This window comes from Balaenoptera musculus, chromosome 7 (assembly GCF_009873245.2).
Source record: "Balaenoptera musculus isolate JJ_BM4_2016_0621 chromosome 7, mBalMus1.pri.v3, whole genome shotgun sequence".
Classification (NCBI taxonomy): Eukaryota; Metazoa; Chordata; class Mammalia; order Artiodactyla; family Balaenopteridae; genus Balaenoptera; species Balaenoptera musculus.
This window is the reverse complement of record NC_045791.1, coordinates 16,496,085-16,640,263: the sequence shown is the minus strand read 5'-3', so window position 1 is coordinate 16,640,263 and position 144,179 is coordinate 16,496,085. Positions and strand designations below refer to the sequence as shown.

At 38.3% G+C, this 144,179-nt stretch overlaps 2 protein-coding genes across 4 annotated transcripts; one reads left to right on the top strand and one right to left on the bottom strand.

The window, feature by feature from the left end:
• Nucleotides 1-7,380: 7,380 nt before the first annotated feature.
• LOC118897805 (nudC domain-containing protein 1-like) lies at nt 7,381-10,268 on the top strand. The gene is given in 6 exon segments (XM_036857145.1): nt 7,381-7,498; nt 7,635-7,805; nt 8,097-9,046; nt 9,048-9,125; nt 9,254-9,312; nt 9,872-10,268. Coding segments are annotated over 6 exon segments (1,773 nt in total).
• A 15,655-nt stretch (nt 10,269-25,923) lies between these two features.
• On the bottom strand, nt 25,924-70,934 carry SLC35F5 (solute carrier family 35 member F5). 3 transcript variants are annotated; one of them, XM_036858338.1, is made up of 16 exons: nt 70,601-70,925; nt 69,661-69,751; nt 69,361-69,502; nt 59,420-59,563; nt 57,452-57,514; nt 55,514-55,595; nt 54,540-54,730; nt 49,447-49,528; nt 48,609-48,696; nt 46,625-46,689; nt 44,327-44,431; nt 40,340-40,499; nt 35,573-35,663; nt 32,079-32,233; nt 31,475-31,561; nt 25,924-28,529 (listed from the first exon to the last, which is right to left on the bottom strand). In XM_036858338.1, exons 1-15 carry the CDS (start codon nt 70,638-70,640, stop codon nt 31,486-31,488), a joined length of 1,575 nt encoding a protein of 524 aa, XP_036714233.1. In that variant the 5' UTR covers nt 70,641-70,925; the 3' UTR covers nt 25,924-28,529; nt 31,475-31,485. The 3 variants fall into 3 exon arrangements, 2 of the variants coding, with proteins under 2 accessions (XP_036714233.1, XP_036714234.1); XM_036858339.1 differs by lacking the exons at nt 25,924-28,529; nt 31,475-31,561; nt 32,079-32,233; nt 35,573-35,663; nt 40,340-40,499 and adding an exon at nt 44,113-44,141 and having other exon boundaries at nt 70,601-70,934; XR_005020646.1 differs by lacking the exons at nt 25,924-28,529; nt 31,475-31,561; nt 32,079-32,233; ... (2 more) ...; nt 44,327-44,431; nt 49,447-49,528 and having other exon boundaries at nt 70,601-70,933.
• Nucleotides 70,935-144,179: the final 73,245 nt, after the last annotated feature.

The window sequence follows — 144,179 nt, the reverse complement described above, 5'->3', positions numbered from 1 at the left end:
TTAAAGATAAGAGAAAGCCAGAAATGAGTAGAAGGTTAAACAAGAGTCCTTCCATCTTCCTTTTAAGTCCTCTGTAAAAATGAAAAGAAAAGCTTAACTCCACCAAGAAAAAACTGGCTACATTTTAGTGATTTATGGAGATGGGGGGTGAAGAAATATTTTCAATTACCTCCAAGTTTTCAAACACAGAGGGTAAAATGCAGTTGGTAAAACTGACCTCAATGTGAAAGTGTATGGCCCTTTTTTAAACAATAAAGTAGAAAGTCTGAGTCTACTTCCACTTGAAGTAGAAAGGATGCCTACGGTGTCTTACATCAACCACAAGATGGGAGCAACACGGTGGGGTTACATGCCTCATTTCCATCCAGAGCTCACTCCTGATTTTCAGAATGGAGCTTCCAACTGCCAGCTGGCTCACAGAGGCTCCCTTTTCCTTCACAGCTCCTGCACCATTAGAGGCAGAAAGGGATTCTGGGCAGCAGCAATCCAAAACTTCAAAGTCTACTAGTCCTTTCACCTCACTGCCACCTGAGCGGGGATGGAGAGTCTCCAGAGCTTCCATCATGAAAATGTGGGTATCTTCCTGCTTAGCTAGACAGCTTTCCTCTCAGCTGCTGGTTACAACTGGGCTCACTCATCCTAGGTCTTTTAAAGAAGCCATTCATTTGTCGAGAGCTTCTCTGATGACTCAGATTTATTCTGGAGTTTGTCTCTTTGAAAATGTATCTTTATCCAGAGTTAGAAAAGGACTGCGTGGTATTTTATTATATTTATTATAATAAAGATATTTTGCTTTCTCAAGTTTGATTTTATTATACTGATATGCCCCCTCTTCCCCAACCACTTCTCTGAGGACTGTGATTCTTTAGGGTTTCCCACTTAAGAAGTTGATATTTTTGGTTCATACTCAAAGGAGAATAAAAACAGAAGGAATTTGGCTCACGCCTTCACACTGTGCACCTCCAACTTTTGCATGTATGACATTTGTTCCCGGAATGCCAATCCAGTTTTCAGAATCCCTCACAATCACATGAGAGCACAGGTCATCTGGTCTACTACACATCAAAAGAGTTAAAAGGCACATGGGCACCATTGTGTGTTTTGGGGTTTCCTGCCTCAAGTTCGTGTGTCTGAGACCAGTTTTGCCCCTGTTGCAGTACTAACCACAGAGGTAGAAAGGGGAAATATATTTTCAATGGAGAATTTCACATCGAAGAGGAGAACACTCTTTCAGCAAAAACAGAATACGACTGCAAATGTTTTTCAACGAGTTGAGAAAAAAACACCAAGAGACAATTTTAGAAATGTTTAAAGACAAGAGCAAGCTCTCCAAAATTGTCATTAGAGTCAACCTGGGTGGAACACCAATGGTGAGGTTTTCATCTCTGTTTGATTTCTCCAGGCTAAAGGACAGATATGAATGTGGTAGGGAGGGTTATGCTTTTCAAGGGCACCCACCACCCATTGCCTAGAGAACAGAGTTTAGTGTAAGGTCCTTACTTGTAAACCAGTGGTGCTGTGTATTCATACACGTTTGTGTTCTTTCAGTGACAGAAGTTCTAAAACAGCTTTTCCCTTTGGAATCCTTGATGTGTAAACCTTCCGTGTGATGTTGGCTCATTACTGTGTGAATGAGGTCAAGGTCATTAGTTCAGCATCCTGGGGACCAGTTTGCTGCTCTGTTTCACTGCCACAGACCACAACCTTAACCTCATTCAGCAACGGTTTGACTGTATTTAGTACATTGGTAGTCACGAGAAAACCAGGTAGAAAATACTTGCGTTTCAACTGGGGGAAGCTATGTGTAATACTTATGACAATGTGGCTTTCTCACCCCATCCCCTTTTTTTCAGAAGGTGTTTTTTAAATTTTAACATATATTTATCCAATCTTTTAGCAATACATTTCCACCTTTTAACAACAGTAAATCAAACGTGGGCAGGAATAAGTCTCCCTCACTTGCCTATGCATCCAATGTCCATCTTCACTGCAAGAATCTACTGTTCTTGATTTTTATGAAAATTACAGAGTTTCTTTCTATGTATGTTAGGAATATGAACATAGATATTTATTCCAATTTTTCACACACACAAAATAATCTAAACCTTGTTTTTTCTCAATGAATAATATTTTTTGGAGAGCCTTCCACATTGGCACATAAAGAGCTTCCTTCATTCTTTTTCATGGCCTTGCAGTATTCCATTTGTTCCACAATTTATTTAAGTCTCAATTGGTGGACATTTGGGTTATTCACAGTGCTTTGCATTTTTTAAAAAAGGGTCAATGAATAACCTTATACATACATCCTTAGGGTGTTTCTGTAGGATAAAGTCCTAGAAGTAGAACTGGGAGGGATATGCATTTGTAATAGATATTGCCAAATTGTTTTTCATAGGAATTGCCTTATCTCTTTAACATATAACATGGAATTTTAAAAAAGGATGTGCCCTTACCTCACACTATACCAAAAAAATTAACTAAAAATGGAACAAAGACCTGAATGTAAGAGCCAAACTATAGAACTCTTAGAAGAACACATGGGTAAATCTTCATGTTCTTATATTTGGCAGTGGATTCCTAGATATGATACCAGAAACACAAGCCAATAAAGAAAAAATAGATAAACTGAACTTCATCAAAATTTAAAACCTCTCTGCATCAGAGAAAACTACCCAAAAAGTGAAAAGAAAACCCACCGAATGGGAGACAATATTTGCCAACCACTTATCTGATAAAGATCCATTATCCAGACTATATAAAGAATAGTTACACTTCAACAACACAAATAACACAATTAAAAAATGAGTAAAGAACTTGCATAGACATTTCTCTAAAGAAGATATACAAATGGCCAACAAGCACAGGGAAAGATGCTCAATATCATCAGTCATCAGGGAAATGCAAATCAAAGCCACAATAATGCACAATAATTGAATATACTTTATGCCCATGAACTGTACACTGAAAATGGTTCCAATGGTAAATTTTATGTTATGCATATTTTGCCACAATTAAAAAAAATTAAAACATAGACCCTAAAAACAAAACAAACAAGCAAACAAAAAAAAACACACAATGAGATACCAGTTCAACCTACCAGTATGGCTATAATGGAAAATAAAAAGAAAGAAAAACAAGTGGTACTGAGAATGTGGAGAAATCGGAACACTTGTACATTGCTGGTCAAAATGCAAAATGGTGCAGCCACTCTAGAAAACAGTCCTCAAGTTACCATTTGACCGAACAATTCTACTTCCAAGTCTATACCCAAGAGAAATGAAAACATATGTCCACACAAAAACTTATGCGCAAATATTCATAGTAGTATTATCCATAATAACCAAAAGGTGGAAACAACCCAAATGTCCATCAACTGCTGAATGGATAAACACAATGTAGTGTATCTATACGATGGAATGTCATTTGGCCATAGAAAGGAAAGAAGTACAGATACACACTGGAACATGGATCAATCTTGAAAACATTGTATTAAGTGAAAGAAGACAGTCACAAACTACCACATATTATATGATTCCATTTATACGAAATGTCCTGAATAGGCAAACATGTAGAGATAGAAAGTAGATTAGTGATTGCTTAGGGCTGGGGAGGTCGGGGGAGTGGGAAGTAACAGCAAAGGGGTGGATGAAAAATTCTGAAATTGACTGTGGTGATGGTTGCACAACTCTGTGAATACACTAAAAACCATTGAATTGCGTACTTCGAATGGGTGAATTGGGTGGTATATGAATTATATCTCAAGCTGCTACCAAACAAACGTCATCTAATTACTAAGGAATCTGGTTACCTGACAGTGGTGGGATATCAAAGGTCGGGTTTTCATGATTATCCTCACTTGCGCCTATTGATCTTGACAGTCATCACCGGCCCAGCACGTCCAGGACACTCCCTGAAAATGCTCCACTTGAAGCACTGCGATCTGAGAACACGACCTGCCATTTGGTAATTTTCGACCAGTAAAAATGTGCTAACCACCACTTTCACCTGATTCGTCATCATTTAACTCTTGGGTTTTCTCCATATTGAAATGAACTATAAAATGAAATAAATGGGGCACTTTTTAGGAAAACAATTCTACAGACTACCCAAAGGTGCTTTAAAACAGTAGTTTTAGGGAACTCCCTGGCGGTCCAGTGGTTAGTACTCCATGCGTTCACTGCCGAGGGCCTGGCTACACAGCGCGGCCAAAAATTAAAAAAACCCACAGTAGTTTTAGACACGGGTCAACAAGTTATGTGATTACTGAATCAAGTGAGCAGATAGGGGCGGGGAATGCTTTGAAAGCCAATCGTCATTCATCTACGGAATAGCACAATTTATTTATTCTATTGTCAACTAAATCTTTTGATTGACCTCATAAAGAGCTTCTACAAGTCAATAAGTGGAAGGCCAGTAATATACTGGGGAAAGGACATGAAAACACAGTGCATTAAAAAAATGTAAAAATAAGATTTAGATGTGAAAAAGTGTCTCTCCTCCCACAGGAGAAAAATGCAAGTTAAAACTACCCATAGTTCCTCTGTCAGAGTGGCAAATACTAAAAAGCTTACGCATACAGTGGGTTTTCACAGATATTAATAAGATTCTTGCATTACTGGTGAAAAAATAAATTGCCACAGTCCCTGGAAGGCAATCAGATAGCATCTAACAAAAAGTACAAAGCCCATATCCTGTGATCCAGAAATTCCCCTTCTAGGAGTGATGCTACTAATGCACTTTTCTTTTTCCTTTGTCTTTTCTCCTCTTCTAATCTCCACTCTATGCCTCAAGTGAAGTCAATAAATGGGTAATAATTCCCTTAAACTCTACAGAATTAATTTCTTTTTGACTATAGGAATTGGCAGCTCAAAAAAAAAACCCCAAAAAAAACCCCAAACACTAGATGCCTTAATAATTAAAGAGAAACCTTAAAAGTTCTTTTTATGAAGGTTCACAGCTATAAAAGTAATAAATGAAGCTCCTAAAATACTGCACTGTAGGTCGGGTTAAGAATCCTATTCAGTAAGAGCTGGCATTGCTGGGCCTAGGAAGCTGAGCCCGATTATGAGCATATGTGCTACCATAGCGCCCCCTGCTGGCCCAATGCAAAAACAAATTTACTGGTGGGTTTTAGTCAACAGTTTTCTTCAATAGCTGCTCTAAAAACAGGGCATCTCCTGCGACTTGCTGATTATTACCTCTGTTCTCCTCTAGCTCTCAACTCTTTCTTGCATCAGATAGGCTTGCCTCCTACTTCTCAGTGAAGAGCAAGATCCCTTGAAATCTCACCTCCTAAAGAGATTTGCTCCTTTCACTACTCTTTCCTGGCTGTTTCCTCTTGGGTAGTTCTAGTTCTACCTGCTCTCCTCTTTCAGTGTGTCTGTCTGCCTCTGTACTGGCCACATACCATGTGCCCCCAGGGCACGGCGGCCTCGCACCCACCAACAACCTGCCATCCCCTCACTCACTGCCCCACCTTATCTGCACTTGGCCACTCCCCACTCATTCCTCAATCCAGGGTTTCTTACAAGGAGGTCTGTGGACCATCTACACACTATTCCCAGACTGCTTGCTTAAAATGCAGATTCCTGGGTCCCTGAATCCAACCTTCTAGAATCCTGGAGCCTACATTTATAACAAGTACCCCAGAGAATTCTTATGTGTTCACACACACACACACACATACACACGCAGTATAAAAACCATCTTTTTTTTTTTTTTTTTTTACCAAACCATACACTCTTATCCAGAAACTTGCCACACCTCCTAACCATTTAAAGAATTAATTGCAAATGACCCATTCTTGGCTTTCAAGCCTTTTGGTAAATTGTTCAAAATATCTACTTCCTGTCCCTTCCTGTAAGTGGATTATATATCCCTACCCTAGTGATGGCAGGTTTGGCCATATGAGGTGCTTTGGCCAATGAATGTGAGAAGTAACACATGCCTCTTTCAAGCAGGCACTGGGAGAACTACTGCAGAGTTCTGCAATATTCTCTTTTCCCTCAGCGAGAACTGATACCCTCCACATGGGGGCTGCTTCTTCAGCCGGGGCCCAGAACAAAGATGCAAGGAGCAGAGCTACAGGCAATCCATAATGGAAACCTGATATAAGTGGAAAATAAGCTTATTGCATTGCTGTGATTTGGAGTCCTTTGTTACTACTGCTTTGCCTAACCTGACTGATACAAATACTTTACAGGCCGCTTTCCTAACTCTATTTCCCATTACTCTCTAATACTTATTCCATCTAAACCAATCCTGCCAAACTGGATGACTTGCTTTTCCTCATTCAGAAATTACTCCAATTCTATGCAGCCATTTGTTATCTCCTGCCTACCAACCTACCTCTCAAAATCTGACTTCAACCTTCAAAGTCCATCTCAAGTGCCACTTTCTGTGTAAAGCCTTTCCTCATCCCTTGATGGGCCTCCTTTCAACCCTATATAATGGTGACTTCTATAACCTGTTTATTTTTGTTGGTTTTTTTTTTTGATACTTTTCTTATGTCCCCTCAAAACATCATAAGTTCCTTGAGATTAAAGATTATCTTATTCATAATGTGTTCAATGAAGCTTTGCAAATAGTAGGAATCCACACAAGTATTTGTTTAATTAAATTGGCACTTTCAACTAAAGAACTGCTGTTTAGTGTATTTATGATGTTTTTAAAGGTAGACTTTATGAAACACTTAACATACTCATTGAGTAAGCAAAATTAAGATGCAAGTAGAATTATTTCTAATAGCAAACATTACTGCTGAATGAAATATAGGTCAAAGTTTAATGAACCTGTGTGCATGTGTGTGTGTGTGTGTGTGTGTCTTATCTGCAAAAATGACCAGGTCTTGACCATCATCCCTTGCTAAATCCAACAGGTTTTAAACCAAAACTTTATCAAAGAAAAACAATGTATCATAAAGTTAGTATTCCTATGATTACATGCTAAGGGCAATTTTTACATTTATGGCCCAAATTAGCTAATGTATTTTCTTACATTCAGGAAGATGTATTTCCCTGCTTATGATTAAAATTCAACAAATATAATTCCAATTTCAAAACAAATACCCAATAACAAAGTGCCGCCCCTACAAATCCTCGTAACAAATAGAGTCCTATCCCTGGTGATGAGCATCTATCTTCTTTTCCACTCCTCTCCTAGGAGAGGAGGCATTAACCTAATGCCTTCTGAAACATTTTGGCAGTAATTGCAATGGTTCTTCAGGTTTTTCTGAATCTAATTTCTTTCATTGAATCTAATTTTAAAAGTACAGGAGACAGGGATGGGAACCACGCTGCCTCCCAGCCACGGTGATACGCGGGAAGCGCGGACCTTTCAACACGAACTTTATTAATTCTCACGTTAGGACCCTGGAAGGCGATGGAGGTGGCCGCTAATTGCTCCCTGCGGATGAAGAGACCTCTGTTGGATCCCTGCTTCGAGGGTTATAAGCTCTCCCTCGAGCCGCTGCCCTGTTACCAGCTGGAGCTTGATGCAGGCTTGTCTGGAGAAATGCTCAGTCTATGTCTGATTATTCCTCACCACTGAGACAAGACTTTTCTGTGTACTCTGCCTATGAATCAGGAGTTTTCTCTGGTCTGCCTAGTGGGAACAGTGGCAGCTCCTCGCCTTGTCTGTGGCAGAAGTAAAACTTCGAGATGATCAGTATACACTGGAACACATGCATGCTTTTGGAATGTATAATTACCTACATTGTGATTCATGGTATCAAGACAGTGTCTACTACGTTGATAACGTTGGAAGAATTATGAATTTAACAGTGATGCTTGGGCTTCCCTGGTGGCGCAGTGGTGGAGACTCTGCCTGCCAATGCAGGGGACACGGGTTCCAGCCCTGGTCTGGGAAGATCCCACATGCCGCGGAGCAACTAAGCCCATGTGCCACAACTACTGAGCCTGCGCATCTGGAACCTGTGCTCCGCAACGGGAGAGGCCGCGACAGTGAGAGGCCCGCGCACCGCGATGAAGAGTGGCCCCCGCTTGCCGCAACTGGAGAAAGCCCTCGCACAGAAACGAAGACCCAACACAGCCAAAAAAATAAATAAAAAAACAAACAAACAAACAAACAAAAAACAGTGATGCTGGACACTGCCTTAGGAAAACCACGAGAGGTGTTTCGACTTCCTACAGATTTGACAGCATATGATAATCGCCTTTGCGCATCCATCCATTTCACATCTTCTACTTGGGTTACCTTGTCAGATGGAACTGGAAGATTGTATCTCATTGGAACAGGTGAACATGGAAATAGTGCTTCTGAAAAATGGGAGATTATGTTTAATGTAGAGCTTGGGCGTCCTTTTATCATAATTCACAGTATCTCATTGCTGAAAGCTGAAGAACATTCGATAACTATGCTGCTTCTTCGAACAGAGAAAGAGGAATTGGATATGGAAGGAAGTGGTTTCTATGTTTCCTTGGAGTGGGTCACTATTAATAAGAAAAATAAAGATAATAAAAAATATGAAATTACTAAGCATAATATTCTCCGTGGAAAGTCAGTGCCCCATTATGTCGCTTTTGAGCCCGATGGGAATGGTCTAATGATTGTCTCCTACAAGTCCTTTACATTTGTTCAAGTTGGTCAAGATCTTGAAGAAAGTAAGGATGAAGACATGTCAGAGAAAATCAAAGAACCTCTGTATTACTGGCAACAGACTGAAGATGATTTGACAGTAACAATACTGCTTCCAGAAGACTGTACTAAGGAAGACATTCAAATACAGTTTTTGCCTGATCATGTCAACGTTGTGCTGAAGGGTCAGAGGTTTCTGGAAGGAAATCTCTATTCATCTATGGATCATGAAAGCAGTGTATGGATAATTAAAGAGAAAAATAGCTTGGAGATTTCCTTGATTAAGAAGAATGAAGGACTGACATGGCCAGAACTAGTGGTCGGTGATAAACGGGGAATTTATGAGACAGCTCAATGTGCTGCAATAGCTGAACGTTTGATGCATTTGACCTCTGATGAACTGAATCCAAATCCAGATAAAGATAAACCTCCTTGTAATGCTCAAGAGTTAGTTAGAAGAATGTGATATTTTCTTTGAAGAGAGCTCCAGTTTATGCAGATTTGATGGCGGTACATTAAAAACTACTCATGTGAGATCTGAGGTTACAGGGCAATCAACTAGCTTGAAATCCAAGGAAAAACAGGTACCACCAAGGAGAGATTGGATAGGAGAGCTGGTTCATCTGAACATGGGGAGAAGAAAGGATTGCCATATAAGTGGGTGAATCTTGGAAGCAACCAGTACCTTTTCTCTGTCATAGTGGATCCTAAAGAAATGCCCTCACATATATACAATGGAATATTACTCAGCCATAAAAAGAAACGAAATGGAGTTATTTGTAGTGAGGTGGATGGAGTTAGAGTCTGTCATACAGAGTGAAGTAAGTCAGAAAGAGAAAAACAAATACAGTATGCTAACACATATATATGGAATCTAAGGGAAAAAAAAGGTCATGAAGAACCTAGTGGCAAGACGGGAATAAAGACACAGACCTACTAGAGAATGGACTTGAGGACACGGGGAGGGGGAAGGGTAAGATGTGACAAAGTGAGAGAGTGGCATGGACACATATACACTACCAAACGTAAAATAGATAGCTAGTGGGAAGCAACCGCATAGCACAGGGAGATCAGCTCGGTGCTTTGTGACCACCTAGAGGGGTGGGATAGGGAGGGTGGGAGGGAGGGAGATGCAGGAGGGAAGAGATATGGGAACATATGTATATGTATAACTGATTCACTTTGTTATAAAGCAGAAACTAACACACCATTGTAAAGCAATTAGACTCCAATAAAGATGTTAAAAAATAATAAAAAAAAAAAAAAAGAAAGAAACGCCCTGCTTCTGTTTGCGCCATGATGTTGATGCCCTACTCTGGCAACCACACTCCAGCAACCAAGACGACACGTGGGAGCATATCGCAATTTTCAATGCTTTAGGCTACGTCCAAGCATCAAAGAGAGACAAAAATTTTTTTGCCTGTGCTCCAAATTATTCTTATGCAGCCCTTTGCGAGTGCCTTCAACGAGTTTTCAACTATCGTCAGCCCACTCCCATGTCCACTGTACTTTACAATAGGAAGGAAAGCAGGCAAGTAGGGCAGGTTGCTAAGCAGCAAGTAGCAAGCCTAGAAACCAGTGATCCTATTTTAGGCTTTCAAGCAACAAATGAGAGATTATTTGTTCTCACTACCAAAAACCTCTTTTTAGTAAAGGTAAATACAGAGAATTAATTACTCCAACATGTTGGCTTCTCTGTACTGGAAAAGTATTCAGTGGTAGCTGGAAGGCTAGGCAGTTGTGCTGTAACCTGTTAAGTTTTATTGTGTTAAAATTATCTTGTATGAATTTATTTTTTAAAGGATACTGGAAATATATTCAAGATTATGAGTCTATAAAAGCTATGGAATGAAGCTGCAAATTTAGAGAAAATTAGCTTCTGTAAAAAATGTAAAGATAGTATTAGCAAGTATAATTTTTTAAAAACAGAGGCTAGAATCTCATCTTTTATATGAAAGATGTGCAATTCACTGTTTAAAAATAAAAATATTTATCATGTAAAAAAAAAGTATAGGAGACATTAGTTTTGAACTGCTTATCCATTTCATGCTGTATGAGGTTTTACTCTAAGCGGAAGGTAAAAATACTCTGTACTTATTAGGGACACCACGTTGTTTGCCAGAGCACCTCAAATTGGCCACCTGTGCTAGGAAAACACGCCATGTATTCAGCCCCATCATTGTCACAGGAGGGGAAACATTTCTTCTACCAAAAACTCAAACGACACAAAAATGCATAAAGATTCCTGACCTCTTGTCAGTCATTTGCTATCTTCAACAGCAGCAATTTCTAAACCATATTCCGTGGAACAGAAACATCTCTACACGCACGGATAAATGTTTAGCCAAAAAAGCAAGGGTTGGGTGGTTAGTGGTTAAGAATCAGCCTGCCAATGCAGGGGACACAGGTTTGAGCCCTGGTCCGGGAAGATCCCACATATCGCAGAGCAATTAAGCCCATGCGCCACAACTACTGAGCCTGCGCTCTAGGGCCCGTGAGCCACAACTACTGAGCCCGCGCACCACAACTACTAAAGCCAGTGCGCCAAGAGCCTGTGCTCTGCAACAAGAGAAGCCACCGCAACGAAAAGTCCATGCACAACGAAGAGCAGACTCCGCTCGCCACAATTAGAGAAAGCACGTGCGCAGCAACAAAGACCCAAAGCAGCCAAAAATAAATAAATAAATTTATTAAAAAAAAAAAAAAGTAAGAGTTTATGGGGGGGATCAGTGATCAAATAAGTTTGAAGAAGACTGCAAATTGGACCCCAACCTTTCTAGGAAGTCATTATTTACATAGGATATTAAATCTTTCACATGATCCTGCAGTGAAAGCAGGAACACATAAGCATATTTCCCAATTTATTCAACCATGGAATCAGCTTTTGGTTTTATGTTTTGTTTTGTTTTGGAACGCCCACTGAGTTAATCTCATGGGACGCTGGTATTCAGCAGGACTTGAATTAAGAAATAGTTTCATGCAGGTATGCTTAAGTAATCCATCTAAAATAAGTGTCAGGAAAGAAAAAGATCTGAGTTGAAAATTCAGGTTTACACAGGTACATCCAAGATTGAGTGGTTTCTCAACACTGTCCAAGAAAATAGGGCTAATAGTCCTGAATTAGCACCCAAAAGAAAAGGTCTCATAGTTATGTCCTTAATTTGATGGTTGAAATACTTCAATGCATTCTTGGTTGAACTTCTGGGATTTTTTTTTCAGATTGGGTTTAGTGCAGCTCAGACTAATGCTGATGGTCAAGGCCAGGCTTCTTTTTCTCTCCATCATATTTATAGAAGTTTCATAATTGATGTTTCTTAAAGCACCTGATCACATTCTCCACACTGCTCACCAAATAAATTACTTGTAAGGCTCTTTGCCTACATAGGCTCACAGAGTTTATCATTCTGTATTAGGCTTAACTATTTGCATTCTTTTGGGGTATATACCAGAAATGTTTCCTGGCCGAGGAAGTGATAACTGCTCTCTCATTAAAGCAATTTTTAAATGCACCCACCAAAGTCATATTTTTTTAAGGGACTCGTCATCTTGATTAGGGTCCAGGTCATTCTGGAATAGTACAGACACTTAGAGATGATGTAGTAGTTGATCATTTAACTAAAGCATGATTACCTGCTATTTTTTGGTTTGAAGGTATAGTTACTTACCTGCTAAGGTTTTTTCTTAATCTTTTATGAAAGCAGTACCTGTTGTATATTTTAGATTCCCTTAGCTCTTGGGGTGATTTGGGTCTTTGTGGCTAGATTTGATTCCAGATGTTTCTCCTCAATGCCAATTTAAAACTAAATGTGTGTGGCAAGATTCAAGTGGAGATGCTCAAACAAGAGGAAGGTGTGAGCAGCCCAAAGGCCCCTTAAGAATGTCACATGGAGGACATCACCGAGAAGGCTAGATAAAGAGGCTCCTGACTTCCCCTCCACAGAAGTGCACCACAACAAAGAGTAGCACCCGCTCACTGCAACTAGAGAAAGCCTGCACACAGCAATAAACACCCAATGCAGCAAAAAAAACAAAAACAACAAAACAAAATGAAAAAAACAACAGGCCGTTCTATATAGGTGCACAAGCACTACCAGCGACTTTCCCCTCTGGCTTGGCACAGACTAAGCAAAAACACCCAGCTCTTGGTTTCTCCCTGATAGGGGCTAGACTGCATAGCTAATGTCCTGACTTTCCCAGCTGCTGCCTGAAGGTCAGGCTTCCAGTTAGCCTGCATCAGGGAGCTGAAGAACCTCCATAAGACTATCATTGGATTTTTCAGCAGAAACCTTGTAGACCAGAAGAGAGTGGGATGACATATTTAAGATGCTGAAAGAAAAAAACTGCCAACCAAGAATATTCTAGCCAACTTATCCTTCAGAATTAAAGAGGAGATAAAGATTTCCCAGACAAACACAAGCTGAAGGAGTCCATTACCACTAGATTGGCCTTATAAGAAATGTTTAAGGGAGTTCTTCAAGCTGAAACAAAAGGATGCTAATTAGTAACATGAAAATATACAAAAGCATAAAACTCACTGGTAGAGGTAAATATATATGTAAATTCAGAATATTCTAATATTGCAATGATGATGTATAAATCACTTATAACTCTAGTATAAAGGATAAGAGAAAAAAGCATTAAAAATAACTACAGCTACAATAATTTGTTAATGGATACATAATTTAAAGAGATGCAATTTGTAACATCAAAAACATAAAATGTGGGAGGGAGAGTAAGCATATGGAGAGCCTTTGTATGCATGTGAAGTTGTTATGATAACCACAAAGTGAAAACCTACAGTAGATACAAAAAAAGATAAGAAGAAAGGAAGCAAAGCATACAATTACAGAAAATCATCAAATCATGAAAGAAGAGAGCAAGAAAGGAACAAAGGAACTACAAAAAAAGCCAGAAAACAATTAACAAAATAGCAATAGTAAGTCCATACATATCAAAAATTACTTTAGATGTAAGTAAACTAAATTCTCCAGTCAAAAGATATAGAGTGGCTGAATGGATTTTAAAATTATAATAATGATAAGACCCACATAAATGCTGCTGAAAAGAGACTCACTTCAGTTTTAAAGATACACATAGACTGAAAGTGAATGGATGGGAAAAAAGCTATTCCATGCAGATGGGAACCAAAAGAGAGCAGGGTAACTATATTTACATCAGACAAAATAGACTTTAAGTGAAAAACTGTAAAAAGAGGCAAAGAAGGTCATTATATAATGATTAGGTGATCAATTCATCAAGAAGGATATAACAATTATAAATATTAATGTGCCCAACATCCAATTGAATAGATATCAACTCAATAGCTGCAGGGGACTTCAATATCCCCCTTTAGACAATGGAGAGATCATTCAAACAGAAAGTCAGTAAGCAAACTGGACTTAAACTACATGTTAAAGATGAACATAACAGACATATACAGAACATTTCATCCAAAAGCAGAAGAATACATACTCTTCTCAAGCACACACAGAATATTCTCCAGGATCGGTCATATGTTAGGCCATAAAACAAGTGTTAACAAATTTAAGTACACTGAAATTTTAGCAAGCATCTTTTGTGACCACAGTGGTTTAAAACTAGAAATCAATAACAAGAGGAAAATTGAAAAATTCACAAATATGTGAAGATTAAGAAACATGTTCCTGAATGGATCAAGGAAGAAATCAAAAGGGCAATCAAAAAATATCTTTAAACAAAAACAAAAACACAACACACCAAAACTTATGGGATGCAAAAGCAGTTCTAAACAAGAATTTTATAGTATTAAATGCCTATATTAAGAAAAAAGAAAGATCTTAAATAAACAAGTTAACTTTACACCTGAAGGAAACTAAATAAAGAACAAACTAAACCCAAAGTTAGTAGAAGGAAGGAAATAACAAAGTTCAGAGCCAACATAAATAGATTAGAAACATAACAGGAAAGATCAATGAAACTAAGACAAACAAAATTGACAAACCTTTAGCCGGACTAAAAAAAAAGAGAGAAGACTCAAATGATTAAAATCAGAAACAAAAGGAGACATTACAACTGATACCACAGAACTACTAAGGAGCATAAGAGACTTCTATGAACAATTACATGCCAACAAACTGGACAGTCTAGAAGAAATGGATCCATTCCTACTAAGACTGATTCATGAAGAAACAGAAAATCTGAACAGACCAATTACTAATAAGAAGACTGAATCAGTAATCAAAACCTCCCAATAAAGAAAAGTGCAGGACCAGAAGGCTTTGCTGGTGAATTTTGCCAAACAGTTAAAAAGAAATAATGCTTATCCTTCTCAAACTCTTCCAAAAGATGGAAGAGAAGGGAACACTTCTAAACTCATTTTAGGAGGCCAGCATTACCCTGACACCAAAGACAGAAAAGGCCTCTACAAGAAAATTTCCTTGGCCAATATCTTTGATAAACAAAGATGCAAAAATCCTCAACAAAATATTAGCAAACTAAATTCAACAGCACATTAAAAGAATCAAACACCACGATCAAGTGGGATTTATCTCTGAGATGCAAGGATGGTACAACATATGCCAATCAATAAATATGATACACCACATTAACAGAATGAAGGATAAAAATTATATGATTGTCTAAATAGATGCAGAAAAAGCATCTGACAAAATCCAACACCCATTCATGATTAAAAACTCTCAACAAGGGCTTCCTTGGTGGCGCAGTGGTTGAGAATCTGCCTGCCAATGCAGGGGACACGGGTTCAAGCCCTGGTCTGGGAAGATCCCACATGCCGTGGAGCGACTAGGCCCGTGAGCCACAACTACTGAGCCTGCGCATCTGGAGCCTGTGCTCCGCAACAAAAGAGGCCGCAAGAGTGAGAGGCCCGTGCACCGCGATGAAGAGTGGCCCCCGCTTGCCACAACTAGAGAAAGCCCTCGCACAGAAACGAAGACCCAACACAGCCAAATAATAATAATAAATAAATAAATAAATAAAGTTTATATTTAAAAAAACCCATGAACTCCACCTTACATTTAAAAAAAAAAAAATCTCTCAACAAATTAAGTATAGAAGGAATGTACCCCACATGACAACCCCACAGCTAACTCCATACTCAACAATGAAAAGCTAAAGGCTTTTCTTCTAAGATCAGGAACAAGACAAGGATGCCTACTCTTAGCACTTCTATTTAACATAGTACCAGAAGTCCTAGTCAGATAAATCAGGGAAGAAAAAGAAATAAAATGACATCCAAATCAGAAAGGAAGAAGTAAAACTGTCTACGTTTGTAGACGACATGATCTCATATATAAAAAAAAAAAACCTAAAGATTCCATAAAAAAACTGTTAGAACTGATAAATGCATTCAGTAAAGTCACTGAGTACAAAAATTAATACATAAAAATCAATATACAAAAATCAGTTGTGGGCTTCCCTGGTGGTGCAGTGGTTGAGAATCTGCATGCCAATGCAGGGGACACAGGTTCGAGCCCTGGTCTGGGAAGATCCCACATGCCACGGAGCAACTAGGCCCGTGAGCCACAACTACTGAGCCTGCACGTCTGGAGCCTGTGCTCCGCAACAAGAGAGGCCGTGATAATGAGGCCCACGCACCGTGATGAAGAGTGGCCCCCGCTCGCCGCAATTAGAGAAAGCCCTTGCACAGAAACGAAGACCCAACACAGCCAAAACTAAATAAATTAAAAAAAAAATCAGTTGTATTTCTATTCAGTAACAATGAACCATCAGAAAGAGAAATTAGGGCTTCCCTGGTGGCGCAGTGGTTGAGAATCTGCTTGCCAATGCAGGGGACACGGGTTCGAGCCCTGGTCTGGGAAGATCCCACATGCCGCGGAGCAACTAGGCCCGTGAGCCACAACTACTTAGCCTGCGCTTCTGGAGCCTGTGCTCCACAACAGGAGAGGCCGCGATAGTGAGAGGCCCGTGCACCGCGATGAAGAGTGGCCTCCGCTTGCCACAACTAGAGAAAGCCCTCGCACAGAAACGAAGACCCAACACAGCCAAAAATAAATAATAAATAAATAATAAATAAGTGAAAAAAAAAATTTAAAAAGAAAGAGAAATTAAGGGAAAAAATCCCATTTACAATAACATCAAAGATGGTAAAAATACTTAGGAATAAATTTAACAAGGAGGTGAATGATCTATATGCTAAAAACTATAAAAGACTGATGAAAGAAATTGAAGAAGATACAAATAATTGGAAAGATAGTCCATATTCATGGATTGGAAAAATTAATTGTCCATCCTTATCCAAAGTGATCTATGGATGCAATGCAATCTCTACCAAAATTCCAATGTCATTTTTCACAGAAACAGAAAAATCAATGCTAAATTCATCTGGAACCACAAAAGACCCTGAATAGCTAAAGCAGTCTTGAGCAAAAAGATCAAAGCTGGAGGCATCATATTTCTTGATTTCAAACTATATTACAAAGCAATAGTAATCAAAACAGTATGTCACTGGCATAAAAACAGACACATAGATCAATGAAACAGAATAGAGTGCCCAGAAGAGAAGCAAACCCATACACATCTAGTCAATTAATTTTTGACAAAGGCACCAAGAATACACAATGAGGAAAGGATAGTCTCTTCAATAAATGGTGTTGGGGAAACTGGATATCCATATGCAAAAGAATGAAATTTTTGGATTTGACACCAAAAGCAAAAGCAACAAAAGCGAAAATAAACAACTGGGATCAAATCAAAACTAAAAAGCTCTTGCACAGCAAAGGAAAACATCAACAAAATGTAAAGGTAACCTATAGAATCGGAGAAAATATTTGCAAACCACATATCAATAAGGAGTTAATATCCAAAATATATAAGGAACTCATACAACTCAATAGCAAAAGAAATCAAATAATCTAATTTTAAAATGGGCAAAGGACTTGAATAGACATTTTTCCAAAGAAGACATACAAGTGTCCAATTGGTATATGAAAAGAAACTCAGCATCACTAATCATCAGGGAAATACAGATCAAAACTGCAATATCACCTCACAGCCTGATGACTTTTATAAAAAAGACAAGAGATAACAAAAGCTGGTAAATATGTGGAAAAAAGGAAACCCTTGTACACTGTTAGCAGGAATGTAAAATGGTATAGCAGCCACTATGGAAAATAGTAAACAGGTTCCCCAATAAATTAAAAAACAAAACTACCATATAATCCAACAATCCCACTTCTGGGCATATATCCTAAGAAAACAAAATCATTATCTCAAATCGATATCTGTACTGCCATGTTCATTGCAGCATTATTCACAATAGCCAAGGTAAACCTAAATGTCGACATACAAATGGATAAAGAAGAGCATATATATATATATGATATATATAATATAATATATATGTAATATACATTTATAATATATAATATTATTCAGACTTTAAGAAGAAGGAAATCCTGCCCTTTGCAACATGGATGAACCTGGAAGGCATTATGCTAAGTGAAATAAGACGTACTGCATGGTACCACTTACATGTGGAATCTAAAAAGGAGAAAGTCAAACTTCTAGAAACAGAGAGTAGAATAGTAGTTGCCATGGGCTGGGGGTTGGGGGAGATGAGGAGCGCTTGGTAAAAGGGCACAAACTTTCAGGTATAAAGTGAGCAAAGTTCTAAGGATCTAATGTATAGCATGGTGACTATAGTTGAGAATACTTTATGGTATAATTGAAATTTGCTGAGAGTAGATCTTAAGCTTTCTGAGCAAAAAATAAATAAAGTAAGTATGTGAGGTGATGGATGTGTTAATTAACTTTATAGTGGAAATCCTTTCACAATGTATACGTGTATCAAATCATCATATTACATATTACAATTTATTTTGTCAATTATACCTCAATAAACCTGAAAAATAAAAATAAAAATTTGCTTGTTAATCTGTTTCTTAATAATAATAACTGGTTTATGGCCCCAGGAAGGAAAATTTGGGCCAATAGAGCAAACCGGATAATCTGGCTCTTCACTTACCTCTGTGAAGTATCCTAGCATTCTACTCCAGGAGGAAAACTGATTCAAGGTAGGAGTTAACATCCTGACCAAAAGACCCAAGATTGCTGGCTCATATGGCTTCCTTTATGCAAGCACACAGGTCTAGAGTAAAAAACACTAGATTGGGAGTCAAAGAATGTGAAATTTGTCAGCAGCCTAGTTGTCAGGAAACTTGGAGTACATTAGGGTGGCCATATAATTGACTGAATATAAATTACATTCTTTATTGGAGCACTATTAATGATTATACCAGGACAACAAGATGTAAACTGAGACTGTCCTCCACAAACTGGGACACATGGCCATCCTAATTCTGTCACTAGAAACTCTCTAGAGACCCTTCCAACTGTAAAACAATGATCCTATGATTAATGAACCAGTTTAAAATTTTATCTCTAATGGTTAGAATTGACAAATGCTTAATGACTTTTCAAAATAATTAAGATGAAGAGTTTCAAATAATTAGAGCAAAGTTTTGAGAACACTATCTCCTTAAGATTCTATTTTCAGTCTTTCATGAGTCTTCCAAGATATTAAGAAATTATTGTTCTTAGTTCGTCTTTTTCAACACTTCCGTGAATACACTATCCTGAATGCTTTAGCTCTCATCCTCTCAGTCACTAAAAAATACTTTTCATGTTCTATTTTTATGTTTGGCTTTAAGGCAGCCACATTTTTGAGGAGCAGAGGAAAAGGGAAAGGATGGCGGTGGGAAGTAGAGGGGGAGGGCTGGGAATGATTACAGAAGTCCAGGGCAGGCATTTTCCCCCAAATCCTCTTTCTGGAGTGGGCCTGAGATGGACAAAACCAATCCTGGCTTCAGAGTATTTCTTGTACTGTGACATCTTCACGTACTGTGATTCTGCTGTTTAAAGATACGTGTTTTCCACACAATCAGGCCTCCAAACACAAGCCAGCTACTCAGTGCCTATGCCAGCCCTGGGCCTGCTTGACCTCTGCTCTCTAGCTCGGAAGAGTTGACATCCGGAGGCTCCAAGTCCCAAGCTCCCGGTCACGTCCTGCAATGGGAGCAACGGCAGGAAGAAAAGGAAAAGCAGGGCCCTTCTTTGTCCTCCTCGTCTCCAGCTGCATCATGTGCGCGGCTCCCGCTCTTTCGTTGCTCTACAGGAAGATCTGCTTTGTCAAATACCTGAGATACATCTTGGAGACTCCGGCATGAAAGAATGAGTGCAAATGTTTGAATAAAAGGAACCTTTAGAAATCAAATACTTGTTGGGACTTCCCTGGCGGTCCAGTGGTTAAGACTCAGCACTTCTATCGCAGGGGGCGCGGGTCTGATCCCTGGTCAGGGAACTAAGATCCCGCATGCTGCGTGGTGCGGCCGGAAAAAAAAGAACCACCAAATATTTGTTTGCACAAGGACAGATCTGAATTTTTCATGTATTGTTACTGAAATAGAAGTACATACTATAAGTAGAATATGCATATGATTTTACACAAATGCATTAAAATAAATCATACATACTTTACATTAGGTTACTCATAGTCTATAAAATAATCTTTCCCAAATCATATAGTATAAAAATAAGCAATGTTTCAAATTGCCTCCAAAACTGGGATAGTTCTGGCCCCAAATTAGAACAGAATTTGAACCATAAGTAGTAATTAGAATTAATTTTATAATTGTGTTTAAAATTTAAATACGCCAGGTTCTGAAAATCGGAAAATATTCATTTTATTAAACAGATGGAAGAATAAAATTATCAAGTTTAAAAACAAATCTGAGGTAAAAATCTGCATTAAATTACACTTAGGAAAATCTATCTCAGATTGTTTCCTTAATTTATTTATTTAACATTTCATCTTTCTAAAGTACTCTTTCATCACCTCTGGCCTTCTGGGTCTAGTAATTAAGGTGACTTTTATATAAAATGATCTCTACTACAGGGATGGGAGCATTTGCACTTAGCTACTGATTACGCAATACAGACCTATCAGATAAAATTAAAATGTTGCAACTTGATCAGAATGATGCACTCTTGTCTTATGTTAAAATACAAATCACAGTATGTTGACACTTGATAATTTCAGCTTTAATTTACTAGCCAAAGGGGATTAATAATATACTATAAAATTTTAGTACCGTTGACCCTTGAACAACTGTTCAGATTGAACTGCACAGGTCCACTAATATGCAGATATTGTTCAACAGTAAATATTACAGGACTATAAAGGTGTGTGGTTGAATGTACGGATATGGAGGAACCATGGATATGGAGGGCCGACTATAAATTATACTCAGATTAACGCCCGTGTTGTTCAAGGGTCAACTGTATAGAAAATATCTTGGATGCAAAACAAACCTTCCCAAGAATTTACCAATATGACTATAAAGAAATGCAAAATAAATATATATACCTGGTTCCACAAAAATATTGCTGCCTAACCTCTAACACGTATCTGAATATTAAGACCCACTTCAGATTATACTAGTTGAACTTTACCCTACATTGTATCCTGGCATTGACTTTTTTTTTTTTGCCGCTATCAGATATTTCATGTTATACTAACAAAGGGAATTAGCATGTTCAATGTCCTGTCTGCATTCTTTCTAGCCTCCTTCTGCTCAGGTTTTTAAAAATAGGTACTTCAAATGCAGTCAGAGCCTCCAGTGTGTGGGGAAAGCTCTCCCACCCATGTTTCCAGTACTCATCCTGCAGGCCCCCGGCAGTCAGTAGCCTAAGGAGATCATCCTGGATGGCTGCAAATGCTTTATTCAAGTTCCACATATGTTGCCAAACCCCAATCACTTAGCTGCATATGCTTTTTGTTGTATGTACTCATCCCCAAATTTACTGTATAGATTTATTTTTTTAATGTCTTTATTAGAGTATAATTGCTTTACAATGTTGAGTTAGTTTATGCTGTACAACAAAGTGAATCAGCTATATGTATACATATAGCCCCATATCCCCTCCCTCTTGACCTCCCTCCCACCCTCCCTATCCCACCCCTCTAGGTGGTCACATAGCACCGAGCTGATCTCCCTGTGCTATGCGGCTGCTTCCCACAAGCGATCTATTTGACATTTGGTAGTGTATATATGTCCATGCCACTCTCTCACTTTGCCCCAGCTTCCCCCTCCCACCAGCGTCCTCAAGTCTCTGTTCTCTACGTCTGCGTCTTGATTCCTGCCCTGCCACTAGGTTCATCAGTACGGTTTTTTTAGATTCCATATATGTGCGTTAGCATACATACTGTATAGATTTAGATGGCAGGGGTAAAGCAAAAGGACCCTGGTTGTGATTATTTTCTTTAACAAGATGGAGCTAAACGAAAAAAATCTAATAGTATTTTAGCCCAGTACTTCTAGCATCCCCAATTTTTTAGATTATAAATTCACAACAGTGAATACACTAGTGACTATTTTTAAATGAAACACTGAATAATTTCATGCTATAAAAATTATATGCTCACGGGCTTCTCTGATGGCACAGTGGTTAAGAATCCGCCTGCCAGTGCAGGGGACACGGGTTCGAGACCTGGTCCAGGAAGATCCCACATGCCGCGGAGCAACTAAGCCTGTGCGCCACAATTACTGAGCCTGCGCTCTAGAGCCTGCGAGCCACAACTACTGAGCCCGTGCACCACAACTACTGAAGCCCACGCGCCTAGAGCCCACAGCTCTTGTGTTCCACAACAAGAGAAGCCACCGCAACGAGAAGCCCGTGCACCACAAGGAAGAGTAGCCCCCGCTCGCCGCAACTAGAGAAAGCCCGCGTGCAGCAACGAAGACCCAATGCAGCCAAAAAATAAATATATAAATAAATTTTAAAAAATTATATGCTCACAATTTTAGCTTGGATTTGGTTTGCAGCTTATTTAATGCTGTCTGAAAATCAAGCAGGTAATGAAAACTACATAGTTGAGCATGCATTATAGGAGGCAACATAGTGGAGACTCTATCCAATAAGGCCAGTCGTTTAGAAAAGCGTGCCCATTTATCTGATACACTCAGCCTCCAGAAACTGTCATGAATTCAAATATAATTTCTTCAATGCTGCTTTAAAATCTGACTGAAAACTTTTTTTTTTTTTTTTTTTTTTTATAGCTACTTCATTTATTTATTTATTTATTTATAGCTGTGTTGGGTCTTCGTTTCGTGCGAGGGCTTTCTCTAGTTGCGGCAAGCGGGGGCCACTCTTCATCGTGGTGCGGGGGCCACTCTTCATCGCGGTGCGCGGGCCTCTCACTATCGCGGCCTCTCTTGTTCCGGAGCACAGGCTCCAGACGCGCAGGCTCAGCAGTTGTGGCTCACGGGCCCAATTGCTCCGCGGCATGTGGGATCTTCCCAGACCAGGGCTCGAACCCGTGTTCCCTGCATTAGCAGGCAGATTCTCAACCACTGAGCCACCAGGGAAGCCCTGACTGAAAACTTTTTTACAGAGTCTGGATGCTAAGCTGTAATGAAAGCAAAAACGAAACTATGGTCTATGCGATCTGTTACCACCACACCATTCTCTGTAAAGCACCAAACACACATAGTGTTTGGCAGTCTCTCTTGAACTAGAGAACTTTTAGAATCACAGAATTTGAGAGCTGACAGGAACTTAGAAGGCGCTAAGTTTAGTTCCTCCCTTTCCATTTGAGAATAGGAAGGGGAGGATGGAACAAGGGAATCAGCATTTATCAAGCCCCCCAGGCACGTAGGACTGGGCACTTCCAACTTTACTACCTCAATTCTCACAGTCCCAGGTAGGTAGCATTAACCTCCATTTTACAGCTAAGGAAATGCAGGCCTACCTGGATTAAATACCGCCCTCCTCCTCCTGCCCCCCAGTAAATCCACTAATGGAGAACAGGGGAATTCCAACTTCAAAGTCACTGCTCTTTCCTGAGGGTAATGATTCACAAAGCGTGGTCCTAGGACCAGCAGCAGGGGAATTACCTGGAAACTTGTTAGGAATGCAGATTCACAGGCCTTGCCCAGTCCTTCTTCTTTTTTTTTTTTTTAACTTTTGGGTTGGTTTATTTATTTATTTATTCATTCATTCATTCATTTATTTATTTTTGGCTGTGTTGGGTCTTCGTTTCTGTGCGAGTGCCTTCTCCAGTTGCGGCAAGTGGGGGCCACTCTTCATCGCGGTGCGCGGGCCTCTCATTATCGCGGCCTCTCCTGTTGCGGAGCACAGACTCCAGACGCGCAGGCTCAGTAGTTGTGGCTCACGGGCCCAGTTGCTTCGCAGCATGTGGGATCTTCCCAGACCAGGGCTCGAACCCATGTCCCGTGCATTGGCAGGCAGATTCTCAACAACTGCGCCACCAGGGAAGCCCGCCCAGCCCTTCTGAATGAGAAACTGTGGGGTGGGTCCAGCAAGTCCTCTAAGCGATGCTGGTGGGCCCTCAAGTTTGAGAGTCACTGCTCTTTAGCATGTTGCCTCTTGGAAGCCTTACCTGCAGCATGTGTATTAAAATATATATAATTCTACACTGAGCTACTGCAGAGGTCAAAAGAACTTAGTGTATTGCCCCTTATCCCTGAATATTATGACAAGGATGGCCTTCAACAAAATTTTGCTTTGGATGTTACATGGTCTAACTGATTGACATTGAATTTTTTCATAAGAAAAAAAAAAGTGAGAGCTATTCTGAATAAACAAATATTGCCAGTAGGATTCTGAAGAACTGTTTTCACCTTACGTCCCAAATAAATAAGACTTGAAACAAAAATCTTCTGCCTGCCTTATAAAGAGCCACTGAAATTAACAAATACCCTTGCCTGACTGACTTTAGTATTACTTGCCATAATTAAAACTAGGTATAGGAAAACCAAGCAGGGATATACTGAATGTTTAGCATACAAGGATCTAAGTTAAAGTTAATAAAAGTACCTCTTAAGAAAGAAACCACATGTAAAATTAAATTAAAAACTAAGAATTTAATGAAGTCCCTTGTTAAAAATTTCCATTTGGAAGGTTTTCTCTTCCAACTTTAAAATATCATGAAGGAAATGCTGTCTTCATCTGAGTGCTTCTCCACTCCAGACCCCCAAATGAAAAATAAAATAATTCATGTTACCAAACATTCAAAATGTTCTCAGTGGATATTCTGCCATTTCACTTTAGCATTTCGGCAAGTATGCCTAACCAGAGAATACCAATTCCTTTTCATATGTAGTTTTTCCTTAAATATATGTCAATGATTTCATTAGTTGCCATTCTAGTATGTATAGTTATCATATAGGAAATTTTATAGGAAAGCCTTGTTTTTCAAATGCAATGACATTAAAATGATGCTTAGTTCCTAAGATATATAAAACACAATTTTTTTTAGAAAACCAAAAAATCAGAATGAAAATAAGGTAATCATTATAACAAGAGTTAAAGTTAAAATAAAGATTTCAATTATCATGTCATCTTGATGCCTAATGGCAAAACAAAAAAGCTTCATGTTAATATAACAATAAATTCCCAATGGTCATTATTTGCTTTGAATTTATAATGAACTCCTTTTCTGTCCCCAGTTTTTTAAAGGCTCTTAATATTTAAAGGGAAGTTTCCTATGTACATATAGAGCACAGACTATGAAATACTGTACTATGAATTTTTCTACAGATGGATGAGGCTGATAGTATAAAAAAGGAAATGTGGGATGTCTAAAAATTGCAAGTCTATGTAAAAAAATGTACCTCAATTTAGCCAAATGGAATTTTTGGTACATGACATAATAAAATAGAACCCTACCTTCAAATTCTGTAGACTGAAAATCTCATATATGCCCTGTCACCATCGAAAAACAAAATCAGCGCACAATTATGTTAGCTATATAAGTTAAATCTGCAGATGGCAGAGGTAACAGTCATCTCTTAATTCTTTGAATTCTTCCTATAATATTATTTAGTAATAAAGAATATTTCAAAAGGAAAGTAGGGAGAAATGAGGCAGGATTGTAACAACTAGAATTGCTTAAAATAAAAATGACATTTCATTTATCTGCTGATATGATTCTGGGAAATATATTTTTAAATTACTTCCTATTTTATCTTTCTTTAAAGATATTTTGTTTATTCAACCAGCACACTTAGTGCTACAGATCTTACCAAAGTGCCTTATGAAAAGCCTTGGCTTCCAGAGAAGTCACACCTTGCAACCCCAAACTGGTTCTTCATGATTCACTGTGAAGCGGGCATGAGCATTCTTCCTGAAATAAGACTGTATACCTTTGAGAACGTTCATTTAACCTTGTGAGCTCACTTCTATAGAAACAATGAATTTTATTCACTGGCTGCCAGTGGGAAAATCAGTTTAATTTACGGAATTAATTAAGTCAGGCTGATAGAAGTCAATATATCAACTTTTTAAAAATCAAAATTTAACGGAATGTCTTACGTATATCTAATGGCTTTTCTGAGCTTCAAAAAGCGTTCATCTAAGCACTTTTAAGGCTGCCTCATTTTTCAGTTTTGTTTGAGTAGAGATTCTGATGATATTCATCTAACCAAAAGTGTTTCTGACAAAACAGAAGTAATTTAACTCCCTTTCATCAAGGTCATAATTTGAAACATTATACAATAATGGAATTTAAATTATGTATGGGAAGAAAAGTAGAAGACTGAAACAAGGTATTAGGAATCCCTATTTGGGTCTTTAGGTTCAGAAAAATATAATCACAGGCCAACACTGTTCCAACAGAGATGAAGGACATTAGCAGTTACTTGAATGTAACCTCTCCCAACACTTCCAAAGGCCTGCAATGTGGTTGCTGTGACCCTAGGGCCCTGATACTTAAGACGTCTGGGTAATCACAGAATGAAAGTAATCTACCATAACTTAATTTTCTGAGAAGGTGAACCCTTAACTACAAAGGTGCAGAAAGGGCGTCTTCAACTGCTCACTTGCCGTGGCTACAGTATTCAAATACCAAAATCATTTAGATAAATATAACCTGGGAGAAAAAACAATACGTAAGTTGGCAAAGCAGCAGTAATCCCTACTTTCAGGTAACCAATGTAATTTTGCTTCCTTCTAAAGAGGTTCTTTGATAAAAAGCATAGTCTAGTGGAAGAAGACCTCCTCAAGATTTATCCAGTATGTTAACAAGGCTTACTACTTCTGGACTCCTGAGTGACAACACATGATCTGTATGACAACACATGATCTGTATGACATGTGAACACAGAGCACGTGGACAACCAAAAAATTCTAAGTTCAACCTCTTTTCCTACCATATTTACAGAAAAATTTAAAGCTTGAATTTCACTGACACTGTTTCAACTATTTCCTCCTGTAAACTGCCGAAAGGTACTGGCAAACTGTCAAAACAGCAAAAACATAAAGTAGAGGGGTATACAGATAGTAAACGTCAACCAAACATAGTCTTTGAGTAATTGAAATGTACTTCATTAGTTCTTTTCAAGAGAAAATTTCTTTGAAGTCCACGTTCTTTACATGCCTTTAACCTGTGCCAAGCTCACAAAATCAGGATTATTTTCAGTTTAAGATTTATTGGTGGCACCAAATAGGATAACATCTATTTTTAAAATTTAATGTTATCAACAATCTTTTAAATTAATATAATATAAAAGTTCTCAGGACAAGCAGAAAGATGGCTAAACTTCATTTTAGACTTATGGTAACATCGAAGCAATTTTAAGAATGTGAATAAGATGAACTGAAGCTAAATATTGCAAAGGGAATTTTTAAAAATCAGATGTGTTAAGAAATTTTGAAGAGAAAGGAACTAATCTCACAAAACTTGAGAAGGAAATAGGTTCTGATTAATCAAAAGCCTGGATGAATCCTGAGACATACATTCATCTTCTGAGGGCTACAGTGAGTAGAGTCCAGGAGCTGCTGCACAATAAGGACATATAAGACCTAACTTTAAAAGTTAAAATCAGGAGTATTGATATTTAATTTAAACTTGGTAGAGGAAATCTTCAAATGTAATTTTTAAAGTAGAATTTCTTCTTGCCTTCCTTCTTTGGTTTTTAACCATAAAAATTTATTTAGGAAAACTAAAATTATTTAAAGAGGCATCTAGTTCTAGAATAATTTGGCACATTTATATGTGAAAAAAATCAGAAACCAATTGATAGATCTATAATACACACACATATATATATATAAACATTTTATTTTAATAATACTCTTTATCACTTCAATTTACATCATTCCATTATGAAAATGTTTAATTGAAGAGAGGATATTTCTTCAAAACTCTAAATAAGCAGAGCTTTATCAATTAAATTTACAGCAATACAGTCTTTAGAAGTACATAATTCTTCATTTTACAATAATACTTCTCCTTTAAAAATTTGTCATGGTTTGTCACAGATTTAAAGTAGAAGGCACCTAATGCTATGAAAGGATAATACAGTATATGTAGTGTAAGTGAACCAGATCTTTTCTCAAATATCGATTCTTTCTAAAGTCCTACCAAATTTGTGTGAACATATTTGTTGCATAAATTAAACATTTTTTGTGTTGTTAATTTGTAATATTCTACAAAACTCAAAAATATAATCCGTACCTATTATAGGCAGCTTATTTTAGCATTTTACCTGTAAGAAACACCAATCTATATACTTAAAATGATTTCTTGAAAACATTTTCATAATATAGTCCAGCATTTAACAAATAATATGTGAAAATAAAGTCTCCAGAACATTAAAATTTTATCCCTTGATTAGTTCAAATTATTTCATCAGCTGAATTCCTTGAGATGTGTAAGGCATGTTGGTCCTTTAGATGGACTGTAGACTGAAACTTCCTATAACTGTAGTGATATGTACACAGCTACATAGCAAAGTACTTCATTATGAAAATGAAGAAAACAGACAAGAGGAAAATATGTTTTAGAGTTCCAAAGAACTGAAACTGTTATTTTTCAGACTAGGCACTGAAACATTTTTCTACAAAAACTTGCCAGGGATTGTCTCTTCACCGTATATTGTTCCATTATCAAGCTAAAAATAAAAACAAACACAAACACAGGAGGATCATTAGATTACAACTGTCATAGCTTTAATTTCTATAGTTTATATTTTAAAAAGCAAATTATCTTACCATTGAAATATATATCAAACACAGCCTATATACTTAATAACTGGATACCAGAACTTGAGGTGAGTTCTAAGAACTCATGAAAGTGAGTTCTACGGCAATGTCAAAGGCTGACATCCAATACTACTTTAAGAGCACATAATAACAGTTTTATTCACAGTATATTCCACCATTACCCCTGTCAAGACAGACTACTGCCCAACCTGCCCTACTTTATTCTACTCTATTGTAGTCCATCTTTTTTAGTCTTCACTATCTCCTCCTTATCCAGCTCTCACTTCCAAAAATATCTGGGTGAGGGTGGGTATGAGTGTGAATATGGGAATAATGCACAGCATACTAGGGAGGGAAAATGCATAAATTATAGAATTAAAAAGCTTTAAAGAATAATTATTTGCATTTTTTAATTTTAAAAATTAGAACAATTTTAAATAGACGAAAATATACATACTTAGTTCTACTCTGTCCCCAAAACCTCAGTAAAAAGATAATAAAGGGATTTTTTTTTAAAGTATAAACCACATGGACATAGAGAAGAACAGAGACAAGAAAAGAGCAGCCAACTCTTAGCTAGCAATGAAAAAATACAACCAGATACCTCTGTAAGGAGGGGTGAAGAAACAACTAAAAATAGGCAGATTGGTACAAAGTTTATAGAAAAAGCAGTTAGACACTCAGACGCTCGCCCCTCACGTTTCACAGCTGGTCAAGTGCCTCTTCTCTATCCCAGGAGAAGATCTGAGGTTTATTCTCCAAAAAGGGTAGTAACAGAGGGTCTCTGGACTGGGGAAATGCCAGGCACAATCCTACATGGCTCAGGTAAAAGTAACATTTATATAGGCATAACAATGTAAACACTGATTACACATCTATTCAAAATCACAGGATAAATATCCTGGGATGATGAGGAGGTAGGAATGATACAGCGCTGGAAGGCAGGCAAGTGCGGTGGGAGCAGAGGAGGGGGAAACTGAAAGTAACCTGTCCTCACGTGCCATAGTGGGAAAACCAACTGAAGAGGCCTGAAACTGAGAAATCAAGAAATAGAAGTATAAGCATGGTACTTAGATGGAGAGGAAAATATGAAATGAATCAGTGAAGAGTTTAAATAAAGGGACTCCTCAGGGTGGGGAATGAATGAAAGCAGGATAGGCAGTGCAGGGCAGGGGATAGCTGCATTGTACAATAAGAATTGTAGAACTCCAACTCTTCAAACTATGTGCATATATAACCATCCTAAGAGGAAAAACTAGAATAAAAAAAGACCAATCAAAGAAAAACATAAAACCAAGACAAATAGCCTTGGGTTAGAGGTGAATTTACCATGAAGATAAACTTAAGCTTCATGGCCAATGTGACTGCAAGGAGTTGACAGGAGTTGTTCAATGTTCTAGGTGAAGAGGGGAAGCCCAGGTGTAATCAAGAAACATTTCAATATAAATTGTCTGAAGTTAACTCAGAAGAAAGGGACCGGAATTTCCGGAATTTCAGTAATTTATTGTGATCTCTCGCTCTAAATAAATAATTGCTTTCCTACCTACCAAAGATATACGGTGGATATATTTCAAGGGCTCATTAAGAGAAACATAAACTGTCACGTACTCTTTCTGTCATGTAAGAAATATACAAGATACTATTTCTTAAAATTAATAAAAAATGTGGAAATGGTCTCGAAACATTGTTAAGTGAAAAGCATAGTCAGAGAATCAGGATATATATTGTGCCAGTTGTGGTAAACACACACACATACATGGAGAAGAGACTGGATATACACTGAAGTATTACATTTTTTCTTAATTTTATACTCAGAAAAAAATATTTTTCTAAAGTATATCATTAAGTAAAATGATGACCATTAGCATGAATATAAGTAATAGTTAAAACTTGGAATCACTTGTGATCATTTTGTAGTGTACAGAAATATCAAATCACAATGTTGTGCACCTGGACCTAACAGTGTTGTAGTTCAAGTATAATTTAATTTTAAAAAATAAATAAAAAAATTTTAATTGCCTTATTTTAGGACCGTCTTGCCAATTTCTACAAGAAAGCTTGTTAGAATATTGACTGGGATTGCACTCAATCTATAGATCAGCTTAGGGATAACTGGCTTCTTAATAGTACATCTTAATGGGTTGAGTCATTCAACCCATGAACACATTATTATATCTCTCCATTTACTTATATCTCTAATTTTTCTTTGAATTGTTTTTCAGTTTTCCATCTACAAGTCTTGCACAATGTTTGTTAAATGTACTTGCAAGTATTTTTAAAAGTTCATTGTTTATGGAATTTTTCTTAATTTCATTTAATTATTGTTCATTGCTACATATAGAAATAATGGGAAGATATTTTTTATATTGACACTGTATATGTGATCTTGCTAAACTCAATTATTCTAGTAACTTCTTTTGCTAATTCCTTAGAATTTCTAAATAAAATCATGCAATCTAGAGCTGAATACAATTTTACTTCTTCCTTTTCAAAAAACAAACAAACAAAAAAAACTTGGGAATCACTTAATTTGACTCAGGTACTATATTGTATGTTTTAAACTTACCAAGTATTTAATTCTTCTAACAACTTTGTGAGGGACGTTCTGCTGCAACCCCATTTTACAGATAAGAAAGCTGAGGCACAGTGAGGTTAAGAACCTTGCATAAAGTCACAGAGCTAGTACATAGAGAAGCTGGAATTGGAACCCAGAGAGTCTGACTCCAGAGTTGGACTCCCTTAGCCTCTAAGCTGTATTGCCTCTCAAACAACTAATAATGGAAAATCGATTCTGTATTTGAGCAATACAGGAATAAGAACCTTATTCAATACTACTGTCAGCTAACATACAAACCTGGACTACAGCTAACTAGCTCCATCCTCCTGAGAAACACCGTGCATAGGAATGAGACTCTCACACTGTTCGCTGTCTTCTGGAACCCTTAAAAAAAGACAATAGTTAGGAAAGCTTTAGACCTAAGGAACCCTTAAAAATGATCTATTCCACTGGCTGAGGCTTGAGGTCAGAACTAAGACAAGGTCAAGATTCCCCAACAAACTGTCCCAAATTCTTTTTAGAGTAGAATGTAAAAAGGTTTCTCTCTCTTAAAAAGAAAGAAATTGAAAAAAAATGGAGGCAATGTTATCATATTTTATTATGAATTTTGTTCAAACAAACAAATGTTTTCTACATTTAAATTTGTTTTAGCAAAACAGTAAGCACTTTGGTTGTACCTGTGAATCAAAACTTTTTTTTTTTTAAAAAAAGCAGTTGGGAAGAAACTATCTTATCACCTGAAGGATCTGAACAAATTCTTTTATCTGGCATTGTACGTATAAAATTATAATCTTTTAAAAATTCTTCACAGAATCTCTAAAAAGCTAGGCCAGCATGATATGATTCCCAATTTACTTAGTAAACATTATTTTTTAAAAATCTATATTAGAACTTAACCTACCTCTGAATTCGATGTTTTCTGCATATAAAGGCAAAAATTCTTCTGATTCCCACCATCACAGGATCCCAATTATTATAATGGCACAGGAGAGTTACAATAAAAAATGAAAAAAATACAGGGATAGCGCCTGCAAAAAATAACCAAGAAAACTGCACCTAAAAATAAGAGATAGAAAAAAAACAAAACACCCACAATTATCATTGAGACAATTTTCCCTTTAACATAAGTTTTTCACTTATGATAACTTGCAGGAATAAATTAAAACACGAAGAAAATAATACTAATCTTTGACAACATATTAAGTATGTTATTATTAAATATAAGGATTCAGGACTTCAACATATTAACCACTTGCTTAAATTACCAACAAAAATACTTCTTGCTTGGAAAATAGCCTAAAGGAAAGCATGCTTTTCACTAATAAGTACAGGCATAGTACATCAGAAACAGAATTATGAAATTTTAAGCATTTGCCTTACACATCGCATTGCCCATTTTTTCTTTACTGATTACTGCCTGTTCTCAAGTTGATTCTTCCCCTTTAGTTCCTGAAGTCATTTTTCAAAACTCCCATTTTTGAAAAACTAGGTTATGCTATTGCCGTGATATGTTATGTTATGGTTCTTAAGACAGTACTAAAAACAGATGAAACTCAAGTAAAACTTTTGCAAACATTTTATTAATGAAATATAGCTTGATTATCTAGTAACAAATGAAATAGAAATTTTCAAAAGGAAATCATGACTAAGTAAAATAACAATTACAAAGAGAAAGACTTTCAGCGGTGAGGAGCCCTCAGGATCGCCAAGCCTGACCCTCCAATCCATCATTTTATCAGGGTCGTCAAGAAAATTAAAAATAATGAGATGCCATAAAGTTACCCCCCCCCAAAAAAAATCATTCTTTCCTTTACCATCTAGATTCAACTAAGGATCAAAAACAATTGCTAAAAAGAGCCTGCACTGATTAACTATTGAGACTCAGCTGCAACACCCTGGTGGTTTGCTTTCAAAATAATGACAAAAACAGTAACTCCTATCTTTAAAATAGGGAAGAAAAACTGCTTGCCCTCTCTAAGCATTAAAAAAATGAAGTTGAGAATCAAAGGCAAGACTCCCTCTGGTGGAAAACATATACTACTACTCCATTTCATACCACCCATTAGTCAGAGTAAAGGGGTTTTGTGAGAATAATGGTTTTTTTATGAGGGACTCATAATGCGTAACACAAGAGAAACCACTGATAACTTTTAACATGCATGTTCTGCTTGTATGGTACACACACACAGGCTGAGTCAGGATAAGAACACCCAGCAGTAAGTACTAAAACGCCTTCACGCTGTTATCAAAGTATTGGTATAACATATTCTTGGAATATTTGCCAGAATATTTAATAATCTAGAAAAACCATGATGAACTTAAATGACCCAAGAACAGAAAAAGTATAAAAAACTTATGACTAATGAGAGTTAAAAATGCAGATATAGTTGATAGAATGATTTCATGAATATTCAACTAAAAACCCTATTTTAGAACTGAAAAAAGCAAACTTTATAAAGGTAGGTAAAACTCTAGATGACTTTTACAGGCAAAGTTCACTTTTAACAATGCAGTTATTTATATGTTGCCGAATAATAAAAAAAAACTTTTAATTTGATTTCCAACAAGCTATGAAGACAATTTTTTTAAAATGAAGACATTTATTAACAACGAAAACTGCCTAAGTAAACAAAAAGAGTCTAATTCCTGAATATATCTGAATATAAACCTGAAAACAATCAGGGATGCTTCCTATTATACCAAATACCAATAGGTTAAAAAAATATATATTTTAAGCACAGTAAGTAAAGTTGATAAATGCTAAAATTTCAGAAACTATATATAAATATGCTTGGATAGTAGAATAAAAAAAAACCCAGGAAAGTAGGTTTCTCCTACCATGTTTCTATTACAGGTCTGGGGCATACCCTGCTACTTTTACCAGAAGGTATCTTCCTGCCCTCAATTCCCACCAAAGGCCCAGCCTACTCATTTAACTGATTCCCTAATCTTGATGCAAAGACAATCAAGAAATGACTGTTGGTATGTTTTTCTAATCTATTATATATACATACATTTTTCCCTTGTGTTCTGCCTTCATCTTAAAATATCTGAACTAATGACATAATCATTTAATAAAATTAAATCTGCTGTTACAGTTCTTTTTAAAAAATCCAAAAATAAAATTAACCTTCAATTTTTATCTTTCAAATCTGCAAAAAAGCCAATGTTTTCAAAATATCAGTATGTAAAGTTCATTTACACAGCAATCTACCAAAATCCTCTAATAAGCAGCACTTCCCTAGTTTCACTAGAATAATTTTGGTTGATATTCAAGATTATGACCCTGAGATGTGGAAAGACCTGGATGTTATTTAAATCTATAAAAGGATTTAATGATGTATGACTTTAGTGTTACATATATTTTATAATATTCACATTTTTTGAAAATGCATGGTATATGTAAGATAAGTAATTCTCAATTACAAAGATTTCCATTCTTAACCATGACAAATAAATTAGAATTTATTGAACCATAAAACAAAATTAAATACCACAGAATTGTTTTTTTAAATAAAGAGGATACATATCACTGAGAGTATTTTGCCTTTATCCTAAAAACTGCATGAAGATCTAAAGAAAAATAAAAATCTGATTGTAACTTCTACACATTATAAGTGTTTGGGCTTTCAAGTATTTTCTTCAAATTATATTAAACCAAACCACACACACACATCATTTTGTTACTTAATATTGGCATTAAAAGCTTACAAATATTGAACTGAGTGATAAAAGGCTACACATCTTTTCGTGTTAGCCAGTGGCACATCTTTTTCTCCCTAGTACCCCTAGAACCACTAAAGAAACTTCTCCCTTCGGGCTGCTGGGAGGGACCCTCCACCCCAATTCTCTTTTCTGCAATGTTATCATGGCCAGCATTTATCACAAGAACCCTCACATTCAGACCAGGACTTCACAGACGAGGGAAGGAGCACCCGCCCTGGTGAGTCCAGACAGAAATGAGCGATCACTGAGAAACGACGTTATTCCTGTGCCGCTCACATCTATGGGAGTATTAACAGAGTGTTAAGAAACCTTTGGAGTCTATCTGAGAGATCAAAACACTACTATTTATATGATTAAACTATATCCCCTATTCCATACCACTGACTCACCAAAGAACATTTGGAACACAATCAGCTCCAAAACTGGAGAACTATATATAAAGACACTGCCCTTAATTTAGAAATTAAGGAAAAATATTGAAAGGCTAAAAAATGCAACACATTATCCATTTCTTTGGTACTTTTTATATCTCTCTGTGGTAAAACAGCTTGGAAGAGTAGGCATCAAGTATTATTCATGATCATCTTTATAATTTAGTCACATTCCTTACCTTTCATTAGCTCTGTTTTAACAGTACACTTAAAATATCTAATAAATAGTTTGCCTTACCTTTTGCATACACATGTCAGCTATTATGGACAGAGGTATTGTAAGGCTTAGTGCAAGTGTGCCTATCAGTGATGAGGTAAGAAAGCAGCCCCTAAAAAGAAAAAAAAGAAAATATACATTTCCATATCAAAAAAGTAAAAGAACCAAAGAAAAACAATGATCAAAAACTATCTATCTTACAATATAGGCAAGAGAGATCAGGAGCAAAAATAAAAGCTCAGGATGGACTAAGACATAATAAAAAATAGAGTTACTAAGATCATTCTTACAGTTTATCTTCAAATATTAAAAATCCAATACATAAGTATACAAATTTCAAGACTTTATGCTATTTTCTAGATCTGCTTACAGATGCTATTCAACTTTTGATGTATAGCTTATATTTTATTAACATTTTTAATAAAACTGTCAAAAGAGTTCTTATAGTTTTGTGATAATGATACTTAGCTAACAAAGGAAACAGCTATATTGAAATTTCAGGACAATACCACATAACACAGACTTTAACCAAGTGATAAGCCAACAGGTGGGTCTGTCATTAAAGCAAAAATATCTCACCCTCATTAAAAACTAAAGTAGTCTTTAGATGTGTGCTGCTCTTTTGATTTGGCTTAATATCAGAAAAAAAGAACTTGAGTATTTTTCAGGGATATTTCCTTGTTGTTTTTCATTTTTCTAGCAATTGTCCTAACCAAAACCTAAGCTCTTCATTTTATTTTCACCTTGAACTATCAATGTTGGTATCAAATTTTGACATACCAATTGCATATAATTTTATACAGCTGAAGGAAAAAAATGAAGGAAAGCATTATATTGAATAGATATTTGGGTATATAAGAAGAAAATGAATTATAGGCCAAGATAAAACCATAATGTATAATAATTAGGACTACAGACCCATGGAAATTATAGGCAAGTAAATTCTAGCTCAGTATATGTTAGGATTAACAATGCTGTCCTACAATAAAAGAGGCTATCTCTTGATAAAGTGTCACTTCAAGTATTCACCAGAGGCTGGACAATTAGCTCCTATTGATGTGGTACAGAAAACTCAAGTGCTAGTCCACTATTCATGAACTGATCTGTGAAAAGAGGGTTCAGGGATCAAATATCGCTTATTTTAAATTAAAAAAGTTTTTAATAAATTAATTTATTGGCCACACTACAAGGCTTGCAGGCGGGATCTTAGTTCCAGGACCAGGAATCGAACCGGGGCCCCGGCAGTGAAAGCGCTGAGTCCTAACCACTGGACCACCAGGGAATTCTCTTGGTTTTTGTTTTTTTTTAATGCAGTATATGTTCTTAGAGATTTATAATGCAAAGTAGAATCACACTGAGTCTGAGATGAAGTATTAAAAACCCTGTTTGACTTATACCAGCTTTTCCCAATTTAGCTGATGGCTAAATACATCTGATTTATTTTTTTAATTAATTAATTTACTTATTTATTTTTTGGCCGAGCCACGCGGCACACAGGACCTTAGTTCCCCAGCCAGGGATCGAACCTGTGCCCCCTGCAGTGGAAGCGCAGAGTCCTAACCACCAGACCACCAGGGAATTCCCCACTTGATCTATTATTCATTCAACATGCTCCAGGAAATGCTAAGACAGAGGACCAGGTGGATAATCTCACATCTATACTAGCGGTACAATATATGGAGTTAACAGTGCACTTAAAAATTTTTTTTCAAATAAACAATGAGTGACAAGTACACATCTTTAATTTCCAAAAAATTCACAACTGCACTTTTAAATCTTTAGTATACTACTCAGCACCTGATTATATATGCTGAAGTTTGTTGTCTATTTATAGTTAAACATACAATAATCTTGCCTTCCTAGAAAGAAATCATCATACACGCAAAGATTATGACTTCTGATTTAACTATTTTTAATGATCTAAAAAGGTATAAAATACGTAGATATGCTCCTTATAATTGTTTTGAGTTACCAACAACACCTAGAATTGAAGGGATATGAAGTTTGTTTCATTACTGACTAACTTACTGCTTTTGAGTTGTAACCATAAGTACTCTTAAATGCTTGAGTGTAGAAGTATATCTGAAAAATAAGCCTTTTTGAGGTCCTGAAAAATCCACCCCAGGTAAGGATAAACATAGCTTTGATCATAATATATGACCTTGAGTGTCCAGTTTAGTCAACAATAAACACTCATATACACAGTTGGGAATATAAATTGTGTTCCTTCTGTAGAGAATAACTTTGCAATTCTCTCAAAATCTAAAGTCTACACATTTGATTCAGTCTTTTCAGTATTTATCCTATAGAATACTTACATGCATATGCAAGAACATATATGAGGATGTTCAATGCCATACTATTTACAAAGCAAAAGACTACAAACTAAAATGTCTCTCAAGAAGGAACTGGTAGGGGCTTCCCTGGTGGCGCAGTGGCTGAGAGTCTGCCTGCCAATGCAGGGGACACGGGTTCGAGCCCTGGTCTGGGAAGATCCCACATGCCACGGAGCAACTGGGCCCGTGAGCCACAATTACTGAGCCTGCGCGTCTGGAGCCTGTGCTCCGCAGAGGCCCGCGCACCGCAATGAAGAGTGGCCCCCGCTTGCCACAACTAGAGAAAGCCCTCGCACAGAAACGAAGACCCAACACAGCCATAAATAAATAAATAAATTAAAAAAAAAAAAAGACTTGCTTATAAAAAAAAAAAAAAAAAAAAGAAGGAACTGGTAAAACACATTATGTTCTATGCATTATGTTACATAATAGATTGGAGCATAACAGATTAGAGTATTACACAGGCTTTAAAAAATGAATCTAGTGGCTGATATGTAAAGATTTACAAGACAGTAATTTGTGTATAGAATGATATCCATAGTTTGCATGTTAAAAATAACACAAATTGGAGGGGGGAGGATTAAGAGACTGATAACACACTTCTGTATATACAGACAATTTTGTAGAAGGCTTAGAAGTTAATAGTGGTTGCCTCTGGGGAAAAGAAATGAAAATTTGGGGTAGAAGGGAGATTACCTTTTCACTGTAATCCGTTTCGTACATTTTTGTATGTATTACTCTCTTAATTTAAAAAAAGTTAAATACAAAAAGAATAAAAGTATTTCAAAACATGTTATTTATTATTTCTTTAACTGTAAAATTTTCCAAGGGAGCAAACTCAGGAAAGCTCACATAAGAGAGAGATTACATATGTCACAACTCATATTCATTCATCCCCAAAGCCTACATTAAAATCTGCTGACATAATGAAACTCTAGTGTATATATTTATTAAACATAACTCTCTCAATAAAGAACGAGTATTATAATATTTGTAAGTGGTATAGTCCATGTTTATTATGAGTCTCAATGTAATACAAACCATACGAAACCTTTCTCTCATCTAATATCCAAAAATTTTTAAAAATTATTTCTTTCAAATATGTAAAAACTCCTTGCTTTGAAACTTTCTAATCTAAGCTAAACTTAGAAAAGTAGGGAATACAAACTTCTATTAAAATACAGTGAGTGCATAATTGTTTAAAGCATATGGTTCACTGGGTTGAACCCTATGAAACTGCCATCAAAAATGGTTTAAGATCAACAATTCCTTATGGTTCAACTAAGTTCAATCAAAACACTACCAGTAAGCAGTTTCATCTGCCCAGGACCAAGAGTGGAAAGAGGCAAGAGAAATGATAGAACAAAAGAAGTGATAGGACAAAAGAATGAGACATATGGTATGTATTAATATATAAAATAAAATATGTAATTCTTTTTGGTTAAAAAAAAATGAGCACCTAAAATAATTTGTACAAAATGAGATTTTGATACCAAAGAGTTTTAGATCAGCAAAGGAATTTAATTACATAAATTACTACAATACAAAGTAAATCTTTAAGTACTACACGAAAGGGAGTGAGTACAGAGGATATCAAGAAAATAGAGATATTTCCTTAATTGGAGAGGGCAGAGAAATGTAGGCAGAGCATTAAGGAAGACTTGATGGAAAAGGCTATTTTTATTGCAGTCTTTCGCAAGGGAAAACTAGTCAGTAGTCTTAAATGGTATATAATAAAATACATTTAGGAGTTTAAGTACAATTTGTGTTTCTTTTTAAGTTCATATTAGATGGAAACAGGACTAAGTATTAAGCTCTCTATTTGAAGTTTTCTTAAACTCCATATATGATACTGTTGTCAAACTATTTTAAGATTATTATCATATATCAACATAGTTGATATTACAACATATCAAACTATGTTAAAATCTCAAGTTAATCAGAGCTTAGGGTTTATATATCTGCCTCACTCATATGAAAAGTCCTGAGAATAAACAAAACAAAAAGGTCTATGAACAACCAAACAGACATTCCAAAGTCTCCTGAATAAGCAAAGTCCCCAGATTCTCACTTAGAATTCATGTATTCATACCTGGGATACACATCTCCTAAGTGTGACTGTCCATTAGATAACGATGCCTTGAATTAGCATAACACTCTACTTTCTAAAACATTCTATAAATTCAGATCATTCATATTCATTTATTTGTTCAGCAAAATTCATGAGCTCCTTCTATGTGCCAGCCACTACTCTATGCAATGGGTACACAGAAATTAAAAAACAAAACACAGTTCCTGCTCTAATGGAGCTACTGTATTAAGTTGTAAGTGTGTGGGGTGGGAGGGTGCGCACGAGGGGCCATCAGAAGACAGAAGAACTAGAAATGCTTAAACTAGCCAAAAGTCAATAAACTCATAACTAATAAATCACAGGGCAATAAACAGTACCTACCACAACCACAGGAACTCTGAGAGCACTGTTCCAATAAGGCCATTAATGATAATGCACATCAGTACTACTTTATTGGGAAACTCAAAGTCCTCAAATCCAGTATAATGAAGTAAAAAGAAACCTGGCCATAAGAGCAGCAGATTAAAGAGACCTACAAAACCTAAACACGTATAAAAGAGAGAAAAGTTAGTAACTGTGATTTATTTCAATTTTCCAAACTTACAACTCTATAATCAGAAAACGTTAGATTTTGCACAAAGGGCTTCAACAGGTTTCCTTAACTGAAATTTCTGTTACTTTTGTTTTTAAGTAAGTCTTATGGAGAGATCAACACAAGAAAAAACTTTATCAAGCAACTGGTGATCACTGAGTCTTCAAGGTTCACTGTATGGAGTGTATGGAGCAAGTACTGCAGCACAAACCACTTAAAACAACTCAAAAAGAAGGGTTGTTAACCTTAGATTATAATAATATAGCGTCCTAGAACTTAAAGGAATAACTGGTGCGTGCATGTGTGTGTGTATTCAGCCTAAATTATTAAGAGGAACTAGACGGTTTACTCTCTGATTCGAATCATATTTATGCTTAAAGCACCCGTGCTATGCTAGGAATAATGGAGGAGGGTCCCCCAAAAAGATAAAATTCTTGCTTCCCGCCTTCCCAAGAGCTCATAAGCTAGTCTGTGAGATTACACACATACACCAATAGTTATTCAAGTATGAACTAAGCAGGGACTATGTGTAAAGGAAGGCTATAATATTTAGTGGTTAAGTGTGTGCTCTGCAGTCTGATTGCCCTGGGTTCCAATCCCAGCTCTACCATTCACTAGTACTGTAATCTTTAGGCAAACTTTAGGCAAGATGCTCAACCTCTTGTAAACCTCAGTTTTCCAATCTATAAGTATAAAATAATATTTAATTAGGTTACTAGGAAGAGTAGACGAACACATAAAATACAGCACAGTACATGGCATGGAGTAAATAGTTAATAAAGGCTAGCTATTATTATTATAGAAACATAAGCTTATATAAGACTATAACATGTGAATGTAAAGAAAAAAATATTTTATAGCAGTTTTTATTGGACTTGGTATATAGTTTAACACCACAGTTCCACTATGAGATCCAGAGGTAACTACAGAGCTTTCCTAAAAGAAAATTAAATTACAGTAGGTATGTATTTTATATTTGCTGCTAAATAATAAACTAGTATTTAGGATGCCTCGTTAAATCTTTATTTATTTATTTATTTTTGGCTGTGTTGGGTCCTCGTTTCTGTGCAAGGGCTCTCTCCAGTTGCGGCAAGCGGGGGCCCCTCCTCATCGCGGTGCGCGGGCCTCTCACTATCGCGGGCTCTCCTGTTGCGGAGCACAGGCTCCAGACGCGCAGGCTCAGTAGTTGTGGCTTACGGGCCCAGTCGCTCCGTGGCATGTGGGATCCTCCCAGACCAGGGCTCAAACCCATGTCCCCTGCATTGGCAGGCAGACTCTCAACCACTGCGCCACCAGGGAAGCCCATAGGATGCCTAGTTAAATCTTAACAGGGCTGGAGCACCTACTCTCATCTGCTGCTTAAGACTCACAGGACCTGCCTTCTCCGAAGGACTATCTTGGACAGCGACCAAGTCTGCCTTTCCCAGGAAGTTCCCACCCCTCCCCACTCCACACCCTGTGCAGCCAAATCCTAATGGCTCTCGGCCAGGACAACTCTGAGGAGTGCCCGGGCACATTACCTGCTCCCCCTGTGCTCCCTGCCCAGGGACCTGCAACGAGCTGGGCCACACCTCAACTGTACCAGAGATCACGCGGTCCTCTCCCCTTCTCTATTCTGCTCCTCTCACTCCCTTGCCAGTCTTTCCTGCAGAGCACCCCTTCAGTGAATCTCCTGCACCAAAGCCCTGTCTCATACCCTGCTTCTAGGAAACCCAACTTAAGACACCTAGTGATAAAAATAAAAATGAACAAAACAACACACGTACACAAGGCTTGTATAGTATTAAAAAGTTCTTCTAATTAAAACACCAAAATTTGGCATTATCAAGAACCAAATCTCTTTTCTGTTCCCTGAACTATGAAACCTATGAAATCCCACATTAAGTAACAACTTTTGGATCTAGAGATAAAAGATCCAAATCACTTCACTTGTTCTCTAGACCCTCGAGAATGCAGCCACATGCACTTCTGCTCTTCCCTAAAGTGAACATTCCAGCACAATGGATCTACTCACTGTTCCCTGCTATGCTCTGCTCACATCCAAATGCCGAAAGAACCCTCTACATCCCAACCCTAACTACTACTTCTCCAATCCTATCTATTCTAAAGCCCATGTCAAATTCATATTGCTTTCCATATCATGGCACATATGAAGAAGATCAACCAAGTTATATGGCTGTGTACTACTCTCCTATAAGAGTAAATAAGCAATTTTTCTTGAAAGCTGCCAATCTTAAAAAAGAACACCGTAAAACATTAACATTTTAATCCATTCCAGATGGAATTTTCTATGACTTTAAAATAAGACATCATTAAAATTATCTTCATATTTAAAGTATACTTATTGAATTCTCTACTTGAAAGGAACTTGAGTGATCACCCAGTCTAGTGGCTTTTCAAAGGTTTTATTTTTGTTAATCTTTAGGTGAAAATATACAAACTATTTTTAGCAGAAAAATCATTTCTACAAATTAAATTATAATGCTAAAAAACCAACAAAGCAGAATTGCTCCAGCAGAAGCAGCAAAGGAGTCTGAGAACCAGACTCACATGTGCAACTCCACCTCCTTCCAACCTTCCCAGGATCCTCCATAAATCAGCTACTAACCTAGTCCAATCTTCTCATTTTCAGATGACTATGAGATAAATGAAGTTATAGCAGCTAGGGTCCATGTCTCCTGGTTCCCTGTAAGCTGCACTTTGATTTCTCATCACCATGCTTCTTTATCTATTGATATTCAGATATCTTTTGGAAGATATCTTGTCAATGTGCTCTTCTTTTGCAATCCTAGATATCACAAGTTCTTTACTGAGCTGATTTCAGGCAAAGGAGAATTTATAAAAATCATATTAGGCATTTACCAAAATTAAGAATTGATGCCAGAAACTGTAACTGGATAATTTGAAAATCTACGTCATAAAAGAATATGAGGGCTTCCCTGGTGGCGCAGTGGTTGAGAGTCTGCGTGCCAATGCAGGGGACACGGGTTCGAGCCCTGGTCTGGGAGGATCCCACGTGCCGCGGAGCAGCTGGGCCCGTGAGCCACAATTACTGAGCCTGCGCGTCTGGAGCCTGTGCTCCGCAACAAGAGAGGCCGCGATAGTGAGAGGCCTGCGTACTGCGATGAAGAGTGGCCCCCGCTTGCCACAGCTGGAGAAAGCCGTCGCACAGAAACAAAGACCTAACACAGCCATAAATAAATAAATATTAAAAAAAAAAAAATCACAACCCTAAGAGGTACAGAAAATATTTAAAACAAAAAAAAAAAGAATATGAGTCTTAAAGATAAAGTGCAAATGGAAAACCTTCAAAAGACCTACAATTTTTAGTAAAAACAAGTACATAGACTGAAACAGTATTATACATATCATTTTCGGGCAGTTTCCCCAATCTTACACTTCTAACAATTCAAAAAAGGCAAAATGTATAATACAACAGGTATACACTCACATGCTTATAACAGCATAACCTGTCATATCAGTGAGGAAAATATCTGATTCACAGGCTGAAGACATTAATTCGAAAAAGGTGTTAGAAGGAATTTCTTTACCTCACACTGAGGGAATGAGCGTTTCCTCACAGGTGCACAACTATGCAGAACAAGGTAAGAGAAAAACATTGAAATTGGACTTCATAATCTTTAAAATCTAATGGTTTTAAAGAATCATATGGGGGAGTGGGGAGGAAGACTTCCCTATTCCCTCCAAAAAACAAAAACGAAACCCTAAGTTAATCATTCAGAGTACATAGCCTCACAAGTTAAACATAGTCTTACCAAAGAACATTGGAATATCCAACTTATCTTCTCTGTCTACTTTTCTCTTGATCATAACAATGTAGACAGCATAGAGCATGGCTCCAACAAGAGACCAAATGGAACCTGTAAAAATCAAGATAATAATTTAAAGCATCTGTTCATTAACTCATTTATCACACACTTATTTAAAATCTGACACAGTCAGCTCCTATTTCAAGAAATGACTATTCAAATATGAAAAGATAAAGTATAACCCACCTTATCCATGGCCTCCAGGAATATAGGAAGGAGTTTAAAGTATAAACAAATAAATGCAAAAACATTCACCTCAATGATCTAACCAATGTTATACATGTTATATTGCCAACATTTTGGTATTTAATTTTGAAATGCATACTTCATACTGTCCCCTACATAAGCAATTATGACACCTGACACAGCCAACTTAACAATGCTTCCTTCCCTCTCTAAGCTGTTGTTTATATTGTTCTCCCCACTGCCATGTATCATTTTTAATATACATTCTACCACCATCTTCAAGACCCTATTAAAGTCCCACCACTGCCACCAAGCATCCTCTTTCTACTCCACTGAATTTCCATCCTTCTTGTCTTCTATTTTAGATAATGTAATACTTACTACAGTTAAATATAGTATTATTTTATTCTCTAGGGGCTTCATTTTGTCAATCATATATTATTGATTAAAATCAAAAACTCCTTGACAACTGCAAACACATAATTTATAGTTTTTAATGTTCTAAAATATCTAACATAATGTAGGGCTCACAGTACCTGCATAATAAATATGGATTCTCTTTAATATATTAACTCACTCGCAAGAACATTTAAGTAAGCCTTTAAAAACAGCTGTATAAGGTGTTGCCAGGTGACCATATTCAATACTTTAATCAATTATCCAAAAGTCCAGTGTTTCATTAAATCTATTTATTATTACTATTACTACTAAACTTTTTTTAAAAAGCAAAGGGAAAAGCCTGTCAACAAAATCTCTCACACACACGCAACAAATACATATATTGTTTTACACATACAGATCGGCTCTGGGTGAGAAAGAGGTAAGGCAGTTCAAGACACAGCTCCCTGGGCAGTAACCAGGAATAGTTTAGAAAGCATTGTTGTATTTAATAAACTTTAAATGTCTAAAGAAAGTATCCGGAAGGAGGGACTTCCCTGGTGGTCCAGCAGTTAAGACTCTGTGCTCCCAATGCAGGGGGCCCAGGTTCAATACCTGGTCAGGGAGCTAGATCCCGCATGCCGCAACTAAAGATCCCATATGCCACAGCTAAAGATTCCGCATGCTGCAACTAAGATCCTGCATGCTGCAACTAATACCCGGAGCAGCCAAGTAAATAAATAAATAAATATTTAAATAAATAAATAAATAAATAAAAAATAAAGTATCCAGAAGGAAACCAATTAAGCTAGATTCTGATTACCCTTCTTTTGTTAAATCTAAACAATGGATCAAAAACAAAGTGTTTACTGTAGTAGTAACTGTTTCAGGCAAGAATCAAAAGTGAATGACAAAATTAGCAGGTACAAGCATGATGGATAGGATATATGTATAGTCTCAGTATCTCTTACAAGATGATTATTACTTACAAAGGGAAAAATCAGTAACTACACTGGAGCAACCTGACACACAACTTTAATATTAATGTCACCAGTAATGGGACAAATCAACATCATGTGCCTTCTGATATGATGTACTTATCAGGACACAATATCACTTCCATGGTATTCTTGCCAAAAATGCACAACATAAATTTAACCATAAGGAAATATCAGACAAACTCAGATTGAAGGACATTCTACAAAACAAGTGGACAGTATCCTCCAAAAATATTAAAGTTATGAAAGACAGAAAAAGACTGAGGGATAGTTCCAGATTAAAGAAAACTAAGGAAACATGACAACTAAATGCAACACATGATGTTGGACCAGGAAAAGAACATTAGTGGAAAAAATGGTGAAATTTGAAAAGGATCTACAGACTAAATAAAAATTATTGTAACCACTGTTAATTCCTGATTTTTAAACCTGTACTGTAGTTATGTACATTGCAACTAGTTAAGAGAATCTGGAGGAGGGCTATATGAGAGTTCTGTGAACTAGTTTTTAATTTTTTTACATTATTTCCAAAGGAAAAGTTAAAAAAAAAAAAAGGCCTTGTTAGGGCCCACCCTGTGTGTGTGTGTATGCACGCAAGTGTGTGGACATGCACATGCATGATGACATGCACAGAACTTTTCTTGTATACTCTAACAGAAAGAATGCAGAGTCATATACTTACCTATTGGGTCTCTTCCAGCAGATTTTTCAGACTCTGACAGGTTTACCAGCACAACACCTCCGATGCTATGAGAATAAGAGTCATTACTGATAAGTAAAATAATAAATTCCTTAAAAAGACTAACCTCAAAGATCAAAATTATTTACAAGTAATAAAGACTAATCTCAACTTTGGGTAAAACTATCAAAGAATTAATGATTTAATTAATAATATCTAACAATATTATCAGTATAGTATAAGTGCTATACTTACATTAACTCACTTAATCCACATAAAATGCCCAATATTACCTTATAAGGAAGGTATTATTATTATTATCATTCCCATTTTATACATGAGAAAATTAATGCACAAAGAAATGAAGTAACTTGACCAAAATCACTCAGCTGGGACTGAAACGCAGGCAGTCTACTTCCAGAGTCCAGTGTTCTTACCTGCTATGCTATCTTCTGCCTTTCAGTTAGGAAAAAATTAACCAACTTATCATCCCTCTTCCAATCTTTTTTGGCAATGTACAAATATCAAAACCCATATAAACCTAGCAATGGCACTAACTCTCACTGGTAAAACCGAAATTAATGGTAAAACTATCCTTAAATATTTAAATAATTAAATTAATCCCATTATTTTAATGTAAAAATAAGACCAAATTAAGGATGTAGAGAAATCAAGAGGTTATTCCTTCATTCAACTGTTGCTTAATGAGCTAAACTTCGGGTTAAGCAACGAACAAGAGAGATGTGGTTCCTGTCCTCATGGAGCCTTATACTGTCTTTCTATTTCTATGTATCTTTCTACTTTTATTAAGACAATGAAAAGAAAAGGCATGAATTTTGAACAAAGTTGGATAAACCTCATCACTTCCCTCAGACAAATATACTGTATTTCCCTAATGCAAAAATATGTTTGGCTAAAACATGGGCCAATCATGCAAAAAGAATAAATTCCTAGTGTCCATAAAGTCTAAATGGTAAATTAGTTGGTTCAACCTGATTGCCCATGGAAACTACCATGGTCAAGTTACCCTTATATCTAAAAGAAAGAAACACCACTTATGTGATTGCCAAGTGCCAGGCTCTACGATAATCACTTTCTATATACATCCCTCCAAACTTTAAAACAAGACTGCAAAGTAGTAGATGATACTATCATCATTTTGTCATCTAGAAAATCCTCTCAGAGAGTTTAGGGCAAGTGCCCAGGGGCAAAAAGCAGAGCTCTGATTCAAACCCACCTCTGAAAGTTCAGAAACACTAATCTTTCTGGTAAATTATTCTGCTACCTTCTCTGATTTCTGATTTTCTCTCACAAAAACAACAGCTTCATCAAACCAACACGTCTTTTTTGAGCACTGACTGTGAGCGAAGCTTTATGCTAGGCCTTTGATGACACAAAGAAGTGGAAAACAAGGTTTTGACCTTCAAGGGTTTGTAATCTCGTAGGGATACAAAGTTAAATAAAGTAAAAGATTTAAATTAGTCATTAATGATACTTATGTATTGTATTACAAACAGTAATACAAAATTGCCAGATAATTTATACAGAAATAATTGAAAGATTGAGGCTGAGACAATCAGAGAAGACTGCAGGTTAGATTTCTAGAAGTGGGAGAAGTGAAAACTAAAAACTAAACAAAAAGGGGAACTTGTTTTAGGAAAAGGAAACAAACTTGGGAGCTTACGAGGATTACCAGGCAGTTAAACGTGAACGTCAGTACAACACTTAGTGGTCCACAGTCACGTGAATGGGAACCAAAGCTGCTTTGGGGTCCTCCCTCCAGTTACCCTCCCCAGGAAGGTTTCGAAAACTAGCCAAGGATGTGATGCAGACCTGAGTAGCATAATGTCCATTTAAAACCTTTTACCTTCATCTATCTTTGCCTATACAGTACATTATAATATAAACTATCATCTATCATTACCAGAAATGCTTTAAACATTGCATTTTTAAGCAGAATAAACTAGCTATTACACTATATTCTTACCTTAAAATTACAGCTAATAGTTTAGAAAGAGTAAATCTATCTCCACTGTTACTTGGAAACATTGCAGCAAGGATTAAGGTAAAAAGTCCTATGGAGAGAAAAGGATAAAAAAAAGATACATTAGCTTAAATACTGTCAAAATTATTTATTACCAACTTGACTGTTTAAATAAGTTAATTACACACCTAACTTTTAAACTAATTTTTGTCATTTTTAAATGACTAAGAATAAGACTGCAGTTACCTAGGCTGAAATGTTCAGAGATCACACATAAAAACAGCCTCCAAATGAAACCATGTTTATTTCAACAATACAGATCAAGTACAGTCCTATTTATTTTAAAACTAATAAGAGAGTTAAACTGAGCATTCAGAGTAACATTCTGACCTCATCATCATCAAGCATGTGTACTAAAGTTATTTTTACAGCTTCAAAAATACTTTTTTTATCTTCCAGATTTGGAAGGTGATTCAATTTTAAAAATAAAACACCTTTCACAGGGCAAACTGTAGTTATGAAATAAGCAATTACATTTAGCCAAAGGGTTGAAAAAAAGATCTTTAGAAAGAATATGTGAAAGGAAAGACAGCTACAATACAAAGAGTCAGCCTATTAAACTTTAATATATTGTTGTATAAAAAATACTGTAAAGTATTGGAAGGAATATAAATAGCACAAGGCTATGACACAAAATTTAAAGATTAAATAGTAGTTATACCAATACACATTAGAAAGAATGAAATAATTTAAAACAAGATAAAAATAGATGTATATGTACACATATATATCAGAAATAGGTCTCGAGTTATAATACAGATTTTGAAGACAAATTTCTTACCAGAAGTTGAGGACAAAATATTAACTATAGCAACTTTTGTGTCTGAAAGTGCTTCTTGATATGACAAATTTGCCAAAAACCACTAAAGAAATAGAAAATAAAGTGAAACCTAATAAATGACTTTTTATATTTGTCATTATAATTTATAGTCCCCTCCTTTTTTTCTCCCTCTAAATACTGCTATCATAAGTTTTAAAATCTGCTTTGTATTGAAAAGTCACAGGCCCAAAAAGAAGACAAACATTTATATCAGACCTAATATCTTTGCTATCCAATTTCCCTTAAGAAATTAACAACAGTTGGTTAAAAATTAGCACTGTTCAGGCTTTTTTAAAAATTAGGGTAAATTTAATATCAAATCAACATTGAAATTTGCTTTATCCAAGCACTGAGTACTAACTCTATTAAGTTTATCTAAATCAAATTTAAGTTGGGGGGAATTCTCAAACATTAAAATACGTACAGATGAATATAACATGATGAGAAATCGACTGAACAAGGTGATGCCTAAGGGGATGGATGAACTAGCCAGGTCGATAGACAAAAGTTTATATTCACTTTGGAAATTTTAAAATGTCCAAGAAATTGTGAATTTACTGGCTAACTGTGATTGTTTCTCTGATTCTCAGTTTTGAGACATAATATAAAGAGTTCTCATAACTTTGAATATAATGAAGGAAGTTTTCCAGCTATGAGGATTTTTTTTTTCCCTTTTGCTTGTCTAGGCTAGGTTATTCTTATATTCCCAACCCTGTGCCTACTTTGATTTAGAGAATAAGAAATAGGACCTCTTTTGATGAAGCCTGGTGTGTGTGTGTGCGTGTGTGTGTGCGCACGCATCCAAAGTTCATTTATTTTTACTGCTATCAGATAATCTAATACAGTTTACCACAACTCATCCATTTTTCTGTTGATGAACACTTTCTGACTATTTCAAACAATGCTACCAAGAATATTCTAGCATATGCCTCCTGGGGCATATGTACATGAGTGCCCCTAATGTAGTATATACTAAGAAGCAGATTGCTGGGTCAAAGTAAATTAACTACTTGTCTAACTGTTTTCTGTTACTTAAACAGACTGACTGGATAATCATATTCTACTGGAGAATGACTTGTCTCTATTAAGGGAGGGACATCTCTTGATATCTCTCAGAACTTGTAGTTAAGTGAAAAGTACAGTTATTAGCATTTATATTTCAAAGAAGCAGTATAGACACATGATCTTAGAGCTAGATCTTACTGCTAGAAGGCAGCAGATGGTTGAGAGTCTAGAAGTCTTCATTCAGTATACACTGTACTCAAAGCTAAAGCCAGACTCTGATTCCATCTGTAGTCCTCTGACTTCCTAATTTCACTTGACTATCTAAATAAGAAAATGAGGTTAGCAACTGGTAAGACGGGCAATATCAAATATATATGACAGTAGTAGCCACAATCTGCTTGCAGTTGAAGTGCTAAAAAAGAAGCAGAAGATTCTGCCCTTAATTATCTTTTGGAGATTTTCTACAAGAATAGGCCATGCTTGTGGGGTGATAATTAGCTTTCTTGACCCACTTTCCTTACCACTTTAATACTTAAATACTGTGCTCATTTTCCAAACAATCTTACTGGTCTCCGCTAATGTGAGATAAAGAAATAAAAACAGACCACTTAGATTGCAGGAATTCAAAGAGTATAACTACTCATCATTAGCTATGAACTCTTTCCAGAAAGATCTTCCCATTCTCCAGCTCTCCCCAAACTCCATTCTCTGGCTTTCAAACCCAAGGCAGCCTCATCACAAAAGAAGACCATCTCAATTGCCCTCCAGTAAAAATTATCTTTACAATGTTTCCTTTCATTATTCCAGAGTTGAGGACAACCACTTACTAAGAATTAAGCTGTCACAAATAATTTATATAGTATTTCATTATTTCATGAGTGATAATTCATTTTAAAATTAGCATAAAAGCCTGTATGACCTAAATTACATCTTACAGAAAAAATTAAAACACCATAAATCCTAATGAGACAAAACAATTAAAGAAGGACTGGCAAATACAGTAATCATTAACTCCTTTTGACCTACAATGTACAATACATTAGCCACTAGCCACATGTGACTACTAAGCAAATGAAATGTGGCTACTTTGAATTGAAATGTTTAGAAAGTGAAATGAAAACTGAAATTGAAATGAAACAGAAAAAGAAATGGAAATGAAATAGAAATTGAAATGTTTAAAAATTGAAATGTTTAGAAGATTTTAGTACAAAAAAAGAATGTAAACTATCTCATCAATAATTTTTATACTGATAATATTTTGAAGTGTTTTACATAGAGTGGGTTAAATAAAAATATAGTATTAAGGGACTTCCCTCGTGGCAGAGTAGTTAAGAATCTGCCTGCTAATGCAGGGGACATGGGTTCGAGCCCTGGTCTGGGAAGATCTCACATGCTGCGGAGCAACTAACCCGTGTGCCACAACTACTGAGTCTGCGCTCTAGAGCCCGTGAGACACAACTACTGAGCCTGCATGCCACAACCACTGAAGCCCACGTGCCTAGAGCCCGTGCTCCACAACAGGAGAAGCCACCGCAATGAGAAGCTCCGCACTGCAACGAAGAGTAGCCCCCGCTCGCCGCAACTAGAGGAAGCCTGCATGTAGCAACGAAGACCCAACACAACCAAATAAATTAGTCAAAAAAATATATATATAGTATTAAAAGTAACTTGTTTCTCTCTTTTTTTTTAATGTGGCTACTAGAAAATTTAAAAATACCTATGTGGGGGGCTTCCCTGGTGGCTCAGTGGTTGAGAATCTGCCTGCCAATGCAGGGGACACGGGTTCGAGCCCTGGTCTGGGAAGATCCCACATGCTGCGGAGCAACTAGGCCAGTGAGCCACAACTACTGAGCCTGCGCATCTGGAGCCTGTGCTCCGCAACAAGAGAGACCACGATAGTGAGAGGCCCGCGCACCGCGATGAAGAGTGGCCCCCGCTTGCCACAACTAGAGAAAGCCCTCGCACAGAAACGAAGACCCAACACAGCCAAAAAAAAAAAAAAAAAAATACCTATGTGACCTGCATTTGCACATTATATTTCTATTGAACAGCATTGCTCTAGAGCTCATCCAAGCTTATTACTCTATTAAGTCAGGTTTCTAAAAAGATATATACCTGGACTATATTACTCTGACTTTCTACAGAAATGCCTTTACTTAAGATTAACACAGCTCCTTGCTCTTATAACTTACTTAAGGTTGATTTTTCAGAAAAGACTATTAATGGTGGAAGCAACGTAAGTGTACATCAATGGATGAATGGATAAACAAAATGTGGTATACACATACAGTGAAATATTACATAGCCTTAAAAAGGAAAAATATTCTGACACATCCTACAAAGATGAACCTTGAAGACACTATGCTAAGTGAAATAAGCCAGTCACCAGAGGAAAAATACTGTATAATTCCATTCATATAAGGTGTGCAGAGCAGTCAAATTCATAGAGACAGAAAGTAGAACGATGGCTGTCAAGGGCTGAGGGAGGTGGGAAAGAGAAGTTGTCATTTAATGGGTATAGTTTTAGTTTTGCAAGATGAAAAAAGTTCTGCTGATAGACAGTGGTGATGGTTGCAAAACAGTGTGAATGTATTTAATGCCAGTGAACTGTACACTTAAAAATAGTCAAAACAGTAAGCTTTATAGTATGTATATTTTACCACAATTTTTCTAAAAGGCTGTTATCTGTACATATCTACCTGTAAATCTGGTATACAGAATAGTGCCTTTCTACATAAGAACCTATGAAATATATTCTCTCAGTTTTGAGTTAGGAAAAGTTTATTTTATCAATAGATGACAAACTCTCTAACTCAGGAAGTTTTCCTTTTTTCCTTTCTGCCCATTTGTCTACAGATGAATTGTGTGCTTTCTTTCTTTCTTTAAATGGAAGTTCCTGATATAATCAACCCATTACACAGCCAGTTTGCACCCTACACAGACATTATCTGTTTAGTCTGGCTCTTATCCACCCCTCCTTTTTAAACTTTTACTTTATAGATCCTTTTATCGTGTTTCACCTCAAGTCTCCTTTAAAAATTAGGAGATTTAATTAATAAATCTTAGTCTTGCCTTATACTCATTTAAAACAAGCAAACTGCAATCACAATAGCATAATCCAAATATATGAGCCTTTAAATTAACTTTATTACATATGTAATTATCATATTACAACTCCCAAAGATTCTTTGATTTGTACTCCTGAATATATTAATCAAGGTATCACTAAAACAGAGGTTATTCAGTTAGAGGATGGTGAAAAATTGGCTATGCAGTAAATATGAGAGGCAAAACTGTAAAGTAAAAAAATCTCATAATCAGGCTAATAATATTGACATTAACCCTGTATTACCTAGTGGTTTAAAATGCTCAGTATAAATTTAAACCTTAAAGGCCCATACTAAACCACCTTGGAATAGTCTACTTCCAATGATACATATAGAAAAGAGCACTGAAATTCATTTTTTAAATTGTAAATCAGAGTTTACTAACTCAGGCAAGTTATCTAATCCCAGATTAGCCCAAAATAATATTTTATTTGTTATATGAATGTTTTATGTGAAACATTAAGCATATTTTTGTTTCTATATTAAAATAATTAAGGCATAAACAATATTATAAGAAACAATGAAAAAATGTTTACTATGAGTACTTATAAAATATTTGACCACATTTATATGAATTTAAAATAAAACCTCAAAAGCACTTATTTGAAGAAATCAATGCAATCAATGCAAACTCTTATCTGGACATTTACTAGTGATTGTATATATCATAGTGTGAAATAACTTTAATCATTATTCTGACCATGAGGCAATGTCAAATTCTAAATATACATGAGTGGTTGTAGTGTATAGTATTTATTGAATTCTTTTACGTATGCCTAGTATTTATTAATTTTAATACTCTAATTTCCCTATGATAGCAGATAACAGAGTTTAAAATCATGACTAAGGCAACCTAATAGTCTTAAAATTTAATACTATATTGTTGATATGTCTACTGTCTTCAAATTCAAATTCCAAACATATAATAAAGAGAAGACTTACCACAAAGCAAAAAAAAAAGCTAATTTTTGCTACTTGAGTTGCAGTAAGTTTCCCCACAGTTTTGAGTAAGGATTCTTGTTCTTTCACGGTAGGATATGACATGCGAGACAACTTAGCTTCCAATGCGTGGCTTGATGGAAGCTGTCGAATCTCCATGATATTACTAAACCTTACACGAGACTTTTTGGGAGCTTGAAAGGAAAAGTAAAGTATAAAATCATTAAACATTTCCCCTCGCATCCAAAAAATGTCACAAGTTTTAATTTACTTGTAAATGCATATTATTTAATCCATCTATAATCATATTTGGACAGTCAAAAAAAAAACCAGTTAAATTATTACATGGAACAGCTCTGCTCATTCAAAAGAGTTGGTGGGAAAAATGTTTCCATCTATAAAAAATTCTGAAGGTTTTAAAATGAGACCAATATTCAACAAAGTTTCAAACAACTGCCTGGTTCAGGATTATAGTATGATTATTATTTTAGCATTTATAGTAAAAGTTTATTTGGATTTTTCCTCATAGATATCCAATTTATGAGAATTATTTTCCTGGTCAAGCACGCAGAACATTCTTCTATAGTTCCATTCCTTGAAAGAGAATATCACGGATGAATACTGTGCGTTACGTTGAAGCTGGCATTCTTTACCATGTTCAAAGAACCAGCAAAACTCCTGTAATCTGCTATCAAGGTCTTTGATGGCCTGGTTGAAGAGGATGCTGTTCATTAATAAATGTATCTATATATACATAATAACACCACAGAGATTTCTGGTATTTGGAAGTTATTTCCATTGAATTAATAAAAACGTCCAGTCAACTGGACAACCACAGGCTGAGCCAACACCACACGGAACAGAAGAACTGCCTGGTGATCCCAGGCAACCCACAGAACCACTAAGTTTTGGGATGGCTTGAATGAAGCTAAAATTTCCACCAATTTCTAAGTAATGAAATTCTAAGTTTTGCTTACATTTTTCAGTATCAATGTTTGTGTTCTCAGGTTTTTCACTCGGAAGATCATGAAATTTCACAGGAACATATAGAGGTTCACTCTGGAATGCAGCAAAAACAGAAACAAATATAAACAAGTATAATAGCTGATATACTGGCTAAATTTAAGTGGATGGTATATAGACACAGATACCACCCAAAACAGGGCTGTTCACCACCATGTTTATACAGCATAATTTTCCCAAAATGCATTTTCAAGACTTATATAGGAAACTCAAATGATCCACCCAGGTACAATGACAGAAAGAATCAATTTAAAGCTTAGAAATGTAATCACACAGCACTGGCATATTATGATATTTAATTTTTAAATGTCATAAAAACAGACCTCTCTCAGCTAACAGATTATCTCCCATTCCTTTTCATTCATTCTTTTAACATATACATATTGAGCTCCTACTATGTCAGGTGCTGTTCTAGGTCCTAGGGCTATAAGAGCAGTAGAGACAAAGTCTCTGTCCTCAGTGATATAAAATAATCTAGTGATAGACCACAGAATTAAAGCCAGGTTTGTTTAACCATGCTCTAAAAGTCTACATTTTTAAGTGGTTCTAAATCCCCCAACTGTTTGTGAAAATGTTCTTCAGATGATCTGTATTTAAGGCACAATTCTGTTAATTTAAGAAACAAGGCTGTTTCTTAAATTAACATAAAATATTTTTTATTTCTTTAATTTATCTTTAACTCCTGATACAGACTCTGCCAATGAAAAATATTCAGTAAATGAAGAGACAATAGGATTTGGAAATAGATGGAGTCTCATTGTTGCATTGAACTTTTCATTATAGCATTTGGCCTAGAACAATTTGACATGTCCATCTTACAGATAATAGAAAAAAATAGTAGAAGAGTAGGCTGCCATCTCAACTCTGTCTTCTACACTGATAGAGACAACTGATATTAGTCTTGTTTTTGTTTTTTTCTGTTTTTTGTTTGTTTGTTTTTTGTTTTTTTGGCCGCACGGCGAGGCTTGCAGGATCTTAGTCCCCCAACCAGGGATCGAACCCGTGCTCTTGGCAGTGAAAGTGCAGAGTCCTAACCACTGAACCACCAGGGAATTAGCTTTGTTGATGCTTAGGATCCCAGAGAAAAGAAATGACATTTTCTCTAAGCTTCACAAACCATTCACAGCACCCGGTAAGCTACCTTGCAAGCAACTGTAGTTCTAAAAGTCAGAGGAACAAAAAACTGTACTGTCAGTAAGGTCACCGAGCTAGTGCTTCATAAATTGGTATTAAATTTTAGAGTTAACTTTAAAATTTTTCTCAGATCGAATGCCACATTTCGAATAATATATTTTAAAGAGATGCCTTAGTAATGGTCTAAAAAGAATAGATTTTTACATACTCTCTCTCCAACAAGATTATAAATGCTTAAACAGAGTGACTGATAATTCCTTCATATGCTTGCTTATTATCTGTCTCCCTCCCTTCCCCGAACACACACCCTCACACACTAGAACATAAGCTGTATTTTGAGAGTCTAGAACAAGTGTTTAACATATATTAAGTGCTCTTAAAAATTTGCGAAATGAATAAACAATCTGCTTATAGAGTCTCAGTGTCAAGTAAATGTATTTGTTTCTAAGTGGTAATAATATAATAACAAACATGAAGTGACAAAGTTGGTAAGAAACAAAGGACAAAGGACTTCCTTTACTATTTTCAGTCCTTAACTAATTTCCTCTTCCCTTCTCTCCCCAGAGGTGGCTGAATTGCTTACTTTTAGGTCTCAGGTGTCTCTAAGAAAGTAACAAATTACAACTCTCATGGAGAGCAGCCAACATTGAGATATATTTTTATTTTAATATAGCTGTGGTGCTATCAACGCTATTTCAGTCCTTCCCGCCATGGTCAACTCCAGCCGCTCTCTTCCTGAGGAGAAAAGAAACACTTACCAAACAACTATTCATAGTTGTATCTGTTGTGCAAGCAGCAAAGTAACCTTCAGCATCTGCAAACTACAAATAATGAGACATAAAATTCAATTAAACTCATGAAATAAAGTAGAACTAGTGTGAGTCACAGCTCAAAGGAACAGAACCAAAAATCCAGAGCAGACCTATAAGGGTATAATCATTATTAATAATAACAGCAGCTAATGCCAAGTACTCAACCATGTAAGGTAAGTATTATCTTTATTTTATTGATGAAGAAACTGAGGATAAGAAATTTCATCTAAGTAACAGAACTAGGATTAAAGCCCAATTTAGTCTAACTCTGAACTTAAGCCCTTTTCACAATATTATAATAACATTTCAGATCACTAGGGAGAGGATGGGTGGGTTAGTGAAGAGGACAAATAACATCTTAGCATTATCACGATAACAGTGTTAACCTCAAGAATCCCCTAAATGGATTCAGACACTGGACCACTTTGAGAACCACTGTGCTAGTGCTGTATAAGCATGCTTTTATTCACACCCACAACTACCCTATCATTTATCCCTGCTTAAAGTTTGAAGAGGTTAAATAACTTGCTAAAGATCACACAATCAGCAAGTGACAGAACAAGATTCAAACACCAGAAGCCCATGCCCTTAAAAAGCCTTATAAATCAGTAAGAAAGAGTCAATGTAGAAAAATGGACAAGATATGGACAACTCACAAAAGAATTCTACTGTGCCACAAATATATGAAAAAGTAACCAAAAACACACAGATTAAACAAGATACCGCTGTCTACCTATCATATTGGCAAAGCATTAGGGTTTTGCTAACAGTTCAGTCTCATGCACTGCTAACAGACATGAAACAGGTGCAATTATTGTAGATGATAATTTAGCAAAAGGAATCAAGCTATATAATGATATTACTGTTTTATCCAGCAATTATACTTTTAGGAATTTATCCTAAGTAAATAACTACAGATGTGTACAAAGACATTCCTATTTAATTACAAAAAAAGAGAAAGTGAAGGGACTTCCCTGGTGGCGCAGTGGTTAAGAATCTGCCTTCCAATGCAGGGGACACGGGTTCGAGCCCTGGTCCAGGAAGATCCCACATGTTGTGGAGCAACTAAGCCCGTGCGCCACAACTACTGAGCGTGTGCTCTAGAGCCCGTGAGCCACAACTACTGAGCCTGCATGCCACAACTACTGAAGCCCATGTACCTAGAGCCTGTGCTCCACAACAAGAGAAGCCACCGCAATGAGAAGCCCGTGCACTGCAACAAAGAGTAGCCCCCGCTCACCGCAACTAGAGAAAGCCCATGCGCAGCAACGAAGACCCAACGCAGCCAAAAATAAATAAATAAATAAATGTGTAAAAAAAAAAAGAGAGAGTTTTATATTCTTCATTATCAAAAATTCAGTTTCTACTACATGGAAGATACATCACTACATAAACTGCCATTTCTTTCAACACTTAAAAACAAGCATGTTATGTGACATTAATGATGGAATATAATTTGATTAGCCAAACATCTGAAATATGTCCTGAAATATGTTATTTTCATTTTAACATATAAACTTTGAATTAGTTTGCTTCTACAATCAACTTTACAGCTAATTAGATGATATTTATTTGATCTGCAAATGACCATAGACTCTAGATATTCTTCTTATCCTTTATCTTCCATCACCTTCTCCACATTAATTGATTTGGACTAGTTAAGTAAGTCTTAACAACTCAGAGGATGCCATGAGGTAAGGGAAAGAAAGTGATTATGTATCTTTGACTTCTCACAAAACATTCTGATGCCAAGCTGATTAGAAGAGTAAATTTAAAAGTATGGACAAAAGCAAGTTTTTCTTATATCATGCTATCTTCACTCATTTAACGAACAAGTTAAACTGTTTTTCAAGAAACTAATAGTTTGAAAAAATTTACCCCTGCACCAACAAACACTTAAAATTTAAAACTTACAAAAGCAGCATGCTTTCCTCGAAATCCTCTTGTACACTGTTGTCTCCATGGCTTCCAAATTATAAAGCCCAAAAGGTACAGAACAAACATAGATGTTTTTGCAAAGGTGCTGAAGAATGGTTTGTTGTACTGAGTAAAAACATACTGTGGAGGAAAAAGTTACAGAAACTATGAGACAAACCTTATTACTCATTTCCAATAAAATACAGTTATTACATGATTTTTAACTCTAGAAGTTCATTTGGAAGGGAAAGATCAAACGGGATTATAAAAATATTTTGAATTCATTTCTGAATATTGTATTTGCCTTGCATACAAAGGATAATATTTCCAAAACAAAGCAGCAACAACTTGCAAAAAAACTTTTGTTCAATATTCACTGAAAACCTACTATGCAACAGTATCTATACTAGCAGCTAAGGAAAAATAAGACAGGATTTCCTGAGAGGAGACCTATAGATACAGATACAGATATATAGACATAGATATAGATATGAAGAATACACAGTATAATGCGCTAATACCATGATAGGGGGATACAGGGTACCATGGGAATACCAAAGAAAGACGGACCATTTTGAACATTACAGAAGTTTCCCAAAAGAAGCTATTCTTGATCTGTATCTGAAGGTCTGAATAATAGCCCAAACAGAGGAAATAGCATAAAGAGAGGCAATGAAACAGTATGGGGTATAAAGAAAACAGCATGAAGTTTAATGTCATTAGGAAGTTATACAACAGCCTGTAATCACTGTTTTTTTGTTTGATTTTTTTAAATTGAACTATCGTTGATTTACAATGTTGTGTTAGTTTCAGGTGTATAGCCAAGTGATTCAGTTTTTTATGTATATATACACATTCTTTTTCAGATTCTTTTCCATTATAAGTTATTACAAGATATTGAATACAGTTCCCTGTGCTATACAGTAGATCCTTGTAATCTTCATTTAAATTGAAAATATCAGAATGAACTCATAATTTTTGTTTCCAAAAAAAACCCCCCAAAAACCTAGTTATGTGCATTGAAAAGGCCTAGAAAAAAATGATAACCCAGAGAGGGAAGACAGCAGAAGGAAGAACTACAATTCTGTAGCCTGTGGAAGGAAAACTATATTCACAGAAAGATAGACAAAATGGAAAGGCAGAGAACTTTGTACCAGACGAAGGAGCAAGAAAAAACCCCACAAAAACACCTAAATGAAGTGGAGATAGGCAACCTTCCAGAAAAAGAATTCAGAATAATGATAGTGAAGATGATCCAGGACCTCGGAAAAGGAATGGAGGCAAAGATCGAGAAGATGCAAGAAATGTTTAAGACCTAGGAGAATTAAAGAACAAACAGAGATGACCAATACAATAACTGAAATGAAAACTGCACTAGAAGGAATCAATAGCAGAATAACTGAGGCAGAAGAACGGATAAGTGACCTGGAAGACAGAATGGTGGAATTCACTGCTGCAGAACAGAATAAAGAAAAAAGAATGAAAAGAAATGAAGACAGCCTAAGAGACCTCTGGGACAACATTAAATGCAACAACATTTGCATTATAGGGGTCCCAGAAGGAGAAGAGAGAGAGAAAGGACCCGAGAAAATATTTGAAGAGATTATAGTCGAAAACTACCCTAACATGGGAAAGGAAATAGCCACCCAAGTCCAGGAAGCGCAGAGAGTCCTATACAGGATAAGCCCAAGGAGAAACACACCAAGACACATAGTAATCAAACTGGCAAAAATTAAACACAAAGAAGACAATTATTGAAAGCAGCAAGGGAAAAATGACAAATAACATACAAGGGAACTCCCATAAGGTTAACAGCTGATTTCTCAGCAGAAACTCTACAAGACAGAAGGGAGTGGCATATACACTTAAAGTGATGAAAGGGAAAAACCTACAACCAAGATTACTCTACCCAGCAAGGATCTCATTAGGATTCAATGGAGAAAGTAAAACCTTTACCGACAAGCAACAACTAAGAGAATTCAACACCAGCAAACCAACTTTACAACAAATGCTAAAGGAACTTCTCTAGGCAGGAAGCATAAGAGAAGTAAAAGACCTACAATAACAAACCCAAAACAATTAAGAAAATGGTAATAGGAACATACATATTGATAATTAACTTAAATGTAAATGGATTAAATGCTCCAACAAAAGACATAGACTGGCTGAATGGATACAAAAACAAGACCTGTATACATGCTGTCTACAAGAGTCCCACTTCAGACCTAGGGACACATACAGACTGAAAGAGAGGGGATGGAAAAAGATATTCCATGCAAATGGAAATCAAAAGAAAGCTGGAGTAGCAATTCTCATATAAGACAAAATAGACTTTAAAATAAAGACTATTACAAGAGACAAAGAAGGACACTACATAATGATCAAGGGATCAATCCAAGAAGAAGATATGACAATTATAGGTACATATGCACCCAACACAGGAGCAACTCAATACATAAGGCAACTGCTAACAGCTATAAAAGAGAAAACTGACAGTAACACAATAATAGTCGGGGACTTTAACACCTCACTTACGACACTGGACAGATCATCCAAACAGAAAAATAATAAGGAAACACGAGCTTTAAATGACACAATAGACCAGATAGATTTAATTGATATTTATAGGACATTCCATTCAAAAACAGCAGATTACGCTTTCTTCTCAAGTGCACACGGAACATTCTCCAGGACAGATCACATCTTGGGTCACAAATCAAGCCTTGGTAAATTTAAGAAAACTGAAATCGTATCAAGCATCTTTTCCGACCACAACGCTATGAGATTAGAAATCAATTACAGGGGAAAAAAACGTAAAAAACACAAACACATGTAGCCTAAACAGTATGTTACTAAATAACCAAGACATCACTGAAGAAATCAGAGGAAATCAAAAAATACCTAGGGACAAATTACAATGAAAACACGATGATCCAAAACCTATGGGATGCAGCAAAAGCAGTTCTAAGAGGAAAGTTTATAGTAATACAAGCCTACCTCAGGAAACAAGAAAAATCTCAAATAGACAATATAAACTTACACCTAAAAGAACTAGAGAAAGAAGAATAAACAAAACCCAGTTAGTAGAAGGAAAGAAATAATAAAGATCAGAGCAGAAATAAATGAAATAGAAACAAAGAAAACAATAGCAAAGATTAATAAAACTAAAAGCTGCTTCTTTGAGAAGATAAACAGAATTGATAAACCTTTAGCCAGACTCATCAAGAAAAAGAGGGAGAGGACTCAAATCAATAAAATTAGAAATGAAAAAGGAGAAGTTACAACAGACACCGCAGAAAGACAAAGCGTCATAAGAGACTACTACAAGCAACTCTATGCCAGTAAAATGGACAACCTGGAAGAATGGACAAATTCTTAGAAAGGTATAACCTTCCAAGACTGAACCAGGAAGAAATAGAAAATATGAACAGACCAATCACAAGTAACGAAATTGAAACTGTGATTAAAAATCTTCTAACAGGGCTTCCCTGGTGGCGCAGTGGTTGAGAATCTGCCTGCCAATGCAGGGGACACGGGTTCGAGCCCTGGTCTGGGAAGATCCCACATGCCGTGGAGCAACTGGGCCTGTGAGCCACAACTACTGAGCCTGCGTGTCTGGAGCCTGTGCTCCGCAACAGGAGAGGCCGCGACAGTGAGAGGCCCGCGCACCGCGATGAAGAGTGGCCCCCGCTCGCCGCAACTAGAGAAAGCCCTCGCACAGAAACGAAGACCCAACACAGCTAAAAATAAATAAATAAATAAATAAATTTATTAAAAAAAAAAAAAATCTTCTAACAAACAAAAGCCCAGGACCAGATGGCTTCACAGGTGAATTCTATCAAACATTTAGAGAAGAGCTAACACCCATCCTTCTCAAACTCTTCCAAAACATTGCAGAGGAAGGAACACTCCCAAACTCATTCTACGAGGCCACCATCACCCTGATACCAAAACCAGACAAAGATACTACAAAAAAAGAAAATTACAGACCAATATCACTGATGAATATAGATGCAAAAATCCTCAACAAAAATACTAGCAAACAGAATCCACACAGCAATCAGAGAAGAAAAAGAAATAAAAGGAATCCAAATCAGAAAAGAAGAAGTAAAGCTGTCACTGTTTGCAGATGACATGATACTGTACATAGAGAATACTAAAGACTCTACCAGAAAACTACTAGAGCTAATCAATGAATTTGGTAAAGTAGCAGGATACAAAATTAATGCACAGAAATCTCTTGCATTCCTATACACTAATGATGAAAAATCTGAAAGAGAAATTAAGGAAACACTCCCATTTACCACTGCAACAAAAAGAATAAAATACCTTGGAATAAACCGACCTAAGGAGACAAAAGACCTGTATGCAGAACAGAATAAGACACTGATGAAAGAAATTAAAGATGATACAAACAGGTGGAGAGATATACCATGTTCTTGGATTGGAAGAACCAACATTGTGAAAATGACTCTACTACCCAAAGCAATCTACAGATTCAATGCAATCCTTATCAAACTACCAATGGCATTTTTCACAGAACTAGAACAAAAAATTTCACAATTTGTAAGGAAACACAAAAGACCCCGGATAGCCAAAGCAATCTTGAGAAAGAAAAACGGAGCTGGAGGAATCAGATTCCCTGACTTCAGACTATACTACAAAGCTACAGTAATCAAGACAGTATGGTACTGGCACAAAAACGGAAATATAGATCAATGGAACAGGATAGAAAGCCCAGAGATAAAGCCACGCACATATGGTCACCTTATTTTTGATAAGGAGGGAAGAATATACAATGAAGAAAAGACAGCCTCTTCAATAAGTAGTGCTGGGAAAACTGGACAGCTACATGTAAAAGAATGAAATTAGAACACTCCCTAACACCATACACAAAAATAAACTCAAAATGGATTAAAGACCTAAATGTAAGTCCAGACACTGTAAAACTCTTAGAGGAAAACATAGGCAGGACACTCCATGACATAAATCACAGCAAAATCCTTTTTGACCCACCTCCTAGAGTAATGGAAATAAAAACAAAAATAAACAAATGGGACCTAATGAAACCTAAAAGCTTTTGCACAGCAAAGGAAACCATAAAAAAGACAAAAAGACAACCCTCAGAATGGGAGAAAATATTTGCAAATGAAGCAACTGACAAAGGATTAACCTCCAAAATACACAAGCAGCTCATGCAGCTCAATATGAAAAAACAAACAACCCAATCCAAAAATGAGCAGAAGACGTAAATAGACATTTCTCCAAAGAAGTTATACAGACTGCCAACAAACACATGAACGAATGCTCAACATCACTAATCATTAGAGAAATGCAAATCAAAACTACAATGAGGTACCACCTCACACCAGTCAGAATGGCCATCATCAAAAAATCTACAAACAATAAATGCTGGAGAAGGTGTGGAGAAAAGGGAACCCTCTTGCATTGTTGGTGGGAATGTAAATTGATACAGTCACTATGGAGAACAGTAGGGAGGTTCCTTAAAAAACTAAAAATAGAACTACCATACGACCCAGCAATCCCACTACTGGGCATATACCCAGAGAAAACCATAATTCAATAAGAGTCATGTACCACAATGTTCACTGCAGCACTATTTACAATAATCAGGTCATGGAAGCAACCTAAATGCCCATCAACAGACGAATGGATAAAGAAGATGTGGTACATATATACAATGGAATATTACTCAGCCATAAAAAGAAATGAAATTGGGTCATTTGTAGAGACGTGGATGGATCTAGAGAATGTCATACAGAGTGAAGTAAGTCAAAAAGAGAAAAACAAATACCCTATGTTAACACATGTATGTGGAACCTAGAAAAATGGTACAGATGAACTGGTTTGCAGGGCAGAAATGGAGACACAGATGTAGAGAACAAACGTATGGACACCAAGCGGGGAAAGCGGCAGGGGGTGGGGGTGGGGGTGGGATGAATTGGGAGATTGGGATTGACATGTATACAGTGATGTGTATAAAATGGATGACTAATAAGAACCTGCTGTATAAAAAAATAAATAAAATTAAATTAAAAAAAAAAAAGGTAACCCATAAGGAATGAGCACCTCTAGAATCCAGATGATGATCTGTACCATTTTGCACACAAAAAAACCATAGGCCCTTGAAGAAAGGGTCAAATCCAAGTATGGGGCAGTAATGTATGAGATGAGTCTGGGGCATCTTGTGCCAGAAGGCAAACAGGATGTTAAAGATTAATGGGGTAGGGACTTCCCTGGCGGTCCGGTGGTTAAGACTTCGCCTTCCAATGCAGGGGGTGAGGGTTTGATCCCTGGTTGGGGAGCTAAGATCCCACATGCCTCGTGGCCAAAAAACCAAAACATAAAAAAAGAAGCAATATTGTAACAAATTCAATAAAGATGTTAAAAATGGTCCACATCAAAAAAATCTTAAAAAAAAAAAAATGATTAACGGGGTAATATTGAAAGGACACTGGAGAGAATTTAAAGGGGGTCCCACCGGCCAAAGATAGGGCAGTTTAAGCCTCAAAAGGGATAATAAGCACAATTGTTTAAAACACATCAAATATACAAAAATCTGTAAATGTATAATGATATGCAAAAAATCCTCAATGGTTACTTCTGGAAGTTGCTAGGCAACATTGTTTAAAATGAATAAAGGGGAAAAAATGAATAAGGAAAAGAATCAAGATTTATCCAACCTTTCCTATATGACCCGTGTATCAGGATAACCAAACAGTAGTTGTGGAAAAGTTCTCCTTAAAGAATTCTAGCTAATAAATGCAGAAGGAACGACCCTTAGAAAAATCACCATTTTACAACCCTAGTGAAATACTCTATCTGGGCAATAATCATATGGATATTCAACCACTACCTAAAGATTGATGAGGAACTTACAGTGCTCAAATTGGCATCATCCAAAGTAAGACTTGCAGCCATTATGGGCCTCATGTTGTGATGTCAAAGGAAGTACCCGATACCACCAAGGCATTTTTTCCTAAAAACTGAACCTAAATCAAATCAAGACTTTACATCTAACTACCATTTTACAGGAAAAAGAGAGACAAAGGAGCAAGCTAAATGACATCTCAAGGAAGTAAGTAGCCAAATCCAGAACGTGTGTGCTGTGGACTGAATGTTTGTATCCCCTTAGGTGAAAATCTTAACCCTCAATGTGATGGTATGAGGAAGCAGGAGCCTGTGGGATGTGATTAGGTCATGAGGGTAAGTCACGAATGAGATTAGTTCCATACAAAAGAGACTCCAAAAAAAAAAAAAAAAGAGACTCCCGAGAGCTCTCCTGCCCCTTCTGCTTTGTGAGGACACAGTGAGAAGACTGCCATCTAAGAACCAGGAAGCGGTTCACAACAGACATCAAAACTGCTGGCGCCTTGATCTTGGGTTTTTCAGTCTCCAGAACTGTAAGAACTGTTGTTTGAACCACCCAGTCTACAGTGGCCTGTTACGGCAGCAGCCCAAATGGACTATGACAGAGTGATATATTCTACAGGAAGAATGATCCATTTCTCCAACAAATCAAAAAAAAAAAAAAAAAAAAAGGGAGGAAATACGGTTAAGGACTAAAAGTGACTTAAAAGTTCCAACAAATGTAATGTGTGATCTTTGACTAGATCCTAACCTAAAAAGACGTCCTCGACAACCAGGAAAATTTGAATATCAGATGATTTAATCAATTATAATTGATTTTGTGAGATATATTAATGGCATGGTAATTATATTTAAAAAATTAGAAGTCCTTTTGAGATGAATATGAAAGAATTTATAGGTGAAATGACAGGTGGCTAGAGCTTGCTTTAAACACTGGAAGAAAAAATGTTTGGGAAGGGGTTGATAAGATTGGCGAAATTTGGGGCTTCCCTGGTGGCGCAGTGGTTAAGAATCCACCTGCCAAGGCAGGGGACACGAGTTCGAGCCCTGGTCTGGGAAGATCCCACATGCCATGGAGCAACTAAGCCCGTGCGCCACAATTACTGAGCCTGCGTGCCTAGAGCCCGTGAGCCACAACTACTGAGCCTGCGCTCTTAGAGCCCGCGAGCCACAACTACTGAGCCCGCGTGCCTAGAGCCCGTGCTCCGCAACAAGAGAAGCCACCGCAATGAGAAGCCCGCGCACCGCAACGAAGAGTAGCCCCAGCTCGCAGCAACTAGAGGAAAGCCCGCGTGCAGCAACAAAGACCCAACACAGCCAAAAATAAATAAATAAAATAGAATAAATAAATTTATTAAAAAAAAAAGATTGGCATGGGGCTTCCCTGTTGGCGCAGTGGTTGAGAATCTGCCTGCTAATGCAGGGGACACGGGTTCGAGCCCTGGTCTGGGAAGATCCCACATGCCATGGAGCAACTAGGCCCGTGAGCCACAACTACTGAGCCTGCGCGTCTGGAGCCTGTGCTCCGCAACAAGAGAGGCCACGATAGTGAGAGGCCCGCGCACCGCGATGAAGAGTGGTCCCCGCTTGCCTCAGCTAGAGAAAGCCCTCACACAGAAACGAAGACCCAACACAGCCAAATAAATAAATAAATATTAAAAAAAAAAAAAAAAAGATTGGCAAAATTTGATAACTGTTACAGGTAAGTGATGGGTACGTGAAGATCCATTATACCATTCTCTCTACTTTGTATATGTCAGAAAATTCCCACAATAAAAAGACTGATTTTCAATTTTGAAATACACAGCATATCTTAAGTTTGAAGAGCATATTTGGCTGAGGAATTAGACACATTACATATGCTCCTGGATAACCAAATTATAAACTATCCTCTTATCAACAGGTTTTACTTTTTTCAAAAACAGGGACAAGTTTGTTGTTGGGTTTTTGTTTTTGTTTTTTTTACTTTGCTTAGATATGGATTGTTAAATTATAATTTAATCAGGTGCTCTTTGTCCTAAACTTTATTACGTGATAAATAAAAACCAAACTATTTATTTAAAACTAAAATAAAATTTTAAAGATAGGCTTATTTCCCTGTCAACATTAAAGAGGTTTCTTTGTAGTTAAACTACAGAATGTTAATCTAAAAAAAAAAAGGTTGTAGTAGAGCGAAAAATAAATGGCCTATTGTATTCCAGAGCCTAAGTCCAAAAAAGGCTAAACATTTATTCATTCATCAGATACAATGTCAATGTCAACTATTTACTTAGCTACCATGTGAAATGACCAGCAGTATCACACTGCTTCTTTTGACATTTAAGTTCATTTTATAAATGCTAGTCTTCCTTTTGCCTTAAGATAGCAACATGTAAGTTGAAATGCAGTAACTTCTGAAAATAAGTTTTTACAGGGATCATTAGCCAAACAGAATAAAGTACCTGTACAAGTTGAAAGAAAAACTAGCTTGCGAACTCAAAATACCACATTACTACCGACAGGTCAACAATAAAAACAACATAAAATTTAACTAAAGGCAATCACTGTATACATATACTTTATAATAATGTTTGAATCGGCAAACATATAAATGTCCATGCACGCATGTATGTGTACGATAGTGCCCTGTACAGGAAAACTCAGATCACTTTCACTCATCTGACCTAAAGCATTCTCACTTTCTACTAAATGGTGACAAATGGATTCGCATCCTAGATGGCTGTTCCACTAGAAGACAGTATTTCTAAAGAAAGAAATTAATTTAGGAAAAGAACAACAAAAACACCCACAAATATTAAGAAAATATGCATGTATCTCATTTTCTAAATAATCTCCCTAAAAGATATAAGAAAACTGTAGGAAGCACCAAAAAGAGTATCCTTTCAGTTTCAACTTGAATTGATACTAATTCATTATCAAAGATAAATAATTCAACAATATTCAAAATACTGCTTTAAGTAAGTATGAGAGATAGTAATGACGAGAGATACTATAACAATAGTAATATTTCTATAACGCAACATCATTCCTAGACAAGAATTACATACCGAAGTAAGTTCTGAGGATGCGACCCATATCACATCAACAAGTAGGAGAATAACAATCCCAAGAGCCATTCGCCTGCGCTGAGTGAAACCACTGCTCTGGGAATTCATTCGGTTCATGATAAATACACACACCATTTGCAGTCTGTTTCGTGAAAATACAGATCACATTAGAGGAGATATTTTAAAAGTAACCGTATAAAAACGAGAAAATTAGTAAAACAGAAATATCTTACATTTGTTAAGCTAATATTCAGGTTGAAAGTCATCCAGGTAAAAAAAAAAAAAAAGTGTGTAATTTACCTTATTTTAAAGGCCTTTCTGAGGTCTTCAAGAGCAGTGCCTGAAAACTGGGCAGATCTGAGTCTAAATGGAGGTGAAGAACTCAGCGCACCTAAAACCCACCACAAAACAATGCTTATGAAAACATCGATCACTCAACGTTAAGATTCATAAGCTCTTTTTCACTCTTCACCTTCCAAATGAAAGAATATCAAAGTGTGTAAAATATAACTGACACTTTCCTCTAGACTTTCATGTGATCCGTTGTGCATTTCAAATTATACTCAGAAAAGAACACGGTACAGGAAAAAAAAAAAAAGCCGTATTCAACAAACGGCATATTTAAGAATAGTTAGCTACTGAAAAATAGCTTCTCCGAGTTTCATAAATACAGAACTGCATTCGCCTCCCGTGCCTCTCTCCGGAGGTACCCACTCCCGGGACAGCGTCTAGACACGCGCCGGTTTCTAAGTGTCTTTTCCGTCCCCGATCTCGAGCGGAGTTGGGTGATGTGAGAGGAAGGGATTTGTTGTGCGTCTCGACGGCACGTTTCCAAGCACCTCACGTGGTAAAGGGAAAGGATCCTCCAGGCTTCCCCACCCACCCCTGTCACTTATTTTAGATCTAAATAGTCATTCACGAGATGGGTGGGGAAACAGCTGTTAAAGGGAATCTTCCTTTTTCGGAGGAAAAAAAAAAAAGTTAAGCCGGGGACGCCTCCCCAGGGAAGGCGAGTAAAGCCCTGAAGCGGCGGCGCCCAGGAAGCTTCCTCAACGGCCAGAGTGTGGACCGGGTTCGCTCGCCCCCGTCAGCCTCCCCCCCTCACTCGGCCCCCAGACACCGTTGCCGTTTCGGTCAAAGCACGTCGGCTGCTACCAAAGGCTGGAGGTGGGGCTGTTGGTGGACCCTCGATCCCGGCTTCGGCTCCGGGTGATTCCGCGGGCCTCCCGTGCCTACCTACCTGGCCTTCCTGCCCCGCGATGGTGTCGTGGCGGCACCATGAGCGGACCCGGCCCGGACCCGCCGCCGCCCAGGGCCACGGCCGCGGCCTCGGACTCACAGGGCTGTCGCGGCGCCTGACATTGCGCTGCGCTGGAGGCCCAGCCCCTGAAGCCGCGGTGCCCCTCCGGGCGACTCTGCCGACGCCACCCGGCTCCACTCGGCCCGGGAGGGCGGGGAGCGGGCGAGAGTGAGGAACCGCGCAGGCAGCGATGGCCGCGGAGGCCTGGAGCTGGATCCCGGCCCCGCCCCCGGCTCCGGTCCCGCTCCCGCCCCCGGCCAGCCAGCCCGGCCTGCGGCCCTGCCCCCCGGCCTGAGGGCGGTGGCGCGCGGGTTACGTCACGGAGGCGCAACGGCGGCCGCGGGAGGGTCCGCATGTAGGGTGGTTTGGCGGCGCTGGGCACCGAGCGCGGAGATGCGGCTGGAGCGGCAGGGAGGAGCGGAGGTGGGAAGAAGGGAAGTGCGGCGCGGTGGAAGGAGAAGAGGGAAGCGGGCGTGGGTGGCTGGGGCGGAGCGAAGGTCAAGGGAGGTGGCCGAGCCTCCAGATGGCCCCGCACTAAAAGAAGAGATAGCAACTCCATTTCTTACAAAGTTCGGTCAGGCAACTCTCGATATTCCTTTCTCGAGAAGAGGCCGGAAAAGCAAAATGGCTTGGGAGAACTTTTGCTTTCTGGAAACTTTTTGTATGTAAAGTAGATCCCAGCTCTGGGAATTAGAAGCTGTGTCCCTAGGGCAAGCTGCTTCACCTCCCTGACCCTCAGTTTCCTCATCTGAAAAGTGGGCGTAATAATAGTAGTACCTGCCTCATCTGTTAGTTTGTACATATGCCAGGATTACATGAGCGTACAAATGTGAAGGGCTTAGATAATTCATGGCATGTAGAACACAAATGTTAATAATTATTACATTGTACAGATTTTTTCTTAATCATCTTTTCAGTATCCCATAAGAAAAATGGCTTGCCAGCGAGCTGGTTTGCATTTAGAAAACGAAAACAATGCTAAGAGGTTCTGTATGGAGTTGTCTACCACCAGCGCATTTGTAACATCTTTATGAGATGGTGCGAAGAAATGAAATTTTCTTACTTCTGTAGTCAAATGTAGTGCATTTCTTACCTTTTTAATCTCTCATTTTATTGAAATTGAATGTATTGAAATTTTTCAGTTGACTAGTAAAACAATACCAATGGACATTTTTTGTGTTAATCTAGTCAATTTCTAATAAACTATCAGCATCAAGCTCCTCTAATAAATAATTCAGAAATGTATCATGCAGAATAGAAAAATCTTAACCATTTACTTAAAATTACTACTTAGGGGAAATTTGTTTGCAGACATTAATCAAATTATTTCAGTACCCGCTTTATCCTTCTTTCTTTAGGGTGTCAGGCTCATAATATGCTTCAGAATTTTTATGCTACATTTATGATACATAGACTGAAAAAAATAGTAGCATTATGAATACCTCCCAGGATCTAAGAGTCAGGAAAATTAGGTTCTAATTCTTAATCTCACCACAATTTATTGTGTAATCTTGAGGACTATTATTCTCTCTACCTCAGTTCTCCATCTATAAATATGCTGATACTCTTATCTGTTTCTTAAATAAATAATGCAAATGTAAGTACTTTGTAAATGTATATAAATTACCATTATTACCACTTATTTCCAGAGCATCTGCTAAAGGACTGTGCCTCTAATCCTAGGTTAATCTTCCCTTAACATTTTTTTCCCAGCATACTCTGAGGGAAATTCCACTGGACTACTCTGAGTCAACAGGCCCTGGTGTGGTTTCTGTGCTGTGGCATCCTGACCTCAGGCATTTTTCTTTTGTCCCCATATGTCTTGTCCAAGGCCAAGTCCTCAGAAACTTCAAAGTCGTAGAAAGCTGCTTTCTGATATAAGTTTAACTCATCTCTGTGTGATTAAGTCTTAAAAGCAGGTATCTTTACATTTCCCTTCCTACCAAATCCCAGCTGTCTACATTTTCAAATATAAATTACACCAGAGCAAAGATTTTTGCCTATATGGTCCTCCATTATCTCCTCAGCACCTAGAATAGTGCCTGACACAGAACTGCAGTCAATATTTTGTTGAATGAGCTTGAACATCCTGCTGTCTCTTTACCTTTTGAAGCCAATTTTCTTCCTCATATCTTCATTTCTGTTGGTAGTACTATTTTCGTAGTCTCACAGGCTTAAAAAGATTGATCTTTCATTTTTATTAATTTCCTTTTTACTCTTCAAAGTCGATCACTCTTCAAGTCCTTTTGAAATCTGTCAATAGTAGACCCTTAAGATTCATCAGTTAAGTCTTAAAAAAAAAAATCCCCCGAAATACAGAGAATATAATTTCTTCAGTAAGTACCTATGTTACAATATGAATATGAAAGCAAAGTTGTATGTGAGTGTACAGGGCCGTCACTAGTTAACTAACTCCTGTACACCACTATCAAAGATTACATTTTAAATTCAAGCCTCAGTAAAATTACAAATGGCTATGTCATGAGCCTTTGGAGCCCCCAGTTAATAGTTGAAACCACTTATAATAGTTCTGTGAATTCCAAGTGTGGAAATAAATAAAGAACACTCAAACGAGAACAAGCAAAAGATATTTATTCAGAGCTTGTGATAGCAAGGCAGTCAGCTCCCATCACTTGCATTTGGCAGAGACTCAAAGGAGGGCCGGGAAGTGTAAAAGCTTTAGAGTAGAAAAGGGGAACTGCTTCAGGATGCCTTGATTGTTGGCATGGCGAAACGAGAAAGAGTAACCAGAAGCAAGGCATCCTATGTGGTTGGTTAGGGGTGCATATTTGCCTTTCTCTGGTTGGTCCTAAGTTGGAAACAGGGCAAAAACTTAGGAAGCTGGCAGTTATTGATCAAGTCCTGGCCAACAGTCTACTCTTGTAGCTTGTATGTTATCATCATAGTCTCTTTAGTACCTACCAGAATGCTGGGTACACAAGCTCAATAAATAATTGATTTGATTTGTATCTAACACATGGTCTAATGGACTGAGGTTCACAACTTTTTTTTTTAATTGTACACAAGAGACTGCTTTTGAATTTGAATTATTGCATTTTACGGGGTAAATAATATGCTGTAATGGAAGTCATAACCTTGGGAGATTCTGGGATATCTAAGCTCCTAAGGGTTTATTGTGTACAATCAAGTCCTGGACTTTAAAGGGTTTACAGGCAGTTTGGAGGAGCAAAATAGCAAGAGATCTGAATAAAAGTTCCAAACATAAATAGAACAGGCATCCCAGGACAGTGCTTGATTGATGCTCACTCATTGCCATGCCCTTGAGGGTATGGGCCAGAGTTCCGCAGGCATGATCTCTTTAGGTAAATATAAAGAAGGCTTCAGAAAACAGGTGGATCTGAGCTTCATTTTAATGATGGGTAGAATTTTGATGGGGGCAGGGTAGAGGAATGATTATTTTTTCTAAGAGAGTAAAAGAGTACGAGTGTAGGGGAGGAAAAATTCTTTTTTCCTTTCACCCTCCTAGGTTCTCCAGCTGGGGTCCTGTAAAATTAGACTGACAAAAGACAGATTAACAAGGGAACGACAAACAGTTTATTAACACATACAGGGCACATCATTCGGGAGAAATCTCAAGGAAAAGTAACTCAAATGGGGGGTTAGAGCTTGGGCTAATGTAGCATCTTAACAAAACAATAATTTCTAGAGATGTGACAAAGGAAGAGTTTCAGACTTTCAGGTGCAGCAACCTGTGAGAAGGTAAACACCTAGGGGCAGCTAATGGAATAAGGTTGGTTTGTGCAGGTCCATCTTGGCTTTCTGTCTTCTTCGTGGCCGTAAAACTTCCCAAGGAGAGTGGATTTAAGTATTGGCAGTCCTTAATTTTTCAGAAGTTTCCGCTTTTAGTCAGGAAGGCTTCTTTCTGCATCTATTGATCTCATTTGCCTCCAGCTCAAAATAATCCTTATGCCAAAGTGACAGTTTTGGGGGGTGGCACATTCTGGTCTCTGACATGAGCAAGAAAGAAAGGTGTGTCCAGAGGCAACTGGTAAAACACTTGACAGAACACAGCATATATGGAGGGAAGGAATGGGAATTAAGACAGATCAGGTGAATTCTGGGGAGGTTGCAGCATGTTGTGGGAACTAGTTCGGGGAGTTTGGACTTATAATTTGTATGTGAGGAGAACCGAAGAGCTTTTAAATAAGAGAGAAACACTTTTAGTAAGGCAGAAATTATTAAGTGTCCACTTGATGGCTACCAATGTGGTAGTATTGTTCGGGCACTGTGTAAGACGTGGCCCTCAAGGACACCATGTTATGGACGAAACTGATTATCTAATTAGAGCAGGCATTTGCTAAGCTAGAAAGTACTGAATCTAAACGTACTTGGCTAGTATCCTTTTAGCACTATGGACCATGCTGGACGCCAAATCGATGCTCTTTTTGAAAATGGTCTCACTGGAGTGTTACTTCCTTTTATACCTTACTGGTGAAGGCATAATTGGTGAGGAATGAGATAAGAAAATAAGAGCCCCATTTAATTGATGCAGACGAATTTAAAAGTGGCGCCGCCCGTGCCCACCCTGTGCTTTCAACCAGCCCATCAGCCTCCTGCCAGCTGAGTGGCCCACGCCAGCAGGTTACAGCGTGGTAAGGAGGAGCTCACTGACAGCCGCACCCACTTCCCAAAGGGATCCTGACCTCCTCAGCGTCTCACTTGTTCCCCCATCTCCCATCTTGGTCTTGTGCTCTGCTGCTGACACTTGATACCTGATACCGCTCGCCCAGTACAACCTTGGCTCTTTCCTCTCTTATCATTTGCACCAACACCTGCGCTCCCATCTGCTGCGAGGCAGTAAATGATCAACCCAGCCTGAGCCTCACAGTCTCTGGAACACTTCTACAGCCCACGTGGCCCATGAACAGCCCAGGTTGCCTCAACTCCCAAATGAGAACATTTGACAAAAGCACACTGAGGCTATGATACATGTAACAGGTTGTTAGATGTGACTCTCTGTGTTATCTTCTGCTTTGAGCAGAGGCCCCAAAACAGAATAAACAATAAGTAGCAAAGACAGTCATGTTCTAAGGTAAGGGATTAGACTGTAAAGGGAGTGTCCTATCCTAGTTTTACTGTCCGCACACCACTCATATCCAGGCTGTATATGTAGACTAAGAATCCACGAGAAGAGTCTAAAGATGGGAAACTATGCATTTGTTTGAAGAGCATTGTCACATTATCTGAATATTCCCATCAGCATCCCCATAGGGATTTGGGAGGTGTGCTTCTCCCCACCTCAAGACCAGCAAGGGAGGAAGCAGGCACTTCTAGAGAGTATTCAAAGGTCTTAGCACATGTTCTCTTGAGTTTAAGGAACACAAGGACTGGTGCCCGAGTCTGGGGGCAAGAAGATGCAACTAGGGCTTACTGGAGGCTTGCTGCTCTGTCTGCATGATAAGGAAAGAGAATTCTGATGGGAATGGCTTATATTTCCAGGAAGAAAAATGAAGATGAATTTCTCACAGGCTAGAAGTGGACCACATAGGAAGGAGCCATATTGGGTTTCTTAAGAGTGACTCTACCAACCAGGGCTGCCTTGAGGGATGAGATATCTCTAACAGAGAACTACTCAGGGGAAAATTGTAAGTGGTCAAAGAGATGAGACGGGCCCTTGCCAAGGAAACTACAGGAAACATATTTCCCAGCAGAAGCATTCCATGAGAATGAAGATCTGCATTTGGAATACACCATGCCGGTGGTGTTCTAGTAAAGGTTTAACAACCAGATCTCCAGGAAAAGAGTCCAGATTTGTAGCATTTCTGACTTCCACGGTAAGATTCCTTGGCTCCTGCTGCAGCCAACTTCGGGCTACCAACGTGACATCGCTAAACATGGAAAAGATGCACAATAGGACACCACTGTAAAGTGCTTCCACCATGCATATACAGTAGACATAAGTAAACTCAAGACAAGAACATAGAAAACAGTAAAATGTAGTTAAATAGTTAGAAGATAATGAGTATTTGTTACCTTTGATTTTAAAACATTTATTTAATTGTAAGTTTATATATGATTTAATTTTTAATGATGTCTGGATTTAACAACCACACAAAATTCCTGATAATTGAACAATTAGCTCTTGAGGGTTGCTACAGGCAAACTTAGCATATGCCACTGTACCATTCCCAGAAGGCAGAGATGTCATATTACAGCCAAACCAGTCAGGTAAGACCTTTTCTGTCCCTTCCCTGGCATCCTTCCTCTGCCGTATACCCCATCCACAGAGGTATCAGACACAGCCTGGTGAGTGGAAGAAAGGAAGTAAAATAAGATAGGGAATAAAGAATCCAGCCAAGCTTCCCTTCCAACTGCAGGCTTTCAGGCCTAAAATAGCCCTGGGCTGGCAGAAGGGTGAAGCTTAAATTGAATGAGAGTTAGGAGTTATACGATTATTAGACTAAAATGAACTTTTTAACATCTAAATGTATCCAGAAAAGCTAAGCAACATGCCTACTATTTCATCCTGGGGCAGCAAAGAACAAAGAGAAAAATCAACTTTATAGGGGAAAAGGTGAGAAAGCATAATGTCATTTTATGTGTGTATCCTGCAGTCATCCAATAAACAAATATCCTAACTATGCATTGCTGTGTAACCAATTACTCTAAAACTTAACATCTTAAAAATTATTTCACAGTTTCTGTGGCTCAGGGATTTGGGAGTGGTTTAGCTCTGTGGTTCTGACTCAAGGTCTCTTTGTGAAGTTGCAGTCAAGATGTTGGCTGGGCTGCCATCATCTGAAGGCTTGACTGGGGCTGGGGAATCTGCTTCCAAGATGGTGCACTCACATGGCTGTTGTCAGGAGGCCTCGCTTCCCTGCTAGTTGTTGGTCTCAGTTTTTCTTGCTAGCTTCTGGTCTCAATTTTTCCCTAGGTGGGCCTCTCCACAGACTGCTTGGGTGTCCTCATGACATGGCAGATGGCTGGCTTTCCCCAGATCAAGCAGTGTGAGAGGCAGAGCAAGGAAGAAGCCACAATGACACACCATCATCTTCACTATACTCTACTCATTTGAAGCAAGTCACTGAATCTACCCCACACACATGGGGTGGGGCAGAGGGATGAGGCGCCACCTTTTGTAGGGGGAAGTGTCAAATTTGTGGACATATTTTAAAACCACCACAACCAATAAACACATCTAAGTGAATAAATACATATGTATTTGCTGTAGTCAAATTATCTCCAATCAGGATGTAGCCATTTGTGAATTTATTGAAGGTAATTTATTGAACTGACTCTTTTTATCTTTATGTGACAGGAGCGCTAGCTTGAGTCTTAGAGTCATTCAGAATTATCTGGGAACCGTTGGCAAACTGAAAGCTGGTGGTACACGAAGACTGAGGTTTTTCAGGAAAATGACTGATCCTAAGAAAGAAATAATCAGAGAGCAAGCCTGTGGCCCTGAAAAAAAGTCTTGGCCCTCAGAAAGGAGGAGCAATTCTAAGTAAAACACAGTATCAGTCTCATTTCTAGCATCTCAGCCATACTGCGGGACAACAATAATGCTGAGAGGTGGAAGCCCTCTGTGGTGCCCCAGCAAGAGAAGGCTAATATACATGTAGATGCATATTCCTAGCAACACTATTCACAATGGACAATGGAAGCAAACTGTCTTAGTACATTCGGGCGGCTATAACAAAATATCACAGACTGGGCAGCTTATAAACAACAGACATTTATTTCTCAGTTCTGGGGGCTGGGAAGTACAACATCAGGCACCAGCATGGTCACGTTTTAGCAAGAGCCCTTTTCCTGGTTCATAGCTGGCACCTTCTCTCACTGTGTTCTCACATGGTGGAAGGACCAAGGGATCTCGCTGGAGCCCCTTTTATTCGACACTAATCCCATTCATGATGGTTCCACCCTCATGATTTAAAGAACTTCCCAAAGGCCCCACCTACTAATACCATCACATTGGGCTTTAGGATTTTAACATGTGAATTTTGGGTGGACACAAACATTCAGACTATAGCACATCTCAAGTGTCCATCAACAAATGAATGCATAAACAAATTGTGGTATATATATTTATATATATAACAGAACAATACTCAGCTGATTGAAGGAATTAAGTGCTGATTCACGCTACAACATAGATGTACCTTGAAAACATTATGCTAGGTCAAATAAGTCAGACAAAAGGTCACATATTGTATGATTTCATTTACATGAAATATGCAGAATAGGTAAATCCCTAGAGACAGAACAGAAATCGGTGGTTTCAGGGGCTCAGGGAGGAGAGAATTGGGAGCAACTGCTCAATGGGTAGAGGGCTTCCTTTTGGGATGATGAAAATGTTTGGGAACTAGATAGGCGTGGTGACTGCACAACATTGTGCCACGGAGTTGTTCACATTAAAATGGTTCATTTTATGTTATGTGAATTTTGCCTTAATTTAAAAAAATTGATTAAAAGAGAGAGAGAAGGCTTGTATGTGAGCACAGGTATGAAGCATCTAGAGACTCCAGAAATCTTTGGAGGGGGGATAGGAGATCTTTCAGGGCATGAGACCCAACATTACGTGTGTGCATGGGTGGGAGTACAAGCCAGTGAAACTAGAAGTAGAGCTGCTACTATGAAGTTGGATCCACTTGAAAGCCTGGGCAAATTCAAGTTTATAACAGTAGGTGCCAAGAATAACGTGCTTAACATGAGTTGTCCAAGCTTAGTAGTTCATGTCATGGAAGCTCAATTTGTCCAGTCCCTATTTGACTTTTGAGAGCCCTTTGTCAGGCAGAGGCAGGATTATATGTTTTGGAGCCAGGAAAGAGCCCCTCTCTGCTTTGGTGAAATTAACTCATTCATGAAAAGATTCAGCCTACTGATGTTTGGAACCCTAAGAAAAAAAGGAGATTTTTATGCGTGGTGACCTAAAATAACTGAGCCTTTTCCTTAATAGCTAGCAACTCTCTGTTAGCCTACTCACCACTTTAATTTGCCTGGTTTATTCCCAAGAGTGCTCAGTGGCTACAAGAACAACCATCTCACCTCTTTACCTTATTCCAAACCAAGCCAGAGAGTGCTTCCTGGGAAGTGATTCTATGGAAGGGGCCTTGCTTCTGTGGCCAGAGTTAGGATTTCCCTGAGAAACCCTAAGATGACTCTGGGACCTTTGCCTCAGGCAAGACTTCAAGGGCCTTGTTTTTCTTCTGGAGCTCACAAAAGACATGTTAATAAGCAAAGTTTATTCATAATGTAATAATTTTAAAATATTTAAAAGTGCCTTTTTATGCACAGGACGTCCTTTAGAAAGTGTGCAGTACAGGTTTGTACAAATCTATGTATATATATTATTTACTATACTAAATATTTTACACCATAGGTTCGTAACACTATAATTCTTAGTAATTCTGAGGAACAAAATATTCTAGAATTATAACTCAAATCATATTATAAGTCCGAAAAGGTATTGTTTCATATCATAGGCCCTCAAGTGGCAATTGATCAAAAATTATTTATTGATGCTCTCGTATAGGACCATTGCTAGACAATGTGGGGAATATATTCATTGACTCCACAGATATTTCTTAAGTGCCTGCTATGCCCCATCCTCTATTCAGGACACTGGCCTGTCTTAGAATGACCTTAACTTCAAGGCACTGGAGATATAGCAATAAACAAAATAAATAAAGCCCTTATACTTTGGAGCTTATTTTCTAGAGGTGGGAGGTAGACAATAAATAAGCAAACAAAAACAAAAATAAGTAAATACAGATTGTGATAAGTGCTCTGAAGGAAATAAAGATGGAAATGTGATAGTAATTAGGAGAGACCAGTTTCCAATGGATCTCTTAAGGAAGGCCTCTCTAAGGAGGTGACTTTTGTTCGGAACACTGAGATTGAACCAGTAATGTGAATAGCCGTGGGGAGAGCAACCCAATGGAGGAAACAATAGGTGGTTTAAGAAGGAAGACCAGGTGTGGCTGAGGCCTTGGTGTGCAAGAAGAGGTATAAGATGGGAGTCAGGAGGTAAGCACCAGCCAACACACAGAGTCCTGAGGCTCGTGGGAAAAGTCTGAATTTCCTTCTTAGTGCAATGGGAAGCCACTGATCAGTTTTAAGCAAGGGAGTGACAAAATTCTGGGTGATATATTTTAAAAAATTACTCTGGCTGCCATATGAAGAATGAATAGGAGGGTGGATACAGAGAAAAGGGAGAAATTAAAAGGTTATTTTTGGAAGTCCTGAGGGAGATGACAGTGTCTTGGATTTGATAAGGAGTCAGGAAAATGTAGAGACATGGGCAGATTTGAGATAGGTTTTGGTAATAGAACTTCCTGATCAATTGGATGTGTTATTGACATGAAGAGCACTAAATATCCTCTTGACAGTGGAGACTGTGTCTTTAGTGCCTAAAAGATTACCTTGAACATTCCTATATTTGTTGAATCAATAAAACTTGCTGAGCGTGTAGAAATGTAGGAACCAAACAAGAAATACAGAACAGTGTTATCAAATCCTACTTTGTGTGTTATCTTTAAGAGCCACTAGTGAACATCAAAGATAAAACTAGTGGTCAACTATTGCAGGTTGGGGGCAGGTGAGACAGAATAGGATTAATAAGTGACAAAGTAGAGCGGAGAATTGTCTCAGCTGGGAAATGGGGTGAGTCAAGAACCAACAAATGACAGGGTATAGCAACCAAAAAACTGCCTTGCAGGAGGTAGGGAGTGTACATCCTGTTGAAAATATCCTTAATTTGTCTTTTAAAAGATACATTTAAAACTCTAGGTTGAAATCTTTTGAAGCAGTGAGCTATTTGCATATATGGATATTATTAGGCTAGATTTTAAAAGCTAAACCTTGTGAAATTTAAAATACCCAACTTCCCTGGTGGTCCAGTGGCTAAGACTCCACTCTCCCAATGCAGGAGGGAACTAGATCCCACATGCCGCAACTAAGAGGTCACGTGCCGTAACTAAAGACCCCGCATGCTGCAACTAAAGATTCTGCATACTGCAACTAAGACCCGGTGCAGCCAAACAAACAAACAAACAAATAAATAAATAAAATATTAATAGATAAATAAAATAAAATCCCCAGAGTCTTGCTTCACCTACCCAGGTCCTCGGTATTGTGCTTTCCAGGGTTTTGAACTGCAGTTCATTTAAGAATTAAGATATAAAATAGGTAATTTCTTTCTTTTTTTAAAAATTCTTTTGGCCACACCATGCAGCATGTGGGATCTCAGTTCCCTGACCAGGGATCGAACCTGTGCCCCCTGCAATGGAAGCATGGAATCTTAACCTCTGGACCGCAAGGGAAATCCCAAAATAGGTAATTTCAAAATCAGAAATTTGTGGGTGGTGAGAAGACCAGGCAGCCAAAACTCTCAGAAAATCCTCGTCTTAGAATGACCTTAACTTCGGCTTCTCCTCCTGCGAGGAGTTCGCCTATTAATGTCTCCTTGGAGCAGCTGTTATCACTGAAACAGTTAAGCCTTTCGAGGTCATTAAGTATGAGAAGGACACACGAACAAGGAAAGTCTGAACTATGTGGTCAGAGTCCGCTAAACTTAGCATTAACATCTTAGCAAAGGTTAATTTTTATTTTTTTAGAGCAGTTTTAGGTTCACAACAAAATTACGTGGAAAGTACAGAGCATTTCCCTGTATCCCTCCCACCCAACTTCCCCCTCCACCAACGCCCCTAACCAGATTAAGACAGTATGTTAAATGTGGTGATTTTACATGTACACGGTTTTTCATGACTCTCTTGTCTGACAAAGATAAACAAGTTAAAAGACTGTTTTGCACAATGTACATTTGTGGCAGCTAAGATAAGTTTCTGATAGTTCAGCATGATTACCTTTCAACTTTCCTCGAGGACCAAGTCGATCACTGCCCCACGGGCACCAGAAGCAGCTCCTGTGCTATTTCACGCAGACTTTCCTGTGGCTGGTGGGATGTGTCAGCTGCCTTCATCCCACCACCTTCCCTGCCAGACTTAAACTGTCAATAATCTATTTTCCTCAAGTAAATGAAAAGAATAAATCTTCTGAAACTAATCGCATATCACGCTGGATTTATCTGTCTGTGTCTTGTCATTGGTCAACTAGGGCTTTGAACTTTAACTGAAATGTAGTTTCATCATAAAGATTACATGGGGCTTCCCTGGTGGCGCAGTGGTTGAGAATCTGCCTGCCAATGCAGGGCACATGGGTTCGAGCCCTGGTCTGGGAAGATCCCACATGTCGCGGAGCAACTGGGCCCGTGAGCCACAACTACTGAGCCTGCGCGTCTGGAGCCTGTGCTCCGCAACAAGAGAGGCCGCGACAGTGAGAGGCCCGCGCACCGCGATGAAGAGTGGCCCCCGCTCGCCGCAACTAGAGAAAGCCCTCGCACAGAAACGAAGACCCAACACAGCCAAAAAATAATAATAATAATAATAAATTAATTAATTAATTAAAAAATTAAAAAAAAAAAAGATTACATGGAGTCAACCCAACCCTTTCTCATACAGCTGCTGGGAAAAACTGTAGTGGAGACAACTCAGTACAAACATGTAATAGTAGGGATAATTAAACAAATTAGCAGAAATCTAGTGCTTTGATTCATTAGCTTGCTCTTTATCACAGACTTATTGTACTTTGGGCCAGATGTGGTGCTTGCCACACAATAGTAGATAAATCCACAGTGGCCCCTATTCTTGAGGAGCTCTGTCTAATGTGGTTGTTCTCAATGGGCTGATTTTATCCCCCTGCAAAGAACATGTGGCAACATCTGGAGACATTTTTTGGTTGTTACAATAGGAAAGGCGCTACTGATCTCTAGCAGGTAGAGGCAAGGGAGGCTGCTAAACACCTTTAATACACAGGACAGCTCCATGACAAAGAGTGTCAATAGTGCCCCAAAGAGCCACAGCCCACAAAGTCAATAGTGCTGAGGTTGAGATACTTTGGTTTTATGAATGGAAACATGTTACAGATTTACTGAACAGTTTGTTTGGGGTTGATATAGACATCTCAAACCTGCAAAGAGAAATAGGTCCAGCCAACATCAGAAGAAGGCACAAGGATGCACAGATGGTTTTGCTCACTGTGATGTTTTCAGATTCTAGTGCAATGATTCTCAATCTAAGGGCCAATGTAGAATTCCACGTAGAGTCTTAAAAACTTTTGGTCACCAGTTGGTACTTCTACTAGGTATCCAGTAGAGAAATGTGGAGCCCAACACAGAGTTGGGGCTAGCCCAGACCCAGAAGTGCTCTTCTTTTCCCTTTCTTTTTCTTTCTTTTTCTTTCCTTCCTAACTTCCTTCCTTCCTAACTTCCTTCCTCCCTCCCTCCCTCCTTTTCTTTCTTTCTTTCTTTCTTTATTCTTTCTCTTTCTGTCCTTTCTTTCTTTTCTTTCTTTCCTTCCTTCTTTTTCTTTTCTTTCTTTCTTTCTTTCTTTTTCCTTCCTTTTCTCCTTCTCTGCCTTCTTTCCTTCCTTCCTTTCTTTCTTCTCTAAATTCCTTGAGCATTTAGATAACTCTATTTCATACTTTACTATGTATAGCTTTGAAGCTATAGTCTGATCATTTTATGAATGGAAATATTGTCTTCCCAAGAGATGACACAACATGAAATTTCATCTCTACTTCTTTTTGTCCTCCCTTGGCCTAATGTAATGCTAACCATTTAACAGGTGCTAAATAATTGGTTCTTAGTGACTTAAACAAAGGAAGGAAAGACTCGTAAAAGCTTCAAATGTAGAGATAGGAAGAGAGAGGGGTATCAAATGTGTCATAAGAGGACAACTAAGCACAATGCAGTGGATCAGATGGGAAAAACGCTGTAAAGACTATTACGGGGACAACTGGTGCAATTTGAATATGGACTGTACATTAGACGGTATTATGGTATCAAAGTTAAATTTACCAAATTTGGTCATTGTTCTGTGTTTGTGTAAGAGAATGTCCTTGCTCAGAAGAGATACATCAGGAAAGGGTAAAGGGTTAAGATATCTGCAACTTAAATGGTTTAACAACACAAATAATAGTGATACTAATATATGTGTATGTGCACTTATATGTATATACAGATATAAACAGATGGTGACAAAGCAAATATGGTAGAGTGCTAAAACTAGACACTGGAGGAAGAGTGTGTCCACTGTATTCTTTTTAGCAATTTTTCTATAAATTTTTCAAAATAAAGAATTTACAATTTATATATATATATAAAATACTGTGATGAATATTAACTTAGGCTTGGCAGTTGCTTGAATGCATACATCAAAGAAGAGTGAAAGATACTTTCTTGGAAGTTACACCTTTGCCATCTGCTATAAGAGTGAAAGATACTTTCCTGGAAGTTACACCTTTGCCATCTGGCTACAGTGGAAACAGCAAGGTTCAATTGTGAGATGGAATTAAGTCAGTTAAAAGGAAGTGTCATGCTTTTCTGATTAGGCAACATATGCCAAAGCTACAGTTGGATGAAAGCCTGTAAAACTTGGATGGAGAGATTCTCTAGCTCCCTATTCCAGCTGAAGGGACAATGTCCAAATGCTTATTCCTACACGGTCAAGAAAAAATTTATTTTTCCATTCCCCTTGAACCTCTAACATGGTAGATCAATGGAAGAACATGGTCAAGGTAAATGTCAAAGGCCTAATTCTCTTTTTTTCCATCCCTCACTTCAAGCACTGGAAATATTCTGACTCCAGTCCAGTGCTAATTCTTTTAGACTACTAGTTTAATTTTTTTCTGCCATGGCACTCCTAAATACCCTGTGTTTCTCCAAAGGTTTCTACACCCCCAACACCTGAAACTCTAGAAACTCCATCATGATCTAGAGTGATTCCAGACTATTATATACTCTTATCATCTGCTAACAGTGAAGAAGTAAACAACTTATCATCCCCATTGCCCCAAGTTTGGAACATCCTTGATTGTTTGGTTTATTGGATCATTCAACAAATATTTAATGAGTAGTACCAAACCTCCCCCTCTCCCAGCCTCTCACCATCTCAGGAAATGGACCTACCATTGCCCCTGGGGTCTGGAGCAGTGTTAACCTTGTTCACCTCTTTTTTATATCCGCAAGGAGATCCGTAAGTTCTGCCAGCTCCACATTCAAAATACATCTTGAGTCCAGCCACTTCTCACACCCTCATCCTAACCACCATCACCTCTCACCTTGACAACCAAAATTGCCATCTTATGGAGCTGCTTCCACTCTTATCCCAGACAGACTATTCTTCAAAAAGCCTTTTGAATGAACTTCTCAAAATATAAAACAAATCATATCGCTTCCATTTTCAAAACCATCCCACAGTTCCCATCACACTGAATAATTCAAAGTTCTTATTGGGGCCTACAAGGCCCTAAATACTCTGGCCCCTTCCTATCTCTCCTACCACTTACCACCTAGCTCACAAGATTCCAGCCACACCACCTTTTTGCTGTTCTTCCATCATCCCTAGCCCTTCCTGCCTTCAGGCCTTTGTGTTTGACATTTCTTTACCCTGGAACACTATTCCTGAAGTGTTCCAAGTCATCTCCTCAGAGATTTTCCCCAATCCACCCAATCTAAAATTATTCCCCCACGCCACCCCACCATCACTTTTCATTCTTCTACCTTATTATTTACTTTTTTTCATAGTACTTACCATGAACTGAAAATACAGTATATATTTATGCATTTGTTTGTTTTCCATCAGAATATCAGCTCCATGAGTGCAGGAATTTTTTTGTGTCTTGTTCACCACTGCATCCCCAGCCTCTAGATAAGGGTCTAAAGCACAGAAGGAGCTAAATCAATATTTATTGATGGAATGAATGCATAACTAATGCTCTCTGACAAATTTTCTAAATGAAGCTCCCTGCTCCAGAGTAGCTAGCCTACAGTTAATGTTGTTGGAACCACTGTCCTCAGAATTTTTGCTGTTAACTGTTCCCTTGTCCTCCTGGGAGCTCTTTTTTTTTTTTTTTTTAATTTTATTGGAGTATAGTTGATTTACAATCCTTGGAGCTCTTAAAAGCCACGAATATGAGAAGGTAGAAAAAGAAAGTAACAGTTTGGAAAAGATCCATTCACTTTTCAGGTTTGGCATTACACACTGGTAGTAGAGTAGGTGCCCACCTACTGATAGGAAAGGCCACTGTGACAAAAAATACCTTCTCTACTAGACTATTACATACCCTGAAATTCTACTCTTAAGGATTAAGTTATCAAGTCATCAACATCAAGGTGTTGATTCTTCTTCTATTATTCAGACCATTAACAAATTCTTAATAAAAAATGTTCTTTTCTATCCTCTGTGCCTAGCACATGACTTGCACGTGTATATATTCAGTAAATATCTGTCGAATAAATGAACAGACTCTCCTTGAGTTTACTGCCTCATTTTCCTTGCCATGCACTTGTCTCTATTCTGCATGTCTTTCCTTTACCACTTCAAACTCTGATAGTTCCTTTCTGACTTTAATTATACACCTGGATTTTTTTCCAGAAATAAATATGCTAGCTACTGGTTAACAGCGAAGACCTTGGCATCTGAGATGAAGGGCACAGATGCTTTTCTGAAACCTAATCTCTTCAGCCTACCACTCAAACTTGCCAAGGGACTTATTCTGGCCAACGTGTTCCAAAGGTACCTGCCTGCCTTCCCACCCTGAGCCCCCCATTGTGAGGTGGCTAGCCTCCCCACTGTCCTCTGTGTCATTTTTACTCTCACCTTCATAACTGCTTACATGTTCCTCCACTCTCTGCTTTCTTCAGCCCATGGAAGTAATGTTCATTCTTCAGGGTTTGGATCAAAGAACATCTCAGACCATGCTAAGCTAATTAGTCTCACTTTCCTCTGAAATCCTATAGCAATAAGTATTAGTACCACTTGTTTGAACACATAATTACATATTATCCTGGATCACAATCTAATTCTTCCTGCATTTATCTTGTTTCTCCAGTTTGATTGTATAATCAGGGAATATATTTTATTTTTCTCCTGTATGTCTTCTAAATTTCACACAGAGCCCAGCTGGTTGCTTTTACACAATGCTAGAGCTCAATTAGTACTTGCTGAATTGCATAGCGTATGAATTAAATACATTTACCACAGGAGAAATGTAACTGCTCTCTAAATGGTTTGGATAAAGTCAAAGATGAATTCCAGGTCTTAGCATTAATAACAAGATGTCCCATCCTAGATCCCTGTTTCAAGACTGAAGGGCAGATGAAGGTACATAAGACATGATGGTGCTCTGCCTCCCTCATTCTCCTGAAGTCAGCCCTCAACAAATATTGCTTGGCTTCCTTTGCTGAAATACAGGGAAAAAAAATCTCACCACCATATTAAATAATTTGAATCTTTAAAGCATGTTTTTTACATAACTCATCCTGGTAACAAAATTATTTAATCTTTCAACTAAAAACTAACTCCAGATATATTAAAAATTAAGTTGACCTTCCATCACTGGAACTGTCTATCCATCATGAAATTAAGCATTGAATGCCTCATTTCAGCTCTGGAGCACCATCGCACCAGAAGAAAGGAAGCTATTAAAGATTACTTGGTCATATCAAAAAGAGTCAAGAGCAACTTCACAAAGTTCCTACTAGCAAAAGATGGGATAATTTGAGCAAAATCAGAATAGTAATTGCAATAAATTTTGATTTACCAAATGTGTTTGAAATCCATAACTTAGTTTTTAAAAATCTTATAAAGTTCATTCGTTACCTTATAAAAATGCCAAGTGTCAGATGTGGAAACAAACTTATGGTTACCAAGGGGGAAATGGGGAAGGGCATGGGACAAATTGGGAGATTGTGATTGTCATATACACACTACTATATATATTGATAAAATAGATAACTAATAAGGACCTACTGTACAGCACAGGGAACTCTACTCAATACTCTGTAATGACCTATATGGGAACAGAATCTAGAAAAGAGTGGATACATGTTTAGGTATAACTAACTCACTTTGCTATACAGCAGAAACTAACACAATATTGTAAATCAACCGTACTCTAGTAAAAAAAATTAATTAAAAAAAATGCCAAGTGTCAACTAACTTATTTGAAAAACTGGTACATTTCTTTTTACAGAAATATTCTGGCTAATTGATAAAGGAAGAATAATAATGGACTATCACCCTGATAGATTGTGTTATTGACCCAATTATTCACTCCTTCTAGAATCTACACCCTTTTCTATGTAACTTTGCAATGCCCTCCTGTTGAGCCACCAGGTGTCAAGTTGACAGATTAGGACAACAGCCAAACTGAAGACAACAACTAAGCCTTATTCATTTACAGTAAGTCCCCAACATACGAATGAGTTCCGTTCTGAGAGCACGTTCATAAGTCCAATTTGTTCGTTAAGTCTGACAAAGTTAGCTTAGGTTCCCAACAAACACAATCGGCTATATAGTACTTACAGTAATAGGTTTATAATACTTTTCACACAATTAATACATAAAAGACAAACACAAAAATAAAGAAAACATTTTTAATCTTACAATACAGTACCGTGAAAAGTACAGTACAGTACCAGCTATATCACTGCTGCTTTTACGATTGCTTCCGGACATCCTGGGCTTGAAATAAAGATACTGTACTACTACTGTACTCTATACAGTGCTGTACTCTATACAGTACTATACAGTAAAGTACACAAAAGCACAACCACTTGTAGAGGATGCACGCACATGACAGTGTATGCCAGAAACATGAACTAACTTACGTGATTGGACATGGGAATGCACGTTTGTTCTTTGAAAGTTCACATCTTGAAGGTTCGTATGTAGGGGACTTAACTGTACTGCAGAAATGTAAGTAAGAGGCAAAAGAGAAAAGCACCAACTCCCCAGTGTTCCAGTTTTCCCCGTGGAATGACACTGGATCAGGGTCAGTTGAATGCCTTGCAGAGAGGGAGAACCATCTCACTTCTGAGAACCCCTGAACTTTTGGCCTTTTTTTGTGGATCCAGGGACTGGAAGGAAAGAGAGAAAGAAGGGCTCAGAGGGCAAAAATCTTAAGTCAAAGTGGAGACAAATGCCTCAGCCAAGGCCCCAATTAGGGGGTCTTGGAGGATACACCTGGGAAGAGCCTCGCTGAGGTCCCCAATAAAAAGAACTCTGAATGGAGGCACCTGGGCCAGGAATGTCACCATGTGTAAGAACATGACTGGTGGGGTGAGGGGGGCCTGGATCCTCAACTGTACCTCCGGAGATTGTCGTGTACTTTGTACCAGGCCTGGCATGAGGAGGGCAGCTTCTCCCCCTGAGGTCTGCCAGGCAAAGCCTTGTAGTGGCCTATGGTCAGGCCTGAAACATCACACATAGAATTTTGGCTGCAGCCTGGCTCTTCACTACCCACTGGAGGCAGGACTACTGCCTCTTGACTTTGGACTTGGGGCATATGACTTGCTGTGGTGAACAAGATGAGGTGAAAGTGGTGGTAAATAAGCTAAATACTTATTATCATGTGCTACTGAGATTGTTTGATCCTTTCTCATATAGTAATATCAATAGCTAACTGATACAGTATCCATTTTGCAACCCAAAATTGGTTAATTAATGGGTCTAGGCAGTGATTGCCAATGTTAAAACAAGAGACAACCAGATACGATGTACCTCCTGATAAAAGTATACAATGCCACCCATGAAACAGCCTTGCCACAAATCAAAGCTGAAACTGATCAGACCTCTAGATCCAACTACCAGTTTACAGAAAACACAAGTGGTGGGAGAACATATTAAACAATACTAAAGTCCAGATTGTGGGAAAGTGATGACAAAAATCCAGTTTCTTAAATAATTTGAAAGGGGGAAAAAAAAAGGAAGGAAGGAAATCAATAGATTGAATGAGACTTAGAGACATAAAAATCAATTGCCCTGTATAAACCTTATTGAGATCCTGGTTAAAACAAAAGTTAAAAAAATTATGAGACAATAAAGATGATTTATTATTTGAATGCTGGATATTTGATATTTCAGGAAATTATTGCTAGTTATTTCAGCAGTGATAATGGTTTTGTGGTTATTCCATTTTATCTATTGCAGCAAACTTAGTGGCTTAAAAGAGCAACCATTCTATTAAATCTTTCAACTTTGTGGGTCAGGAATCTGAGCAGGGCTCAGCTGTGTGAGTTGTCTGCTCCATGTGGCACCATCTGAGGTCACTCACTGGTATTCAGTTGGCAGATGGGAAAATCTAGAGGGTCCAAAGTGATTTTATTCCTATGTCTGTTGCCTTGAAGAGGAAGAACGAAAGGTTGGATTCTTGAGGCTTTTGACCAGCCACCTGCGTGTTCATTGGCTGTTCATTGTGGAGGTTTCAAAGTTGTCAGACTTTACCTAGAAGCTCAGGTCCCAAGAGATCCAGACAGACGCTTCAAAGCTTCTTAAGGCCTAACCTTGGAAATGCCAGACTGACACTTCTGCCACATTCTACTGGTCAAGCTAATCACTATGGCTGAGATTCAAGGTGCAGGGACTTAGATTCTACCTCTCAGTGGAAGGAGTGGTTAAAAAATGTGGGACCATCTATAATCTACCACAGCAATTATGTTTTTAAAAGGAGATGCCTTATTTTTAGACATATATCCCAAAGGATTTATAGATGAAAGGTATGCTGTCTGGGATTTACTTCAAAATAATTGGGGTGAGGAGAGGATAAGGGTATTGATGAAATAGGATAAGCCATGAATATATAATTATTGGAGCTGCATGACAGCTATGTGGGGTTCACTGTATTATTCTATCTTCATATATGTTTGAAATTGTCCATAAAAAGAAAGGTATCTTATTTTTTTCAAACAGTATTTTTTTTTTTTTTTTTTTTTTGGCCGTGCTGCCTGGCTTGTGGGATCTTAGTTCCCTGACCAGGGATTGAACCCGGGCCCTCAGCAGTGAAAGTGTGGAGTCCTAAGCACTGGACCACCAGGGAATTCCCAAAAGAAAGTTATTTTTATTTATTTATTTATTTATATTTAAGACTGTGTTGGGTCTTCGTTTCTGTGCCAGGGCTTTCTCCAGTTGCGGCAAGTGGGGGCCACTCTTCATCGCGGTGCGTGGGCCTCTCACCGTCGCCGCCTCTCTTGTTGCGGAGCACAGGCTCCAGACGCGCAGGCTCAGTAGTTGTGGTTCACGGGCCTAGTCGCTCCGCGGCATGTGGGATCTTCCCAGACCAGGGCTCGAACCCGTGTCCCCTGCATTGGCAGGCAGACCCTCAACCACTGCGCCACCAGGGAAGCCCGAAAGTTATTTTTAAAAGTTTAAGTTTGCCTTTATCTGAAAGCTATGTAATAATAAAATAAAAGATCACTGGAAACACCTCTGTACTATGCATTTGGTGTATCTTTACTGATATTAAATATTGAGAAAACCTATATAAATTACTATTATGGACAGGAACTCAGGTATTTGGAGTTTGAAGTAGAAAGTTTTATTTCCTTAGATTACTGGTGTACAATTGTATGTATGATGTGAATTTACAGATGTCTTATATTTGAAATACTGTCAATAATTTTAGTGGTCTGTAAAGAGCTTTCAGCACCTAGTACAGCACAAACTCAGCTGGCTGCTTGATTACGTGGTTTTAAAAGTTTACTTTTAAATAGTTATAGTGGCAAAATCCTTCCAGGAAAACAGTCAACTACTTTTCAGTTAAAAATTAACATGCTTTAGTAACTACATTTTCCCTTTAGGCATAATACTGTGACTGAATTTTTTCCTTCCATTTAGATCTGTCACTTAAAAACTCTCTAACGCCAGCACAACTCAATGAATAACTAAAGGAAAACAAGAATTGCATGACATCTGAATGTGTAAAAGGTACCTAGGATTTTCCATTTCCCAAACTCTGCATTACTTATTTTCGTATTTAGTAGGTCTATTATTGAACAGTCTGCAACCCTTAATAATCAGATTCCTATTGATCCCTCTTTACATATAAAAACATAGAGGCCAGGCCACTAACATTTACATTACTAACTATATGGCCAAATCTCTATAACTACCAAGTTGTTACTGTGCCTTATGGAGGATCCCAAATCCACAAAGTACCTGTACAATAAGACTTGATGCCAAGATTTATTGCGACACTACCTCAATTAAGGCTGGAAGTTCAGCCTCATTTGACAAATATGCAGTGATTCTGAAGAAGTAATGCTTGAGGAAAAGGCAAATGGCTTTGACATTTGTACCATGTTTGCATGAATGACTTTCCCTCTTCATCCCAAAACTACCAAGGGCCTTCATGGAAGATTCTCCTTTCTGCAATGCTCCCACATAATCCTGAAGTAGGAAAACTAAAGAATGAATTAGAACTCATAGTCATGGGGCCCTGGGGAAGACACATTCTTTCTGTGCCTCGGTTTCATCATCTATATGATAAAGATTACAATTTCTGTCCCATCTACCACGCAGAACTATTAGGACCATCAACTTCTACAATGTTCTCTGAAACAACTTTGGAACCTTATAGCTCTCTGTGAGAGAATTACTACTATTCTACATACATGAAAAAAAAATTTTTTAAGGAAATCTAGACCTATTTTATTCAAAAAGAAATTTTTGTTTCCAATCCTTTTAGTATTCCCCACCATTTTTTTTTTCCTTTAGAGAATCAGATGCCATCATTTTTAAAAATAGGAAAAATATTTAAATCACATGGGTTTGGAAGTGACCACTGGTCACCTCTCTACTTTTTCCATTCCAATAGAACCAAGACTTTATTCACAGTGACAAAGTGCCCAGCTAAAAGATTGTATTTCCTGTCCCATATTACAGCTAGTTATGATATTGTGACTATGCCAAACACTGTGACAGATTATTTAGAGATTTGGAGGCAAACATGAAAACCATCAATTAAAAGAGTAGAAATCACCCCTCATCTCTCTCTTCACCATGTGTCTCTCTGCTAGGTTTATTTTTCTGTGTAAACACCAAACTTTCTCCAAAGTGCTCTCAGCTAGCCATCAAACGTGGAAAAACCTGAAGGGCTCTTTCGTATTAAAGCGTTAATGGCTTATAGTAATTTCATGTTCGAAATTCTTTAAGGGCAGTTGAATTTAATACAATTCCCCAAACAAAAGAAAGGCTAAGATAACTCAATCACCATATACCATAATAAAAATGTGATAATGTCTAAAATTGATAAATGAAGAAACAGTAGTATGAACTGTGACAAACAAAAGAAAGAGCTGAAAGATTACAAGCACGGAATGAAGAGTGCTGAGGTAGAGGCAGAGTCCTATTGTTTTTCTTAAGGAACAGATCATTTCTATACTATTCTAATTATTTTTTTGTTGTTGTTAAATTTATTTATATTATTTATTTAATTTTGGCTGTGTTGGGTCTTCTTTGCTGCGCGCGAGCTTTCTCTAGTTGTGGCGAGCGGGGGCTAAGCTTTGTTGTGGTGTGCAGGCTTCTCATTGCGGTGGCTTCTCTTGTTGCAGAGCACAGGCTCTAGGCACTCGGGCTTCAGTAGTTGTGGCACGATGGCTCAGTAGTTGTGGCTCGCGGGCTCAGTAGTTGTGGCTCACGGGCTCTAGAGTGCAGGCTCAGTAGTTGTGGTGCATGGGCTTAGTTGCTCCGCGGCATGTGGGATCTGCCGGACCAGAGATTGAACCTGTGTCCCCTGCATTGGCAGGCGGATTCTTTTTTTTTTTTTTTAATTTTATTTTATTTATTTTTTTATACGTCAGGTTCTTATTAGTTATCTATTTTATACACATCAGTGTGTACATGTCAATCCCAATCTCCCAATTCATCCCACCACCACCTCCCCCCCCGCCACTTTCCCCGCTTGGTGTCCATACGTTTGTTCTCTACATCCGTGTCTCTATTTGGCAGGTGGATTCTTAACCACTGCACCACCAGGGAAGTCCTCTATACTATTCTAAACCTTTAAGCCTTTGCTACTTCTGCTAACCATTTTTAAAAAGGCATGTGTAGATATTAAATTGAAGAGAAGTTGGAAGCCATTGTGTAGCAAGAGTTCAAACACTCTGAATACCTGCCAGGATCCTGGTTCCTTCTGAGCAGAGGAACTTCTAGGTGGTTCCTTGAATATATCTTGACTTGCTCTTGTGTCATGTGACCACAGCTGAAATGAAACAAAAATTGGTTTGCTGACCAAAGGCAACCAGTTTATGTAGGCTGAGGTGGTCTTGCCTCAAAATCAATTCAACTAGAACAATCTATATTGGAGGGTGACTGATGAACCCAAATAGATCCTCTCTTAGGAAGATATGAATGCAAAAGAAAGAGCAGTTGGAAGAAGTGGAAAGAGAGAACAGTAGAGAAGGAGGCCAAGCCGAGGGAGACATTCAGAAAGAAAAGCTGAATTGCAATCATGCTGGAGTGGCAAGAGAGAGCAAGGGCAGTGTGTCTGCTTCCGAGGTGGCCACGAGCTCACTGGGCAGCACAACCACTGCTGAGTGCTGAGTGACAGTTCTACATGGATGGGGTCAGTACATGCAACTGCCCAGAGGCCTCCTGTGTTGCCTGTGTTGCATAATTTTGTAAACTTACTACAAACGTCTCTTATCTGAGACATGTTGGTTCCTTCCAACATGAAACAGATTGTGGGATGTGGTCATGTGCTGCGAGATGTATCTCTCCCCTCCCCCGGCACCATCTTTTCAGGAATACAGCCTTCACTTCTCTAGTTACAGGAGTATTGAAGGCTGACATCTCTCAGCTGAATCACTGGAGAACTGCCTCACCCAAGGTCACTGCCCTGGAAGCAGCCCTCATCTAAAGATGCAGTGGGAGGGGGATGAGAGTGAAGGCACCCTTGCCTCCATCAGGACAATTTAGAGGTCCAGAGCTCCACAAGCTATCAGTTGAGTCCTTTGTTGGGACTGGACAACAATTCGTCTTTTCCATTTGCTTCTTCACTCCACCATAGGTATTAATACTAAGGGCGCTCCCCCCTCCCCCACCATAAACGTCCTACATGCAAATCTCAGATTACCAACTGATGTCTGTTTCTCTGGGAACACAACCTAAAACAAAGGACGCGTTGGTTCCTAGGCCAAAGAAGACAAGCAAGGCTTGTTTCTGTCACCCTTCTACCAACATCTCTGAAAGTTCCTGCCAGGCCTCAGTTAACAGCTGTCAAGCTCCTCTTCCCAAATGCAAGTCAGTCGTCAGCACTAATGAGTCCAGCCCGCTCAACCTCAATAATGTCCACCAGTACAGCCCTGGGAAATATCTCCAGGGACGGGCAATGGCTCATAACCGCAGCCACAACCTTCTCAGCTGCCTTTGCCAGGGTACATTGAGCCTGTAGTATCACTGGCCAGTTAGAGACAGTGAAGGTATAACTGCAGCAGGGCACAGAGACCAATGCTCCAGTCCACGGATCCAAGGATGCCCTTCTAGAGTGGATGTGGCCACCAGACAAGATGTCTTGGCAAAGACGGCTTTATGTGAGCCAGAAGCCTGCATTTTGTTTCAGGCTGTTTCAGGTTGTCATCTTCACGGAGATGTCTGTAATACTTGCAGCAAAAGCTCATGCTTGAGAGACTCAGCTGCTACAACCTAAGAGTGGCAGACTGGCCACTCATTATGACCATGTGGACAAGCTACTATTACGGAAATCCGGCTGCATTCAAAATGTCTGTGCCAATGTGATATATTTAAAGGTAAGTCAAGAACTTCATCTCAGCCCTAACCAGCAAACCTTAACAGTGATGGAATTAAGTAAAACACATTGATTTTGTGTTGTGAATGAATATCAGGGCGCAAAATGAGGTGTCTAAGAAATACCACATTTCTTTAAACAAACTTACTTATCACTATGAACCTCTCGTCTACCAGCCTGGTAAGAATGCAACTTCAATGACCTTCGGGACTTATCTTCCAAGGAGAGTTGTGCAAAGGTCCTGGGGCTGACATAGCGAAATACTAGTTACCGTTGCTTCACCCATCTCACAAACCACACTCATGTCCTGTGGCTCTTCTGCTTCAATCCTTCCCACCCAAGTACTCACAAAACCATTCCTGTGCTCTCCCAGTGCCACTGCAAGGGAGCAAGGCCAGGGTATCCACAGCTCAGGGTTGCAAATAGGTTTCAGTGCCTCGGGGAACATTTTCTCCCCGCCTTGGGACATCTCAAAGAAATGCCTCTCCCTTTCTCCTCAAGGAAACCTAGCCGAAGCCCTTCGGAGCTCCTCAGCCCTAGGAGTTAGGCTTCTTCTAACCCGACAGGATCCCTTGGCCTTAGGCTATTTCTGCTTTCAGCCCAGTCATGAGTTCTGAGGCAGAGAACGGCAAAACCTGATGAAAATGAGGGGGAAGAGAAAATGCTGGAAGAACAAACAGAATTTAGTAATTCAGGAAATTATCCTGCTACCTTCCAATGGCTTTCCCTCTCACTGAGCAAACAACTGGAAGTCCCTACTGTGGCCTATAAAGTCCAGCATGACTTGATGTCCCGCTTCCCCTTGGACGCTGGCTCTTCCCTTGCACCCGCTCATAATTCCACTGTAGTCACACCGCGCTTACTTACGCTCCTTGAACTCGCCGACGCCTCTCCTCATCAGAGCCTCGTGGCAGCCAGCCTCCGGGATGATCCCCAATGATCTCCATCTGATGGTATTCATGTCCTTACATAGTCCCCTTTCTATGCTGGATGGGGGTGACCTGTGAAACAATCGGACTTCGCGGAGATGGTGACGTGTAACTTCTGAGCTGTGTCTATAAGACATGTGGTTTCTACCTTGCCCCATCTTGGACTCTCTGCTCTGGGAGCAGCCAGCCAGCCACTGTGTCATGAGGACACTCAAGCGGCCCGTGGAGAGGTCCATGTGGGTAGATGCTGAGGCCTCCTGCCAACGACCAGCATCAAGGGGGTAAACCGTTTTGGAACTGAGTCCTCCAGCCCCTGTCAAGCCTTCAGAGACTACAGGCCTGCTTAACATCTTGACTGCAACCTCTTAAGAGATTCTAAGCCAGAGCCACCCAGTTAACTCACTTTCAAATGTGGCCCACAGAAACTATGAGATAATCAATATCTATTGTTATTTTAAGCTGCTAAGTTTTGGGATAACTTGTTTTGCAGCAATAGATAGATAGTACAGGCCCTTGACATGCCTTCCTCAGAATACTTGATCTCAAAATTCCCGCATGTCTCCTATACTCCCTTAATACTGCTCTAATATCTCCTTTAAGAAGGCCTGCTCTGACCACCTATGTAAAAGCAGCACCCTCTCCCCACTATGACATCATGCTTGGTCCCCATTTCCCTGCTTTATTTTCCTTCATTGGCCTTTATAACCACCTGACATATTATATGTTTATTTGTTTACCATCCATACCCCCATGCTCAAATGTAGGCTCCCCGAGAACAGGGATTTGTTTTGTTCACTGCTGTATCTCCAAGGTCGAGAACAGTGTCTGTCCCATGGTAGGCATTCAGTAAATATTTCTTGAAGGGAGGAAGGAAATTAAAAGTCAGCAAAGGATCATGATGAAATCATGCAGTCAGGCTGAGGATATGAGACTCAACGCGTGCCTTGAAGAAACAATAACAGATAGTTTTGGGGGTGTTATCTTCCAGCTCTGGTCCAGGCAATTAAACCAAAGAGAGGGATGCAAAATTATGGTTTGTAGGAGAACAAGGAAGGACTGAAAAGATAGGAGAGTTTGAATCTATGAGGGAACACCACAAATGCCAAGCCAAGAAGCTTCAGGGCATCTTTCAAAATCACAAAGCATGAAACATGATTCTAAACAAATCATAAAACTAATTTAAGAAATCAAAGAGTTTGGACTTCCCTGGTGGCACAGTGGTTAAGAATCCGCCTGCCAATGCAGGGGACACGGGTTCAATCCCTGGTCCGGGAAGATCCCACATGCCACGATGCAACTAAGCCCGTGAGCCACAACTACTGAGCCTGTGCTCTAGGGCCCATGAGCCACAACTACTGAAGCCCGTGCGCCCTAGAGCCCGAGTGCCGCAACTACTGAGCCCATGTGCTGCAACTACTGAAGCCCGCGCCCCTAGAGCCTGTGCTCTGCAACAAGAGAAGCCATCGCAATGAGCAGGCCGTGCACAGCAATGAAGAGGAGCCCCCGCTCGCCACTACTAGAGAAAGCCTGCACGCAGCAATGAAGACCCAACGCAGCCAAAAAAGAAAAAGAAAAAAGAAATCAAAGAGTTCGATACAAAGCCAAAGGATTTTATAGTGTTAATGTGCTCTTGTTACACATTTCTCCTGTGTGTGATTACTTATTAATAATCACTGAAAGATTTTAAGCATTTAAAATCTAAAAGGTTATCCCATCTCAAGTAACATTGAAGATAAGTCCAGATAGAAGTTTGTGCTTTCAGGAATCCTGTGAGCAGCCAAAACACAATCTTTGTAAAAGAATTTTGTCTGATACCTATCAGAGCATAATGCTGAATTAACAACAGACAAGGATTTGAGTAGAGGTGGCTATTTTCTGGAATACGTGTGAAGGGGTCATTTATGTGTATCATGAGCTTCTTTTATTTAAAGTGCCAGAAATAAAACATTTTTTGAAGGGGAAAGAATCAGAGGCTGGCAACCAGGGCAAGAAGTTGAAAAGAGGTGTTTTTTTTTTTTTAACATCTTGGCACATACTCTGGGGTAGGGCTTTTTTAATCTATGTATTTATCTTAAAATGCATTAAAATAGTTCAGTGTATTCTATCTCACCTCATGTCCATTTACCTTTCTTTATCTCCCTTGTTCTGACCACTATCTATTTATATTTACTGAGTTTGTTGGTCCGTGGCTGCTCAGCATATTTATTGAAGATCTGAAAGCAATGATTTGACTCTTACTCCATTAGTAATATTTTAATACCAGCTCCACGTTTTCCAAATGGGTTCAACTCTTGTCTTTATCTCTTGTTTAATGTTTGGGAAGGAACCCTATCGAATATTTTCTTATCAGAGCTCCCTTTGCTTTCAGTGAAGCAAGTACGAATGCCTATTTCATTGTCTGTTTCACACCTTCTATAAAACACTGTTTTTGCTCAAAAAACAATAAATGTAAAAATGGTGAACAAAGCACTCAATGAATAGCATGCTCTTTAACGTGTATATATTACTACTTGCTGTAAAATAACTCAGAATCATGCTTTGAACTGTAGCTCCTTCCCTTTGACACACTTAAAGGTTTGAAGGAAGGCTAAGCTGTCTTTTCTCTGTCTACTGCAGTTTAATTCGGGGAGACAAAATGGCATAGTCAGGAAAGCAAGAGAATTGTTAGGGAAAGAATCAATGTTTGTCTCTTGAAATGGTACTCCTACAAGTCTTACTACGTAAACAGAATATGGTGAAGATAATACCTAGGGAAAGAAGGTATGGTATTGCAAGTTCTATGAAAATCTCACTGGATCTCCTACAAGGACATTTTGGGGATTATTTAATGATCCTCTGGGCAGACTGCTTCACTATCACTTAATGTGAAAGGAAGAAAAATATAAAGCCATTCATTTTACTGCAAGATGACCTAAATATATCATTGTGAAGGAATGGGTTGTCTTCTTGAAGAAGACAAAAGGAAACACATCTACGAAATCTAAGGACAGCCTTCATGGTTGTTCAGTGGACCTGAACAACAAATTCACCTACCTGAGGATTATTCTAAGCAGTACAGCAGATCAATAAACTGAATGTTGTCAGATGAAAAGTCTTCTGTGTGCATGATTAATTATTTTAACTAGGCAGTTAACATCTTTTCATTATCACATAAATGTACTATATTGAAAATCTGACAGTATGGTATTGAGTGGGAAGGCCTTCTTAAGTATAAAATTGGCATTAAAAAAAGCTGTCATATATTTGCAAATATGCAGGTGGAAAGCCTTTAGAGAACTTAAATTGCCCTAATTAAAATTAAAGGGGCTTCCCTGGTGGCGCAGTGGTTGAGAGTCTGCCTGCCAATGCAGGGGACATGGGTTCGAGCCCCAGTCCGGGAAGATCCCACATGCCGTGGAGCGGCTGGGCCCGTGAGCCACAACTGCTGAGCCTGCGCGTCTGGAGCCTGTGCTCCGCAACAAGAGAGGCCGCGATGGTGAGAGGCCCGCGCACCGCGATGAAGAGTGGCCCCCGCTCGCCACAACTGGAGAAAGCCCTCGCGCAGAAACGAAGACCCAACACAGCCATAAATAAATAAATAAATTTAAAAAAAAAAAAATTAAAGATTTCAGCTTCAGTGTGTACCTGGGAATGCCATTGTTAATGACTGCAATTGGTCTCTTCTGTTGATGTAGTCAGCATTTCTTATATTTTATGAGCCTGCTCTACTGTTCTACCAAAAAAGGTTATCCTTTTTGGCCACTGTGGCAGCAATCCCTGACTACATTGTGCAGATTCCCTTGTAGACCATGTGACTGAGTTCAATGGGCTGTGAAGTTATACCTCCATCATGCTTTCTCTTTTCCCTATGTCCCCACCAGATGGGTATAACAATGGTGAAGCATGAGAAAATTCCCAGCCACAAGATGGAAGAGTCCAAATCCCTAAATCACCCCATGGAGGAAAGCCAGGAATCCTCAACCAGGAACCCTTCACTGAACAGCTATATCAGCAAAAAATAAATTTTTATTATGTTAAGCCATTACAATTTTAGGTTTTATTTATTATAGCAGCTAGTTACTTCAATATAGTTACCTAAGATAAGTAATATTCCACCTTACTAGAAGAAACACATACACATATACACACAGACACAAAATATATACAAATACACATACACAATTTTCATTTCTTTTTTATATTGCTAATGGGAATATAAAATTCCACAACCTTCTGGAATACAATTTGACGGCATTTATCAAAACCCTTAATTATGTACTACCTATTCATGTTTAATTACATGATTACCTTGACCTATTTCAAGGAATTTATACTGAGTAAATAGTGTGCAAAGATTTAGCTCCAGTGATATTGTGTGGTATTTTTTTTTATATTAGCAAAATATTGTAGGCCACAAAAATATCCATGCTAATGAATGATTTAAATAAATTGTGGTACTTTAGACAATGGAATATTTTAGACAATTAAAATAATATTATAGAAAATTACCTAGAGATTATCATACTAAGTGAAGTAACTCAGACAAATACCATATGATATCACTTATATGTGGAATCTAAAAATATGATACAAATGAACTTATTCACAAAACAGAAACAGACTCACAAACTTAGAAAACAAACTTATGATTACCAAAGGGGAAAGGTGGGGGGGAGGGATAAATTAGGAGTTTGGGATTAACATATACGCACTACTATATATAAAATAATCAACAGGGTCCTACTGTATAGCACAGGGGACTATATTCAATATTCTGTAATAACCTATATGGGAAAAGAATCTGAAAAAGAATGGATATATGTATATGTATAACTGAATCACTTTGCTGTACACCTGAAACTGACACAACATTGTAAATCAACTATACCCCCATATAAAATAAAGATTAAATTAAATGAAAAAAAATCATGACATAGGATAGTGGTAATAGTACACTGCTAAGTGAAAACAGCAAGTGATAATATAACGTATATAGCTTGGTTCTAATTTTTTTTTTTTAACATGGTCAATGATTTATTCTTTCATCTAACATACCTACCAGATACTTTGTTTTTTGTGTTTTTTAACATCTTTATTGGAGTATAATTGCTTTACAATGGTGTGTTAGTTTCTGCTTTATAACAAAGTTAATCAGTTATACATATACATATGTTCCCATATCTCTTCCCTCTTGCGTTTCCCTCCCTCCCACCCTCTCTATCCCACCCCTCTAGGTGGTCACAAAGCACCGAACTGATCTCCCTGTGCTATGCGGTTGCTTCCCACTAGCTATCTATTTTACATTTGGTAGTGTATATATGTCCATGCCACTCTCTCACTTTGTCTCAGCTTACCCTTCCCCCTCCCTGTGCCCTCAAGTCCACTCTGTAGTAGGTCTGTGCCTTTATTCCCGTCTTGCCCCTAGGTTCTTCATGAACTTTTTTTTTCTTTCTTAGATTCCATATATATATGTTAGCATACGGTATTTGTTTTTCTCTTTCTGACTTACTTCACTCTGTATGACAGACTCTAGGTCCATCCACCTCACTACTAATTATTTTTTTTAATATGTATCTTTGTGTGTGTATATCCAAAAAAATCCCCCCAAAACTGAAAAGAAATACAGTAAAATATAACCAGTATTTATATCTAGGTAGTGGGACTAAATGTGATATTATTATTTTTTTAATTTATAATAGTTTTATTGAGATATATGTCAGAAACCTACAGTTCACTCTTTGTAAGTGTATGATCAGTAGCTTTTTTTACACCCTTTGTAAGTGTATAATCAATAGCTCTTAGTATATTCACAAGGTTTTCTGTCAATTAATGTTATATAATTCCAGAATATTTTCATCAACACTCCCCACCCCTGCAAGGCCCCATAGTCATTAGCAGTCACTATTTATCCTTCCAAACTACAGTCCCTGACAACCATTATTCTACTTTTTGTCTCTATGGTTCTGCCTACTCTAGACATTTTATATAAATAGAACCATATAATATGTAGCCTTTTGTGTTTGGATTCATTCATTTAGCATAATGCTTTCAAGGTTCATCCATTCTGTAGCATGTATAAGAACTTTGTTCTTTTTATGGCCAAGTAGTATTTCATTGTATGGACATACCACATTTTGTTTATTCATTTATCAGTTGATGGACATTTGTGTTACTTCCATTTGGGACTATCATGAATAATATTATGATCACTCCTGTACAAGTTTTCTCTTGGGTATATATTTAGGAGTAGAATTCATGGGTCATATGGTAAATCTACATTTAACATTTTAAGGAAATACTGAATTTTTCCAAAGCAGCTGCACCATTTTACATACCCTTTGCAGTGTGTGAAGGTTCCAATTATTCACTAACTCATCAATACTTATTATTATCTGACTTTTATTACAGCCACCAAAGTGGGTACGAAGTGGTAAATCATTGTGGTTTTTTTTACATTAAAAAAAAAAATTTTATTGGAGTATAGTTGCTTTACAATATTGTGTTAGTTTCTACTGTACAGCAAAGTGAATCAGCTATAAGTATACATATATCCCCTCTTTTTTGGATTTCCTTCCCATTTAGGTCACCACAGAGCACTGAGTAGAGTTCCCTGTGCTGTACAGTAGGTTCTCATTCTTATCTATTTTATACGTAGTATCAATAGTGTATATATGTCAATCCCAATCTGCCAATTCATCGCACCCCCCCCTTTCTCCTTTGGTATCCATACGTTTGTTCTCTATGTCTGCGTCTCTATTTCTGCCTTGTAAATAAGATCGTCTATACCAATTTTTTCAGATTCCACATATATGCATTAATATACCATATTTGTTATTCTCTTTCTGACTTACTTCACTCTGTATGACAATCTCTAGGTCCATCCACATCTCTACATAAATGTGATTTTAAAATGTTGTTTTTATTTCTGTATTTCCTAAATTTTTTTCAATGAATACACATATTTTTGTTATAAATTGTGTATAAACACACATATATACACATATTGTGTGTGTGTGTATATATATATATGTTACATATATTTATAAAATTGGAGGGAAGGAGGCATGGTAATCTTGTTGGTAAGCTTATTCTTGCAGAATAGGCTTTCTCCCAGAATAGAAAATGAGGATGGCAGGTTTCTGGTGGTGGTGGAGAAATGTAGGGAAGAAGTGGTTTATTGAGGAAATGATGATGAGGAAGGGCACACCAGATAGAAACCATTCGATATTGAGTTGACTCTGAAGAGAACTGCAGAGGGCACTAAATGAATACTGAGTATTTTATATTACAATTTTTTTAAATTAACGAATCCCCATGGCACTCATGCAGTGATACTGGCCTAACATCCACACATGCTATTCCCATCCTAATTCCTGTTTTACAACACTGCAAAACCCATGCCTGTCCAAGAGACAATTTGTCATCATGGCAAATGTACACTTTGTGTTTTTAGCATCCCTCTACTTCCTGCTTCTTTGACCTTCTATTCTCTGTATTTTCTCTTGTTTTATAACAATATTTAACCACCAAAAGTCCAAAATTGTCCTGACATTTAAGATTTGAACACTTCTAAGCCTAGCTTCTTTTATTTTTATTTTTTTTAATATTTATTGATTTATTTATTTGGCTGTGCTGGGCAGCACACAGGATCTTGAGTTGCAGTATGTGGGCTCTTAGTTGCAGCATGCAGGATCTAGTTCCCTGAGCAGGGATTGAACCTGGGCCCCCTGCATTGGGAGCCTGGAGCCTTAACCACTGGACCACCAGGAAAGTCCCAAGCCTAGCTTCTTTCAAATTGGACAAGTGATCTTGAGAAAGTTACTGCACATCTTGCAACTTGCCCTTTCCCTTCTTCAGTGAAATAACTGGACCATGGTCCTCTTCTACTCCAACATACCGAGATTCTGTGGTAATGAATTACCATAAGAGACTGATCTTGAAATTCACTCAAGGATCTTCTCCCTGTGCCTCTGTTTCCTGACCTAAAAAATACCTGGTTCCCAGACGAGGACCCTGAGAGAGTCGTATCTGAGTCTAGAGATTTTTTTCTTGTTCTTTCTTTTTCTCTTCCTTCCTTCCTCCCTCTTTCGTTATCTTCCTTCCTTTTTCCTTTCTTTTTTCTTTCTTCCTTTGTATAGCTATTAATATTGTTTATTTATTAATAATATTTCTAGTTTTATTCACCTCTGGTCTTCCTGACTCTTTATTAGTGAGAAAAATGACAACTATCCAAATCTATCGATTACACTCCCATAATCAAAGTTCTTCAGGAGGATCTGTCAAGAGCAAACTGGGAAAGAGGAGTTTCCTTCTTGGTAAAAAGTGAAACATTCAGGATGCCTGGTTTGTAATACACAAATGTGGGCAGGGACCCATGTGGACAGCCGCTCACGTTTTCATTGAAGGGGGCTTGGTTAACATGCCTTTGAGTCAACCATGGAGTCCCTTCCACCCACATCTGCCATTGTGGGACTGGAGACTAAAACCCAGAGCCACTCTTACCCTAGGGAGCTGTCCTCTGGGCTTCTGCCTTTCATTGGGGTTCAGTGTCACTGAAGTTCTTGTCTGCTCCCCTCTGATTCTTATCCACTTCTAGCCACCACTTTTTAAAAACATTCTAGAGTTCTCATGTGTACATGTCATCTGTGTGACTCCACCGGGAAGAAAAGAATGGGATTTAGGGATTCAGAGGTCCTGGTAGCAATGGGTTTCCTTTGTTTCCTCAGTCAAATAACTTGTGTTTTTAGGTGTAGTTTCATTCTGGAGAGGTCCTCTGAGCTCTTCTTGACAACATTTTTCCTTTCAATGAGAAGAAAGTAAAAATATGGCAGGGAAGCACTTCAGGAAGCAATTGGGGTGGATAATGAATTAAGAAAGCAATGAGAAGATAAAGAAATTCTTGGGAGCCTAGAAAGGAAACTGCTTTTATCAATCTGAAAAGTAATTCCATCAAGCATATCAAGGTTACACCAAAAGGCTATCTACGCAATGCAATTATGTTTCATAAAGCATGTGCTGAGAATTTTACACACATTTCTTCACTTATGGGAAGTAAGTGAACAATAGATATAATCTCCATTTTACAAAAGAAATAAATGAAAGGTAAAAATTTCACCAAAGTTCAAGGTCTATGCTTCAGTTTCCTAAAACGTGAGGGTTATAATAGCACCTACTTCATGAGTTATGAGGGCTGCATGAGATAAGGCTTATAAGGAGGTGTGCACAGGTGAAAACTTGGTAATTGTTAGCTGTGATTTTATTATTATTTTTATTGCTAATAAGTGGCTAATTCTGAAGCCAGTATTCTTGTTCCTGGGATTTGAGTACAGAAAGAACAGTGCTGGACAAGAACAACAAAAAACAAACAATCCAATCGAAAAATGGGCAGAAGACCTAAGTAGACACTTCTCCAAAGAAGACATACAGATGGCCAATAGGCACATGAAGAGATGCTCAACATCATTAATTATTAGAGAAATGCAAATCAAAACTACAATAAGGTACAACCTCACACTGGTCAGAATGGTCATCATTAAAACATTTACAAATAACAAATGCTGGAGAGGGTGTGGAGAAAAGGGAACCCTCCTATACTGTTGGTGGGAATATAAATTGATACAGCCACTATGGAGACCAGTATGGAGGATCCTCAAAAAAATAGAATTACCATATAACCAGGAATCACACTCCTGGCCATATATCCGGACAAAACTATAATTCAAAAAGATACATACACTTCTATGTTCATAGCAGCACTATTCACAATAGCCAAGACATGGAAACAACCTAAATGTCCATCAGCAGACGAACGGATAAAGAAGATGTGGTACATATATACAATGGAATATTACTCAGTCATAAAAAAAGAACGAAATAATGCCATTTGCAGCAACATGGATGGACCTAGAGATGATCATACTAAGTGAAGTAAGTCAGAAAGAGAAAGACGAATACCATATGATATCACTTATATGTGGAATCTAAAATACGACACAAATGAACCTATCTATGAAACAGAAACAGACTCACAGACATAGAGAACAGACTTGTGGTTGCCAACAGTGTGGGGGGTTGGGGGAGGGATGGACTGGGAAGTTGGGGTTAGCAGATATAAGCTATTATATATAGGATGGATAAACAACAAGGTCCTACTGTATAGCATAGGGAGCTATATTCAATATCCTGAGATAAACCACAATGGAAAAGAATATTTTAAAAAGTATGTATATGTATAACTGAATCACTTTGCTGTACAGCAGAAATTAACACAACATTGTAAATCAACTATACTTCAATAAAAAAATAAAAGATAGGGACTTCCCCGGCAGTCCAGTGGTGAAGACTCCATACTTCCAATGCAGGATGCGTGGGTTCTATCCCTGGTCAGGGAACTAAGATCCCACATGCCTCATGGCGCAGCCAAAAAAGAAAAGATAAAATTTAAAAAAAGGAAAGAAAGAACAGAGCTGGAAAGGCTGGAGCAACGTCAGAAGAAATGGCAATATAGATCAGGAATAATTCCTGAGCCCATAAAATGCTGTGTTGGGGACAGTGACTTGACCAACAGGCATTCAGTCACCTGATCCCGATGACAGTGACGTTCATGAGAACAGACACCATAATTCTTGTGGTGTAGCAGGTGCTACCAACACCCACTTAGTTACCTACCCTTTTTGAAGATCTTCAACACATTTTGAACCACAGGAAAAGATACAGATACCCAATTTTTCTGCATGAGAATGATAGTTCTTCCCAACCAAAATTTTGCTCCTTCCGTAATATAACTCTTACCTGAAGGCACAATAAATATAGGTTTCATTTTGAAACACAAAAACTTGAAAATAATTTTGAGCAGTAGCAGTGATTTGTGGTTGCCTCTTTCCACAAAACCAGAACAGGTCGGCTGACATTTTATATATCTTATACTTTATATGTATATAACTGCTACTTATAATGATCTTCAAGAACTTGGGAGCACAAAGCTCCTTTTGGGGTTAGAAAACAATCATTTAAAAAATTTCAAGTGAAAGGGTAGAAATCATCATCAACCAACCCCCAGAGGTGTACCTGGAGCAGCTCATTCTCCACATAACCCAAACCAAACTGTATTGTAAATATTTCATATTTCCTGTATATTGTGATGTTTTGACATCTTGAAAAACCTTTCTGGCTGGGAAGAGCCTGCCCTTCCCTGGGCTAGCCAACTCTTAGAGATAGCAAAGGGCCCAGCTGGGACCACATCTTTGATACAAAAACTAACCAATCCAGAGCTATACCTCCTCTATCTGATTTGTGTACCCCAGGGGGTAATATTCCTCTGCCTTAACCATCCCAGGGCCAGGTGCCAGACAACTAGGGACAATTCCTATAGCTTAGAGATCATCAAAATTATTCAAATTAGCCACTCCTAAGTGTTTATGCTGCCCTAGCTTGCCTTTCCCATGGAAACCCCAAGAAAGGTCATGGCCTAAACCTTTCCCTCACTCCTGACTTCTGCCTCCTGGCCATCTTGGTGGCTTTTCCATGTGGCCCTGCATGGTCTGCTGTGTCTCCTGTGCCTAGGACTGGTGAGTAAAATAAACTTTGTTGGTTTTTTTTCTGAGCCTCTCTTCTATCTCCTCTTATGGCCACACCTGACTGACCATCTCTTAAAAAAATACAAACATCACTCTCCCGGGATTAAAAAAGAAGGGGTGTGTTCGTGGCTCTTGATATAAAGGTCAAACTCTTTAAAATGGCAGACAAATCCTTTCAACATTTTACCTTTGTTTACCCTATAACCTCATTTCTTTCTTTCTTTTTTTTGGATGCACCAAGTGGCTTGCGGGATCTTAGTTCCCCGACCAAGGATTGAACCCGGGGCCCCCAGCAGTGAAAGCACTGAGTCCTAACCACTGGACTGCCAGGGAATTCCCTAACCTCATTTGTTACCACATCCAAACAGCTATCCTCCCAGTGATCTAATGTCACTAAACATGAATGCTAATTATTTTAGGTCTTCTGCTATCCCAGCCCTGTACTCTCAGCCCAAACTAGGGAAATCTCAGTCCTTCCTTCTCCATTAAGACCCCAGACACTATCTACTTCCTCCTTCTCTTCCCTTCCTCCAGCTACTCCTGTTTCTGTAAAGACCTATGTTATGGCCTTACTAATTTTGTATTGCAATCCTTTGCTGATCACGTGGAGGTTAGGAATTGTATCTTTGTATATCAGGACCTAGCAGACAAGTCTTCAGGACATGTTTGTGGGTCTAAGGGATAGTTAGCACTTGAGCTATAAAAAGTCTTCAGCGTGCACCCCAAATAAGGGTATAATTAGCTCATTTATTCATCTACTGAGTACCTATTATGAAACAGTCAAAGTTCTAAGTCTTGAAACTAAAGCAGTGGAAAATAAACAAACAAAAACGGATGAAAATCCTTACATAGTACTTGCATAGGAGTGGGGGAAGACAGACAATAAACAAGTGAAATATATTGTTAAATGGTGATATGTGCTGTGGAAAAATATAAAGCGGGGGAAATAGAGTGTTCCAGAGAGAGCTGCAATTTTATGTAAGATGCTCAAATTAGATTAACACAAATAGCAGTAATACCAAAAATTAGACAGCAAAGCATTTTCTAATGTATTCCCTGGGTTTTCCATTATATTCTGAAGAAACTTTGCAGAAAATCTTTTGGGAAAATAGTTTATGAAAAATATTTCCATAAGAAATTAAATTATGTTCCCAAGGCACAACCTTAGTAACTTTAAAAAAAATTTTTTAGTAGTACCACAACATTAAAGAACATTAAGAATCTGTTACACAAACAATAAAGAAACAATATGAAATGCCATTAATAAAAATGGTGAAGCATTGATTTCTGAAGATTTTCTCCTCCATAAAAATAATGAAAAAAACTGGAAAAATTGTCAGAATCAACTTGTTCAGAACTCTGGAAATTAACCAAAGTCTTGTAGAAATCCAGCATTCACACAAGAAAAGTGGTTGAATTTTGGTAAGAACATTAGTTTGTGGGGTTTTAACTTGTTGTAGTCCCATTCTCTACTCTCACCTCTGAAGTAATGTTGAAAATTAAGAGGCTGTATCTGAGGTGAAAACCAGCATCCAGGAAACAACTGGGGCGTTGGAGCTCCTTCTAAAGCTTACTCTCAGAGAACTGTCATTATTTGACCAGTCTGGTGGTTCCCAAGAAGACTAAATGTGCACCTAGAAACACAGCCCCAACATATATGAAGCAAAAATGACAGAACTGAAAGGGGAAATACACAATTAAAAATAATGGTTGGGGAATTCCCTGATGGTCCAGTGGTTATGACTTCGGCGCTTTCATTTCCTGGGGCCCAGGTTCAATCCCTGGTTGGGGAACTAAGATCCCACAAGCTGTGCCATGTGGCCAAAAAATAAATAAAAATAAATAAATAAAACAAAATAAAAATAAATAAAAATAATGGTTGGATACTTCAATACTCCACTATCCATAATGGATAAAATAACAGATTGACAAAGAAATAGAAGACTTCCAACTAAATGAAGAAAAATGTGAAAAATGTTTTTGAAAATGTATTTGAGGGACTTCTGTGGTGGTCCAGTGGTGAAGAATCCACCTTCCAATGCAGGGAGCACAGGTTCAATCCCTAGTCGGGGAACATGCCATGGGGCAACTAAGCCTGTGCACCACAACTACTGAGCTTGTGCGCCTCAACGAGAGAGCCTGCATGCTGCAAACTACAGAGCCCATGTGCTCTGGACCCCACCAGCCACAACTAGACAGGGAAAACCCGCACGCCAAAACTAGAGAGAAGCCTGCACCCTGCATCAAACAGCCCGTGCGGCAACAAGCAGCCCATGCCGCAATAAAAGATCCCGCATGCCACGATGAAGACCCTGGCGTGCTGCAACTAAGACCCGACACAGCACACACACACAATAAAGACAATAAATAAATAAATAAATATTAAAGAAAGAAAGAAAGAAAATGTATTTGACATGTTTATCTAGATTCTAATAGTCTTCCAAACTCTCAGCGGTTTTGAATGTAAACAATAAAGATTTGGATATTATGATGTAAGAAAAAAAGAAATAGAAGACTTGAACAACACTATAAACCAACTAGACTTAACAGACATTTACAGAACACCTCACACAACAACAACAGAATACATATTATTCTAAGTGCACATGAAACATATATAAGCCATTAGATGTGCCCATAAATTTAAAAGGATTGAAACTATACAAAGCATATTTTCCAACACAGTGGAGTGAAATTAGAAATAAATAACATAAGGAAATTTTGAAAATTCACAAATATATGAATACTAAAAAGCACACTCAAATGGCCAATTACTCAAAGAACAGCTCACAAGGGAAATTAGAAAATACTTTGAGAAGAATAACAATAAAAACACAACATACCAAAATGCATGGGATGTAGCAAAAGCAATGCTCAGAGGGAAATTTATAGTTGTAGATGTTTATGTTAAAAAACAAGAAAGATCTCAAATAAAACTCAACCTTCCACCTTAAGAAACGAGGGCCAGGTAGAGGGTATATCAAACTAAAACCAAAGCAAACAGAAGTTAGGAAATAAAAACAATTACTGTAGGAAAAAATGAAATAGAGACTATAAAGGCAACAGAAAAAGTCAACAAAAAGAAAAAGTTGGTTAGTTGAAAAACTCAAGAAAATGGATAAACCTTTATCTAGATAGACCAAGAAAGAAAGATAGAAGACTCAAATTACTAGAATCCAGAATAAAAGAGAGGACATTATCACTGACATTACAGAAATAGATGAAATACTGTGAACAATTGTGTGCCAATAAAGTAGAAAACCTAGATGAAATGAACAAATTCCTAGAAAGTCACAAACTATTGATACTTATTCAAGAACAAATAAAGAATTGAAATAGACCTATAACAAGTAAAAATTTCAATGAGTAATCAAAAATCTACCAACAGAGGAAAGCCCATACCCAGACAACTTCACTGGTGGATTCTATCAAACATTTAAGGAAGAACTAATTCCAATTCCTCACTAACTTTTCCAAAGAAAGAATAGAAAGAGCCACTGACCAATTCAATCTATGGAGTTAGCATTACCTGATACCAAGACCAGACAAAGAAATCACAAGAAAAAATAATGCTACAGACCAATATGCCTTAAGAATATAAACACAAAAATCCTTAACAAATTACTAGCAAACTGAATCCAGCAACATATAAAAAGGATTATACACCATGATTGGGTGCAATTTATCCCAGCAATGCAAGGTTGGTTCAATATAAGAAAATCAATCAATGTAATACACTTCATAAATAGAGTAAAGGACAAAAACCATATGACCATCTCAATCAATGTGGAAAAATTATTTGACAAAATCTAACACCCTTTCATGATGAAAACACTCAACAGACACTTGAAAATAGAGGGAATATCCTCAACTTGGAAAAGGGCATTTTGAAAAAACATGGCTACTATGAAAGCTAGGGGTGAAAAACTGAAAGCATTCCCCACAGGTCAGGAACTAGATAAGGATGTCCTCTCTTGCCACTTCTATTCAACCTTGTACTAGAGATTCTAGCCAGGACAATTAGGCAAGAAAATGAAATAAAAAGCATTCAGAATGGAAAGAAAGAAGTGAAATTATCTCTGCAGACGATCTTATCTATAGAAATTCCTAAGGAATCCACAGAAAAGCTATTAGGGCTAATAAACAAGTTCAGCAAGGTTACAGAACACAGAATCAATATATAAAAATTAGTTGTGTTTCAATACACCAGAAATGAAGTCTAAAAATGAAATTAAGAAAACAATTCCATTTAAATAGTAACAGAAAGAATAAAGTTCTTACGAATAAATTTAACAAGGGAAGTGCACAACTTACACACCGAATGCTATAAAATATCGTTGAAAGAAATTAAGGAAGACCTAAGTAAAGGGAAAGTAATAAATTCATGTACAGATTTCACACAATCTTTATCAAAACTCCCACTACTTTTTTTTTTTGCAGAAATTGATAAGCTAATCCCAAAATCCATATGGAAATTCAAGTGATACAGAATAGCCAAAATAATCTTGAGAAACAATAACAAAATTGGAGTACTAATACTTCCCACTATCAAACTTTACTACAAAGATACAATAATCAAGACAGTATGGTACTGGCATAAAGACAGACATTTAAATCAATGAAATAGAATTGAGGGTACAGAAACAAACCCTCATATTTTACAATCATATGTCCATGGTCAATTGATTTTTGACAAAGGTTCCCAGACAATTCAATGAAGGAAAATCAGTCTTTAACACAAATGGTGATGGGACAACTGGATATCCATATATAAAAGAATTAAGCTGGATGCCTATATAACATCATATACAAAATTTAACTCAAGGTGTGTTGAAGACCTAAAAGTGAAAAGCAAAACTACTAAACTCGTAAGAAAACATAGGCTTAAATCTTCAGGACCTTCGTTTAGTCACTGGTCCTAAAGGAAAAGCAACCCAAGAAAATGTAGGTAACTTGTACTTCATCAGAATTTAAAACTTTTATCCTTAAAAGGACACTATCAAGAATGTGATGACAATCCACTCTAAAAGAAACAAACTAGCACTTACTCTCCATTTTGTCCTAAGCCTGCAGCCCTTGGTAACCACTACGAATATACTTTCTCTATGAACTTGTCTATTCAGTACATTTCATATGAATGGAATCATACAATATGTAAATTTTTGTGCCTGGCTTCTTTCACCTAGCATTATCATCCATGTTATAGCACAAATCAGTATTTCATTCATTTTTATTACCAAATAATATTCCATTGTGTTGATAGATCACATTTATTTATCCATCCATCACATCAGTTGATGTGGGTTGTTTCCACCTTTTGGATGATATGAATAATGCTGCTATTGAATATTTACGTACAAGTTTTTACTTGGACACATGTTTTCATTTCCCTAACCTAGGAGCAGAATTGTTGGGTTAAATGGTAAATCTCTTTAACCTTTTGAAGAATGTCCAGACTGTTTTCCCAAAAAGTAGCACCATTCTACATTCTCTCCAGCAGTGTATAAGAGTTTCAATTTTTCCACATCCTCACCAACACCTGTTATCATCTGTTTTTTTTTTTTATTAGAGCCACCCTGGTGGGAGTGAAGTGGTATTTCTTTGTGGCTTTGATTTGTATTTTTCTGACGTTGAGAATTCCTTCATGTCCATATTGACCATATGTATATCTTTTTTTTTAGAAAAGTGGTTATTCAGATTCTTTGCCCATTTTTAAGTTGAGTTGTCATTTTATTATTGAGTTGTAAAGTTCTTTATATATTCTAGATATATGTCCTTTATCTGATACATATTTTACTCCTGTTCTGTGGGTTGTCTTTTTATTTTCTTTATGGCATCCTTTGAAGCACAAAGGTTTTTAATTTAACAAATTTGAAGTCTAATTTGTCTCTTTTTTTTTCTTGTTTCTTGTGTTTTTAGTTTTTCCTGAGAAACCACTGCCTAATCCAAGGTCATAAAGATTACTTCTATGTTTTCTTCTGAGTTTAATAATTTTACCTCTTACATTTAGGTCTTTGATCCATTTTGAAATAATTTTTAAATACGGTATAAGCAGTGGTCCAACTTTATTCTTCTGCATGAGGATATCCATTGGTCCCAGCACCTGGAACAGCATTTATTATGTTTGGCTTTCTGTTGATTATTTGCGGGACTGTACGCCTCTCTGTTGGTCAAGGGCCATAATTTATTTTTGAATCTCCTAAAAGCATTTAGATTGTTTTTTCCAATCTAGAAGGTCATGGCAGTAACACAGTGCTTTTTAAAAAACGAAACAATGACTTTTTCAAAAATGAAATAGTATAGAAAAATATCAGATGGCTCAACTGTGGTTAGGATAGATATTATTTTCAGGAAACATAGTTTCAGTTGTGTGTGTGTGTGCACATGCCTGCATGTGTATACGTAGGTGTACTAGGTTGAAATTGAAAGTATATTTCTTACATTTTACAGTTTTTAAACTTACAAATAAGCTTGGAAAACACTGATCTGGAAGACAGCATCTCCCTCAAAATAGGTAATAAATGAAAAATAAAAGAACTATCAAAGACTGCTTTCTCTTTGCCTTTAGATGTTTTGCCTTTGTTAGGAATGCATTTGTTGGATAAGGGCAGCTGGAATTACAGATATCAAGAGTCCAAGTTACTTCATCTTCTAAGTTTAGAGCCGAATAAACACGTTTGTGTCTCTCTAGCAGAAGGATCCAACTTGTCCTTTGCCTTTGGCATTTTCAGGTGATCATGAAGATAAGAAAATGCTGACTCCCAGTAGGGACAGTGTCTCTCTGGCTGCTTGACAAATGTAATTCCAATTCTAGATAGGCAGTCTGAATCACAGACTTAGCTTCTTTGGTTTGTAGGGTTAATCTAGTAAATCTTCTCCTACTGGACACAGCCTTCCAACAACAATAAACCTCTCCTGAAAGGAGCAGCCCTTAGATTAGTTAAGGAACAATGTGAAACCATTTAAAGTAAATACGTAGCCACAGCAATCAGAGAAGAAAAAGAAAAAAAAGGAATCCAAATTGGAAAAGAAGAAGTAAAACTGTCACTGTTTGCAGATGACATGATACTGTACATAGAGAATCCTAAAGATGCTACCAGAAAACTACTAGAGCTAATCAATCAATTTGGTAAAGTAGCAGGATACAAAATTAATGCACAGAAATCTCTTGCATTCCTATACACTAATGATGAAAAATCTGAAAGAGAAATTAAGGAAACACTCCCATTTACCATTGCAATAAAAAGAATAAAATACCTAGGAATAAACCTACCTAAGGAGACAAAAGACCTGTATGCAGAACACTATAAGACACTGACGAAAGGAATTAAAGATGATACAAACAGGTGGAGAGAGATACCATGTTCTTGGATTGGAAGAATCAACAATGTGAAAATGACTATACTATCCAAAGCAATCTACAGATTCAATGCAATCCTTATCAAACTACCAATGGCATTTTTCACAGAACTAGAACAAAAAATTTTACAATTTGTATGGAAACACAAAAGACGCCGAATAGCCAAAGCAATCTTGAGAAAGAAAAATGGAGCTGGAGGAATCAGATTCCCTGACTTCAGACTATACTACAAAGCTACAGTAATCAAGACAGTATGGTACTGGCACAAAAACGGAAATATAGATCAATGGAACAGGATAGATAGCCCAGAGATAAACCCACTCACATATGGTCACCTTATCTTTGATAAAGGAGGCGAGAATATACAGTGGAGAAAAGACAGCCTCTTCAATAAGTAGTGCTGGGAAAACTGGACAGCTACATGTAAAAGAATGAAATTAGAACACTCCCTAACACCATACACAAAAATAAACTCAAAATGGATTAAAGACCTAAATGTAAGTCCAGACACTATCAAACTCTCAGAGGAAAACATAGGCAGAACACTCCATGACATAAATCACAGCAAGATCCTTTTTGACCCACCTCCTAGAGAAATAGAAATAAAAACAAAAATAAACAAATGGGATGTAATGAAACTTAAAAGCTTTGCACAGCAAAGGAAACCATAAACAAGACGAAAAGACAACCCTCAGAATGGGAGAAAATATTTGCAAATGAAGCAACTGACAAAGGATTAATCTCCAAAATATACAAGCAGCTCATGCAGCTCAATATCAAAAAAAACAAACAACCCAATCCAAAAATGGGCAGAAGACCTAAACAGACATTTCTCCAAAGAAGATATACAGACTGCCAACAAACACCTGAAAGAATGCTCAACATCACTAATCATTAGAGAAATGCAAATCAAAACTACAATGAGATATCACCGCACACCAGTCAGAATGGCCATCATCAAAAAATCTACAAACAATAAATGCTGGAGAGGGTGTGGAGAAAAGGGAACTGTCGTGCACTGTTGGTGGGAATGTAAATTGATACAGCCACTATGGAGAACAGTATGGAGGTTCCTTAAAAAAATAAAAATAGAACTACCATACAATGCAGCAATCCCACTACTGGGCACATACCCTGAGAAAACCATAATTCAGAAAGAGTCGTGTACCATAATGTTAATTGCAGCTCTATTTACAATAGCCAGGACATGGAAGCAATCTAAGTGTCCATTGACAGATGAATGGATAAAGAAGATGTGGCACATATATACAATGGAATATTACTCGGCCATCAAAAGAAATGAAATTGAGTTATTTGTAATGAGGTGGATGGACCTAGAGACTGTTATACGGAGTGAAGTAAGTCAGAAAGAGAAAAACAAATTCCAGATGCTAACACACATATCTGGAATCTAAAAAAACAAAAAAAGTTTCTGAAGAACCTAGGGGCAGGACAGGAATAAAGATGCAGACATAGAGAATGGACTTGAGGACATGGGGAGGGGGAAGGGTAAGCTGGGACGAAGTGAGAGAGTGGCATGGACTTGTATATACTACCAAAGGTAAAATAGATAGCTAGTAGGAAGCAGCTGCATAGCACAGGGAGATCAGCTCGGTGCTTTGTGTCCACCTAGAGGGATGGGATAGGGAAGGTGGGAGGGAGACGCAAGAGGGAGGGGATATGGGGATATATGTATATGTATAGCTGATTCACTTTGTTATACAGCAGAAACTAACACAACATTGTAAAGCAATTATACTCCAATAAAGATGTTAAAAAAAATAAAGTAAATATGTAGATACAATCATAAATATTGAAGGCCCTATGGAAAATGTTTTAAAGATATTGGATTTAATTTAACAAGTGACATTTGATACAACACTAATTTTTAGATTCAATAGATACTAAGTCTGTAGTATGTCACAATCCTTAATATGTTAGTTAAGTATGCTAATATATAATCTATGACATCAAATATAACTATGTAAGTGCATTATACCTTAGTATTCCATCAACTAAATCTGTAAGAACCTTGAATCAGAACTAATATTTAGAAAGTAAAGCGAAGCATAAGTCACTATAGAAAAGGTTTAATCAGAGGGAGAAAGACTTTCAGAGTGGTTTAGGGACTTGCCCAAAGTTATACCCTTCATCTACTGAGAGCAAAACTGAAAGTAGAACCCAGCCCTCCTAACTCTTCTGGCGCTCCTTCTATTTTGCTGTTCTTTACAGCTTTCTTCAACTTCATCTGCAACTTCTTTAATTAGATCTCCGTTGTGGGAGCATTAGCATCTTTACTATGTTGAGTCTTTTGGCCACACCATGCATCTTGCAGGATCCTAGCTCCCCAACCAAGGAGGGAACCCAAGCCCTCGGCAGTGAAAGCACAAGCCCCAACCACTGGACTGCCAGGGAATTCCCAAGATCTCAGTTATTAAACCATAATTCATTCATTGAAAATGAACTTAATTCCTACTATGTGTCACACAGTCTTCTACGACAAACTCCCTGCCATCATGAAGCTCAGTTTCAGCTGAGTGACAGAAAATGAATTAATAATGAAGGTTCTGCGAAGATTATTGTAGTAATGGAAGCATGACTTTGGTTCTTTGGTTAACAGAAATTTATGAAAGTGATAACACTTTTCTAAATAAAAAGTATAAAACTGCATGGAGTGTGAAAGACCTATTTCCAGCTCAACTCACCTTCCTGCATTCCAGGTGTTTCACCATATCCAAAGATTACAAAACATTAAAAAGATTTAGTTTCTTCCCTGCTATGGGGTTACACTGCCTCCTTGAATTGAAAGATTTAGGGAAGGAAATTACATCACAGACCATGGAATGCCTCAGATGACCTGGAGCCTCTGTTCAAGATGAGTAGTTTGTTTGTTTTTAATCGTAAAAGGAGAAAAAAGCTATTCATTGTCATTTTACAATCAACAACATCAACTACTTCTAGGAAAAGGGAAAATCATGTTTAGAGACACTGTTGTTTAAAGAAGTGGTAAGTAACACCTCTTAGAAAAAGATTTTGAGAAATTTCAACTAATTTGGAAAATTCAAACATGAAAAGAAATAAGCAAAAAGAAATGAACAAACAAAAAAGTTTAAATAGCTTCTTCAGTCTTGAATAATTAGAGGTAAAGTGGTTTACTCTATTTGTCCACCACCTCAGTGGAGTGGGCCTGCCTTCCTAAAAGGCAGACAAGTGCTCTGGGAACCAAGAAGCATATCAAAACTAAAAGTTGGAAGACCATGATCACAGAAACAAAACTTACCTACCTTTCTACAGGGCTGAAATAACGGAGGGGAGTGTGAAATATTTTATATTGAATTGGTTAGCAAAGATCTTGGCACAGACAGAGAAAGAAATCTTTATTCCAGCCCTTGGGAATCCAAAGATACTCCCTTGAACACGTTACTTAAATTTGCCAAACATGAAGTTTTTCATTTACAAAATGGAGATGATATAATGATTTCTGCCTCATAGATAATGGAGTAATACACATTGTTGAGTACACCAGTACTCAACACAGTACCTAGTACAGGATTAAGCAATCAATAACTTTTATCATTAGCAATCACATCAGCAACAATAGTAAGACAGATTCACAGCAGGGGAGTTGGATCATCTAAGTCACTGGAGAGCTGTTCTGGGAATGGCTCCTGAAAACCTCACATAACTCAAAACACGCATAAGACATCCACATAGATTTTTCCCTTAAGAATAAATGTAATGTGAGAAATAACAGTCTCAGTGCACATAAACTTAGGTCAATGTAATGCATTTCTTATATCCAACTTACTGTTTAATGCACAATCAATAGTTTTTAGTGAGGGGAATTCACATTATTTCAATGTGTGTGCATAAAGTAAGACTTTAATAATATTTTTCATTGCTCACTGTTTCAAATTTGCTAATTCAAATTAGTGTGAAATATAACTGCACTGTTTATCCAAAGGCCACTCAATATCAGAGAGAGGCTATTATAAGAAACGAGGCAGGGCTTCCCTGGTGGTGCAGTGGTTAAGAATCCGCCTGCCAATGCAGGGGACACGGGTTTGAGCCCTGGTCCGGGAAGATCCCACATGCCGCAGAGCAACTAAGCCCGTGCACCACAACTACTGAGCCTGTGCTCTAGAGCCCATGAACCACAACTACTGAGCCCGTGTGCTACAACTACTGAAGCCTGTGCGCCTAGAGCCTGTGCTTCGCAACAACAGAAGCCACCTCAATGAGAAGCCCACGCACCCCACTTGCAACGAAGAGAGTAGCCCCCGCTCGCCACAACTAGAGAAAGCCCGCACGCTGCAACGAAGACCCAGTGCAGCCAAAAATAAATAAATGAAATAAATAAATTAAAAAAAAAAAAAAGAAATGAGGCACAGGGGGGTGTATCATAGAATTTTAAAGTATCTATTCTAAATATAGAGGAAAACAGTAGGAAACATCTAGAATTTAAATTATTAGAATTTCTTTTACACCTGTGAAGGCTATAAAAAGATAATTTTTATCTGCAAAGAAACCTACAGAGGAATGTGAAATGATGACTAACTAAAACACCCCACTCCCAAGACACTTGCTGTGATGGAAGAGAACTCAAAAATGTGGGAGAGAGAAGGTGGGAAATCCTACCAACTGCATGGGCAAAAGCCAAATTTCTAATAAAAATTTATTAGTGTGCCTGCAAGGTTCGGATTCCCATTTCTGCCTTACAGAGACAGACAAAGCCCTCCCTGGTGACCTAGTTTCCAGATTCCACACTTAAAGCCAAGCCTTTAATCACATACTTGTCCAAAGATCACATAGAGTGATAAGGCTTCACTGCCACAATTCTGATGTCAGAAACTGGAATACAGAGTGTTTTAGTTTTGTTTTTGTTTTTTATTGGGAGGAGGAATTTCTTTTAGCTTATGATTCAGGCTTAAATCTTCAGTTTTTCCTATTTCAGTTTTCAAAACGGGATGTAAATATATCATTCATATGGCAGTGAATTACATTCCTGGGATAAGATCCTAAAAAGCTCACATAATTCAAAACTTGCATAATTCTAAACAGATTATTACCCCAGAGGAATCAATATAATGTAAGAAATAGTTTCAGAATACATAAGCCTGTAAATTACAGAGTATTACTTAGAGTAAGTTTTTAGTGCTTTTTTTCAAAAATAAACTTTTCCTTTGTAAATAATTTAGATTTATAGAAAAGTTTTGCAAAGATACTATAGAGAGTTTCCATATACCCCTCACCCAGTTTCCCCTATCATTAATACCTAACATTACTACGGTACATTTGTCAAAACTAAGAAACTAACTTGGGTACTATTCACTGAACTCAAGATTTTACTCAGTTTTTGTTAATTTTCCCATTAATGCTCCTTTTTTGTTGTTCCAGAATCCAATACAATTTGAAATACTTTTTAATTTTGGAAGGATTCACATTATTCAAAATTTGTGCAAACTGATAACATTTTAAAGTCACACTGTTTCAAATTTGTGAAATTGAAATTGGTACGAACTATAACTGCTGTTTATCTGAAGACTTTCAATAGCGTTTAAGGCAAGGATGGCTGAAGAATCAACCTACTGCAGTGGCCTAAGCCAGTGTTGTTCAAACTGGAATGAGGAGGGGAATGGAGAGAGTGTATTTTGTACTGGGTTTCAGCTGAAGATTTCATCTGAAGAATATCACTAATAAGAAAATCCAGTGAAAATATTAGAATACTTTAAGGAATACTAGAAACAAACAAGCCAAAAACGGAATATAATCATGTTATAAGAAACTTGCAGAAAATTGCCTTAGGCATCATTTTTTCATATAAATAGTTTAAGCTTTTTACTGCAAAGAGCACACATGCAAACTACGTAGCCACATACATTGCACAATATTGCCCATTTCCTGTTACTATTATTAAAATATAAAGAGCCCTTACAAATCAATAGAAAAATGGACAGAGAGCATAGTCAATTTATGGCCAATAAACATCTGAAAAAATGTTCAAACTCATTTTCAAAGAATACAAATTAAACTGCAACATACTTTTTTTTTTTTTTTTTAACTTATCAGCCTGGCAATGACAATGCAAAGTGCAGGCTGATAGGCAAAGAACAAGGCACTTTCATACATTACTATCAGGAGTAAAATTTGAAACTTTTTTTATGACAGCTTGGCAGTATATGTGTTCAGTTACCTATTGCTGACTAATTAAAACATTCCAAAATGTAGTGGCTTAAATCCACAGCAATGTATTATGTCTCACATTTCTGTGAGTTGGCTATGTGGTCTTATGTGTCATGGAACGTTGTCTGGGGCCACTCATGCATGCTGGGAGCCCAGCCAGGGATGGAATGCCCAAGGCTTCCTTTCTTCCCCACATGACTTTTCTTTCCATTTGGCCTCTCATCATTCAGGAGCCTAGCCCAAGCATCCTTCGTGTCAGGTGGATTCCAAGAAAGCAAAAAAGGAAGCTGACAGATCTCTCAAGGAGTAAGTCTGGAAGTGATGGTATGCGGGAGCCCATTTGTACACGTTTATGACGGCCATTTATGCGTATCTCTTTCCTACTCCATGCTCGGTGATATCACATTGGTAGCTTGAAATCAGTCATGTTGGGTGTATTTATAGCACAGAAATTGTTAGATGCTATAAATCAGGGCTTGTAATTTTTTTTTCCAAGAGCTGAATTTCCAGAACACTATTTCCTGAAAGTCACACAGCTCCCTATCCATCACATTCTGTTTATTCAAGCAAGTCTCAAGGCCAGCCCAGAGTCCCTGTGGGAGGGGAAACAAACTCCACCTCTTGATCTGAGGAGTGGCAAAGAATCTGTGGTGATATTTAATCCATCACAGTCTTCCCTCTGGCCACAAATTATTTCTATTCTTTTCTCAGGCAAAACAAAACAGACCTCCTCCCAAGATACCTCAAAGTTTCATCCCATGAAAGCATCAGCCTCAAAGTTCAGTATTTCATGATCTGCATCATGTGCAGATGTGGCTGCAGCTCCTCTGGACCTAGGGAGCTGTGAACTGCCTTCTGTCCCAATTTCCCCCCACTCTTCCATCCCTACCAGGCATACAATGGTGAGAAAGGGACAGGAAAGCCACAATAGGTGCTCCCATTCAACAACACAGAGAACAGGTCTACAGCAATTCTGAAATCTACCTGGACATAAGTTGTGGAATCCTCTACTCCCGGGCCTGGGAGCCCAGCTAGGGCTGAAACATCCCAAGTGACTTCTCATCCCCCTGGCTTCCTTAGTTGACCTCTCTTCATTCGGGAGTCTAGCCCAAAGTTCTTTACAGCATGCTAGCTGGTTTCCAGAGAGCAAAAGTAGAAACTGCTACGTCTCTTAAAGGCTAGTCCTGGAACTGGAATAGTGTCATCATACCTAGTGTTGCCAGATGTAGCAAATAAAAATTCAGAATGCCCCATGAAAAGATGTTCAACATCACTAATTATTAGAGAAATGCAAATCATAATGGGATATCCCCTCATACCTGTCGGAATGGCTATCATCAAAAAGTCTACAAATAACATATTGGCAAGGATGTGGAGAGACGGGAACCCTTGTACACTGTTGGTGGGAATGTAAATTGGTGCCGCCACTGCGGAACACAGTATGCAGGTTCCTCAAAAAGCTAAAAATAGAACTGCCACATAATCCAGCAATTCTACTCTTGAGTATATACTCTTGAGTATATATCTGGAAAAAATGAAATGCTAATTCAAAAATATACATGCACCCCAATGTTCATAGCAACACTATTTATAATAGCCAAGATATGGATGCAACCCAAGTGTCCATCAACAGAAAAAACATTAAGAAGATGCGGTATATATACCACATTATATATATATACACATATATATATGAATATTACTCAGCCATAAAAAGAATGAAATTCTGCCATTTGCAGCAATGTGGAATAAATCAGACAGCGAAAGACAAATACTATAGGATATCACTTATATGTGGAATCTAAAAAATAATACAAATTAATGTATGGGCAAAACAGAAACAGACTCATAAATATAGAAAACAAACTTGTGGTTACCAAAGGGGAGAGGGAGAAGGAGAGGGACAAATTAGGGATATGGGATTAGCATATATAAACTACTATGTATAAAATAGATAAGCAACAAGAATATATTGTATAGCACAGGGAATTATAGCCATTATTTTGTAATACCTTATAATTGAGTATAATCTGCAAAAATACTGAATCACTATGCTACACACCTGAAACTAACATAATATTGTAAATCAGCTATATGTCAATAAAAGTATAGGTTGCCCAGTTAAATTTGAATGTCAGATAAATCACAATTTTTTTTTAGCATAAGTATGTCCCATTTTTCTGTTTATTTGACATTCTGATTTTACTGGGCATCTTGTATTTTATCTGGCAATCCTACTTTCACCACATTCTGAAGGTCAAAGCAAGTCATTCAAGGATAAGGAAAGGAGACATCACTTTTTTTTAAAAAATTTATTTTTTTTTGAAGTACAGTTGATCCACAATGTTGTATTAATTTCTGCTATACAGCAAAGTGATTCAGTTATACATATACATACATTCTTTTTTATATTATATTCCATTATGGTTTATCACAGGATATTGACTATAGCTCCCTATGCTATACAGTAGGATCTTGTTGTTTATCCATTCTATATGTAATAGTTTGCATCTGCTAACCCCAACTTCCCACTTCATCCCTCCCCCACTCCCCCTCTCCCTTGTCAACACAAATCTGTTCTTTAAAGATGTCACTTTTTGATGGATGAGTGGCTTGCTTGTACAGGGAGGGGAGAAGTTAACGATGGTCATTTTGCAGACTATCACATTTAACAAAAGCCTTGAAAATGTGCATCTCATTATAAAACCAGTGATTCTATTTCTGGGGATTTTTCTAAGCACATGAGTAAAGACTGTCAAAGATTTAGCTACATGAAAGTTTATTGTAGAATTGCTTGTAATGGTGAAATATAGGAAACAACCTAGATGTACAAAGATAAGAAATAAGTATATTTATTGTGGTCCTAATATATGCAAGACACTGAGTTGAGCCCTAAGGAGATAGTGCACAACACAGAAAATCTCTGGCCTCAGAAATCTTAAAGGCTAAAGGGGCAAGGCTGACATTAAACAGATAATCATACATTTGACTGATTGAGTATAAGTGTGCTAATTACCACAAAGGAAAACTACTGGGTGCTATGGAATCACCCAGGGATCTAAACTGCTAAGGGCTGGTTTAGGAGAAGGGGCAGGAAATAAAGGGAAAGGATGAGGGAAGAGAGTATGGGGCAGAGCGAACAGCAGAAGGATTCTAAATGTATATTTATTTACGTGGAAATGTGATCATAATAAACAGGTATGAGGTGCTCATTACACCTCCAAGTGGCGATGTCAAATTGTATTTAGATACACAAGTTGGGATGCGGGGGAAGGTTAGATCTGGATATATACACTTCAGAGTTACAAGTCTATAGTCACTAGGCAGTGATATAAGAAGAAAATCAGGGGAGTGGGCTATCACAGAAGCCAAGAAAATAGTTTCAAGCAGAGCGTGGTCACTTGGGAGAAATACCACTGAGCTGTTGTGAAAGATGAAGGCAAAAAGTGACCACGGCATTTGGTAACATGGAGGTCACTGACGAATCTTTTAGGAGAAGTTTCCCATGTAGTGGGGAGGATAAAGGTCTAATTGAAATGGATTGAGGAAAGAAAATACGTGATGTAGTGGGGGAAAGCCATTTATTTGAGAAGTTTTGCTGGGAGAGAGCAGGAAAATGGGGCAGCAGCTAGAAGACAGAAACAGCCCCCTAGAGAGAGGGAAATTGAAAATGCTGGAAAGAGGGGTCTATTTGTAGGAGTAAAGTCTTTGAGGAGGTAAAAGGGCATGAGTTCCACAGCACAAGGGAACGGTTGGCCTTAGCTAGGAGCAGGGTTGTTTCTTCCTACAGTAGCAGATGAAAGACAGTGGGTCCTGATTCAAGAGGCTGCAGAGACACAGTGGAAGGAAGATGAGAGACTGCCTGTTCACTTCTATTTCTCATGAAGCATGAATCAAAGCCATCAGTAAGAAGGAGAAGGAGGAAGGGGGAGATTAGAAACAGGTTCCCCAAGTATACTTTACATCTCATGTTGATCATGCTAATTTGAAAATTATACATGTATAGACTCTCAGACACCCAATAAACTCTGCAGTTTCTCAGGATCCCAAACAAGAAAAACAGCGAAGGGGGAGGGACTATCTTCGTGGTCCAGTGGGTAAGACTACGTGCTCCCAATGCAGGGGCCTGGGTTCGATCCCTGGTCGGGGAACTAGATCCCGGCATGCATGCCACAACTAAGAGCCTGCGTGCCACGACTAAGACCCGGTGCAGCCAAAATAAATAATAAAAATAAATAAATATTAAAAAAAAAAAGAGTGAAGGGGAAGCCTCTGTAAGCACCAAGAACAGTAGAACACCAGTCAAGATGAATTTATTGAGGAGTTTTATTTAAAAGCCTTAGGGGAATTTCATAATCTTGTATTAAAATTCATCAGTGTCAATTCAGCAACAGGAAAATTCCTAAGTCATAGAAGGAAGTACACATGAAAGTACTGATCAGGGTCATGCATTTTAGTCAGAATTAACAGAGACCCAGCGACGTCAGTTCTAGTGATTTAACCAAATGAATTAAATTAGCAAAGAGACTAAATAAGTAATTGGATAATGCATTTCCCATGACCAAAGCAGACTGGACATGAATAGACTCCTGTGAGATAAAGTCAACGTGATAAAATGCAATACACTACGGTGAATTGCATAAACTACCTAACTTGACACTAAGACTTGATATTCCTGGGAGTATTTTTTCAGAAGCTATTAGAAAAAATGAAATTTGAGAAGAGCTTTTGGGTCATCAGTGCTCTATATTTAGAATCTTTAAATAATCGTAGATCCCAGCACTTGGTCACCAAGAGAAATAGAATGGGGTTACCTCCTCTTTTCACTGCTTTTCTTTCTTGTTGAACACACCAGAAGTTTCTGTGATGCGACAGATCCCATTCTAAGACTTAAAAATAGATGTTACAACTTTCAGGTGAAATTAAAAACGCATTATGATAATTTAAAGTGTAATAGTAACATTATTCACATTGCAATACAATTTTTTCTTTTTGGCCACACCGTGCAGCATGCAGTACTTTAGTTCCCCCACCAGGGATGGAACCCATGTCCCCTGCAGTGGAAGCACGGAGTCTTAACCCCTGGACTGCCAGGGAAGTCCCTGCAATACAAAATTTTAAAAGAGCAAGCATTTATTGAGGACTTACGTACCAAGCACTGTTCTTTGTACTTGGTGTACGTATTATCTTACGTAAATTTCAAAACTCCTAAAACACCTTTACGCGGTAGGTTCTAGCACTATCTACATTTTGCAGAACAGGGAACCTTGGTTCATCAAATCCAACGTAATAAAAATAGACTCAAACAAATATTGCATACCTGTTCCATGCCAAGTATATTACTATGTTCAGGGGATTTTGTGTGGTACATGAATGAGGTCCCCAACTCACAGCCTCCTGAAGGAGATAAATGAGTAAACAGATGACCTGCATTTTAATGCAGCATGTTTTGTGAGAAGATGAATAATTAAGTTTGCTTGGAGGGTCAAAAAGGTTTTGAAAAGGAGGTGACGTATGAGTTTGTAGGATGAGCAGCTGTTAGAAGAAAGGCAGAGGAAACAGGAGTAAAGGTGTGCAGCTGGGACAACGTTCCGACCACACTGAAAACTGAGAGTTTAGCGTAGCTTAAGTAGGAAGTACCAGTTAGGGAGTGTGAGATATAAGGCTGGAATAATTAGGTGGGAAGCAGATTATGAGGGTCTTATGTGAAGTTGAAGAGTTTGGAATGGATTCTGTAGCCACCACAGCATCAGAAACTTATATGCACCGAGCAATATGGTTAACTTTGATTTTTAGGAAGTTAACTCTGGCACCAGCCAGCTATGCTTCTTGGAGGCCACAGACTGGAAGCCTGGAGAAATGTGGACACAATTAATGTCCAGGTGCAAATGGATGAGAACCACAAAGGTACTGTTATGTAGAGAAGCCACGTTTATGATGTGTTTCTGAGCAAATATATTAAACTTCAAAATTTCCTTACTTAAAATCAGAATTTGTCACAACATACCTGTATCTGTGCATTGATTTTGGCAATTACCAGGTGGTATCACTGGAGGGTTTTTAGCTAACAATGACATCATGACTGTCGCGTGGCTGATAGCAGTCATAATATGCCACCCCAATAGAAGCTGCATTCTGATTTCAGATATGTTAAAGTGTGAAGGAAAAATGGTGTGTTTAGAATTGATAAAGTGGAGCATTGTGTTAAAAATAAATACAAAATCCAACCATTTCTCCTTTTTTCCAGTTCACCATCCTGGTCCAAGTGAACATCATCTCCTTCCTAAATTATTATAGTAGCCTCCTAATGGGTTTCCCTACTTCTGCCCTTAATGTCCCCTCCTCTCCTCCTGAATCTATCCTCAAGAGAGTCAAATCATGTCATTCCTCTGTTCAAAATCCCCAGTGGCTTCTCGTTCCACTCAGAGAAAAAAATCCAAATCCTTACAGAGGCTACCAGGCCCTGCACGACTGGATCCCTCATTAGCTCTAGGTACCATGACCCCATCTCCTACTCCTCTCCCTCCAGACAAGTGGGCATCCTCCAACTCAACACATAAGCTGCCACCTCAGGCAATCTGTACTTCCTGTCCCTCTGCAAGACCCACTCTTCTCCCAGGTATCTGCAAGGCTCAATTCCTAAAGTCTTTCACCAAATGCCATCTTTTCAGGGAGGCCTCGTTTATCTTCCTTTGTCTAAAATTGCTATATTGGGGAGGGGGGGAGGGATAAATTGGGAGATTGGGATTGACATATACACACTACTATATATAAAATAGATTACTAATAAGAACCTGCTCTATAGCACAGGGAACTCTACTCAATACTCTGTAATGACCTATATGGGAAGAGAATCTAAGAAAGAGTAGATATATGTATACGTATAACTAATTCACTTTGCTGTACAGCAGAAACTAACACAACATGGTAAATCAACTATACTCCAATAAAAATTAATTTAAAAAAGCAAATAAAATGCTATCACACACTTACCTGCAAATTCTCATTTACTCCCTATCTGCCTCCCTGCTTTATTTATTTAATTTTTTGGTCAGCACTTATCACTATCTAATACAGCCATATATTTTACTTGTTTATCCTATTTATTGTCTACAATGTTAGTGAGGAGTCCAGCTCCTGATTAAAAACCTATGTGTGATTTTTCAGGCCTGACCATAGGTAATTACAAATGCTTTAAGCCAGGAGGCCTCACGGGGTGGGGGGAGGGAGTGGGGGGAAGCTGCCCTTCCCCACACAGTCTCAAGGACGCAGAGCCCCCGGGAAGTCATGCTCTTTCACTCCTAGCCCTGGCGCCTTCATTCCTGGATTTCTTTATCTAAGGCCTTGGGCAGAGATCTGCAGGCACCTCTGCTGTGACCTCCTTATCGGGGAAGAGGGGAAAACCTTGAATACTCTTTCTTCGCTCTGACTCGGTACCAGCTACTTTTCCACTCTTCACCCCAGCGCCCCCTACCTCACTTCACCATCCTCCCCACTTTTCCATAAGACTGCAGGAGACCTCCACATCTGCACTGATCCACCTGACCCCCACTGGCATACCATTTCGTGGGGGAAATAAAACAGGAAGGAGTCTGCACTTTCTCCAGTTTTAGACTCTTGCTTATTACATCACAAGAAGTGATTAAAGGTTTAACTCTGATTTTCAGATTGTTTTAATTTTTTTTTTTTAATTTTTATTTATTTATGGCTGTGTTGGGTCTTCGTTTCTGTGCGAGGGCTTTCTCTAGTTGCGGCAGGTGGGGGCCACTCTTCATCGCGGTGCGCGGGCCTCTCATTATCGCGGCCTCTCTTGTTGCGGAGCACAGGCTCCAGATGCGCAGGCTCAGTAGTTGTGGCTCACGGGCCTAGTTGCTCCGCGGCATGTGGGATATTCCCACACCAGGGCTCGAACCCGTGTCCCCTGCATTGGCAGGCAGATTCTCAACCACTGCGCCACCAGGGAAGCCCTCAGCTTGTTTTAAACAGTTACTAGGACAGCTTGCTTTCTCTCCCAGCTCAGCTGAGTTCCTGACAGTTAGCTTCACAAAGGCAAGGCTTTGGCTTTTGTTTTTAATAGACTTTACTTTTTAGAGCAGTTTTATGTTCATAGCAAAATTGAGCCTCCACACACGTATAGCCTCGCCCATTATCAACATCCCCCATCCGTGGTACATATCACCCAGAGTCCATAGTTTACCTTAGGGTTCACTCTTGGTATACATTCTATATATTTGAGCAAATTGATAATGACAGGTATCCACCACTATGGAATCATACCGAGTAGTTTCACTGCCCTAAATTCCTCTATGTCCTGCCTATTCATCCCTTGTAGCCCTGGCAACAAGAAATCTTTTTACTGTCACCATAGTTTTGCCTTTTCCAGAATGTCATATCATTGGAATTATATAGTATGTAACCTTTTCAGATTGGTTTCTTTCACTTAGTAATATATATTTAAGGTTCCTCCATGTCTTTCATGACTTCATTGTCATTTCTTTTCAGCACTGAATTATATTCTGTTGTCTGGATGTATCACAGTTATTTATTCATTCACCTTCACTGAAGGATCATCTTGGTTGTTCCAAGTTTTGGCAATTATGAATAAAGCTGCTATAAATATCTGAGTGCAGGCTTTTGTGTAGACATAAATTTTCAGCTCTTTTTGAGTAAATACCAAAGAGCACAATTACTAGGTCAAATGGTAAATGTGTAATTTTATAAGAAACCACTGAACTGCCTCCAAAAGTGACTGTACCATTTTACATTCCAACCAGCATGAATGAGAGTTCCTGTTGCTCCACATCCTCATCAACATGTGGTGTTGTCAGCATTCCAGATTTTGACCATCTTAACAGGTGCATAGTCGTATCTCATTATGGCTTTAATATCCATCTCCTTGATGACATGATGTGGTACATCTTTTCACATGCATACTTTCTATCTTCTTCAGTGACATGTCTGTTAAGGTCTTTGGCCCATTTTTCAATTAGGTTGTTTGTTTTCTTATTGTTGAGTTTTAAAGAATTCTTTGTACATTTTGGGTTTTTTTTAGGTTCTCATTAGTTACCTATTTTATACATACATAGTAGTGTATATATGTCAATCCCAATCTCCCAATTCATCCTATTCCCTTTTTCCCCTTGGTATCCATACGTTTGTTCTCTATGTCTGTGTCTCTATTTCTGCTTTGCAAATAAGATCATCTTTACCATTTTTCTAGATTCCACATATATGTGTTAATATACAATATTTGTTTTCTCTTTCTCACTTATTTCACTCTGTATGATAGTCTGTATATTTTGGATAACAGTCCTTTATCAGATGTGACTTTTACAAATATTCTTTCCCGGTCTGTGGCTTGCCTTTTTAATTCTCTTGACAGTGTCTTTCACAGAGAAGAATTTTTAATTGTAAAGAAGTCAAGCTTATCAATGATTACTTTCATGGATCATACCTTTGGTGTTGTATCTAAAAAGTCATTGTTATCCCCAGGGCCATCTAGATTTTTCTCCTATGTTATCTTCTAGAGGTTTATAGTTTTGTATTTTACATTTAGATATGTAATCTGTTTTTAGTTAATTTTTGTAAAAGGTGTAAGGTCTGTGTCTAGATTTATTTTTTTGGATGTGCATGTCCATTTATTGAAAATACTACCTTTTCCCCATCATATTGCCTTTGCTTGTTTGTCAAAGATCAGTTGACTAGATTTTTGTGAGTCTGAAACAAGAGGGAAGGGGGCAGGGCACAACATTTAATAGAATGACATAGCCCGAGGACATGACATAAACTGATTAGAACAAAATAGGCCCAAGATGACGGACAAGTCAACTTCCACTAGATCTTTTTTTTTTTTTTTAATTTAATTTAATTTATTTTATTTTTCGCTGCGTTGGGTCTTTGTTGCTGCACTCGGGCTTTCTCTAGTTGCCGCAAGCAGGGGCTACTCTTCGTTGTGGTTGGGGGGCTTCTCATTGCGGTGGCTTCTCTTGTGGAGCACAGGCTCTAGGCATGTGAGCTTCAGTAGTTGTGGCACACAGACTCAGTAGTTGTAGCTCACAGGCTCTAGTGCACAGGCTCAGTAGTTGTGATGCACGGGCTTAGCTGCTCCACGGCATGTGGGATCTTCCCGGACCAGGGCTCTGGACCAGGGCTCGAACCCATGTCCCCTGCATTGGCAGGCGGATTCTTAACCACTGAGCCACCAGGGAAGCCCTCCACTAGACCTTGAGCCTCAGTATATGCTCATTGTAACACATCAGCAAGCTAAATGACACACCCACAGGTGCCATGACAGTTCCAAGGCCGACCATAAATGTCAAAAAGTGGGCGGTGGCCCAATTTCTGGAAATTCCCACCCTTTCTCCAAAATAGCTGGAATATTCCTCCCACTCATTAGCCTATGAAATTACCCACCCTTATAAAAACTGACAACCCCATACCCTGGTGCTGCTCTCGCTTTCTGAGATGGCCCACACTCTGTCTGTGGAGTGTGTTTCTTCCAAGGCCTCTCGCCTTCTGAGATGGTCCACGCTCTATCTGTGGGGTGTGTTTCTCTCTAAATAAATCCACTTCTTACCTATCACTTTGTCTCTCACTGAATTCCTTGTGTGATGAGACATCAAGAACCTGGGCTTCATTAAGTCCTGAGACCAGGTGTGTGATCTCAGTTAAAAGTCCCAATCTGGGTTTTGGCTGAGTTCAAATCCCGGTATGTGGTTTCAAGTCCCAATCTGAGTTACACAGTTTCAGGTGTACTTCTGGCTTCTCAATTCTATGCCACTGATCTATTTGTTTGTCTTTCACCAATACCACACTGTCTTGATTACTGCAGCTTTATAATAAGTCTTAAAGTTGGGTAATGTTAGTCCTCTGGCTTTGGTCTTCTCCTTCAGTATTGTGTGGCTTACTTGAGGTCTTTTGCCTCTCCATATAAACTTTAGAATCATTTTTCCAATATCCTTAAAATAACTTGCTGGGATTTTGTTTGGATTGCCTTAAATCCAAAACCAAGAAGGACCCTGTGGGGCTCCTGGGCATGGAAGCCTTTTTGTCCCCAGTTTCTTGTAGGCAAGGCTCCAGCCTCCATGACCTTCCCTGAGTTCCAAAGGGCAGATTCGAACAATTGCTAATCAAGGGAGGAGCAGCCAAGAAACCACCTATCTAATACAGCCAAGATTTAAAGGGACCAAAGAAGCTCATCAAGATTAGGAGACTGACCACCCTAGACGAAATTAAGGGAGTGCACACCCTGCTCACACCCTAATCTTGTCAGCAACCCCACCCTTGAACTGTTGCTATAAATCTCTTCATCAAATCCTCCCAGGTTGGGACACATAGTTTTTGAGGGCAGGAGCCCACTCTGTCCCTCTTTGCCTGGCAAAGCAACAAAGCCATTCTTTTTTACTTCACCCAGAACTCTATCTCTGAGATTCGATTCAGCGCTGGTGCAGAGAGGCCAAGCTTTTGGCATCAAATCCATAGGTCAAGTTGGGAAGAACTAACATCTTGACAATATTGAGTCTTCCCATCCATGAACATACAACATTGTTCCATTTATTTAGTCCTTCTTTGATTTTATTCATCAGAGTTTTGCAGTTTTCTTCATTTAGCTCTTGGACATATTTTGTTGGATTTATATCTAAGTACTTCATTTTGAGGGGTGCTAATGTAAATAATAATGTATTTTTAATTTTAAATTCTTGTTCATTGCTGGTATATAGGAAAGTGATTGACTTTGTATATCATATATTAACCTTGTGTCCTGTGACCTTGCTATAATTGCTTATTAGTTCCAGAAGGTTTTTTGTTGATTCTTTCAGATTTTCTACGTAGATGATAATGTAATTTGTGAACAAGGACAGTTTTATTTCTCCCTCCCATTCTTATGCTTTTTCTTTTGTTTTCTTGTCTTAGTGCATTAGTTAGGACTTTCAGTATCACGTTGAAAGCATTGATGAGCAGGGACATCTTTGTCTCATTTATGATCTTAGAGAGAAAGTGTCTAGTTTCTCACTATTAAGTATGATGTTAGTTGTAGGTTGCTTTTTAAAAACATATTTATTTATTTGGCCACATTGGGTCTTAGTTGTGGTGCGTGGGCTCCAGAGCACGTGGGCTCAGTAGTTGCAGCAAGTGGGCTCTCTAGTTGTGGTGTGCGGGCTCTAGAGCATGCGGGCTTAGTTGCCCCATGGCATGTGGGATCTTAGTTCCCCGACCAGGGATCGAACCCACATCCCCTGCATTGGAAGGCAGATTCTTAACCACTGAACCACCAGGGAAGTCCCAGTTGTAGGGTTTTTGCCCGTGTTCTTTATCAAGTTGAGGAACTTCCCCTCTATTCCTGAACTGTTGAGAGTTTGTTTTTTTTTAAATATTCATTTATTTATTTATTTTGGCTGTGCTGGGTCTTAGTTGCGGCAGGCAGGATCTTCGTTGCAGCATGTGGACTCTTAGCTGTGGCATGCAGACTATTAGTTGCAGCATGCGGACTCTTAGTTTTGGCATGCGGACTCTTAGTTGTGGCACCGCATCCTAAGCCAGTCGTCTGTTGATGGTCACTTTGGTTGCTTCCATGTCTTGGCTATTGTAAATAGTGGTGCTATGAACCCTGGGGTGCATGTGTCTTTTCAAATTAGAGTTTTCATTCTCCAGATATATGCCCAGAAGTGGGACTGCTGGATCATATGCTATTTTTATTTTTTTTAAGGAATTTGCATACGGTTTTTCATAGAGGCTGCACTAATTTACATTCCCACCAACAGTGTAGGAGGGTTCCCTTTTCTCCACACCTTCTTCAGCATTTCATTAATGGATTTTTGAATGTTGAATCAGCCTTGCTTACCTAGAATGAATCCCACTTGATTGTGTTGCATTATTTTTTTATACATTGTTGGATTGGATTTTCAAATATTTTTGTAGACTTTTGCTTTTATGATCATGAGAGATATTGGTCTGTAGTGTTGACTTAAAAAAATGCACAACGTGAGAGTTGCAAGTTAAGTCTTACTTGGGGCAAAATGAGGACTGCAGCCTGGGAGACAGTGTTCCAGATAACTCTGAGAAACTGCTCCGAGGAGGCGAGGGGAGGAGCCAGGATATATAGGAGTTCTGCAACAGAGAGCAGGTAATAGGGAACGTCAAAAGATTATTGTTAAATAAAGAAAACCAGATATCTCAAGTTAAGGAATTTAGTGCTATTCTGTGTATAGGAAGATGCAAGAGTCTGGGCTCACTGAAATCATTCCTTTGATATGCACCTTAGCTATCTGGGGTCTGTATTTTCACACCCTGAGTTTCCTCAGGGCTCACTGCAGGGAGTGGCTGCAGTCTGATGGCTGCTAGATGGCAGGTATTCTTTTCAGCCCTGAGTTTCCTCAGGGCTCACCAGCTCACGTTGGAGGGCTGCAATCATTGATGACTGTGACATAATTTGTTTATTGATATGGCAGGAAATATTCCATTTATAAATATTCCATTTCATATATACATATTCCATTTAACAGTAGTTTTCTTGCAATGTCTTTGTCTGGTTTTGGTATTAGGGTAATGCTGGCCTCATAGAGTGAGTTTGAAAGTGTTTCCTCTGCCTCAATTTTCTGAAAGAGATTGTAGAGAACTGTATGATTTTTTTCCTTAAATATTCGGTAGAATTTGCAGTGAGCCCATTTGGGCCTGGTGCTTTTTGATTTGAAAGTTATTAATTATTGATTCAATTTCTTTAATAGATATGGTCCTATGCAGATTGTTGGCCTTTGTTTTTACTGTTTTATCTCCAACAGTTAGAAAAATACCTGGCACACATTAGGTGCTCAGTAAATTTTTAAAAATAATTTAATGAGCATCCATTAATTTTAAATTAATACAATTGATAGATTTTTGGAATAAAAGTCCTCTTCATTGAAAAATTTTATTATAGATCATTAATCTAAAGTATTATGTAATAATGCTAAAAGAATCATTACAGAAGATTACAGTATCACATAACTCAGATATTTTTATTGCCCACAACTTTATTTCTTCTTCAAATCATAGAATTATAGCTAACAGAGTAAACATTGTCTAAACTGGAAAAAAAAGAAAACAGAAGAGATAAAATTTTGTTTGGGGCAGCAAACAAGGAGAAACACTGTGAATTGACATTCAAAAAGAGAAGGGATGGAGGAGGAGAGAAAATGGCGGAAGAGTAAGACGCGGAGATCACCTTCTTTCCCACAGATACAGTAGAAATACATCTACACGTGGAACTGCTCCTACAGAACACCCACTGAACGCTGGCAGAAAACGTCAGACCTCCCAAAAGGCAAGAAACTCCCCCCGTACTTGGGTAGGGCAAAAGAAAAAAGAAATAACAGAGACAAAAGAATAGGGACGGCACCTGCACCAGTGGGAGGGAGCTGTGAAGGAGGAAAGATTTCCACGCACTAAGAAGCCCCTTCGCGGGCAGAGACTGCGGGTGGCAGAGGGGGGAAGCTTCAGAGCCACGGAGGAGAGCGCAGCCACAGGGGTGTGGAGGGCAAAGCGGAGAGATTCCCGCACTTCCCGCACGGAGGCTCGGCGCTGACCAGCACTCACCAGCCCGAGAGGCTTGTCTGCTCAGCCGCCGGGGTGGGCGGGGCTGGGAGCTGAGGCTCGGGCTTCGGTCAGATCGCAGGGAGAGGACTGGGGTTGGCGGCGTGAACACAGCCTGAAGGGGTTAGTGCACCACAGCTAGCCGGGAGGGAGTCCAGGAAAAAGTCTGCAGCTGCCGAAGAGGCAAGAGACTTTTTCTTGCCTCTTTGTTCCACGGCGCGCAAGGAGAGGGGATTCAGAGCGCCGCCTAAACGAACTCCAGAGACTGGCGCGAGCCGCGGCTATCAGCGCGGACCCCAGAGACGGGCGTGAGACGCTGGGGCTGCTGCTGCCTCCTCCAAAAAGCCTGTGTGCGAGCACAGGTCTCTCTCCACACCGCCCCTCCCGGGAGCCCGTGCAGCCCGCCACTGCCAGCGTCCCGTGATCCAGGGACAACTTCCCCGGGAGTACGCACTGCGCACCTCAGGCTGCTGCAACGTCACGCCGGCCTCTGACGCCGCAGGCTCGCCCCGCCTCCTCCGTACCCCTCCCTCCCCGCGGCCTGGGTGAGCCAGAGCCCCCGAAACAGCTGCTCCTTTAACCCCGTCCTGTCTGGGCGGGGAACAGACGCCCTCAGGCGACCTACACGCAGAGGCGGGTCCAAATCCAAAGCTGATCCCCAGGAGCTGTGCGAACAGAGACGAGGAGGGGAAATCTCTCTCAGCAGCCTCAGAAGCAGCAGATTAAAACTCCAAAAACAACTTGATGTGCCTGCATCTGTTGAATACCTGAATAGACAACGAATCATCCCAAATTCAGGAGGTGGACTTCGGGAGCAGGATATATTAATTTTTCCCCTTTTCCTTTTTTTTTGTGAGTGTATATGTATATGCTTCTGGGGGAGATTTTGTCTGTATAGCTTTGCTTTATAATAGCTTTATTTTACTTCACTATATTATAGCCTCTTTCTTTCTTTCTTTCTTTCTTTCTTTCTTTCTATTTTTTCTCCCTTTTACTCTGAGCCGTGTGGACGAAAGGCTCTTGGTGCTTCAGCCAGGCATCAGGGCCGTACCTCGGAGGTGGGAGAGCCAACTTCAGGACACTGGTCCACAAGAGACCTCCCAGCTCCACGTAATACCAAATGGCAAAAATCTCTCAGAGATCTCCATCTCAACATCAAGACCCAGCTTCACTCAATGACCAGCAAGCTACAGTGCTGAACACCCTATGCCAAACAACTAGCAAGACAGGAACACAGCCCCATCCATTAGCAGAGAGGCTGCCTAAAATCATAATAAGGCCACAGACACCCCAAAATACACCACCAGACGTGGACGTGCCCACCAGAAAGACAAGATCCAGCCTCATCCACCAGAGCTCAGGCACTAGTTCCCTCCACCAGGAAGCCTACACAACCCACTGAACCAACCTTAGCCACTGGGGACAGATACCAAAAACAATGGGAACTACGAACCTGCAACCTGTGATAAGGAGACCCCAAACACAGTAAGATAAGCAAAATGAGACGACAGAAAAACACACAGCAGATGAAGGAGCAGGGTCAAAACACACTAGACTTAACAAAAGAAGAGGAAATAGGTAGTCTACCTGAAAAAGAATTCAGAATAATGATAGTAAGGATGATCCAAAATCTTGGAAATAGAATAGACAAAATGCAAGAAACATTTAACAAGGATGTAGAAGAACTAAAGAGGAACCAAGCAATGATGAAAAACACAATAAATGAAATTAAAAATACTCTAGATGGGGTCAATAGCAGAATAACTGAGGCAGAAGAAAGGATAAGTGACCTGGAAGATAAAATGGTGGAAATAACTACTGCAGAGCAGGATAAAGAAAAAAGAATGAAAAGAACTGAGGACAGTCTCAGAGACCTCTGGGACAACATTAAACGCACCAACATTCGAATTATAGGGGTCCCAGAAGAAGAAGAGAAAAAGAAAGGGACTGAGAAAATATTTGAAGAGATTATAGTTGAAAACTTCCCTAATATGGGAAAGGAAATAGTTAATCAAGTCCTGGAAGCACAGAGAGTCCCATACAGGATAAACCCAAGGAGAAACACGCCAAGACACATATTAATCAAACTGTCAAAAATTAAATATAAGGAAAACATATTAAAGGCAGCAAGGGAAAAAAAAACAAATAACACACAAGGGAATCCCCATAAGGTTAACATCTGATCTTTCAGCAGAAACTCTGCAAGCCAGAAGGGAGTGGCAGGATATACTTAAAGTGATGAAGGAGAAAAACCTACAACCAAGATTACTCTACCCAGCAAGGATCTCATTCAGATGTGATGGAGAAATTAAAACCTTTACAGACAAGCAAAATCTGAGAGAGTTCAGCACCACCAAACCAGCTTTACAACAAATGCTAAAGGAACTTCTCTAGGCAAGAAACACAAGAGAAGGAAAACACCTACAATAACAAACCCAAAACATTTAAGAAAATGGGAATAGGAACATACATATCGATAAGTACCTTGAATGTAAATGGATTAAATGCTCCCACCAAAAGACACAGGCTGGCTGAATGGATACAAAAACAAGACCCATATATATGCTGTCTACAAGAGACCCACTTCAGACCTAGAGACACATACAGACTGAAAGTGAGGGGATGGAAAAAGATATTCCATGCAAATGGAAATCAAAAGAAAGCTGGAGTAGCAATTCTCATATCAGACAAAATAGACTTTAAAATAAAGACTATTACAAGAGACAAAGAAGGACACTATATAATGATCAAGGGATCGATCCAAGAGGAAGGTATAACAATTGTAAATATTTATGCACCCAACATAGGAGCACCTCAATACATAAGGCAAATACTAACAGCCATAAAAGGGGAAATCGACAGCAACACAATCATAGTAGGGGACTTTAACACCCCACTTTCACCAATGGACAGATCATCCAAAATGAAAATAAATAAGGAAACACAAGCTTTAAATGATACATTAAACAAGATGGACTTAATTGATATTTATAGGACATTCCACCCAAAAACAACAGAATACACATTTTTCTCAAGTGCTCATGGAACATTCTCCAGGATAGATCATATCTTGGGTCACAAATCAAGCCTTGGTAAATTTAAGAAAATTGAAATCGTATCAAGTATCTTTTCTGACCACAATGCTATGAGACTAGATATCAATTACAGGAAAAGATCTGTAAAAAATACAAACACATGGAGGCTACACAATACACTACTTAATAACGAAGTGATCACTGAAGAAATCAAAGGGGAAATCAAAAAATACCTAGAAACAAATGACAATGGAGATACGACGACCCAAAACCTATGGGACGCAGCAAAAGCAGTGCTAAGACGGAAGTTTATAGCAATACAAGCCTACCTCAAGAAACAGGAAACATCTCGAATAAACAACCTAACCTTGCACCTAAAGCAATTAGAGAAAGAAGAACAAAAAAACCCCAAAGCTAGCAGAAGGAAAGAAATTATAAAGATCAGGTCAGAAATAAATGAAAAAGAAATGAAGGAAACAATAGCAAAAATCAATGAAACTAAAAGCTGGTTCTTTGAGAAGATAAACAAAATTGATAAATCATTAGCCAGACTCATCAAGAGAAAAAGGGAGAAGACTCAAATCAATAGAATTAGAAATGAAAAAGGAGAAGTAACCACTGACACTGCAGAAATACAAAAGATCATGAGAGATTACTACAAGCAACTCTATGCCAATAAAATGGACAACCTGGAAGAAATGGACAGATTCTTAGAAATGCACAAACTGCTGAGACTGAACCAGGAAGAAATAGAAAATATGAACAGACCAATCACAAGCACTGAAATTGAAACTGTGATTAAAAACCTTCCAACAAACAAAAGCCCAGGACCAGATGGCTTCACAGGTGAATTCTATCAAACATTTAGAGAAGAGCTAACACCTATCCTTCTCAAACTCTTCCAAAATATTGCAGAGGGAGGAACACTCCCAAACTCATTCTACGAGGCCACCATCACCCTGATACCAAAACCAGACAAAGATGTCACAAAGAAAGAAAACTACAGGCCAGTATCACTGATGAACATAGATGCAAAAATCCTCAACAAAATACTAGCAAACAGAATCCAACAGCACATTAAAAGGATCATACACCATGATCAAGTGGGGTTTATCCCAGGAATGCAAGGATTCTTCAATATACGCAAATCAATCAATGTGATACACCATATTAACAAATTGAAGGAGAAAAACCATATGATCATCTCAATAGATGCAGAGAAAGCTTTCGACAAAATTCAACACCCATTTATGATAAAAGCCCTGCAGAAAGTAGGCATAGAGGGAACTTTCCTCGACATAATAAAGGCCATATATGACAAACCCACAGCCAACATTGTCCTCAATGGTGAAAAACTGAAACCATTTCCACTAAGATCAGGAACAAGACAAGGTTGCCCACTCTCACCACTATTATTCAACATAGTTTTGGAAGTGTTAGCCACAGCAATCAGAGAAGACAAAGAAATAAAAGGAATCCAAATCAGAAAAGAAGAAGTAAAGCTGTCACTATTTGCAGATGACATGATACTATACATAGAGAATCCTAAAGATGCTACCAGAAAACTCCTAGAGCTAATCAATGAATTTGGTAAAGTAGCAGGATACAAAATTAATGCACAGAAATCTCTTGCATTTCTATACACTAATGACGAAAAATCTGAAAGTGAAATTAAGAAAACACTCCCGTTTACCATTGCAACAAAAAGAATAAAATATCTAGGAATAAACCTACCTAAGGAGAAAAAGACCTGTATGCAGAAAATTATAAGACACTGATGAAAGAAATTAAAGATGATACAAACAGATGGAGAGATATACCATGTTCTTGGATTGGAAGAATCAACATTGTGAAAATGACTCTACTACCCAAAGCAATCTACAGATTCAATGCAATCCCTATCAAACTACCACTGGCATTTTTCACAGAACTAGAACAAAAAATTTCACAATTTGTATGGAAACACAAAAGACCCCGAATAGCCAAAGCAATCTTGAGAATGAAAAATGGAGCTGGGGGAATCAGGCTCCCTGACTTCAGACTATATTACAAAGCTTCAGTAATCAAGACAGTTTGGTACTGGCACAAAAACAGAAATATAGATCAATGGAACAGGATAGAAAGCCCAGAGATAAACCCACACACATATGGTCACCTTATCTTTGATAAAGGAGGCAAGCATATACAGTGGAGAAAAGACAGCCTCTTCAATAAGTGGTGCTGGGAAAATTGGACAGGTACATGTAAAAGTATGAAATTAGAACACTCCCTGACACCATGCACAAAAATAAACTCAAAATGGATTAAAGACCTAAGTGTAAGGGAAGACACTATCAAACTCTTAGAGGAAAACATAGGCAGAACACTCTATGACATACATCACAGCAAGATTCTTTTTGACCCAGCTCCCAGAGAAATGGAAATAAGAACACAAATAAACAAATGGGACCTAATGAAACTTAAAAGCTTTTGCACAGCAAAGGAAACCATAAACAAGACCAAAAGACAACCATCAGAATGGGAGAAAATATTTGCAAATGAAGCAACTGACAAAGGATTAATCTCCAAGATTTACAAGCAGCTCATGCAGCTCAATAACAAAAAAACGAACAACCCAATCCAAAAATGGGCAGAAGACCTAAATAGACATTTCTCCAAAGAAGATATACAGATGGCCTACAGACACATGAAAGAATGCTCAACATCATTAATCATTAGAGAAATGCAAATCAAAACTACAATGAGATATCATCTCACACCGGTCAGAATGGCCATCATCAAAAAATCTAGAAACAATAAATGCTGGAGAGGGTGTGGAGGAAAGGGAACACTCTTGCACTGTTGGTGGGAATGTAAATTGATACAGCCACTATGGAGAACAGTATGGAGGTTCCTTAAAAAACTACAAATAGAACTACCATACGACCCAGCAATCCCACTACTGGGCATATACCCTGAGAAAACCATAGGTCAAAAAGAGTCATGTACCAAAATGTTCATTGCAGCTCTATTTACACTAGCCAGGACATGGAAGCAACCTAAATGTCCATCGACAGATGAATGGATAAAGAAGATGTGGCACATATATACAATGGAATATTACTCAGCCATAAAAAGAAATGAAATGGAGGTATTTGTAATGAGGTGGATGGAGTTAGAGTCTGTCATACAGAGTGAAGTAAGTCAGAAAGAGAAAAACAAATACAGTATGCTAACACATATATACGGAATCTAAGGAAAAAAAAAAAAAAGGCCAAGAAGAACCTAGTGGCAAGACGGGAATAAAGACACAGACCTACTAGAGAATGGACTTGAGGATATGGGGAGGGGGTGGGGTGAGATGTGACAGGGTAAGAGAGTGTCATGGACATATATACACTACCAAATGTAAAATAGATAGCTAGTGGGAAGCAGCCGCATAGCACAGGGAGATCAGCTCGGTGCTTTGTGACCACCTAGAGGGGTGGGATGGGGAGGGTGGGAGGGAGACGCAAGAGGGAAGAGATATGGGAACATATTGTATATGTATAACTGATTCACTTTGCTATAAAGCAGAAGCTAACACACCATTGTAAGGCAATTATACTTCAATAAAGATGTTTAAAAAAAAAAAAAAAAGAGAAGGGATGAGACCCCATATTTTAGGTCCCGGTGTTCTATTTGTCATTAATTCACCCTATGGGAAAAAAATAATATCCTACTGTTGAGTATGCAGGTGACTTTTCTTTAAGGGTTTCAAAAAAATCAACAGAGAAATGGAAAGCAAAGTAGATAAGAATTCCTAGGAAGACAAGAGACATTTGGAATCTTTTAACCTTTCAACCAAGTGTTACCTTTGTTGTTACAGTTAAAAAGTTTTACACATTCAGGTTACACTCTTGAATTCTGTATGTAAGAGCAAGAAAACAAATACTGATGAATTGAAAAGCCAGCCATCTCTTCCAAGAGGTTGATTAGCTGGCCCAAGGCTCAGGCTGTCTTTTTCCAGCTCCAGGGGAAATTCTTAGAAGACTGTTATCTGCTAACCTTCAGACTGCTACAAACTGAAGGATTCCTGAATTGATGGGCCCCAAATGAAGCCTTCGTCTACTATTGATGAATCGATCCCACAATTTCCCTCCCTCTAAAAGCAGTTCTTTCTAATCTACCTTTTTCTGAGCTAGAGAGGAATGGTAAGGATCATCTGACAAGACCTCTATTGGTCTGCAGTCTGGGTGTGTGACAGAATCAACAGTGGACACAATTCCCTGCATCCTCTCTTTCCTTTGAAATGTGCCCCAG

Coding starts and splice junctions, on each gene's coding strand:
- SLC35F5 (XM_036858338.1), bottom strand. CDS start 70,640: ATGGTGCCGCCACGACACCATCGCGGGGCAGGAAGGCCAG. Junction 35,664..40,339: donor TCAGAGTTCCTGTGGTTGTG/GTAGGTACTGTT, acceptor TTTTCTTTTTAG/GGGCTGCTTTCTTACCTCAT. Junction 32,234..35,572: donor CTGACATGTGTATGCAAAAG/GTAAGGCAAACT, acceptor TCTTATTTTTAG/GTGCAGTTTTCTTGGTTATT.